Here is a 126,304-nt window from a genome sequence, read left to right as displayed (position 1 = left end):
CTATGTATCCGAAATGGGATCCCTATCTTTCGACTCTAGAAAAACGGTAGCAAAACCCACTCAAACCCATCCATTCGTTGTGCAAATGACGTTAGTGCCAAATCAGGTTTTGCACGTGCAGTCGATCACGTGATCTTCGCATCGAAGTTTTCTTCATATGCACGTGTTTGCATTGGCCTCAAGAATTGAAAAAACACTTTTAAACCACAGTTCTAACGGTACTTGAAATGCCACGATTGTCAAATGTGCAACGTGAACGTGACGTTGGCATGTTGCAAGCGGGAAGATCAGTTATTGACGTCGCAAGAGCAATGGGATGCAGCCGTCGTACTGTGTATGACTTGCGTGGTCGTCTACAACAAACTGGCACCACTTCTGATCGCCCAAGGTTGGGTCGTCCACGTGTGACGTCACGAGCAGAAGACCGCCAAATCGTCCTACGTCACCTAAGTGACAGATTTCTGCCGGCTACACGAACCAGGGCTGAGATGTTTAGAGGTCGACTGTCCTCACAGACCATTCGAAATCGGTTGCGGGCTGCCAATCTCCATTCTCGACGTCCATATCGTGGGCCAATATTGACGCCGTTTTATCTACGTCAACGTCTGCTGTTGGCCCAACGTCACCTCCGATGGACCCAGAGAGACTGGAATCGACTCGTCTTTAGCGATGAATCCATTTTTACATAGAGTCTGGAGACGACGTCGTGAACGGTATGCCCAATGTTGTGTACAGGCAGGAAGTCGACAGATTCGGGGGCGGAAGTTGCATGGTGTGGGATGCTTTCTGTGGGAACAACCGTTCCCGACTTCTGGTCATCCGTGGAAACCTCACAGCTGCTGCTTACCACGACCAGGTGCTCACCCCTGAACTCGTTCCTTTCATGGCGGCTCATGGCCCAGGTCTACAGTTCCAGCATGATAATGCTCGGCCGCATACCGCGATGTTGACACGAAATTTCCTTCAAAACGCTGGAATCAACGTCATGGAGTGGCCATCGAGGTCCCCTGACCTTAATCCAATAGAGTACGTTTGGGATGCACTTGGGAGAAGGCTTCGTGGTCTTAGGAACCAACCTCAGAATTTGCAGGAACTTGGCGCTGCCTTGCAAGAGCAATGGCGCAGAATCCCCAACCACGTGTTCACAAGCATCAGGCAGTCGATGAGGAGACGGTGTTTGGCAGTGGTGAATGCGCGGGGCGGCCATACACGATATTGAACGGAGACATTTCGCATTTTTATTCTTGTGACTTGACATTCTGCATACCCATGTTTTGGAACGGCGGTGTAGCCTAATGGAACTGATTATGGCACTGTCAGTGTATCGAGTACATCACACAGATCCTCAGCAATGAAATAATAACAATTTAACCATCTTACCATCTCTCGTTCTTTTATAGTGCCCTGAAGAAAGAATGTGAAGTTTCTTTTTTGACTCAGTATATATACTTGTTATACCCAGTAGTGATGACGAGCTCTGCGGTCGATAGACGCAGAGGTTTGTGTTGCTGGTCATTCGTCACCACTCGCCCCTTTCCGTATCTTCCAAGAAGACTCGTCACCCACTCGATACTTGTTATGTGCGAAAGTACGACAAACCAATCAGAACGCGCGTAAATGAGCGCGATGCTTTGATAAAAATAATCCCGAGTTACTTAAATCGTTTATGGCATTATGTCATTGTTTAAAGGATCATGAAAATATATATCGTCATATTGAAAGTACAAAGAACGTAGCTAAAAGGATTTTGCTGCCTATTATAATTTTTTAAATAAGAATCATGCGATTGACGGTGAGAGACATTCGTGACCAACTCGTGTTATTCCGGGACAAGCCGAATAGCGACTCGTGCCCCTCTGGAAGGATTTCATATTGGCGAATGAACATCAGAACTACTTTAAAAAAGAACGATAACTCTATCCCTGTTTGATTCCAAAGTTTCTTAATATCACCGAAGCACATGTACATTGTATTGCTAGGTTGTTGTTTTTTGGGTTTGTTTACTTATTTATTTTAAATAATTCAACCTCTTTGATACAACTAAAAGAAGGAGAAAAACATATTTGTTAGACATATTCTAATGTAATTATTACCAGCTGTTCACCTTATATTTCCAATTATGTTAATTTTCTTAATAGGGTTTAATTATCACAAATGGGAATTGTTTTATTGAATATACACAAAAAATTATTAAAACTATCAGCTGCATTAAATCCCAAAGCAGATACTCAAAAATGACTTTAAAATATTTCTCAAACTGAACATTCGTGTAACCTTGCTGTCACACCCCTGGTGGAATTTCAAATGAATTCGCTGAAAAATAATATGAAGGAGCAAAAAACACTCAGACTAAAATATCCCCAGGGCTATGAAATATAAGCCCAATGTTAAAGATTAAGGTTGATTAGTTACATTCTTAAATTTTTTTTCGTGTAAGCCCGGTAGGTTGCAAAACTTTATATTTAGTTAGTGTTGAGAGCTTGCCCAACTTTTCAAAATCATGTGTGAGCCCGGGCTTTATTTCATGATGGTAGCTACGCCCCTGTTTACCTTCGTCCTTTATTTTGCGCAAGGTACTGACAGATATACCAGTAGCATCGCTGGCTTTTTTGAGTGCACTGTGTGTGCTGTCGGAAATAGTACACATGTACTGAATGACATTGCAGGCAACCTCACGTGTTTGTGGATGAATGACTTGACCCCGTTTACACAATTTAGAGTGCGACATGACAAGTTTCAAATACCTGCAGAGTTTAATACTATTTTAACAGTCCATTTTACAAGATACTAGTATACACATGGTCGAGCAGAAACACAACGTTTCCGAATCATTGCGTAGAAAGTGATTACTGCAAGGATCACAAAAATCAGGTGCGCGAAGTTTTCACACCTGTTCCCCCTTCGAGTAGGTAGTGGATCAGTTCACGGCACGCTCCCAGCTGTCCTTTCACAAACGCGTCTTTCGCGCACCTCATTCTAATGTTGGTTGGACAGTAGGAATATTTGTTTGTATCTGTTACATGAACAAAGGAGTTGGTGTAGAAGTGATAGAGTGTGAACATTTCAAACTCTGTGAACTGTACAATACTTGTCTTCAAGCAATTGAAATATGTTTTAGTTGTTTGACAAATAACACCATTTATTCACAACTATGAATGATGTCTTAGCTTTGTTAAGAAAGAGAACAAAGATAAGATACAATTTAGACAGCAGACTTAAGAGTTTTTTCAGTGATTCTGAATTCTGATATAAATTACATTGAATTGTTTGTGAAAGAATTGGTGTAGAAACACAACTTCCCAAAGGAAATTCAGTTTCAAATTATTTTAAGGCGTGCTGAACATGCTTGACTGTACCTACTTCAACATGAAATGCTGAAATTTTATGAGATCAACAGCTCTTTAAGTGTGTGTGTGAATGTAACACAGGTTTTAATGACTTTATAACTATTTTTAGTCACGATATGGCTGAAATACTGCCACTGTGACTATAAACTTTAACTGACTCACTCACTCATGATATATCGCCTCGCATCATTAAACTGGTATCAGGATATATCGTCTCTCCACTTAGACTACGAAGCACAGCTCTAATACCAAGTATGTGCATATTTACACATTTACAACAGTACCTCACATCATTAATACATTGTAATCATCTTTTTCGAAAGTATAGATAATGAAATTTGTGAAGCTATGTGAACACACCTGTCTGTGTTTTATTGCAATAAGCAGTCTCTCCTTGTATGTCATATATAAGAAGTGTACCTAAGGTCAATTATTTAAAAACTATAATGTAATTTCCATTACAAAAAGTATAAACGGTATTACCTACTGATCAGAAAGGCTTATCACTACCCCACCGCCACCACCCCGCCCTAGGCCTACCCCATCCCACACCCTCTCCCTCTCACACACATGCACACACACACTCCCTAACATGCATATCGCTCTGGCCCATAGACCCAATATTGTAACCTTTTAAACAGACATCATGTGTATGTCAAGAAAGGCAGGCACGTTAATAGTGGTGCTCAGTCATGGGTATCACTTCGCCATGTGTTTCTAATGATCTCCGTGCATTATGGCGTGGTCCGACGCGCTAACGAACCCGATGTGACAGTTACATTACAGAACCATTGAAATACATGTTAAAGTAGTGTTAATCTTGTAACACTATATTTACCCATTACCAACCATTTACGCGTGTACTAAATATATGACAAACCTAACCCTGGTCATACGAGATTTCAAAGGTACTGAAATGCATGTCCTACAAGCACAGCATTTACATACGTTACACAGGCTAGAAAACACATGAAAACAATGGCCAGATTTACACACCTGTGAAGTACAAGTAAATACAGAGTTGAGTGTTAATTTATTTTAACACCCCTTTAAACGTGTGTAAATCTGACAGCCAGATGATACGTAGAATTCAAACGTTGTTCATATGGCCGCCGGATGAAACGTATATTCCCTAATGTTAGTAAATTTGGGTAATACAGTCATTTTGTGTGGTGATAACATTTCCTTTTCACAATCGATATGTATGAATACATGGAAAAAAGACATTTACCGATATCTATGAACGTGGCTATCATGATGATTGATGCTTAGCGGATATTTACACGAAAACGATCTTTCACTTTCGGATCGGATCGGACCGCCTCCGTGGTAAAGTGGTTAGAGCGTCTGCCCGGAGAGCGGAAGGTCGCGGGTTCGATCCCGACCGCGTCATACCAAAAGACGTTAAAATATAGTACTTGTTGGTCCCTGCCTGGCGCTCGGCATTAATGGGTACAACAAGGACTGGTCGGCTCGGAGTCAGTATAATGTGTCTGAGTGGGGTATTCATGCTTCACTGCGGCATGGTATCTCAGTGGGCTAGCACTATAAAACCAGCTTAAAGTCTGGGCTAGTACAAGCAGCCGCACATACACACACACATGCATGCGAAATATACTCATGCACGACGTAAAACCCAATTTCACTTCACCTCACCTCGGATCGGATCGGACATGGCTGCGTGACAATGGCATCGTAAAGGTTTCGTTTATAGAGAGAACCATCTCACAGACAGATTTAAATGTAACAGCTGATCTATTTGTACGAGGCTGACTACTGACTCTCGCTGTTTAAGTGTATGATAATGTGTGATTATGACCTGATTGATAACTGCTTCCTACCTAAGAACATATTCTAACGGTGTTTTTAATTGTTAGTATTTCACTGCGGATTAACACAGATTTATGTTTTTTTGCAATATGGCTTTTCTGTTATTCTACTCTAGTTATACTGGTATACTTGTAGTAGCTATTTCTTTTTACTAGCAGTGAGCTCAAAACATCTTTAGTGTAATTTAAGTTCAAATTTAATAAGAAATCGGGGCCTCATTCATACAGTGAGTGAGTTTAGTTTTACGCGGCTTTTAGCAATATTCCAGCAATGTCAAGGCGCAGGACACCAGAAATGGGCTTCACACATTGCACCCATGTGGGGAATCGAACCCCGGTCTTCGGCTTGACGAGCAAACGCTTTAACCACTAGGCTACCACACCGCCCCCTCAATCATACAGCGAAAGGATCTGTCAAATTACTTACAAATTGCAGTTCCGTGGCTTATGGATTGTTGCACATTCTGATTTAGAAATATGTCCTTAACAGTTGTCTCATGTGTATGTTATATGATAGCTTTTCTTTCAAAACACAATACAAATTACACGCTCCGTAATGAGTGAGTGAGTTTAGTTTTACGCCGCACTCAGCAATATACTCAGCGGCGGTCTGTAAATAATCGAGTCTGGACCAGACAATCAACAGCATGAGCATCAATCTGCGCAATTGGGAACTCATGACAAGTGTCAACCAAGTCAGCGAGCCTGCCCACCCGATCCCGTTAGTCGCCTCTTACGACAAGCATAGTCGCCTTTTGTACCAAGCATGGGTTGCTGAAGACCTATTTTACCCCGGACCTTCACGGGTCCGCTCCGTAATGACATTCGAGATTCGAGATTCAGCTTGCGACAAGTGAGATATGAACTTGAATAACTTCCAGCTGTTTACACTAGCTCTGGAACTAAGCATAGGAGGATAATGTTGCTAAATGTCTTTCAGAAAGCAGTTTGTACCCAAGGTGCCAAGTTTTCCTATGAGCTGAGGTAATTAATTACATCCTGGCCATTGACACATATATACATTATTCACAGGCTCGACCTAACACTGTCACCACCATTGTTGATATGCAAGACATGTATTACAATCTATATTAAATAATTCAATTTCCGATTGAAGCTGACGTTCATAAGCTGATGGAGACCTGATGACGCCATACCTGAGAAAATTCTATGATCCGTGAAGCTAGCCGTAAAAAAATGACAGAAAAACTACTAATATATGTCATTAACTTTTCGTTGTCTGGCTGCCGTTGTACAAACCGATCTTAGCGTTAAGGTGATCGTAACCGCAGGCCCTCGTGTGTTTGCGAGGATTAAAGTTTTTAAAAATATATATACAAATTTGAGATGACCCCGACTCGAAATGCTTCCCACTGTTCACATTCATTATTGACATTCCAAATCTATGAATAAAGTGGAGGGAAGAAACTAACCTTTATCTTTGAACAAGTATATCTTGATGTTTGAACATGTATATCCTGTTGTCCAGAATGAAACGGTCTGTCCATAAAATCCTATGTCGCCATAGTCCATAAGTCCGATGTCAGTAAGGAAGCCTTGGAAAAATAGCCCTGCCACCAAAATGATTTTTGTCAAACTCTCCATGGTGCTTGGTGTCGAAATTTCATTTTTGCAGGACCCGAAGTGATACGGTGTTATATGTCATCATTGGGACCTATACTAGTCACGTGATAATTCCAAGATCCCTCAGAAATCCCAGCTTTCTGCGTGCGTGCGGTGTTATTATACCCCCGCTACGAAGTAACGGGGGTATATAGCGTTCATTCTGTCCGTCCGTCCGTCCGGAAACTTTGTCCGGAGCATATCTCTTAAAGTTTACATGCTAGGTTCACCAAACTTCACACACATGTTAATCATTACCCATTGATGTGCCTTTTGCTATTTTAATTTTTTATCAGAATTTAGTTTTTTTGCTGTTTCCATGGAAACACGACTTAGTGCCAAATGTGTTCGATTATTTTGTCCGGAGCATATCTCTTAAAGTTTACATGCTAGGTTCACCAAACTTCACACACATGTTAATCATTACCCATTGATGTGCCTTTTGCTATTTTAATTTTTTTTCAGAATTTAGTTTTTTTGCTGTTTCCATGGATACACGACTTAGGCTGTGACTATGAGGATGTCATCTTGTCCGGAGCAGATCTTCCAAACTATACATGCTAGCTTCATCAAACTTGGTACACATATCAAGCATGTTCCCTAGATGTGCCTTTTGGGGTTTAGATCCAGATATGAATTTTATTTTTTGCTGTTTCCATGGAAACATGACTTAGTGCCAAATGTGTTCGATTATTTTGTCCGGAGCATATCTCTTAAAGTTTACATGCTAGGTTCATGCTAGGTACATGCAAAATGTATTTGATGGTTACCTGACCACGGCATATCATCGAAACTATACATGCTAGGTTCGCCAAACTTAATACACAAGTTAATCATGACCCACAGATATGCCATGTGCTAAAAAATAGCAATCTTCATCTATGTCCACTTCATTGTGTGCAACATGAGACAGTCAAGTTCAATTGTATGTCAGGTTTCCACGGAAAACACAAAAAAATCTAGTTTCCATAAATTATTACCGTAATCAGTACATGCCAAAACTATTATCTAACATGTATATAAAGTTTAGTAGAGTCAAAGAGAAAGTCTTGTGAGCTGCTGATCCTTGTCACATTATATATATCAATATCAGTCATTTCCATGTCCCAAAGTGGGAAGCGTGGGTATGTGAGCTGTCTGTCGCGTTGTTTTATTCCGCTGATATTTGGAAACAAAAGTACTCAATATAACAGTTTGCCTACCTACCGGAGACATTATTCACGTGGTGACTTAATTGTCAATATATGCCAATGAAGATTAAAACAAATTTGATATGTTTGCATTATCGCTTTTTTGTTATTCTTCGCTTGTTATACCGGTATTATTATGGTAGCTATTTTCTCCACTGCCAATCAGGGTAAAATATGTTTAGTGTAATTTAAGTACAAATTTAATGTGAAAAGGCGTCTCAATCACACAAGTGTAAGATTATTGATTGTTCACATTGGGGTTATGTCGCTTATGAATTGTTGTACATTCTAATGGTCAAATATGTCTAGTTTCGGGGGGTATGTACTAAGATGGTCAGTTGTCAAACCACTACCCACACTCGACACTCATCAAATACATTCGACATATATGTATCATGGTAGAAAAGAGACTTACCATTGTCTTGGAAGATGTATATCTTACTTGATCCTGCAAACCAGCATACAACGGCACTGCAGAGTTTCGTATCATATCCGCCTCGATCATATCAGCTACGCAGTCGTCAGCCAAAGTACGACAAACCAATCAGAACGCGCGTAAATTTCAAAGCGGATATGATACGAAACTCTTACTTAAACGCGTGGCGCATTGTATTCTCGAACAAGCAAGCCAGGGAGCGCTTAGTAAATGATAACGTCCGCTGTGTGTGATATACCTATACTACTCACAAGAGACTCCATTTTCCTTCACAGAAGCATCGATATCAAACACCATGAAGGGTTTGACAAAAATCATTTTGTTGTCAGGACTATTCTTTTTCCTTGGCTTCCTTACTGACATCGGACATAAAAACAACGGTAACATTGTACTCCATGGCCGTGCCGTTGTATGCTGGTTTGCAGGATCAAGTAAGATATACATCTTCCAAGACAATGGTAAGTCTCTTTTCTACCATGATACATATATTTCGAATGTATTTGATGAGTGTCGAGTGTGGGTAGTGGTTTGACAACTGACCATCTTAGTACATACCCCCGAAACTAGACATATTTGACCATGAGAATGTACAACAATTCATAAGCGATATAACCCCAATGTGAACAACCAATAATCTTACACTCGTGTGATTGAGACGCCTTTTCACACTAAAGGACAAGGTATGATAAGGGTGTTTTTTGGCCCACAAACAAAATTGGCTGAACACATGTTATTTGTTTAGAGACAAGATGGCTTTGCATAAAAAAACTATTTTTTAAATGATCTGAGGCCATAATTTCAATGTAGAGGAGCCAAAAATGGGTTTTATCAGTTCCCATGAAAAAATAACAAGAAATCTGAAATATCATTGTGCCATAATGACTTATATACAACTATCAGTTTATTTACATACAAACAGTATCAGTTTTGCAACAGGTATTCATGATGAAGAATCATGTCAACATAAATCACAAGGTTTTAACTTCAAGGGGCCCAATTAGGGTTGCAATACATTGTGGACAGTAATTCAATTACTTGCCAATTGATTACAAAAAAGCTCATTATTCACAACTTTCTTTGCAAACATAAACTATAGGTCAATTTTACAACATGTACTTATGATAACCAATCATGTCCCACGAAAAATCACAGGGGGCCCATTTTAGGTCTAATTACATTTTGGGCACAGCTTGATTTTAACAAGTAAGGGTTAAAAGTCAGTATTCACAACTGGTTTTAGCAAATATACAGTAAACATCTCATTCACAACATGTTATTACAATAACCAATCATGTTGCACTAAAAATCACAGGTCTTGACCTCAAAGGGGCCTATTTCAGGTGAAATTACATTCTCGGCACAGCTTGATTTTAACACCATGTAAGTGTTAAAAGTCAGTATTTACAACATTCTTGCAAATATATACAGTAAACATCTCATTCTCAACATGTTGTTATAATAACCAATCATGTTGCACTCAAAAGCACAGGTCTTGACCTCAAAGGGGCCTATTTCAGGTGAAATTACATTCTTGGCACAGCTTGATTTAACACCATGTAAGTGTTAAAAGTCAGTATTTACAACATTCTTGCAAATATATACAGTAAACATCTCATTCACAACATGTTATTACAATAACCAACCATGCTTCCCTAAATATCACAGGTCTTGACCTCAAAGTGGGCCATTTTGGGTGAAATTACATTCTTGGCACAGCTTGATTTTAACACCATGTAAGTGTTAAAAGTCAGTATTCAAAAATCTTCAAAAAGTAATTATTCACAACTCATTCACTGCAAAGATATATAAAACATCCACTTTCACTCTTCATCCACATGGTCATCAATCTCTGAATCAGTTTCTGAATCACTGTCAAGAACTGCAGCATTCAACCGTGTATCACTAGAGTTGCTGGAAACTGGCATATTGTTTTGGTGTCTGCCATACCCAGATCTTCTCTCAACTGAAAAACAGATGACTTTATATCAAAAGAAAATTCTGTTTTAAAATGTTGATATTATAAATCTATTCAAGGGTAACATTACTTTTTTATTTTCAAATGTCAGTAATCTGGCCTTGAAGGCTTATGCAGATTTAATCACCACTGAGACATCAGTATTTCTGAAATTCTGTCACATTAAATTTCCAGCAGTGATCAACAGGGTCTGCAAAAAACTACCCTTGTTTACCTCAAAGTAATCAGCCTTGAGAGTCCCTTACGATATTGAAATTTGTTAATAAACATTTCATTTTAGTGCTCTAAAACATTCCAAATAGTAATGAATCATGGTATAGTTGTGTAAATGTGACGAATAGTTTTCAGAGATATTACTTTACGCCAATGTTTATTTTTGAGATGTTGTATGGGGCAATTTCATACAACAGAAAAAATGTACTTTTTTAAACATTTTGATATGAGCAAAAGCGTGACCCACCACAACTTTTTAGGAGTGCATTCTAATTTACTCTCTTCATGTGTGGTGAAAAAATTGGGATGGGTCAAGCTTTTGCTCACATTTTTTTATCACTCTGAAAATATGAAAATGCATGTTTTTCGAAGATATTGTAAAATAGGTTAAGTTTGAGGTCTTCAAAGAGGGAAAAAACAGCACTAAAACGTACAAAAAAAACCATATGGAGGTAATTTCAACAATTTATTTAGCATTTTTTATGCTAAAATTATCATGTTGTAGAACTTTGAATATCATGAAATTTTGTGGGCCAAAAAGGGCCTTTATCATACCTTGTCCTTTGTACTTAAATTACACAAAACATATTTTACCCTGATTGGCAGTGGAGAAAATAGCTACCATAATAATACCGGTATAACTAGCGAAGAATAACAAAAAAGCGATAATGCAAACATATCAAATTTGTTTTAATCTTCATTGGCATATATTGACAATTAAGTCACCACGTGAATAATGTCTCCGGTAGGTAGGCAAACTGTTATATTGAGTACTTTTGTTTCCAAATATCAGCGGGATAAAACAACGCGACAGACAGCTCACATACCCCGCTTCCCACTTTGGGACATGGAAATGACTGATATTGATATATATAATGTGACAAGGATCAGCAGCTCACAAGACTTTCTCTTTGACTCTACTAAACTTTATATACATGTTAGATAATAGTTTTGGCATGTACTGATTACGGTAATAATTTATGGAAACTAGATTTTTTTGTGTTTTCCGTGGAAACCTGACATACAATTGAACTTGACTGTCTCATGTTGCACACAATGAAGTGGACATAGATGAAGATTGCTATTTTTAGCACATGGCATATCTGTGGGTCATGATTAACTTGTGTATTAAGTTTGGCGAACCTAGCATGTATAGTTTCGATGATATGCCGTGGTCAGGTAACCATCAAATACATTTTGCATGTACCTAGCATGAACCTAGCATGTAAACTTTAAGAGATATGCTCCGGACAAAATAATCGAACACATTTGGCACTAAGTCATGTTTCCATGGAAACAGCAAAAAATAAAATTCATATCTGGATCTAAACCCCAAAAGGCACATCTAGGGAACATGCTTGATATGTGTACCAAGTTTGATGAAGCTAGCATGTATAGTTTGGAAGATCTGCTCCGGACAAGATGACATCCTCATAGTCACAGCCTAAGTCGTGTATCCATGGAAACAGCAAAAAAACTAAATTCTGAAAAAAATTTAAAATAGCAAAAGGCACATCAATGGGTAATGATTAACATGTGTGTGAAGTTTGGTGAACCTAGCATGTAAACTTTAAGAGATATGCTCCGGACAAAATAATCGAACACGTTTGGCACTAAGTCGTGTTTCCATGGAAACAGCAAAAAAACTAAATTCTGAAAACAAATTAAAATAGCAAAAGGCACATCAATGGGTAATGATTAACATGTGTGTGAAGTTTGGTGAACCTAGCATGTAAACTTTAAGAGATATGCTCCGGACAAAGTTTCCGGACGGACGGACGGACAGAATGAACGCTATATACCCCCGTTACTTCGTAGCGGGGGTATAATAACACCGCACGCACGCAGAAAGTTAGGATTTCTGAGGGATCTTGGAATTATCACGTGACTAGTATAGGTCCCAATGATGACATATAACACCGTATCACTTCGGGTCCTGCAAAAATGAAATTTCGACACCAAGCACCATGGAGAGTTTGACAAAAATCATTTTGGTGGCAGGGCTATTTTTCCAAGGCTTCCTTACTGACATCGGACTTATGGACTATGGCGACATAGGATTTTATGGACAGACCGTTTCATTCTGGACAACAGAATATACATGTTCAAACATCAAGATATACTTGTTCAAAGATAAAGGTTAGTTTCTTCCCTCCACTTTATTCATAGATTTGGAATGTCAATAATGAATGTGAACAGTGGGAAGCATTTCGAGTCGGGGTCATCTCAAATTTGTATATATATTTTTAAAAACTTTAATCCTCGCAAACACACGAGGGCCTGCGGTTACGATCACCTTAACGCTAAGATCGGTTTGTACAACGGCAGCCAGACAACGAAAAGTTAATGACATATATTAGTAGTTTTTCTGTCATTTTTTTACGGCTAGCTTCACGGATTATAGAATTTTCTCAGGTATGGCATCATCAGGTCTCAATCAGCTTTTGAACGTCAGCTTCAATCGGAAATTGAATTATTTAATATAGATTGTAATACATGTCTTGCATATCAACAATGGTGGTGACAGTGTTAGGTCGAGCCTGTGAATAATGTATATATGTGTCAATGGCCAGGGTGTAATTAATTACCTCAGCTCATAGGAAAACTTGGCACCTTGGGTACAAACTGCTTTCTGAAAGACATTTAGCAACATTATCCTCCTATGCTTAGTTCCAGAGCTAGTGTAAACAGCTGGAAGTTATTCAAGTTCATATCTCACTTGTCGCAAGCTGAATCTCGAATCTCGAATATCATTACGGAGCGGACCCGTGAAGGTCCGGGGTAAAATAGGTCTTCAGCAACCCATGCTTGGTACAAAAGGCGACTATGCTTGTCGTAAGAGGCGACTAACGGGATCGGGTGGGCAGGCTCGCTGACTTGGTTGACACTTGTCATGAGTTCCCAATTGCGCAGATTGATGCTCATGCCGTTGATTGTCTGGTCCAGACTCGATTATTTACAGACCGCCGCTGAGTATATTGCTGAGTGCGGCGTAAAACTAAACTCACTCACTCATTACGGAGCGTGTAATTGTGTTGTATTTTGAAAGAAAAGCTATCATATAACATACACATGAGACAACTGTTAAGGACATATTTCTAAATCAGAATGTGCAACAATCCATAAGCCACGGAACTGCAATTTGTAAATAATTTGACAGATCCTTTCGCTGTATGATTGAGGGGGCGGTGGGGTAGCCTAGTGGTTAAAGCGTTCGCTCGTCAAGCCGAAGACCGGGGTTCGATTCCCCACATGGGTGCAATGTGTGAAGCCTATTTCTGGTGTCCTGCGCCTTGACATTGCTGGAATATTGCTAAAAGCCGCGTAAAACTAAACTCACTCACTGTATGAATGAGGCCCCGATGATTTCTTATTAAATTTGAACTTAAATTACACTAAAGATGTTTTGAGCTCACTGCTAGTAAAAAGAAATAGCTACTACAATTATACCAGTATAACTAGAGTAGAATAACAGAAAAGCCATATTGCAAAAAAACATAAATCTGTGTTAATCCGCAGTGAAATACTAACAACTAAAAACACCGTTAGAATATGTTCTTAGGTAGGAAGCAGTTATCAATCAGGTCATAATCACACATTATCATACACTTAAACAGCGAGAGTCAGTAGTCAGCCTCGTACAAATAGATCAGCTGTTACATTTAAATCTGTCTGTGAGATGGTTCTCTCTATAAACGAAACCTTTACGATGCCATTGTCACGCAGCCATGTCCGATCCGATCCGAGGTGAGGTGAAGTGAAATTGGGTTTTACGTCGTGCTTGAGTATATTTCGCATGCATGTGTGTGTGTATGTGCGGCTGCTTGTACTAGCCCAGACTTTAAGCTGGTTTTATAGTGCTAGCCCACTCAGATACCATGCCGCAGTGAAGCATGAATACCCCACTCAGACACATTATACTGACTCCGAGCCGACCAGTCCTTGCTGTACCCATTAATGCCGAGGGCCAGGCAGGGACCAACAAGTACTATATTTTAACGTCTTTTGGTATGACGCGGTCGGGGATCGAACCCGCGACCTTCCGCTCTCCGGGCGGACGCTCTAACCACTTTACCACGGAGGCGGTCCGATCCGATCCGAAAGTGAAAGATCGTTTTCGTGTAAGTATCCGCTAAGCATCAAGCTTCATGATAGCCACGTTCATAGATATCGGTAAGTGTCTTTTTTTCCATGTATTCATACATATCGATTGTGAATAGGAAATGTTAAGTGGGAATAGTGGTTGGACAACTGACCACCCTACCATAACTTCCTAAAATTAAACTAACAAAGAGTTTTTAAAAGTTGTCTTCTTGTTTCTACCTAGCTTGACGCATCTTGGACTTTTCTAATGTAAGGCATTGTCTTCATCAGCTGTTAAACCTCAACAAATACAACAATCCTTATTAAATTGCCTAAATAAATAATGCACAATATGTATGTAGCCGCGATATTTATGGAACAAAAGCCGTGACTATACAGGTAAATGGCCATCCATTGCAGATATCGATACTGAGCTGTATTATAACCATACTGATAGTTGTAATGTTAGTATGGCGTATAGACAGACAATTTAGCAAAATTATTACTACAGTCCGTTTGGTTCAAAAGCGGTCCGATCAATGGCAATCTAACTCGAAAACAAATAAACATATAATACTCAACGAAACGCTGATCATAATCAAAACGTCAGACCAACTCTGTGAGTCTTTTTCAGAATTTATGTCCTAAAAATGAAAAAGTTGTTTAACAAACTATCATTAGTGACATAGTTCACTGTTTGTTACGAGGGAGGAGTGCAACGAAAGGAACAGCTAGGTGTGTTTTACTGGTGGTCTGGGTTGAATGTCCCCATTGTTTGGACGACTAGTTATATCTTGTTTTACCGGTGGTCTGAACGGAATGCCCACATTGTTTGGACGACTGGTTATATCTTGTTTTACCGGTGGTCTGAGTGGAATGTCAACATTGTTTGGACGACTAGTTATATCTTGTTTTACCGGTGGTCTGAGTGGAATGTCCAAATTGTTTGGACGACTAGATATATCTGGTTTACTAGTGGTCTGAGTGGAATGTCCACATTGTTTGGACGACTAGTTATATCTTGTTTTACCGGTGGTCTCGGTGGAATGTCCACATTGTTTGGACGACTAGTTATATCTTGTTTTACCGGTGGTCTCGGTGGAATGTCCCCATTGTTTGGACGACTGGTTATATCTTGTTTTACCGGTGGTCTCGGTGGAATGTCCACATTGTTTGGACGACTGGTTATATCTTGTTTTACCGGTGGTCTGAGTGGAATGTCCACATTGTTTGGAAGACTAGTTATATCTGGTTTACTAGTGGTCTGAGTGGAATGTCCACATTGTTTGGACGACTAATTATATCTTGTTTTACCGGTGGTCTGAGTGGAATGTCCACATTGTTTGGACGACTAGTTATATCTTGTTTTACCGGTGGTCTGAGTGGAATGTCCACATTGATTGGACGACTAGATATATCTGGTTTACTAGTGGTCTGAGTGGAATGTCCACATTGTTTGGACGACTAGTTATATCTTGTTTTACCGGTGGTCTGAGTGGAATGTCCCCATTGTTTGGACGACTAGTTATATCTTGTTTTACCGGTGGTCTGAGTGGAATGTCCACATTGTTTGGACGACTAGGTATATCTAGTTTACTGGTGCATTGGAATACGATCCCATTAGTTGCTTCTTACAAGTATGGAATTGTTTGCTAGCTATCTAGACAGAATGTTTGTCTAATATTGTCTCACTTACTCTTGATTGTCTAGATGTCCTACCCTGTACATAGAGAGATAGACAGACAACAAAATTTTATGTTTGCCTTCTGTTTGTAGGATTTATCTTTAAGATAACCGAGATGTTGTCCGGTGTAGTGCTGACTGGAATTATTCTCCTGGCTCTCAAGACCTTTGAGCCCGTGAACTTTGACCCACGTCATCCTCATGACATTCCAGTGCAGGAGACAGGTTAGTATTCCAAGTTATTACCCGTACGGGTGAGGAGATCCCGTGTAATATCTTTTTGATATTTGCACAATGTGCAATTTAGTGATTCTCGACGTTGATTGGTTGATCGTATATTTGTTCATTTTCATTGGATGCCGGAACTACTTTCACACACTACGTTCATTCATAAAGTTTCATCGATTCATTGATAAATTGACATTATGTAATGTAATCACACATTCCGAGATCTAAAAAAGAAAACATTAAGGTAAAAGAATATGAATATTCTTTTAATTAGACGTTTTTATTTTGGAATAAATAAATAGTAGTCTTTTGCAATTATATAATCTTTAAAAACCCACCAAAGCAATCGTTTGCATTGTTTGTAAACAAACATGGCCGCCGTTAGGCTAACCCCGATCAAGGTCACTTACCTAGTTAAAGTTGACGGTGACCAAATAGGAAGAGTGATAAGAATTTTACAGCCCTTGAATTCCCAAAACCTGTTTGTTGTTGAAACTGAATTCGGGGAAATAGAAACAGCAAGATACCGACTAAAGATGTTATCTGAAAGTGTAACAAGCAAGTCGGACACGGCGTCCATGCCATTGAACCAGAAAACAGCTCCTTTCTTATCGGAATCAGTGCTAAATGTTCTTCTTTAAGATGACTTTTTATATCCATGCATTCCTAATCAGTCCGAGAGGTTGGTCCCAGTAGCCGATGCAGGGATTGACACATTTCATAGACTCGGATTCCGACTAGAGTTATCCTTCTTGGAACTGCTGTACTCTACTAAGACGAGAGTGTAACACGCCTTCCACAGAACAAAATGTTGTTTAATCTTCAAACTTGTTGAGTTTCTTGACAGAATTTTTTTTCTAGACGTATTCGTGGGATGGTTGTCTTTTAGATTTCCCAACTTTTAACCGTTGACTTTCCCAAAAATTGACAGGTTTTTGCCAGAGTGTGTTTCAACACTACACCGTCACACGTCACTAGAAAACGCGTCAGTCGTGAACATAGGCGCCCGACTCTGATATATTTATAAGTATGACCTATGTATATATAGGTCATACTTATAAATATATCAGAGTCGGGCGCCTATGGTAAAACCATACTCACTACGTGTCTTCAGAATTGCTGTTTACAACGTCGATCACCTATAGGCATCGTCTTATAGCTAGAATATTGCGGCGTGGAACAACACACGTTAAAATTCAGTTTTACATGTTAAAGCGGCATCTTGGGTATTAAATGCATTGAATATATGTACAAGTGTTTTCTTTCAGTGCAAACCTCCCAACCACATGGTCAACTGGTCTGCGGATGAATGGGGCTCAGGTTGGAGGGACCCCTGTAATCACGGGATGTTTTTGGAAGACAGTTTTGGAACGTATGGACCGGAAACTTGATGAACACATCTTTTAACATTTGACATGAACTTTTGGCTTATCTGCATATTACAGATATAGATATAGCTTCATATTATATATTGCCTACCTGCTGATTACTTATACCTTTCATGAACTTGGCATAATACCATAAATCTATATCATAATTCCTTTGAAACTACCAGATTCATGCAAATGACGATCTGTTATAGTTTGTTTGTGAACTGTTTTCACCAGCTGCTGTCATTACTAATGCCCTAAAATGGCTTATGTTGAACTTATGCGTTTGTATCATATGCTTACTGTGATCTTGTGCAGATCAGTGGGTGAATGTTGTTATATGCCGCAGTGAGCAATATTTCCGCTGCAGCCTGTATGCGAGTCATACCAGTAGTTGATGACATGAGCAACTAGCATACTACTAATTATAATGGTGGGCAATAGGATCAGCTACATACTGTAAATACCCAACCAGCTGTTGGTGTCATTAGTGATCAACCAAGTCCAGGGACTAGATTTTCGAAGCTCTCTTAGCGCCAAGATAGTCGTAAGTGCCATACATTAACATTAACTTACGACTATCTTAGCGCTAAGAGAGCTTCGAAAATCTATTCCCAGGTGTGTATGTATGGGTGTGGGGAAGGGGGAAAGAGGGAGGCAGAGAAGAGGGAAAGAAGGTTGCGATGGGGGGTCCTGGGATTTTGTATTGAGAAAACATCTTTATCTCCTGAAAAGCCAGACATTGTTTTAATTGAAATGATTATTTTATAAAAAATATATGCAACAATGTATTTTTTTAGTCAGTCGATTTACTTTTTGTTACCAGATTGAATGATAATGTTTTTGAAACAGTTTCTTGGACAATATATTTGTTTACCCAACCCTAATCACCTAAATATCAAATGGTCAATCCATTACAAGTGTCACAGCTACTGTTACAGATACCATTAACAATCCAGGAAAACCAAGGTCTATGGATAGTCAACTTCTTTATTGCAATGAGTGGACGTTTTGGTGTAGGCACTAACACCCTTATCAAGCAAGTGATACAAAGAGTTGTAACATGGAGAATAACTGCATAGTGTGTATATACAATTGACAAGGTTTATATATATTGCATTACTAATTAGTGATGAGAGCAGAGTGGGTTGATGTACAGAGTGATAGTGTTTAAAACAATATGCAAAATGAGTTTATACAATAGATGAGTTGATGTACACTGAGATGGTAATGTGAATTGAAGAGAGTAGGTTGATGTACACATTGATTGCTCATGTTTACAATGCACAAAGGGGAGCATAGAAGCCATTTGGACGAAGTATGGGTTGATTACTGGTGATCTTTAATTTGTTGGTGATAGGCTGAGGAGATAAAATAACCTTGATCCCGGTTCATGGTGGGGTTGAAGTGTTGAATTTTTATCTCTTCAAGAATGCAATGCAATGTATATCGACCTTGTCAATTGTATATACACACTATGCAGTTATTCTACATCTTACAACTGTTTGTATCACATGCTTGATAACGGTGTTAGTACCTACACCGAAACGCCCCACTCATTGCAATAAAGAACTTGACTATCCATAGAACTTGGTTTTCCTTCATCTATACAACTTCTAAAAATGCCTCTCAAAGAAGTTACATTAGCAACTTGACTTCAAAGGCCAGCTCATGTCCAAGTACAACAATGAATGCCATCACTCATCCTCGTATTGTCAATTTACTTGTTTTGTTTTTTATTCATATTTTTATACTAATAAAACATAAAACAATGTGTAGTTTTGGTTTCATATTTTTTAATTAATATCAGTTTATGAAATGGGCAAATATATTTCCACCTCTAAAATCAACCATATAAGTGGATGCAAACAGTCGGTGGTACCACAAGCTCTGGTAGGAATAAACAATGTCTTTAAGAAAAACTTTAAATGTAAAAATAACAGAACAACAGAGGCCACAATAATATTTGTATGTCATACAACCAGATCTGATAATCATATTTGTGTGTTATACAACAAAATGTCACAAACATATTTGTAATTGTATCTTATTTATATGTCATACAAGATCCCCCAAATAAATGTCTTCTATTTGTGTGTTATACAACATAATCCTGCAAATGTATTGGCAATTGTATCCTATTTGTATGTCATACAAGATCCCCCAAATGCATTTGTAATTGTATCTGTACATAATACAACCAGACCTCATTCTATCTGCATAGTGTACTGCCACGTCTCTCATTCCCTTTGGGGCAGTGGGGTAGCCTCGTGGTCAAAGTGTTTGCTCGTCCCACCGAAGACCTGGGTTCGATTCCCCACATCGGTACACTGTGTGAAGCCCATTTCTGGTGTCCCCGTCGTGATATTGCTGGAATATTGCTAAACACGGCGTAAAACTAAACTCACTCACTAATATTCCTTTTTCCATATTGTATGATTATATTTGTATATTCTGCTGTCATATCTCTCTGAACTTACTAAAATGATTGGGATCATTCATTGTTTAAATGATGCAACACCAGACTTTTAGATGTATCACAGTTTATTCCATGGAATGTACACATCTTGAAAAACACTCCTACAAAACCTATTACAAATGTATAAAATACACATGTTCGGAGATGACTAATTTTAAGCCCCAAAACGAAAGCATACAAAAATATTCTTGAGTGGATTTGCCGATAGAAGTATTACAAACCCTCAATCCAAGGACTAATTGAGTGACCATCACCATTCATGTCATTTTTATATACATTACGGTATTGCAAAACATCCAGTACAAATACTGAGAGTTATGTGTTAAAGGCTGAGTGAGTTCCAGTCATACAAATTACATCCTCTACAGCATAACATGGACATCATGAGGGCCATCACACATTTGGGATTAAACCCAGACCATACACACGCTGAGCTAACACCTTCACCACTTACCCCACCCCACTTGCCAGCTTGTCGGAGGGGAGATGGTACCTTTGTACAGATTAAGTAATAGAAGCAATTCGGCAGAGAGGTCAGTTAAGTACAAACATTTGCAACAAGATACTAGCAACATCATAAGCACGAGAAAGGAATCTACCTCTTAGACATACAGGCCTGAAATGAAGTTATCATATGTATAAATGTATATCTACAAAATGAAAACAATAACCCAAATGGAGCCCAGAACAATGCTAACTTTCAGGACTTGGTCAGTTATTCTAGACTGAGATGGCCAACCTTTGTAAGATACTCTCTCAGTCAGGGAGACAGACCAGGGTTCATTTGACTATATCCAGGCTGTAAATTACAGGTAGTGCAGGTAACTATCATTGCCAGGCAGGTAAATTACAGGTAGTGCAGGTAACTATCATCGTCAGGCAGGTAAATGACAGGTAGTGCAGGTAACTTTTGTTGTCAGGCAGGTAAATTACAGGTAGAGCAGGTAACTATCATTGTCAGGCAGGTAAATTACAGGTAGTTCAGGTAACTTTTGTTGTCAGGTAGGTAAATTACAGGTAGTGCAGGTAACTATCTTTGTCAGACTAAATCCAGGTCACATGTTCCATCACAGCTGCAGTATTATTGGAATAAACTTCCCATAACAATTTCCAGAAATAATAAGGTACACAAGTCTGCTTTCCTGCATACGAATCAGTAGCTTGACCTAACACTGGGTACATGAAAGGTCAGTGGTCACTGTGTTAACAAGTCACTTGTAACGGTAACTTGACAATTTACCGACTGTGATCAAACAGAAAAGAAATTCAATTAAGAATAAAGATGTCATTTAAAAAGCAACCATCTGTCAAACAAGTCCTCCAGACATGCAGTATTGTGAGCTGTCCTGAAGACAGCGCTCGAAATTGACGTCGGTCCTTAGGCCCGAAGCCGAGTGAAAACCACTCGGACCCACAGCTTTTGTTTTCTGCAGGTCCTTATGGCCGACAGCTTTTTCATTCCCAATAACTAAGAGTATTATTTTTCAGAAAATATCATTCAGTGATTTCTAGTTTTTATCTCAATCAGCAGCTGTTGTCTGTAAGTGAAATTTACTTAGTTTGTTAGCTGTCACATTTTTTGTTTGCTGGCAATTACTTACATTAATTTGTAGCTGAAACAAGGCCTACACATTCTGATCAGGACCCACAACTTTTTGTGGTTCTGGGTCCTTGGGGCCTGCAGTTTTTCAGGGTTAAGGTCAAACACTGACTGAAGATGGTGAAGTGGGCTTCTCAGTCTGCTGCGAAGTTATTGTTTGCTGTCAGTTACAGTGTTAAGATTGTTGGTAACATGGACTGCACGGTATTACTGCACAGAAGAATGGCCTGCTACACCGGTACACCAGTATATCACAATACTCTTTCAAACAATACGTACTGCAATATTTTTTCTGAGAACAGTATGTTGGGTAAAGAACATATAGGAAGTTTTTGTTTGTGTGACTCACTGTCAAACACTTAAGTTCCCAATATATCACAATACGGGTACCTGAATATCACAATTTATTGCAATACAATTTATTTAATTTATTTAACCTTCATTCTACCACTCGCCCTAAAAGAAATAGAACCTGCTGATGCTTTCAAAACTGCCCTCAAAACTCATCTGTTCAAACTCTCTTTTCCATAGACATTGTCTACAATCTTTTCTCTTTCTAGAGCCATTGAGCAATATCTTTTGGAAATAGGCGCTCTATAAATCAATTATTATTATTATTTACCAATACACAGCCCTATTGGTAACACGGTGCAAGCAATATTTGATGGTGCAACCTGATTGCAACTTGGTTGTGCCCTAGAGCAAGTAAAGAAACATAATGAAATTGTACCCTACTGTCTATCTACCTCTCTACCAGTGCACCATGGTAATATAATAGTCAACTGATTGAGTTGATTTTAAAACTTAGAGGAACTTGTTTTTTGAACCTCGAGATACATTTGTGATTTTTGAGTATTACACAGGTAATAACAAGCTTCTTGACAGTAAATGACACTCATATGTACCAAGGTGTTTTCAGTGTAATTAATATTTCATGAGAAACAAGCTACTTCAAGTGTTACCCTTTCATGGAAATCACATATATCCCTTGGCTGATCTGTGGAAGTGGAAGTAGAATGTCATCTTTAAGCCTGACGAGATGAAAAATGGTGTTGTAAAATTTATTACAAAAATATCCTTCTTTATAGTGATGAAAATCTTGCACACATTTGTGATCTTACGAGAGCCTCAAAGTCTCCATTCCACATCTCCACCAACCAATAAAATTGTATCGTCATACATGACGAAGTTAGGGCAATTTGGGGGTGATGTATTTACAACCTCATGCTCATTAAGCAAGAGCCCGCCCCCATTGTCTTGCTTGCAATTTAGAGAAGGCAGTATTTCTGTCAAACTTTCTTGGGAACTGGGAAAAGAACTTGGACTTAGTTTCTGACCGATACTTCTGGTGGAATTTGGCAGCTAGATCCACGGAACTTCCTGTAATAAATTCCAGAAGTAAGAATTAGAGAGTTGTGTTCTTCAATATTACATCAGGATGTCTGTAATATACACTGGACCAGACAAACCATTCTTGATAGCATGAATATACAGGTAGACTACAGACAAGAAAACATATGGCATACTGCAACTTGGATGGTGAGTACAATCTCTGCTAGAATCATGGCTTTAGGTAGCTTGGGAACACATGGTAAAAACCTGATCCCAGTCTGCACTTGACAAGCACATGGGAAGTAATACTTGCTCTGCCTGGGATACAGAATTTGGGTGAGCTGCCTATACAAGATCAGGTGAGCTGCCTGTACAAGCTCAGGTGAGCTACCTGTACAAGATCAGGTGAGCTACCTACACAAGATCAGGTGAGCTGCCTATACAAGATCAGGTGAGCTACCTATACAATATGAGATGAGCTGCCTATACAAGATCAGGTGAGCTGCCTGTACAAGATCAGGTGAGCTGCCTATACAAGATCAGCTGAGCTACCTGTACAATATGAGATGAGCTGCCTGCACAAGATCAGGTGAGCTGCCTATACAAGATCAGGTGAGCTGCCTATACAAGATCAGGTGAGCTGCCTGTACAAGATCAGGTGAGCTACCTATACAATATCAGGTGAGCTACCTACACAAGATCAGGCGAGCTGCCTGTACAAGATCAGGTGAGCTACCTATACAATATCAGGTGAGCTACCTACACAAGATCAGGTGAGCTGCCTGTACAAGATCAGGTGAGCTGCCTGTACAAGATCAGGTGAGCTGCCTATACAAGATCAGGTGAGCTGCCTGTACAAGATCAGGTGAGCTGCCTGTACAAGATCAGGTGAGCTGCCTGTACAAGATCAGGTGAGCTACCTATACAAGATCAGGTGAGCTGCCTGTACAAGATCAGGTGAGTTGCCTATAGAAGATAAGGTGAGCTACCTATACAATATAAGATGAGCTGCCTGTAAACGTAGCTCAGGTGAGCTACCTACACAAGAGTGTTACTGAATATGCAGTGTATACATACCTGTAACAGTGGTAGGGAAGGATGTGTATACATACCTGTATCAGTGGTAGGGAAGGATGTGTATACATACCTGTATCAGTGGTAGGGAAGGATGTGTATACATATCTGTATCAATGGTAGGGAAGGATGTGTATACATACCTGTAACAGTGGTAGGGAAGGATGTGTGGTCATTGGAGAATGGAAGCTCCACCGTGGAGAATGCTGCCTGGTCGTACTCCACATTGTTGAAAGGTTTGCCCTAAAATCATTTAAGAAAGAAAGGATTGCAACAAATGCTTTCATAGCAATAGAATTCATGTTGCTTTGGAATGAAGGGTGGTCAAATGATTGTAATCAACCACGGGTTAATAGCCCATCTGTGGGCTGTATTGCTTGACCTCAAATACCCCACCTCAAACATATAACCTAATTTATATCACGCTAGGTGTGATACCCATACGGAACAAACACATTAGCCTACTTTTTACTCACAGTTTTAGTGGAGTTGACTAAACTATCAACAAACAGCTGCCATCTTGGTTTGTAGTACCTGCAACAAGTAAATGATTAAGAATGATGACAATTTTTTTATAGATATACAACTTCTTTCTTCATCAACTGAACTTCTAAAATGCCCATCAAAGAAGTAAATGATTATGAACCAGCACCAATCTCAGCTTCAAACCAGTGATCATCAGATCCTTGTACTACAAAGGGACACAACTCTGCACATTTTACATTGCATCACAAGAGAAATCCTGACACCCCTCTCATGTATTCCAAGGTGATTTTCTACATGGGTGTTCTATTAGAAATAAATGCAGGTATGAGATATTTTAGTACCAAAGAATCATTTGATACTTGTTCCAAACTGACACCACTTCCAAGATGGAACCCCGACCGCGTCATACCAAAAGACGTTAAAATATGGTACTTGTTGGTCCCTGCCTGGCGCTCGGCATTAATGGGTACAACAAGGACTGGTCGGCTCGGAGTCAGTATAATGTGTCTGAGTGGGGTATTCATGCTTCACTGCGGCATGGTATCTCAGTGGGCTAGCACTATAAAACCAGCTTAAGTCTGGGCTAGTACAAGCAGCCGCACATACACATACACACACATGCACGTCTTCATATGAGTGAAATATTCTCAAGCACAACGTTAAACCCAATTTCACCTCAGCTCACTTCCAAGATGGAAAGTCCACATTCTGTAGTAATCTGTAGTAACACGACAGACCTATGACTTACTTGTTTATCAGGCCAGACCACTGTTTGGCTGCATAGTCCCTGATCTGCAACACAATACAGTATAGAGAGTGGGTGAGTGAATTTTACGCCACTTTTAGCAATATTCCAGCAATATCACAGCAGGAGGACACAAAAATTAGCGTGTTTCAGAAAGACAATATGGTGTTTAGAGCTCTGAAAAATTGCAGTAAGTTAAATGTCAATAACTGACTTGTCTGTGTTGTAACAATAACCAACCAACAACCATTTATCACAAAGTAAATAATGTTTTAACACTTTGATAACATGGTTCTCATTGGTCAGAATAAAGTCTCTGTTGAAAGCTTTATATATACATGGTGCATTGATAATTTGCTTTCATGAGATTGTATGCATGTGAATCATTTGTGTAATAAAAAATGACAGCCACAATCTGTAATGGGACAAGCATGATCTCATAGCTTGGGGCTAAAAATCGTAACTATGATACAAAAAAGGGGATTGCCATCTCTGCCCTACTCTGTTTCTCACCTGTCCAGTCGGGCCCCACAACGTCACCTGATTCCGTGAGTTGAGATCGTACAAGATTGTATCATTTACATCAAGAGAAAACTTCCGAGCCGCTTCAGTCCATTTGCCCAACAGGAAGTGACCATCAGAGGCAAGAAGTGTGTCAAGGTCACTCAGAAGGTCAATCATCTTCTGGCCTGCTATTCTGTGAACAGAGTGCGATCATGTTGTTATTATTATTATATATCCAGCTCAACTGCTCAAAAAGGCGTTTTGTTTTTGCCTCTATAATTTGATATCAATCTCAAGCGGCACATCGTATTATCAATCTCAACTCCCTGGGCATCATACAACTCTTGCAGCCACTAGGCGCACTGAGTTAATGTGGTTTTCCCATCCTTATGAGGTACCCATTCACACCTGGGTGGACTGGGACACATAGTCACAGTACTTTGTCCAAGTTGCTGTACCCCCAACTAGGTGTTTGCATGTATTCATGTGGCCACCATCTGGTCATAAGCCAACGGATTCGTGGGTTCTTTTAAGTGCACTGGGTTGTGTACTGTACACCAGGGGTTGTGACAACACTGAAAGAGTCTGCACACAAGGTTGACTCCAAGGTTTTTACACCCTGTCATAGGTGGGCTTGTTCCAGTCACCTCAAGTTCGCTGGATCACTAGCCTGGTGCCTTAGACAGCTTGCCTACCACGTTATGAAACACAGTTGATGTCAATACAATGTAAAAGGAATATTGTTGTCAAGAGAAAGTAGAGTATATCACTGTGTATACAACAACATGTAATGCTACTTACCTGTGAACGGTTCATTGTAACTGTTATCTGTAATGGATGTCTTTGTTTTCAAATTTCAAAAACTGAGTTAGGATTCGGTTGTGACCACAAAGAACCACTTACTGGAGCTGTGAGGTGTTGGTTGTGTTGTAGGCGGCGATGATGTCGTGGTAGTACATGGAGGAGAGGATCTGTAGGCTGTTGCGGGTCACATCCACAAGGTCATACCTGCAGTAGTAACCATAGTAACTGGTGTTATATAACTGTCATATGTAATGCATACGAATGGAGGAAATGGAGTGGATGGAGGTGTAGGACCAGGGGAGACAGAGCGATTCAAAGATGGAAAGATGGGGAGAGATATATGCAAAGATGAGAGTCATGGAATCACAGAGATATTCAAACATGGAAAGATAGGGAGAGAAATTCAAAGAAGGAAAGACAAGGAGAGAAAGAGATATTAGAAAATGAGAGGGGTATGGAAAGACAGAGAGATTAAATGAAGACAGAGACAGATTCAAAGACAAGACAGGGAGACACAGAGAGATTCTAAGATAAAAGAGTCAAAGTAAAACTCATTGGTTTGGGTATCAGTCTGATGGCCAGCACATCCTGCCACAGCTAAGCTGTGCAACTGGGCACAAACTTAACCACTGGGTCACCTATGCACCAACAGCTAATCACAAGAGTGACAGAGTGATCCCCACAACTATATTTACAAAAATGTCTGCCATGTCAAATACCATTTATTTAAAAAAGTGAACTAACTAAAATAAATGGTATTTAATTTCAATTTATTTCAGTTGAATAAACAACAGGAAATTTTTACATAATCATGACTAATTTTTAGTCATCAATAGTTAATAAATTACAATATTTTATGGACATTTAATGTGTGGAACATCCTATTGTGAGAAGTCTCCTGTTAGGGATGTAAGGACCTACGTGAACAGGGAGTTGTTCCCTAGTGCTGGAGTCTTTGAGGCCAGGACCATGTTGTCCCATGCCTGGTACAGCTGCTCTGGATCATACCATATCTAATAATCATCAAAATAAAAATAATGAATATATCTCATAATCATCAAAATAAGAATAATTAATACATCTAAAAATCATCCAAATAAAATAACCATTAGTACTGAATTATTTTCTAAAATGTTTAATTTCTGTTCTGTACAACACTGATCATAGTCTTCTGTTCTTAAATTTTTACAATATTCATAAATAATATTTTCAATTTATAAGAAAGTAATGTTGAAAGTTAATAATTAAATTAAATGTTTGTTTCAAGTGAACCACGTCAGGTAATTCGCAAGACTATTAACATCTGAAAGTAAATATTAATTCTTATAACAAATCTTCTTAGCATAACCATTCACAAACACAAAATTCATATTGATGTTATTGTTAAACATACCAAGTCACTATGGACCAGGACATGCAGTTAAAACAAACAGACACTGACACAGGGGCAGAAAAGTGAGAGAGAGGGAAGAGACATAAGAGAGACAGATGGGGGAGACATGCCAAGGAGGCTAACACCAACATTATACAGCACCACAGACAACCGTGAACAAAAACATTGTATTCAGTTTTCTTCTCAGTCAGTTTTTCAAGTATTTAGAGTTTGATTTTGTAACATTATATACTGAAAGGCAAAAGAAACATCATAATCGGTTAACGAGAGATCAACGACAACGAGCCATTGGATGTCTAGACGTTGGTCAATGTGGTCGAGTCTTTGCTAATGTAATATTGCAGCTTACGAACGATAGAATGTCTTAGACAGTGATACAACGTCACCAACAGCATTGATGACTATCCACGTAGTAGTCGACCCCGTGTAACAACCCATCGCCAGGACCGTCATATCGTCCATCAACACCTCTCGTTATACTAGCCATTGCTGTGTTCAGAAAACAAGTGAACGATTGCCATTCAAGCCGGCAATTTATGCCTGAATGCATGCATGATGCAAGTGCATCTGATTTCAATGTTGTGAAATACTCCATTGATACTTAAATGTCATTTCCAATATTACGAAGTTTCTTTTGCCTTTCAGTATACAACATATTTGTATTAAGTTTTGTGTAGTCATGGAATGGTGTCAAAACTTGTGTTAGCATGATTTGTTTGTTTGTATTTACTATTTGTTCTTGTTGATTGATGGACAAGTTGACTCAAAATTCAATACCTACGATTAAGGTTGGAACAAAATATTCTTTGAACAAAAATTTAAAAAGGCCATAAGAGGAAGGGAGGTAAGCCATGTACCTCTTTAAATTTTCTTATTTACATCGCCTCAACAAAAAATCTAACTATACAATGAATAAATTGTGCTGTGAATTTTCATTTTTCAATTTTTTAACTGACCATGATAAAAAACACGCCTGGAATGTGTCAAATGAAAATTACAGGAATATATGCACAATCAGCGAGAACAAACAGCCAAAAACAACAGTTGCTCACAGGACGACAATCCAAATAATCCTAAAAATATTCAATCCATTTTAACAACTTAGTAACTATGGTGACTCTAAAATAATTATTTTTATAAAAAAGATCACAGTTTGACCATAGAAACTGACAAGGAATTGAATAGGCGGAACAAAATAGGCGGAACAAAATAGGCGGAATGTATTTTGTTTGTCTACTTACAAACTCCTTCATCGCCACAGAAGGTCTTCTGGTGTACAGGACACCGTTAAAGTCCATGTGGCCACTGGTGGAGTTGTACACACTGGTCTGTGTTTTAATGCACGTGCATATATAGAGGGTCAATATATCAGGCACATACACAGGTGTGACTTGTCATTGAAATCAGATCTTTCACTCCCATACAAATAATTTATTACAATACCTCTCTAGGTGAACATCTGAGGTCATTTTCACAGGAGGTTGGTTCAAGTGAACCCCAGTGAATTTGACAGCCCAATGTTAATAAGGGATATTTGGTTCTTGATTCAATCAGACGTCAACTTCCTAAAATGATTGGGCTTCATTTCTTGATTTGGAAATTTGATTTTTACAAATTGAATCCAACACAGAGAAAAAAAATATTCATCAGGTTGTTTGTCCTGTTGGTTGTAGATGACATGGTGTAGAAAATATCCACATCTATATGAAGGCATGGTGTTAGTTATTTACATTTTGAAACTGCTGTTTTACTTCATATTTAAGATGCAGGACTCCAAAATCCTGGCCTGAAAGCTTCGCTCACTCATACAGAAATTCAGTTACATCATCATGGCCTGACTGATCTCGAAGAACACATGAAGTGACCTCCATGAAGCTATCCTCAGATGCTTACACAGAGAGGTACCGCAGCAGAGTAACAGACCTGATTTTAATGAGTTTGAGGCTGGTTACAGTGGCCGTGACATGTGTAGTGATACAGAAGTACGATACATGATCTCACACAAAGAGCAACATATCACACAACCAACATCAATTTTGGCAAACCATGCTCAATGATACACAACCCAACTGCCACAGATTATGAAAGTTACAATGGTGATCCAGAACCTGACCATTGGACAAGATAAGGTAGATGGCGGAGTTTTAACTGATAAAAATGGTCTGGTTTATTAGGTATTTGGATTAATCAAACCAAGAAGACTCTGGAATGTTGAGAATTCTAGTAATGATTCACCCATCCCATTCAAAGTGATGAAATTACTTTATTTAAGCTGTGTACTTATGATGAGGAGTAGTGTCCTGCAAGGATCATGATTTGCCATGAGATCTGACCGCTAGTCAACTGCTGGTCACCATGATAGAAGGTCATCATGATAGAAGGTCATCATGATACAAGGTCACCATGATACAAGGTCACCATGATACAAGGTCACCATGATACAAGGTCATCATGAATCAATGCTTTCAGGATAAAATTGTTTTTCCAAAATCTTTTTTTTTAACTTAAGTTTTAAGTGGACATATATTTTGTTCAGAAGATATCTACCCCAAAGTCAAATACTTTGTATATTTTTTTTATAATGTGTTCGTCTGGAAACCTCTGAAGCATAGATCCATCATGGCTACTGCCATCCAGATATGCAGGGTTCTATACATGGATACAGGGAAAATTTTGTGAGGTGACATGTGCACATGGGGAGGTGCAGCACAAATAGAGCGGAGATACAAGGGGAAACAACCCATCTAACATCAACAAAGGGAGACAACTACAGAACAAGGACAGGTAGTCTTGATACAGAAGATCACAACAAGCTGCATAAAGCATCAACACTAGGCATGCTACTACGCGTGTCATCAAGGGGGATAACTTTGCTCAAGCAAGGGAGATTACTCTTCCTTCACAGTCGGTCCTACTTACATCTGGTGCAAGTTCAGGTACAAGTCTCGGCCGTGTAGTTATAGGGACATTAGTACTGTGCTCCCGATGGATGTCAGAGCAGTTGTATACACTCAACTGACATTAGAAATGGAAAACATGTTGACAAATCAGATTGGAAAAAGACAGCCTTATATTTTAATGAGAATGTTGAGCCTTTCACCAATCAGAGGCAAGAGATGTAATTTTCATCCCCAACAAAATCTAAAGAATAATTCTCCATCTCTTACAATTTCAGACCTGAAGTGCAGACTGTCAGCTATTCAGGGGTCAGTTAATGCCTTTTTTGGGAATATCCCTGGTCCTCCATAAGATGACAACTGATTTTTCACAAGTTAAAGAGAATGATGAGAACTATCGCAATTTGCAATGTTACTTGCCCAGCTCCAATAAGCATCCTGTCCAGTTTCAATTTATAAGTAATATTCATAAGCACTATCAACTATGACTGAAAAGATTGAAACTACATGTATTTCATTGTGTACATTACAAACTATTTACGAGGATTTCAACAATTTTCAAGAAGTTTCATCAAAATCTGAACTGGGTTTTTTAACTACTGTACAGTCCAAAAATGCCTTTTAAAAATCCAGGAGTCCAAGATTCCACTTCCTAAATCACTAATCCTCCACAATCCCTTTCTGGTAAAATGACCAACGCTCAGAGCAGACGCCACATAAAACATAAGACCAAGTGTTGCAGACACAGACAGGGGGAGATCCATACATATAAGGATAGCAGCAGCAGCAGTTAGAACTAAAGCTACAACACACTACATGCTGTACCAACAAAGGGACATAACTCACTGGACAATATGGCCATCTGATGCGCACTTAATAAAATATGAAACAAATTCAACAGTTTTTCTCTTTTGATGCATATTTGTGGTTCCCATCCCTGACTTATTTATCTAATTTGGAAATTTGAACCTTTTTGAAGTCTAAAGGTAAGTTTTTGTTATCAGTACAGTCATTATAAATTAAGTTGACTGTACTGAACAAGCAGCAGCATTTACGTGGCGATCTCAGCACAATAACAATGATGATGATAGAAACTCCTATTTTATAGATAAAGGACACTTTTACTTTTGAAATTGTTTGTAGAACGAGTCCTAGTGTAGTGACATTTTTCATTGTGATTTTAAATCTCTGATTGACCAATCAGAATCAAATATATAATTTAACGAAGACTTTTGTTTAAAATCTCATGTCTTGTGGACTTTTTCCTCTTGAGCCACAATAGAAAAAACAGCTTTGTTTGAGGAAATTTGACAGAAAGTATGTCGCTTTGTACCTATAAAACAAAAAACAAATTCCAAACCATTTAATGGATGGTGTGTAAAAACAAACTGAAATAGTCTGTCTACTCTACTGATATTGCAGGTGTGATATAATGCCGTCATTAACGAATGAATGGATATTTCTTTATGATGAATCAGCGATATCACAGCTGTTTGTGGTGAGATGACAACATCTTTAATGTATGAACTTGTACTGGGAATTTACAAGAGTCACAGTGAATCATTTCCCCCACATGCCGACAGAACAACTACTAAAACAGTCAACTTAATCAAAGCCATACTCGAATGTTGAGTTTCAACCCCGGTCTTCTAACATAGCCATTCTTTCCGTGGAACTTTTCAGTAGTATTATAAGCATAAACACTTTTCTGGGGAAAGATCATAATTATTTCGAAAGCATTTCACAGATTTGTCAAGAGAGTTATCAGAAATGATATAATCTAAATCATAACTATTCAAAGTCTTCTATACAATTTGTAACTGACAAATTGTGTATATTTTCAATGAATGTCTTCTCTCCCCTACCCCCCCAAATAACTGTAATAAGTAACAATAACTGAGTACAGAAGGGACACTTTTTTTCTCTCTAAAATCCCTGTTTGTCTCTGGAAAATTGCTTCTTTCCTCTATTACAAATATGTTGAGGTTTTCATACATTTGACACTAAAGTATCATTTTTTACATCTTTGCATAAATTTATTAATGAAAAGGGAAGTACATTTGCTTTCTAAATGTTCTTATTTCATTTGCCTGACCTTCTTGGATGGATTATAATAACGAAGAGTTTACATATCTGAAGGAGCAATTGACCCGGAACCAGTAATCTGTCAATATAATGTATGCAGTCTTTGGCAGTCTAAGTAAACTTAGGTTCAGTATTATTTGTTACACTGCTATACTGAGTCTAACAAAACCTCGTAGAAGGTCGCCTCAGCTAACCTTTGAGCGAGCTATGACTGTCCAATCAAACGCGAGACGGTCGAACGGATATAACCAATCAGACAATGACTACTATTTAGGGTTTGGCAGGACTTACGGGTCCCTTTCAAAATCACCAATGACTAGTTAAATCATTTCAATTCTTTCAAAATTCGGTTTGAGCTTCTGCGTGATGTGGTTTTGGATTTTCTCTTCCCTGGTCGCTGACACTGATCTCTCAACAAATGAAAATCCGCATAAAACACAGATATTTGACCTGCAGTATATACACTTAGGAGTTTCCGATGATATGGTTACTATTGGCTCATATTTTCGCAAGATTACATCCTAGAATATTGACAAAAATAATACTTTCAGCGACTGTTTACTCACTTTTGTGAATAATGGCATCTTCCATGTGTATCACTCGGAAGCGATCGTGTGGAAAATAGCATCTAGAATCACTCGAGTACAAACATTTCAAGGTAAAAGTTCAAACGGTATGTGCGAATGTTAACTTCACGATTTGGTAAGCTGTGCTCTTATTGGTCAATTGAAAAGGTTAGCTGACGCGACCTTCTACTAGGGTTTGTTGGACTCAGCATAGCAGTGTAAGGAATAATACTGAGCCTAAGTTTACTTAGACTGCAGTCTTTGGCCACTGCAAACCTCTTATAAAGAAAACAAAGCATGTTCAAACTTATACATGTATGTACATGTTATACAAAACATCATAACTTTAAACATTATTAGCATCCAAAAGACAAATACACCCAAATACGCCAAATGAAATGATTGAACGAATGAAAGAAACATGTATGAATTATAATCAACCTCTGCTGAGGCCAGACCAATTTTATTTCTTGTTTTATGGATTTTTGTCCTCAGAAAACCTAAAGGCAGGAGGGAAAATAAAAGAATAAAAAAAATCATGTCAAAGCAAAAACCCACCTGAGTTTTTCAAAGGCATTCATTTTCAAGTTAACACTCGCTGAGGTGCTCGAAGCACTGATTTCTAACACAAATATTGTTAAATAATTCAGTTTAAAGTCAGATACCTGTGTTTTAGTGTCCCAACAAACTGCCTTGCGTAGTCGAAGTCTCGCTCCCATTTATCTTAACATCAGGATTTTGTTTTTCAAGCAGGGATTTTTTTTTTTTATTCTATTCTCAAAAAAAATGACTGACGGATTCGTAAAACAAGAAATAAAATTGGTCTGGCCTGATCCTCATTTGTAAACTTTACTGAATGCCAGGCAAATGTTAAAGATCCTGCATGACACAGTGATTGATTGAACAGTGAGTGAGCTGATCGTACCTTCAGAAGAGACCAGGCCAGAGAGGTGTACTTGTCTCCTCCACCGTATCGCTGTTTCTGGTAGCTGTCGATCCTGGTGAACACACAAAACAAACCTGTTTCCTGCACTGTCAAGACATATTTTACAACTTGTATCCTTATTCTGACACTGCTGCATGGATATTTCTACATAGTATAGTTTCAAGTACGTTAAAGTAGCTTTTAAAAAATGTAGCATTTGTGAAGCAGGATTGTCTCTATGAACAGGTGTTTGATGAAATAGTCTGTACTTAAATGTTTCTTTGAAAGAATAAAGCTGTCAGTAGAGTTTCAAGTTATAACCAAAAACTTGCCCCCAGACAAGAATCATTTCAGTTAGATCTCTGACCAAAGTCAAGACATCTTGGGTTGTTGTGTATTCCGCAAGAAGGACATACAAAAGTCTAGTAGTGTTCATGAAAGTTATGTCAAGGGGAGACAACTTTCCTCCAGATTTATAAGGATATATTATTCATGTCTATTACAAACTATGAGTGAGTGAGTTAAGTTTTAAGCCGCTTTTAGCAATATTCCAGCAATATCACGGTTGGGGAAACCAGTAATGGGCTTCACACATTGTACCCATGTGGGAATCGAAACTGGGCCTTCAGCGTGATGAGCGAACACTTTAACCACTAAGCTACCCCACCGACCCAGTACAAACTATGATAATCATTCGTAAAAATATTCCTGCTATATCATGAGAGCCTGTAAATAATCAAGTCCTGACAAGGCAAACCAGTGGTTGATACTGTGAACACACAATTAAAATCAGGGCCAAAATCCATACTCCATCTAGCTAACTGTAACCTCTCAAAGGTTTAAATGATTCTGAAAACCTCTCCTGCACCAGGACCTAATGGAAGCTTATGCATGACATCAGAGATGGACATAAAATGTTTAAAATGAACTTAATTCCATCTCACCAATCATCCAGATTAACAGGTCCTGGCCTCCACGCCTGTTCGTTCATGAACTCGTACATGACCTCGTTCTGGTTGATGCCCTCTGGGGTGAGACCTGTGCCCACCATGGTGGTGTTAGGGAAGGAGCGGCCCGTGGATGGACCCTGCAAGTCAAAACATTTGTGTCACATAACCTTGGCTGTCAATATGAGAGTTGTTTTACAAAGATTTTTAAAGTTATGCAATCTTACCATGTAATCAATTCAAGAAAACTTAACTGTGGAGTTGTTTGTTAACCGCTGTTGCCATGATCATTCCTATTCACCCAATCGGTGATGTAATATTGAGATTGTTTTTGTTCATAACTAAATAAACCAAGAGTTGCTAATTTTTATAAACATGTTTCATCCCTGCAGAAAATAAAAATTTAAAAGAATGAAATTAGACTTAACACCAAACCATCTGGACACTTTTCCGTGATCTGAAGAACAAAGTGTAGGCCATCTTTGAAGAGAGAGTAAGCCTTGCTCAACATACTATATTCCTCAAAACTGTCATATGTTTGCTTGATGTCAACCAAACTTAATGCTCCTGGTGCCCGATAGATGGCACTGCACTGACCTTGTTGACCTTGTCTAGGGCTCCGTACAGCTCCATGGTGCCCCCGAAGTTGTGCAACATACACCAAATGAATGGCTGACCATAGTAGGACTCTGTGCGGGAGTAGATGGGGTCTAACTCTGATATGAGATCAAGGATGATCATCTTGCCCTGAAAAAAAGATAGACATGGCTAGAGTTAATTCATTCCTGCCCTTTAAGAAGATACGCAGCTTTTACAACAGTTCTGTATGCACAAATAGTTTGGAACTGCCACACCAAAATAACTTAACCATCTTAATTCTGTATGTAAGGTTTGTAACTCAGACCCCTGGACAAAGGACCCAAAAATATGGTGCGTGATCATTAATAGTTAGAAAACATAATTTATTTTGAGAAGGATTTGCTCCAAATTAAGTTTTCTCCAGATTTCCAGACTGATGGGTAGGAAGAAGTATTTGCTTTACTCAGTAAATTTTAGCTCAAGTCAGTACCTAAACATGCCCTTCGACCTTAGCATGCCTTTTCACTTAATTATGCCCTTCCATCTAAATCATGCCCTTCCCTTATCATGGTGTCCATCTAATCATGCCCTTCGACCTAATCATGCCCCTCTTCACCCTAATCATGCCCTGTCCACCTAATCATGCCCTTCAACCTAATCATGCCCGTCCACCTAATCATGCCTGTACCCCTAATCATGCCTGTCCCCCTAATCATGCCTGTCCCCCTAATCATGCCTGTCCACCCTAATCATGCCCTTCCACCTAATCATGCCCTTCCACCTAATCATGCCCGTCCACCTAATCATGCCTGTACCCCTAATCATGCCTGTCCCCCTAATCATGCTTGTCCCCCTAATCATGCCTGTACCCCTAATCATGCCTGTACCCCTAATCATGCCCGTCCACCTAATCATGCCTGTCCCCTAATCATGCCTGTACACCTAATCATGCCTGTCCCCCTAATCATGCCTGTCCACCTAATCATGCCTGTCCCCTAATCATGCCTGTCCCCTAATCATGCCCTTCCACCTAATCATGCCTGTCCCCTAATCATGCCTGTCCCCTAATCATGCCTGTCCACCTAATCATGCCCTGTCCCACCTAATCATGCCCTTCCACCTAATCATGCCCGTCGACCTAATCATGCCCGTGCCCCTAATCATGCCTGTCCCCTAATCATGCCTGTACCCCTAATCATGCCCTTCAACCTAATCATGCCCGTCCACCTAATCATGCCCGTCCACCTAATCATGCCCTTCCACCTAATCATGCCCTTCGACCTAATCATGCCTGTTCCCTAATCATGCCTGTCCCCTAATCATGCCCTGTCCCCCTAATCATGCCTGTCCCCTAATCATGCCTGTCCCCTAATCATGCCTGTCCCCTTAATCATGCCTGTCCCCTAATCATGCCTGTCCCCCTAATCATGCCTGTACACCTAATCATGCCTGTCCCCTAATCATGCCTGTCACCCTAATCATGCCTGTCCCCTAATCATGCCTGTCCCCTAATCATGCCCTTCCACCTAATCATGCCTGTCCCCCTAATCATGCCTGTCCCCCTAATCATGCCTGATCACCTAATCATGCCCGTCCACCTAATCATGCCCTTCCACCTAATCATGCCCGTCGACCTAATCATGCCCGTACCCCTAATCATGCCTGTCCCCCTAATCATGCCTGTACCCCTAATCATGCCCTTCAACCTAATCATGCCTGTCCACCTAATCATGCCCGATCCACCTAATCATGCCCTTCCACCTAATCATGCCCGTCGACCTAATCATGCCTGCATTACCCCTAATCATGCCTGTCCCCTAATCATGCCCTGTCCCCCTAATCATGCCTGTCCCCTAATCATGCCTGTACACCTAATCATGCCTGTCCCCTTAATCATGCCTGTCCCCCTAATCATGCCTGTCCCCCTAATCATGCCTGTACCCCTAATCATGCCTGTCCACCTAATCATGCCTGTACACCTAATCATGCCTGTACACCTAATAATGCCTGTCCCCCTAATAATGCCTGTCCACCTAATCATGCCTGTCCACCTAATCATGCCTGTCCCCCTAATCATGCCTGTCCACCTAATCATGCCTGTCCACCTAATCATGCCTGTCCACCCACAATGCCTGTACACCTAATCATGCCTGTCCCCTAATCATGCCTGTCCACCTAATCATGCCTGTACACCTAATAATGCCTGTACACCTAATCATGCCTGTCCCCCTAATAATGCCTGTCACCCTAATCATGCCTGTCCACCTAATCATGCCTGTCCCCCTAATCATGCCTGTACACCTAATAATGCCTGTCCACCTAATCATGCCTGTCCCCCTAATCATGCCTGTCCACCTAATCATGCCTGTCCACCTAATCATGCCTGTCCCCCTAATCATGCCTGTCTACCTAATCATGATCTTCCACCTAATAATGCCTGTACACCTAATAATGCCTGTCCCCCTAATCATGCCTGTCCACCTAATCATGCCTGTCTACCTAATCATGCCTGTCCACCTAATAATGCCTGTACACCTAATAATGCCTGTCCCCCTAATAATGCCTGTCCCCCTAATCATGCCTGTCCCCCTAATAATGCCTGTCCACCTAATAATGCCTGTCCACCTAATCATGCCTGTCTACCTAATCATGATCTTCCACCTAATTATGCCTGCCCAATACTAACCCAATGCTAACCCAGAAGCCCTGCAGGGTCTACTACCTGTGGTATTGCAGTGAGGAGGGCCTTGATCTGAGGGGGCTTCCAGAACCCCTGGGACATGAACAGCCAGCCCTGCATCAGCCTGGAACACACAGCTACATGCATCAACTAAACACAAACCTCTCTGACAATCAACAAGGATGGTTAAGAGTAGGATATGCAATTTCAATGTAAGGATACTTATGCTGTAAATTAACTTATTCTGGCAAAATCTGACATTCTAATATATTGTACATTATTATAAAATGTAATTTTTAGAGTAAAACTGATATTTTATACTTATCCTGACTCATGCTTATTGCTTGTCTTCTTCTTCTTGCGAACATAGTGGAACATGTGTATCTCCCAATTGAAGTTCCCTTCAATTAAAAAATCACTAATTAGCACTCACCACGAGTTACCTCCCTTACACAAGCGCGGGAACGAAGGCGCCACCTCAACCCATGTGCCTCACTCTCTCCTCATATACTGAGCCCAACACTTGAATTTCCAGGGAAATCCAAAGTGTTATGTGGGGAGGATGGGAGGGCTTACCTCATGAGTCAGGATAAGTATAAAATATCAATTTTACTCTAAAAATTACATATTTTTCCTTATCCTGACTCATGCTTATTGCTTTTGTAGAATCCGGACGGAAAGGAGGTGGGAATATATAATACTTTGGATTTTAATAATTAGTGATTTGAACTGTGATGATTGTAATAACCCTATGGGAACTTCATAAAGGCACTGAACTGATGAATTCCTGCTGCTAACTTATCAGCTGCCATATAAAGGTTATTACAATTTACTTATTATGATAAAAGTATATATAACATTAATACAATGCTTAAGACTAATAGACTTAAGCTTGTTAATATGATAGCATAAACTCCTTAGAGTTTGTTAGCTAAAATACTTTTATGATATAAACATAGTACTGAGCTTAAGATATGATTAAACTTAAGCTAAATATATAATAGCAAAACTCCTTAGAGTTTATTAGCTAATATACTTTTATGAAGTAAACATAGTACTAAGCTTAAGATATGAATAAAACTTAAGCTATATATATAATAGCAAAACTTCGTAGAGTTTGTTAGCTAATATATTTTATGATATGAGTATAGTACTGTGCTTAAGATATAATTAACTTAAGCTACCTAAATAGCCAAAAACTCCGTAGAGTTTGTTAGCTATTACATTTTATAATGTAGCCATAATGCTTAAGATATGATGAAACTTAAGCTAAATATATAATAGCAAAAACTCTTTAGAGTTTGTTAGCTAATATACTTATATGATATAAACATAGTACTGAGCTTAAGATATGAATAAACTTAAGCTACATATATAATAGCAAAAACTCAGTAGAGTTTGTTAGCTAATACATGTTATAATGTAACCATAATGCTTAAGATATGATGAAACTTAAGCTAAATATATAATAGCCAAAAACTCTTTAGAGTTTGTTAGCTAATATACTTATATGATATTAACATAGTACTGAGCTTAAGAGGATGAATAAACTTAAGCTACATATATAATAGCAAAAACTCCGTGAGAGTTTGTTAGCTAATATATTTTTATGATATGAGTATAGTACTGTGCTTAAGATATAATTAACTTAAGCTACATATATAATAGCAAAACTCTGTAGAGTTTGTTAGCTAATACATTTATAATGTAACCATAGTACTGAGCTTAAGATATGATTAACTTAAGCTAAATATATAATAACAAACTCCGTCAGAGTTGTTAGCTTATATATTGTATGATATAATAACCATAGTACTGAGCTTAAGATAATAAAAGAACTTAAGCAAAATATATATAGCATGTAGCTATTTAGTACTGTTATAAGATAAGTAGAAATCTGTAAGATTGACTTATCTTCTCCGAGGAACTGTCAACTGTTGTGCGAGGACCATGGGACTGAATTGGTGGATACCTGAGACGTCCTCGGTGGTGATATCTCTCAGATAGTGGTTGGCAAACACCATATCGGATCTCCAGAATTAACCCTCCTTTATGGTATTTCAATAGCACTTGTCACGTAGAGCAAGTGTAGATGTTAGCGCTCTAATATGATGAGGATTAGAAGCTCTTGGAGGGTCGAGTCCTGCAGTCTTGTAGGCACGTAGTATGACAGTTCTGATCCAAAAGGAGATAGTAGTACGTGAGACTTCAGTCTGCGTAGCTTGTTGATAGAGGAAATAAATCTCTTGAATTTTTCCCTCCTGTTTGGCTCGGTGGAGATATATTTTCAGTGCTCTTACTGGCCATCGTGATAGATTCATCGTATCATGGGGTCCAAGTATATCATCAAAGCGTGTTCATAAACCTCACTTGTGAGGTGTTGGAGCACTATATTCAGATCCCAAGTTGGAGCGTGAAACTTCGCTTTAATCCTCCAATCGAAAGCTCGTAGCAAGGCGAAAGTAACTGGGTTTAGGTTAACTTGAGGCCCGTTCTCAGTTATGACAGAGCTATTACTGCAAGATAGGTGGACAAGTTGAGCCTTTTAAAATCTTAGTCTGACGTAGATAACATAAGTAGTCAGCCACTTGAGGATGAGTAGCATATCTAGCTGTAAATCCTTCCTTTGCAGCATAATTGACAAAACTGTGCCATTTGTCATCGTATAAGTTGCAAGTTGAGTTACGCAGGGCAAGCTAGACTGCTTTGCCGCTCTGGCTGAATAACTTGTTATTCAGACACGCCTTGATACAATCCATACGTGCGGATGTATTAACAGATTCGAGCACTCTGTAAGACGTAGTATTGGTTGTCCGATTTCTTGAATAAGAGTTGGAAACCACGTTCTCGCTCGTCAGTAGGCCGTGACCAAATTCAGATGGAGGCTCTGCGTTTGACTGATTTTGAGTAAACTTGTGAGATTAACGCTGGTGGCAGAAAAGCGTACGCGTTGAGTCCTTCCCACGATATGCTTAGTGCGTCTGTTGCCAATAGGGCTTCAACGAGTCCATTTTCTTGGACTCGAGTACTCGAGGGGTGAGACTCGACTCGGACCCGAGTACTCGAAATTCATACCTTTCAAACAAACGATAGCGTAACCGGCATGACATGTGTTCCGATCACACAAGTGAACACTTACTTCATTCCGACTTCATATCGTTGTGTGACTAACATTTCCTATTGGTCAGAATCCGTATTTGCATGTTTACTTGCCAAATGTTTTTTTTTCATCGTACTGGTTGTACTGCCTGCATAACGCAGTAATATACCGCACAGGCGGCATTTGGTTATTTTTCTCTTTTCACTATCCAGATCAAGACACACCCATACATTTGATTTTTTATCGTTCTCCATGTCTGTTAAGATAGTTACCTAATCATTTTAAGAAGTGAAATCTCAAACGATGTATAATAATTACTCTCATCTTGGCAGACTTGTAACAACTAATACCATACAGCCACAACTTATGAGGAGTAAACTACTTAATCTAGGCCTTAATAAAAACATTATTAGATGGGTTAAAGAATTCAGGGTACATAGAACTCAGTATGTCAGTGTCAATGGCTATCAATCTTCTTTCCTCTCAACCTCTACTGGAGCTCCACAGGACTGTGTTCTTTCATCCGTACTCTTCGTTTTGTATACCAATGACTGTTACTTGTCATTAAATGACTTCATTAAATGAAATTCGCAGATGACGCCACTGTTACTGGCCTAATTTCTGATTCTGAACCTTATTATCGTCAAGTCATTGACAAAACCGTAATGACAGTTTTTATCAAACCTTTATTCAAAGTGTGTTGACCTACAATTTTCTGTGTTGGTATGGGGCCTGTCTGATCGCAACAAAAACAAACTTTTCAAAATTGTTAATACTGCCGACAAAATTTCGAGTATATTCCCTTTATCTATGAGCGCCAGATTGTCAAAAAGGCAACTAAAATTAGATTTGATAGTTAACATATTTTATCTCACCATTTTGAAGTACTTCTTTCTGGACGCTGCTGTCGATTACCTTCCCTCAAAACAAACAGAGCTCGACAGTCTTTCATACCATCAAGTATTCGTGAATGCAACAAATATTTTGAATTATCACCATGTGATAACAACTAATATTATTCAGCCTTTTTACCTATGTGGTTAATTGAATTATATCATGTCAGTTTTATTGTGTAATTAGCTTTCGTTTTGTGCATGTAATTATTGTGTATATTTTTGTTAATTGTGTACATATTCATTTTGAGACAGTTTGGATGTATAAGAATTTCCTCTGGGGTAATATATTTATATCTTATCTTAATATTAGACGTTAACGGCCGCTCATGCTTATCACATGGCAGACAGACAGTCTGCCGTTGTAATCCAATAATTCGAGTTATCTCCCCTTTTCGAGTCCTCGAGTCCTAGAAAATGGACTCGAGTCCAGCTAAACCCGACTCGTCCTCGAGTACTCGAGTACCCGTGGAAGCCCTAGTTGCCAATGCTAGTGGGTCTGGAACTGGCGATACAAATGTTGTCAGTTGTTTGTTGAATCGAGTGGCAAATAGGTCTATAGTGTAGTTCCTATTTCCTTGATAATTTGAGTGAATATCTCTGTATGGAGCATTCATTCTGTCGGCGATGGTATGTGTGGCCGAGAGAGAGCGTCTGCTATCACATTCTTTGCTCCTGGAATGTGATATGCTCTGACATGTATGTTGAGATTGTCGATTAAATCGAACAATTGAAAACATAGAGTCGATAGGTTCGGGGACCTGGTTGAGCTTAGTTTGTTCACATAAAACGCCACTGTCGAATTGACTGTGTGAATCATCCACTGGGTATACTGTAGTAAGTTGCTCCAGTGCATTAAGGCGTTTATTACTCCTTGCATCTCTAGCAGATTTATGTGTAATTTGCTCTCTTGATTGCTCATAGCCCTGGCGCCCCGTCCTGTTGGCAAGATGGGCTCCCCAACCTTGTAGTGACACATCTACGAGAGAAGTGTTATCGATTCCAGCTCTATTAACGAGGCGCCTATTCAAACATTCGATCTCTTGGTCCACCATAGTAGATGAGGTTTGGCCTGAACTGGTAAATTGAGCGGTAGAGATTCGCGTCTAGATCTTGAATTGATGATGACTTGTAACGGATGTAATTGTAGTCTGCCTCTGCCTGTCATGTGTCTTGAGCTGAAGTCGCGTGAACCCCCAACAGGCTCTGCCACTGTCGTAGTGGTAGTAGAGATAGTAAGGCTTATGTAAATGACTGTTGGATCTTGATCCATGGTCCTCCGGGTACAATTATCACGATTCTGCGCCGTTACAAATCAAAAACCTAGAATTAGCAGATCTTGCGAAGGTTCTAGGTCCAACTTAAGTAGGTTTACTAACCATCTAGTTGTGTTAGTAGCTTGATGATGAATTCAACTGTAGTCTGAGACGTTATGGATTTGGATCCACTTGTATCCCGGGTCGTCGAGGTAAATTCCGCCATGAAGTCCTTTGGCGATGTAGGTGCACAACCAAAGGGTGACTGCCATCGTTGAACTTATGTAAAAACCCGCCTGACTGCCGTGCCCTCGTCCTTACTTGACAGGGAGGTCTCTAACCTCAAGAAGGCAGCCCAATCATGAAGGTTCAGATTAGCTGGACTGTAAGGAGGCTTGCTTTCGTTCACTGATATATTGTTGTCACTTGCAACCTATGTCTTGAACTGTGAACTATGATCGACCTCTGCGTAGAGGCGTTGTCCATCTCGGTCCAATCAGAACAAGGCATTTTGATTCTTTAGAGTACCCGCTGTGATGTCACCGTGTAGCAGGAAAAGGAACCTTGTATAATATAGTGCCGACGTTGATATTAGAACAATTCGGTCTTCCCGTAGCTTCCGAAGTTACCCGGTGACCACGTGTTTGAGGGTTAATGGTAAGCAGCGAAACCTCCGCGAAATACCTCGCTCTGTAATATTAATGCTGGGTAGGTTATTTTCCAGGCTGTCGTGAAAGTAACTTCAGTCTTGAAGATAATTCCGACTTCCTTATATAAGGTTCAATAAAACTTGCAAGTTGTCAGCTTGTAGACTGTTAAAGCTGAACTTGTTGTACATATTTCTTCTCAGGAAATCGTTGACGATTATGAGTTTTACTCGCTGTAACAAGGCTGCTGTTCAATTTCGTTATTGAATTGTCTGCAGATCTGCGTAATGGTCACGCATGTAGATAATCGTATCGTAGTCCGGGATTGCATACCTAGCAATCTATACGGAAATGTTGATTCCTGTGAAGGTCTACGAAATGTCGTTGATGCCCTTGATGTAGGTAGTCGGCTTGAAGAACCTTAATTAGGCTCTTCATCTGTTGATAAAATAATACAGCGACGTTCTGTGTTGTAAATAGCCTGTGCAATTGTCTTCGCGTAGGCTTGTAGACGGCATATGGCATACAGTTGATAGACAACTCATGCGATGTCTTGAACGGACTGACGAGTGGCTATATATGACGAGTGGCTAGTATATGGAGACCTTGGAGGAGACTTCCTCTAGATCTTCTGGGTGAAGTAGACTTGGACTTGGAGCCACTTAGCCTTCGCGACCTTTGCGAAAGTATCGAGTCAGAGTCCGATCAATATATGAGCGCTTGCTTCGTGAACGACCTCTGTGTTCTACAGGGTGTGGGCTCGGCGAAGCGCTCCTTCTCCGCGATGTCCCTTGCAACTGGTGAGGCTCTAGCTCCTTCGCGGAGGGGGCCTGGGACTTCCTTAGCGAAGTGTCTAGAGTCCGATCAATATATGAGCGCTTGCCCAGCGAAGCGACCTCTGTGTTCTTCAGGGTGTGGGCTCGCTAAGCTCCTTCTCCCGATGTCCCTCAATATATGAGCTTGCTTGCCGGAAGCCACCTCTGTGTTCTACAGGGTGTGGGCTCGTGGCGCTCCTTCTCCGCGATGTCCCTCGCAACTAGTGAGGCTCTAGCTTCTTCAGCGAGGCGCCTGGGACTTCCTTAGCGAAGTGTTCGCTACGGGCTGGGTTGCCCTTCGCGGAGGCGCGTTTGAGGGCTCTGGGGCCCTACGCGAAGCCAAGGCGGGCTCTCGGGCCCTGTATGACTTATTATGGGTTGGGCTCTGGGGCCCGTGGCTCTGGGGCCTCTGTAAACCGTAACGGTCCTCCATCAGTCTCATGATTTGGTTGACCAGGTTGTCTGAGATGGTCTGCGCTGGCGTTGAGGGTGTCCTCTCTGTGATAGTGACGGGATAGTGGAAGCTCTTCTAGTCTTAGACTGTGATGAAGGAACGTCCTGGGATGCAGGTCGCTTCTAGGATATAGCGGACTGCGTCCCACGCTTATCCCCCGAAGGTAACCCAGGATATATCTGACTCCGATCTATTAGCCATGACTGAAGATTGTTTCCGAGATTTATCTGCCTTCCGTCTTAAAACGGAACATAAATATTTATCAAAGGCAGAAATTGGTAAATTAATACATAATTTACAACGAGAAACAATAGAACATGGAGTAATGCAACTAGGGCATTTTAAATGTGGATCGGTAGCGGAATAAATTAGTTTACAACCTGTGCAGATTCTCATTAACGTAAACTGCTGAACAAACACGGCTAACCGTGAATAAAACAGCAGAAACACGACTAATAATCAATGCAAGTTGAATAAGGATACTAGTTACACCTCTATAAATGAATATAAGAGGTACTAAACTAAATATAAATAAAGGATATAGTGTGTCGGGATACACAGGTGCTCTCAGGTCCAGCTCACTGGGCGAAGAAGGAGAGAGTGAGGCACATGGGTTGAGGTGGCGCCCTCGTTCCCGCGCTTGTGTAAGGGAGGTAACTCGTGGTGAGTGCTAATTAGTGATTTTTTAATTGAAGGGAACTTCAATTGGGAGATACACGTGTTCCACTATGTTCGCAAGAAGAAGAAGACAAGCAATAAGCATGAGTCAGGATAAGGAAAAATATATATTTTCATTATATTAACACTGATGACATCATGGAAATATTGCACATAGTCAAATATCCTGTTCAGTAAACATGTATCACACCAAACATATATTGCACACTGTCAGAAACTGCGGGGGTCACAGCAACGGTGACACAATCCTTTATAGCTTCTAGGTACCAAAATACATATATATATCGATCTATTGCAGCTGTTTCCTTCCTCATATGCATGTGTATAAGACAAAGTCACATCTGGTTCATTAACTCACCAATTAAGGGCCTTCTGCATGTCCTAATTCCTTATGAGTTACGTATTGACACATTACTTTCGTACACAGTCGAACCCACAATTTGCACTTCATGTGCATCTCAATCATTTTGTGTAAGTTTTATGTACACCGTCATGTGCACAGTAAGGCCCAGTACGCGTGATTGTTTGGGGCATGCACAAGACTATGCTGCATAGGCTGTCACGCAGGTCATATGTTATAAATATGACGTGCATCGGTCTCACATTGGCCGAGCGTAATATGTGTTTGCTCTGTGTTTGTAGCTGGATAAGCGGTTTATACGCATCAATATGCTGATCTCACAGCATGAGATATGATCCGTGTATATTGGACGAATACATAGCGTACTTGCAGCGCAGATACAAAACACGCTGAACGAACTCCAAGTGAATGCTGACGTGTTTCACAAATCAGTACTGTTTGTCCTGCATTCGGGCAGCACGTTGTATTTGTAACTTATGACAAACGTACAGATAGCACACTTGCCGAACATCCAGGGTACACTCGAGATTTGGTAAAAATATGATGGCTCGGGGGGCCATGATGACAAAAGATTGATGTTCACGCTATAGAAATCTGCACTGGTAACGAAAACAGTGGGAAACAGCCGCCATTTTAATAAATCAGGAATATGCTTGGCATTCGTCGGAAGTACGTCAGGCATGCAGTCGGCATAAGTTGGGTGCGTCCGAAATACGTTTGGTATGTGCACTGCATAAGCAGCTATTTGCATCAAGAAATATAATGTTACGCACCTCACACGCAAAGGATGCGCTGACTTCGTTTTTTAAACGCAAGATGTGCATCACAGATAAGTCAAATACAGGAGTACGGGCTGCATATTGAATTTTTTTATAAGGAACTCATAAGCACTTGATATACGCAAAACTGTGACGGGCTGAACAGACAATGCTCTAGACACCCAGGTATATCCATCAAACTATCCTCCTTGTTCAAACTACGATTTGGCAGCTTGGTGTGTGAAAAAACCCGAAAGTAGTGCAAGTCTCATGTGATTACAGATTTTGTATATCCTTTGAGCATGTTATGGTGGTTACAAATTGGTAACAAAATCAGGTTGAAATAAAGGCCTGAGGCAATGATCATAGGCTTCTGGAACACCTAAGGGACACAACTCTGCACAGAGAATTGCAGCATCTTACATAACTGAGTCCTCTTCTACAACATGAACACCTGAAGGTAATAGAAGTGAAGGGAGATAACTCTCACCAGATAGCTTGAGTGTCGCCTGCCAACATTCCATTGTAGACTCCTTTAGCAGCTGAGGCCAAGTAAGCTGGGTCACTGACAAAAAGAACGACATTTTGGTTGATTCTATGGATCATTAATCTTGCTACATTTAGTAGATAAACTATGTGTTTTTCCTATCTGCAAGCAGTATTTGATGCCAAAACATTTAAATCGGAACAGACATAAAATCTGGGCATCAGGGAAGTGTGAAGCATTCAGGTCATACATCATGATCATAAACCCACATGTTAGCACTGCAACCCACTGTTTACCTATTAGGCCAGCAGGCAGGTGATGAACGGTGGTTCACACTTACATGTCACCGACATCAGTTGTCGGCATGGTGCACACCATGCTTTCTCTTGCTCAGTGTCATCAAATTTGTTCCATACTGCCGATAATCTATTAATTCACAGTAAACTATCTTCCAGGCAACTGCTTTCATTCAGACAGTTTATCAGTTAATCAAAACACTCCTTGGCGTTGGCTGTGAGGTGAGGTGAGGTGAGGTGAAATCGGGTTAAACATTGTACTTGAGAATATTTCGCTCATATGACGAGGTGCATGCGTGTGTATATGTATGTGCGGCTGCTTGTACTAGCCCAGACTTATACTGGTTTTATAGTGCTAGCTCACTGAGATACAATGCGTAAAAGCATGAATACCCTACTCAGACACATTATAATGTCTCGAGCCGACCAGTCCTTGTTGTACCCATTAATGCTAAGTGCCAGGTAGGGACCAACAAGAACCATATTTTAACGTCTTTTGGTATGACGTGGCTGGGGATCGAACAAGCAACCTTCCGCTCTCCGGGCGGACACTCTAACCACTACACCACGGAGGCGGTCGTGATGGCTGGAGGCTCAGTCTATAGCAGGCTTCATGTTTTACATTTCCAACTAACACAGAGGAGGAGTATATTAACTTCATCATTTTCATCACCCCGTGGAAAGACAACAATGGAGGCCAATCCTGGCTGAACTTACCTTGACTTTGGTGACATTTCATTGAAGGTGTCAGCATTGTAGATGTGGTCAACGCCAAATTCATATTCCATCTGTAATAAAATATAAAATTAATATGTAGCACCATGACCGTGGTAAATCTATGTTAAAATATGACAGTTAAGTTCACCATAGATTACCAATTGCCCAGTGGAATAGACCCCAGATCAATAAACTTCTTGTTGAAAAGTTTTCACTTATTTATGGTCAGGGTTGATTCTTGTTTAAAAGCCCCAAATATAATGAATTCAGAGTAAGTGAGTATGGTTCCACACCATTTTTATTAATATTCCAGCAATATCACAGCAGGGGAAACCAGACATGGACATCACACATTGTACTCATGTGGGGAATCGAACCTGGGTCTTCAGCATGATGAGCAGATGCTTTAACCATTAGGCTACCCAACCGCTCCAACGACTTCAGAAATTTTGCTACTTCTTTTTCTTTACAATGAACAAGATATGAGGCATGTCATCCATGAAAGTAAAAAATACACTGGTCTTGCCTCAAGGTATGATAATCCACAGAATTAACTGGTGTGACTTTTATCATTATTCTTAGCTAAGTGAATTAAGTAGAGACGAACATACCGCCTTGATGAAACTGCCACCTATCTTTGCAAACAAGGGGTCATTGAAATCCAGCAGATAGGTTCTGAAAATGATAGAGAGGATTATGAAACACATATATTTGAGAAATACAACAATGAGAGAAGTAGTCTGGTTTAAACAGTATTGCATTGGGAGTGCTGTTGTGCAAGCCCTAAGTATTCAGAAAATCTAGAGGTCTAGACCTATTCTGTACTACTGGCAAACAAGGATAAGTTGAGCACCGACCTGACAATTGACCCATATTAGCATGTATGAGTGCAGCCCACTGGTGCTTGCCATTGTTAGCGAAGGAGGCCCCAGGTTGTCCGCACTGAAGTGTAGTGTTACACCGATCGTGAGAGTCTTGTGAGCAAGGCATGTGCAGCTATGTGCAGAATCAATTTCATCGGCATGTAATGCACGTGCACTAGCATCTACTCTACCTTTCACAAACCAAATGGGTTTGCTCATTGCCGTGCACCGCCTACTTTTGTAAACGGGTTCTCTGCGCCGGTCCAACTTATCCTTGTTTGCCAGTAACGTCAACCCTAAGTCCTCAGATAATGAACAGCTCTATTTTCCATGGATTAAAACATTCAGCCTAAAAGCCCAGCTCTAAATCTATGTATTGACCTATTCTGCCCATGTGTCAACCCTATGTATACAGCCAATCAGCAGCTCTTGACCTATTCAGCCCTAGAGTCAACTCTAAATCCAACCCAATCAGGACCACTAGACCTTTTGACATCCAGGGCCCTGTTCCTCAATGCGATCGTAGCACCACGACTGTCGTAAGTCTATGTTAAAGTATAGGAGTTACGATCATCTTAGCGCTACGATCGCATTGAGGAATGGGGACCAGGGCTATCACCAGCAGTGTGACTGTTACCAGGTGATGCCACCATTTTATTACTTACTCGGAGTAGTTCTGACGGAAGTTGGACCATCCACCAAGCCTTGTGACATTAGCCTGGGGGAACACCCTGAAAATATACCACAATGACCTGATGACACTGTCAGCCTAAAATAAGTCAGAGTAAAGCAGAACAAATACATAGAAAAAGTCATGTGACATATTTTGATATACTCAGTTAAAAAAGTAACCATGCACCTTCTTGTAAATCATATTGAAACATTTTAGAGAGACAAAACTACAAAAGAAGTGGCCTGGTAGTTCAGTAGGATGTAGATAGATTAGCATTGTTTTTAAAAAGAAAATATAACAGATTCAAATTTACAATTTTGACTTGCAAGTTGTTTTTTTTACAAGCTTTTGCAAAAGGTCTGATTACTCCCTTTCCATCAGAGATGTACAGAAGATTCAGTGAGTGAGTTTAGTTTTATACCGCACTCAGCAATATTGCAGCTATATGGTGGCGGTCTGTATATAATCGAGTCTGGACAAGACAATCCAGTGATCGACAGCAGGAGCATTGATCTACGCAGTTGGGATATGATGACATGTGTCAACAAAGTCAGCGAGCCTGACCACCCGATCCTGTTAATCGCCGATCTTCATGGGTCACAGAAGATTCAGAGACCATATTCACAATTGTTATTATTCTACAGTCCCAGATAAATACAGCTGTGTTATGCTGCTAGCAACATGCTAGTATTGCTACATTCCCCACTAAAATATTTTCATAAATATACAAACAAATAAAATACAAAAAGTTAAAATATATGGGTTTTCTCTCTTACTAAAACCAAATTTCAACAAATTTCAAGCAGTAATATCAATGATGTTTTGCAGTGGTTGCAGAAAGCAAGTCTACCTACTTCACGATTATGGTACCTATTTGAAGAGACCCACCCACCTCATTATCATGTGAGAGACCATCTCACTCATGTGACAACGGTCATAATTACTTCAGAGGCTGTAATGGCTTTTAAAGTCATCATGTTTTAGCAAGTGAGTGCTTAACAGCTATCAGCATGTCAGTTGTATCATGTCGTGCCACCTCAATAGTAGATCAAAGTTTAAAGTGAAGTCATGGACATTTATCACTTTGGTGAAACTCGTGACAGGCCCAGGATCAATATCAAATGATGTTTCACACGTCGAACTCCAGCAAGATCAGAATATCCTGGTATTGTTAAATGCACACAGCCCTGCATTGTAAGGAATCCCGTGTCCAGTGGGCAATACATGGAGGATATTATATGAGTGCCCATGTCATACTATGTTTACGACACGAGTGCCTAAATGTTGGAATATCCCGGGCGAGAGCAAGGGATATACCGATATTTAGGCACGAGTGCTGTAACCATAGTATGATATGGGCATGAATATAATATTCTATTTATTACCGAAGTCGTCAAATAGCGGAAAATAAACCCAAAGCTACTTTCAAACATAGGCTGGCTACCCGCCACAGAAGAAACGTGACATCATATCATTGTTCATGATGTCACATCACCATGACAAAGTGACATTTTGCCCTCGTAGGTAATATAGAATGTTAATACATGGAAGATTTACATGGAAGATATAGAATGTTAATACATGGAAGATTTGAATAATGGCAACAATGGTTGATTAAGATCTGAACATGACTGAACTGACTGAACCAAGAATCCTTCAAGCACATCTGATATGATGAGCAGAGTGTGATACAGGAGGGACACCAACTGCACCCACCTTATAACGGCTACAGCAACTACACAAACACAAACTGCACCCACCTTGTAACGGCTACAGCAACTACACAAACACCAACTGCACCCACCTTATAACGGCTACAGCAACTACACAAACATCAACTGCACTCACCTTGTAATGGCTACAGCAACTACACAAACACCAACTGCACCCACATTGTAACGGCTACAGCAACTACACAAACATCAACTGCACCCACCTTATAACGGCTAGAGCAACTACACAAACATCAACTGAACTCACCTTGTAACGGCTACAGCAACTACACAAACATCAACTGCACCCACCTTGTAACGGCTACAGCAACTACACAAACTGCACTCACCTTGTAACGGCTACAGCAACTACACAAACATCAACTGCACTCACCTTGTAACGGCTACAGCAACTACAGAAACACCAACTACACCCAACTTGTAATGGCTACAGCAACTACACAAACACCAACTGCACCCACCTTGTAATGGCTACAGCAACTACACCAACTGCACCCACCTTGTAATGGCAGCAGGAACATGGCCGGCAAACCCAGGCAGGACTGGAGTGATACCAAGTGACCTCATCCTTTTCAGAATCTTGTGTTGGAGTATCAGCCGACCGTCTATCCAGGTTTGGGGCAATGGGCCTCCCCAACCATGTATATTTCCCATTCTGGCCCTAACAAATATAGAATTTAACATGGAAATAAATTTCATGATGACTTCAAGGCAAACATGACACTTAATTAGATTCAGGCCTTTCTTAATAAATTTAATTTGGGGGCATTTTTTTCTTTCATTTGAATAGGAAAATTCACAACTAAACAGTAGTTAGACAAAGAGGGCATCTAAAGACACACTTTCTACACTTCGAAGAGAACAGTGCAGACATTATACACATTAGTTCATGAAGTGCATTAGATGAATGACCATTGATTACACGGTGTATGACAACAAGGTCTGCCAAGTCTGATCTTGTCTTACCATGCTAGAAATGCTGGTCCACCAAAGTGTGACGCCATGTCCTCATTAGTGAAGCCCATCGCCATGTACACCTGTAACAACACGAGGCACATTCACTGAAGTAGAACAAGTACCATTCACTGAAACAAAACCAGAACAAGTAGATGCCTTGTAAGGCATTAAGTCTATCTACTACTTGAAGACAGCCTCCTGTGAAGGCCTATGGGAGGTTGATGTTTGAAAGGCTACCCAGTCTACCTACCCTCTGGGACATGGCCTCCTGCCCCGTGAAGGCCAATGTCAAATTTGATGGTCATCAAGGTTTACTTGCACAATGCGACATAAGTTGTACAGCAATAAATAATTCCATATGTTAACATAGACTTACAATAGTAATATCACAAAGATCACTTTGTGCAAGTGGTGATAGGCCATCATATCTATCTATTCTTTGGAAAATGATCTCCTGTCCCGAGAAGGCCAATGGCTGGTTGATGCTTATAAGGCCATCCAGTCTACCTACACTCTGGAAGATGGCCTCCTGTTCCGAGAAGGCCAATGGCAGGTTGATGCTTACAAGGCCATCCAGTCTACCTACCCTCTGGAACATGGCCTCCTGTCCCGTGAAGGCCAATGGCAGGTTGATACCCTGTAAGGCCATCCAGTCTACCTACCCTCTGGAATAAAGCCTCCTGTCCCGTGAAGGCCAATAGCAGGTTGATGCTTACAAGGCCATCTAATCTACTTACCCTCTGGAAGATGGCCTCTTGTCCTGTGAAGGCCAATGGCAGGTTGATACCCTGTAAGGCCATCCAGTCTACCTACCCTCTGGAACATGGCCTCCTGTCCCGTGAAGGCCAATGGCAGGTTGATGCTTACAAGGCCATCTAATCTACTTACCCTCTGGAAGATGGCCTCTTGTCCTGTGAAGGCCAATGGCAGGTTGATACCCTGTAAGGCCACCCAGTCTACCTACCCTCTGGAACATGGCCTCCTGTCCCATGAAGGCCAATGGCAGGTTGATACCCTGTAAGGCCACCCAGTCTACCTACCCTCTGGAACATGGCCTCCTGTCCTGTGAAGGCCAATGGTAGGTTGATACCCTGTAAGGCCACCCAGTCTACCTACCCTCTGGAAGATGGCCTCTTGTCCCGTGAAGGCCAATGGCAGGTTGATACCCTCTAAAGCCACCCAGTCTACCTACCCTCTGGAACATGGCCTCCTGCCCTGTGAAGGCCAATGGCAGGTTGATACCCTGTAAGGCCATCCAGTCTACTTACCCTCTGGAAGATGGCCTCTTGTCCTGTGAAGGCCAATGGCAGGTTGATACCCTCTAAAGCCACCCAGTCTACCTACCCTCTGGAACATGGCCTCCTGTCCCGTGAAGGCCAATGGTAGGTTGATACCCTGTAAGGCCACCCAGTCTACCTACCCTCTGGAAGATGGCCTCCTGTCCTGTGAAGGCCAATGGCAGGTTGATACCCTGTAAGGCCACCCAGTCTACCTACCCTCTGGAACATGGCCTCCTGTCCTGTGAAGGCCAATGGTAGGTTGATACCCTGTAAGGCCACCCAGTCTACTTACCCTCTGGAACATGGCCTCCTGTCCTGTGAAGGCCAATGGCAGGTTGATACCCTCTAAAGCCACCCAGTCTACCTACCCTCTGGAACATGGCCTCCTGTCCTGTGAAGGCCAATGGCAGGTTGATACCCTGTAAGGCCATCCCGTCTACCTACCCTCTGGAAGATGGCCTCCTGTCCTGTGAAGGCCAATGGCAGGTTGATACCCTGTAAGGCCATCCAGTCTACCTACCCTCTGGAAGATACCCTGTGAAGGCCAATGGCAGGTTGATACCCTGTAAGGCCATCCAGTCTACCTACCTCTGGAAGATGGCCTCCTGTCTACCCCTACCTACCCTCCCTCTGTAAGGGAAGGCCTCCAATGGCAATGGCAGGTACCCTGTAAGGCCATCCAGTCTACCTACCCTCTGGAACATGGCCTCCTGTCCTGTGAAGGCCAATGGCAGGTTGATACCCTGTAAGGCCATCCAGTCTACCTACCCTCTGGAACATGGCCTCCTGTCCCGTGAAGGCCAATGGCAGGTTGATACCCTACAAGGCCTAAAAGGCCACCCAGTCTACCTACCCTCTGGAACATGGCCTCCTGTCCTGTGAAGGCCAATGGCAGGTTGATACCCTGTAAGGCCATCCAGTCTACCTACCCTCTGGAAGATGGCCTCTTGTCCTGTGTGAAGGCCAATGGCAGGTTGATACCCTCCTGTAAGGCCACCCAGTCTACCTACCCTCTGGAACATGGCCTCCTGTCCTGTGAAGGCCAATGGTAGGTTGATACCCTGTAAGGCCACCCAGTCTACTTACCCTCTGGAAGATGGCCTCTTGTCCCGTGAAGGCCAATGGCAGGTTGATACCCTCTAAAGCCACCCAGTCAACCTACCCTCTGGAACATGGCCTCCTGTCCTGTGAAGGCCAATGGTAGGTTGATACCCTGTAAGGCCATCCAGTCTACCTACCCTCTGGAAGATGGCCTCTTGTCCTGTGAAGGCCAATGGCAGGTTGATACCCTGTAAGGCCACCCAGTCTACCTACCCTCTGGAACATGGCCTCCTGTCCAGTGAAGGCCAATGGTAGGTTGATACCCTGCATGGCCATCCAGTCAATCTCTCTCTCCCATCTGGTCCAGTCCCACCAGGCGAAGGAGTAACTGACTGTACAAACGTTCTGGTAGTACCGAAACCTGCAAGTGATGGAGCATGTTAGACATACAGTTGTCTTTTCTACCCTGGAGCATATGCACAATTATCCATGACTGTTCATAGTTGAACATTTTAATTATTCCTCATCCCAACAACCCTTTATTCTCACCAAACAACCACAACAACAATACCAACTGATTGTTTTAATGAGTACATGCTATTTTTTGGTACCAAGCCCACAAGTTTTGATGGAAAATGAACAAATAATGCTTTAATCAAAATCAAAATTCTACCATTGCTACTCACTGATCATTGGAAGTGACTGTTTTTCCAGGAGATGCAATGGCTGGGAGCACCGCAGGCAGGGCGACCTGTTGCCCCGCCCAGGTGTACTGTCCCCCACAATAGTACTTGAGGTAATAATAGAAGCCCATGGCAACCGCCACACCACTGGTCCCTGTGATGGACAGCTTGACGCCATTTGACACCAACTGCAAGAAATCAAGATTAACATACAAGGAAACCATTTGATAGCTGACAGTGGGTAATTTACAAATTATTCTGAATACATACATCATTATCTAATTATGTCTGTCCTCTAGACTCTAGAGAATCAATATAAAAAGGACTCCAAGTCTAGTATGATTTGGCAAGTCTAAATTGCCTCAGCATGAAATTAAGGATTGGACCTTTGGTCCAGTTGGATTTGTTTTCATTTTGTTGATATATATTATTAGATAATATAACTTTATTTCTGTGACTAATAGTCAGTTTATTAAAATGTGTCAATATCTCTCAAGACAATATTCCATGGTCGATTGTTATTACAGCAAGTTGGTTGAATAGCATCATCAAACAAATGGGATCCTCCTGTATACAAGAGTTACCTACCTTGAATGTGTCCCTGTTCTTCGGCCCTATACTGGGATCCACCGAGACCAGGAAGTCAGAAGACCTGTTACCGATGACCCTTGAGATGAGGTCACCTGCAGCTGTTGACTGGACATCATATGGCGTCTTGCTCCGTATATGATTCAGGGTAGAGAACTCTGAATAACATTGAAGAACTTGCTTCATAGCATTCTCTTCCCACAGAGGTTACTCCTGTCATATCTTCCTACATAACCTCTGTTTTAATACGGCCATATTTCCCGGTCCTCGTAAAATCCCCTAGCAGCAAAAGATCGCAACACAAATTATCTCCCTTCTTTCTATCCAATCAGAACACGTGTTACATCGACTTAGATTCAATTTGACTAACACAAGCAAATGCGGGGCCACAAATATCCCCCATCTGCCGGGGAATTGTGTTGATGTTACACACAAGACGTTTAATGGCTAGCTTGTCCGTTGTCAACGAGGGCGATGGAGACGCCATTGATACGCCATTACATGACTGAGTTCTGTCTAGAAGAAACGTTTGCGCATTGCGTTCGGGAAGAGGTTCTAGTTTTCCCGAAGCATACGGAAATTACAGAGGTCTTGCGAATGATCACTTTTGAAACAACGTCACTGATTGCACAACTAAATCGGCTTGTCTCCAATCACGAGCCTTGAACGCTGACACCAAGAAAGGGTCGTATTAGAACAGAGGTTATGTAGGAAGATATGACAGGAGTAACCTCTGTGGGAAGAGAATGGCTTCATAGAAACAATTTGGGTTTTGACATACAAATGAAAAGCAATGGAGCTACAGAGGACACACCGTGACATAACTAAAATACTCTCTAACGCAGCATCCACCTTACTCACCTCAGGTGGCAAGCGTGCATTTTATAAGGGGAGATAAAAATTATTGAGAAATAATCAGAAACATATTACACTTACATACTGATGGTATCAAAACATCTTATAACATATTTTATATTGGGGATTACACTTTCTCAGTAAAGTACAGATTCCAGTACTTTTGTTGGGTTGAGTCCCATCCAGGATTCAGGCACCTCATCGCCAGCACACAAAGTCAGCCGCCTAACCCGCAAAATCAAAGTCGGACAACTGGTAGTCAAGACTGTGGACTTTGTGTACCCCTCTGATAAGTGTAAATTGGCACGGCTCCCACGGCCAAAAGCTATGATTACACAATGCCATTTAGAAAGTAGTCAAATGTAACATATGTTATATTTGAGATTACACTTTCACAGGCTGACTCTGAGGGTGTGGGTTACATTTGACTACTATCATTATGATACACATGCTGAATTGATAATGAATATGACAAAAGGACTCCTGGCTCACGACAGATACAGGTATAAATCAAACAGCAGCAGACATTCTCATGTGACTGACAACAGTGTCCTGAATGCCTTCTGACAAAACATCAGTAAGTAAAGAAAGATTGGTGATAATTACCTCTCCCACAAGAAAGATGAACATAGATGATGAACAAAATCAGCACCTGTAACAAACATGAACAGATGTGTAAAAATATCGACAACTGGCTTGATTACATCCAGACTCAACAGTTTGCAGTCTAACATTATTGAGTTTGAATATTTGAATATTTATGCAATCATTGCTGCATTATTTTGACTACTCAGTTAAACACTTATCTCAGTAACTCTTCCACAGATATCTGTTCAGTGAGTGAGTGAGTGAGTTGGGTTTTACGCCGCACTCAGCAATATTCCAGCTATATGGTGGCGGTCTGTAAAGAATCGGGTCTGGACCAGACAATCCAGTGATCAACAGCATGACCATCGATCTGCGTAATTGGGAACTGATGACATGTGTCAGCCAAGTCAGCGAGCCTGACCACCCGATCCCGTTAGTCGCCTCTTACCACAAGCATAGTCACCTTTTGTGGCAAGCCTGGGTTGCTGAAGACCTATTCTACCCCGGATCTTCACAGGTTGATATCTGTTCAGACACAATGGTGACCCAGTGGTGAAAGAGTTGATTTCACTCTGTTTATTAGCGATATTCCAGCCTTATGGCCAGGCTATAAATAAGGTATGATGTCTTTCAGTGGCATTTAGAAGTTGTACATAGATGTCCAAGATATTTTTATGGATTAAACTTCTTTTTATTTCCCTCATAAAAATATCTTTGACATATAAATAAGGTAGATCAGACAAACCAGTCACAAATATTCTGAGAAATGCCAAACTTGATCTTGTTGTGATGACATCCATTCTATCAAGTCGTCACATTCAGTCCATGGTATCACCTAAGGCAGCTTCAGTTGCTGGGGACTAATTCTAACTTGGATTTCCCTGGGTCTAAGACTTAAAATTTAAATCATACATGTTGATGTTTGAAATTCATGCTAAAATGTGACCCCTGAATTCAATAACATTGAGTGAGCATGGTTTTACGCCACGTTTAGCACTATTCCAGCTATATCACGGGAGAGGACACAAAAAATTGGCTTCACACATTGTACGTATGTGGTGAATCAAACCCTGGTCTTTGGTGTGACGAATGAATGCTTTAACCACTTTGCTACCCCACCACCCCTTAAGAATATTGTACTCAAATAAATATTGTTGCTCCAGTTTCCATGCAACATGTTTTTCAAGCTAAATAGAAGCCCTGTCTAATTACAACACCATTTTCTTGGTATGTTTTAGTTTATGATATATAATCACATTTTTTGTGTATGTCATGGTTTATCATATTGTTAGAGCATTATAAGCTCAATGAGAGACACCATTCCACTCACACAGACAGATCATTGATCTAATCCTAAAAAGTTTAAACCTAACAGGAAATTTATGGACACCTAAGTAAAGAATGAAGCATACAACTTTATCGATAACAACTTCTGGTTTATTGCATTGAACAACGTGTTCGTTGTGGATTGGATCGCAAGCTAAAAGTAATTGGCTTGACAACAGTGTAAGAATCCACACCAAAACGTAACCATAAAGCTGTGTGCTTCATTATTCACTCAACAACTTCTAGAATGCCAATCAAACATTCACCTCGGTCTAGATCCTTAGCACTACAAGTACAACTACAGAAAGTGTGTCTTATAGTTTGTGAGCTATAATCGGCTTAGTGTTATGACATTTGGGATGTGGAAGTTCTGGGATATAACCTTGTTGTGTTAGTCGGTGTTGATGTATGCAAATTACAATGATTAAAAGAGACCATAAACACAACTCAGTCACAGAAAACGGCACCAGGAGAAAACGGCACTATATGGACATATCAACCTCGACTTACAAATCTAGCAAACCAATGAAAATGATTAACCTTTTTGAAGCACCAAATAAAATCCTAATTATTGGGAACATCTTATTTGTCATTATTTGTCATTAGATAATCTGAATACAGAATTTTGGGATCTACATCTGCCGACATAAAAGCTTATCATCTTTTCACAATTAGGGCAGGGATCAGTCACATGAAGCTTTTCTATGGAATGTGAAATATGATACAAAGCAATAGATTTATTTTCACACTTTTACCATATCTATTATGCTATCTATGATAACTGTCACTTTATCTCCGTAATATCAGATTGCAGCTGACCTGAGGTCAAAGTTCCTGACTTACCTACTCAATCCTGATATTAGTTCAGAACTATATCCTGATAAAAGAAATATCGAGCACATCCTCATAAGAAGCGCTACAATTCAAAGCAAAAAGTTCTGGAGGAATCATATGCGTTTATTCACATTTGGTTTACTTGCAGAAACAAACAGAACCGTCTGTTCTTATGCATCGATCGCATCACGAGTTATACATTCAATAATGCAAAAAGCTCAGATCAGCTGACATGATTTTAGCCAGTGCCCTCGTTTTGAACATCGTTCAGACAACGCTGTAAAGATGCATCGAGAAAAAAAATAACTGCTGCTGCTTTGGCATTATCCTCATTCAACTGACCTTCAAAGCTGTCATGTTTCTAGCTCTGTGACATCGCCCGTTGGACTGAAATAAGGACACAATTCAGATAACGTTCTCTGTGTTTAGGTTCGTCGTCGACCGGTGCTTGATCACGTGAACGCAGTCATGTGATTTACAGTTGGGTCAAAGTTCAAACCGGATCGACTTCGGGAAATACCAGCAAACACGTAGAACACATCGTGGATCCTTTCAAGATTCAGTCAATTTGTCATTATCCCGTACTCGCCTGATTACGCATGTTTTATCACAAACACTTCACATACTTCCCGTAAGCGATGAGAAAACCACAATTATTCGACTTTGTCCAGGTGAGTTTTAAAGTAAAAAATATGAAAATTGGAAACATTTAAACCAGGGAGACTATATAAGGTTGTAGAGTATCCCTGTTTAAACCTCCGATGCAGTGGGAGGCCTTTCATTATGTAAAAAAAAATGCCTATTTCATTTCCGTATTTAGTTTTATTTATTTACTTCGTTCGGGTAGGGAGTAATGATAAGGTGTTTGAATGTGTATGTCTTATGCAGGGACGCACAGTTGTCGGCTCGAGTATTACGGCCAGGTACGTTTCTCTATACTTAAGAAACGTACCCTAGCCAAAATCTGAATAAAGAAATGTACCCTAGGACGGGTCCATTCTGTATTGTGTCGGGTTCTTGATCGGAACGGTTATACCGTTGTATTATATAGCTATATTTGATTGCGTTATGTAACTTCATAAGAAACGAGCATACACAGTAACAAATAGTTTGCGATGCACAAGGCCACTCGTACCCTCTACACAGGTACCCTAAGGGGCGCATCCAGGGGGAGGATGCGAAAAACATATTCCCTAAGGAGCAGCTCAGATCAAATTCTTAGTGTAATCCGCCATTGCTTGACAAGTCCTACAAGCTGCGTAAAGTAAAACTCGATCAATTAAGAGAACTGCTTTCAGACGTGTTCCATATCACTATAAGTATTATTGACCTCCCTGGCGTAACTCGTTACAACCTCGCAACACGCATGGCAGACTAACGCCGAATATAGATAATTTTGATATATACATATAAACCCATTTAAATTGAAAAGGAGCCCCAGTGAGTTGGGAAGATTCGGGAACCTGGGGAAATGTAGACTTGCTTCATTCAGGGCTTTAGCATTGCAGTTACGACTAGGAAGGGAAATAATGTGCAACCTATGTTATATTTGGGATTACTTTCTTAGTAAATTACAAATTCTGGAACTTTATGTGGTTCAGGGACTGTGAGACAGACTCCACTCATGGTTGTTGAATGTTTAACACAAGGTATACTTAAATGTCTTCAGAAAATAAGATGTTGTAATCGTGTTTTGAAACCGACTATTTTGTTTGTTTGTATATGTTTGGATTTCATAGACAAACAGCATCAGATCTTATACAAGTTACAGTTTACCATCACAAGTGAATTGGTACCAAAGGTGCAAAAATACAACAAACACGAAATTACAAAGACGTTTTTCGATCCTTTTGTCCGTCGAGGACGGAGTTCCATGCTTCCCGCTCGTGTCCGCTTTGTAAAGATATTTTTTCTCACTGATCAACTCTTCATTCAGAAGAACAAGGCTGGACAAGGTGTCGGACATATCGTAGCAAACCATCCAAGGACTGACCCTCGTGTACAGATGGTTACCCATGGTTTCATCCTATACCCATGCAGATCCTGGTTCAGCAAACCATGCTTGTCGCCCCCGACCCTCCACCTACCTTTGAAAGTTTCTGGATCCGCCTTTGACCTGGAATAATTATGTTACGCCAGCAGTGCCTTAGTTATGTTAAGATGGTAATATCAACACAGTCAGATCTAGGTCTGTAGTTGCTGGTAGTCAGTGTCATTCATGTGGTGGTCGTTGTGGGAAGAAATCCCGGAGTAACGTAAATATGTATTTAAAACAGCGCAGGGTGGTGCCGACAGCCAGGGGATCAAAATGAGATTTGAACCCATAACCAGCTGATCCTGTCACCGCTTCGTGGCGCACTTGCGTAACCAGTTTTGTCGTCTAAATACCACCTGCCAATGTTTCAACAAATAATGTTTATTCTCATTATGGCAAAGAAATATGACATACATTGGTATCATAATTTCCTCCACTCTACTACAAAGCCAGACCGAAGCGTTTGGCATACTCATGGGTGAACTTGCCCACCGTATCCGACGAATGTACATTGGGGAACTGAGAGAAGAACGTGGACTTGGTTTCTGGGCGGTATTTGGAATGGAACTGGATCGCCGCTGCAATGGCATCACCTGAAGAAGGAGGAAACAGGCTTCAGCTTCAGTGATCAACACGTTGTATATTCACAATAATCAAGTCAGTCTATGAATAATGTAACCAAATCCTTTGGCGACTTACGAAAGAACGAGTTGACTAAGACTGGCTAACTACCCAGAGCTACTTCCGGGAAAATGCGCTTGCATATATGCGCTGTGGGCGAAACAAGGTCATAATCTGACTAGAAAGTGCGTATCTTTCTATTGTTGTCATTTGAAGGCGTTAACCATAATTCAGGGTGCCAGAAAGGAGGCTAGATTCCCAATTGTTGAGATGATGGATTATAAACCTACCTTCGGGTTCGTTAGGAAAGTCGGTTTGGTCGTAGGAAAATGGTATCTCCACCGTGTTCAACACTTCCTGGCCGTACGCGCCACTGTCGAACGATGTTTTCTGTAATATATTATTACTCGCTGTTTACAGATTCATAACGTAACTATATAGTTATCATAAACACGTCAGTAATGACAATGGCGTAGTAAATAAAACATTTACGATATAATATTTTATATACCGATGTGTATTGATGCAATATACCCAGATGTAGATCTATCACATTGGTCATTGGTAACCTACGAGCACAGGCATTGGTATGACAAACCGAGAAACCTAATCGGGACAACCCGGGATTCGAACCTGATCAAGAGACGCTTGTGTGCACAGCGGATTACAGCTTTAGAAGCGCGCCTTCTCGAATACAATCGAAGGTCTTGTAGCACAAGGACAACTTTTATACAAAGTAAAACATCTTTCAAAGCTAAAACGTCTTCTGATCCTAAAATATATCGATCCCTCACTCATAGGTGGCAGCGAATTGTAATCTAGATCTACGCAAAACTTTCGACCAGAGGAGACTTTTGATTGGTTGCTGAGGTCCGAATCATGAATGTGTTAAGTCTGTCACTCTAGGTATTGAGTTGATGACCTTACCTATGATGGCGGCAATGTGCGAAATAGTTCCAAATTTTGCTAGCCAGTCGGGCTAGCTATGACTAAAAGTTACTTGCCCTAAAAATAATTCACTAGCCCGAAATTTAAAAGTAGAAACTAAGCAAAAGATGTCAAAAATAGATGAGAATAAGATATTGTCGGCATGACACGGGTTTCGTTATTAAGCTGATAATATGATCAACATTTTATCAGACCATAATTTTGCATGGTTTAAAAGTGTATCAAAACTTAACAAGTCGGAGAGAGTGATATATTTACAAAATTTCCTAGTCAGTCCGGCCAATGACTGTCGAGATTTAATGGCCCGACTGGATTTGTACTAGCCAAAGGCTAGTGGCTATTTCGCACACTGGATGGCGGACGGGTCCAGGATATATATCTATATACTGTTAAACTATATCATGACTATGGATATATAACACCATAATCGAGGGTGAAAAGCGCAAGATGAAGAATCTCATGTATAGTTGTTATCAAGGAGGTACCGTCACACTTACGGTTTCCGTACAGTTGATCAAAGTGTTTATAAACAGCTGCCACCTTGGTTTGTAGTATCTGAAACCACACGAACAATCAATAACAATCATTATCAATGTCTATTCACCACATCTTTATGCATCAAATCTATTTCAAGTAGAACACCCGACAAAGAGCTGTCTACCTCACCTGTTTATCAGTCCAGACCACATCTTACAGGCGTAATCAATTATCTGAAAAATGCAAAATATAATCATTTGGTATACATGTGCCATTGTTTATTTGTTATGAAGATCAAATTGACTTTTGATTTAAACATATATGCAAGAGAATGGATTAGGTACAAGTTATGCCAACTTGTCAAAACCCCACACCATCATTTACATACTTTTGACACCAATAGATGTGTAACAGTCGTGAGAGTAACATGGAAACAAGTAAACAGCGGATCCTGGAACGACTAAAGGACGTAAATGTCCATCGGATTGCTGCTACTTAAACCACTGGATCTCCCATCCACAAAGGTGAATGGGGAGTAATATGCTGTGCAGAATTGGGACCGTTTCTGTGGACAGAGCTTCACTCGAGGAGACGGATGTCGGTGGTTCGAACCCTACAGAGCGTCAGGATGTTAAAAGATGCAGGGTTGTTACCCTGTCTTGTGCCCGATCGATGCGCATGATGCTCACTCACTGGATTGTCTGGTGCAGAGTCGCACAGCGTTCAACAACAAACAAACCTGCCCAGTCGGCCCCCACAGAGTGACCTGGTTCCTCGAGTTGTAGTCATACAAGGCCTTCTCCTGGGCTGTAGAGAAATGTCTTGCCGCGTCACTGGTCCACGTGCCCAGCAGGAAGTGAACGTCAGTAGCCAGGAGTGTGTCAAGGTCACTCAGAAGGTCGATCATCTTGACGCCAGCAGATCTATTCACATTACACATTGTCTTATATAGCTAGGATCCTGATCTAAGTGTTCTTTTGACTATTTGAATACTTGACATCTAATCACACGGAGACATACTTCAATCAACGGGTAAGTGGATATAAAGGTTTCAGTCATTCTCGTCGAGTTTAAGGGATTGGAAATTATTACTTCTGCAGTAAAGGACGTAACGTGTGTGGAGATAAGAAACACCTAAAAGACGAAGCGTCTTGAGCAAAGACGCATTAGTAGTAATCGAGGAAGTTTGACTGAAAGTTAGTTTGTACACTGAATCAGTTATACGAATACATGTCTTCATAATATGGGTGATATTACAAGATTGGTACTGGTACAACAGTCCAGTAACGAACGGAAGCACTTTTGGTGTGGAACAACAGTTCAGTAACGAACGGAAGCAGCATTGGTGTGGTACAACAGTTCAGTATCGAACGGAAGCAGCATTGGTGTGGAACAACAGTTCAGTAACGAACGGAAGCAGCATTGGTGTGGTACAACAGTTCAGTAACGAACGGAAGCAGCATTGGTGTGGTACAACAGTTCAGTAACGAACGGAAGCAGCATTGGTGTGGTACAACAGTCCAGTAACGAACGGAAGCACTTTTGGTGTGGAACAACAGTTCAGTAACGAACGGAAGCAGCATTGGCGTGGTACAACAGTCCAACAACGAAGGGAAGCAGCATTGACGTGGTACACCAGTCCAACAAGGAAGGGAAGCAGCATTGGCGTGGTACAACAGTCCAACAACGAAGGGAAGCAGCATTGGCGTGGTACAGAAGGAAAGCAGCATTGGCGTGGAACAACAGTCCAACAACGAAGGGAAGCAGCACTGGCGTGGTACGGAAGGGAAGCAGCATTGGTGTAGTACAACAGTCCAACAACAAACGGTGCAGCATTGGCGTGGTACAACAGTCCAACAACGAAGGGAAGCAGCATTGGTGTGGTACAACAGTCCAACAACGAAGGGAAGCAGCATTGGCGTGGTACAACAGTCCAACAACGAAGGGAAGCAGCATTGGCGTGGTACAACAGTCCAACAACGAAGGGAAGCAGCATTGGCGTGGTACAGAAGGGAAGCAGCATTGGCGTGGTACAACAGTCCAACAACGAAGGGAAGCAGCATTGACGTGGTACGGAAGGGAAGCAGCATTGGCGTGGTACAACAGTCCAACGACAAACAGAAGCAGCATTGGCGTGGTACAACAGTCCAACAACGAAGGGAAGCAGCATTGGCGTGGTACAACAGTCCAACAACGAAGGGAAGCAGCATTGGCGTGGTACAACAGTCCAACAACGAAGGGAAGCAGCATTGGCGTGGTACAACAGTCCAACAACGAAGGGAAGCAGCATTGGCGTGGTACAGAAGGGGAAGCAGCATTGGCGTGATACAACAGTCCAACAACGAAGGGAAGCAGCATTGACGTGGTACGGAAGGGAAGCAGCATTGGCGTGGTACAACAGTCAACGACAAACAGAAGCAGCATTGGCGTGGTACAACAGTCAACAACGAAGGGAAGCAGCATTGGCGTGGTACAACAGTCAACAACGAAGGGAAGCAGCATTGGCGTGGTACAGAAGGAAGCAGCATTGGCGTGGTACAACAGTCCAACAACGAAGGGAAGCAGCATTGGCGTGGAACAACAGTCCAACAACGAAGGGAAGCAGCATTGGCGTGGTACAACAGTCCAACAACGAAGGGAAGCAGCATTGGCGTGGTACAGAAGGGAAGCAGCATTGGCGTGGTACAACAGTCCAACAACGAAGAGAAGCAGCATTGGCGTGGTACAACAGTCCAACAACGAAGGGAAGCAGCATTGGCGTGGTACAACAGTCCAACAACGAAGGGAAGCAGCATTGGCGTGGTACAGAAGGGAAGCAGCATTGGCGTGGTACACCAGTCCAACAACGAAGAGAAGCAGCATTGGCGTGGTACAGAAGGGAAGCAGCATTGGCGTGGTACAACAGTGCAACAACGAAGGGAAGCAGCCTTGGCGTGGTACAGAAGGAAGCAGCTTTGGCGTGGTACAACAGTCCAACAACGAAGGGAAGCAGCCTTGGCGTGGTACAGAAGGGAAGCAGCTTTGGCGTGGTACAACAGTCCAACAACGAAGGGAAGCAGCATTGGCGTGGTACAACAGTCCAACAACGAAGGGAAGCAGCCTTGGCGTGGTACAGAAGGGAAGCAGCTTTGGCGTGGTACAACAGTCCAACAACGAAGGGAAGCAGCCTTGGCGTGGTACAGAAGGGAAGCAGCTTTGGCGTGGTACAACAGTCCAACAACGAAGGGAAGCAGCATTGGCGTGGTACAACAGTCCAACAACGAAGGGAAGCAGCATTGGCGTGGTACAGAAGGGAAGCAGCATTGGTGTGGTACAACAGTCCAACAACAAACGGAAGCAGCATTGGCGTGGTACAGAACGGAAACAGCATTGGCGTGGTACAACAGTCCAACAACGAAGGGAAGCAGCATTGGCGTGGTACAACAGTCCAACAACGAAGGGAAGCAGCATTGGCGTGGTACAACAGTCCAACAACGAAGGGAAGCAGCATTGGCGTGGTACAGAAGGGAAGCAGCATTGGCGTGGTACAACAGTCCAACAACGAAGGGAAGCAGCATTGGCGTGGTACAACAGTCCAACAACGAAGGGAAGCAGCACTGGCGTGGTACAGAAGGGAAGCAGCATTGGCGTGGTACAACAGTCCAACAACGAAGGGAAGCAGCATTGGCGTGGTACAACAGTCCAACAACGAAGGGAAGCAGCATTGGCGTGGTACAACAGTCCAACAACGAAGGGAAGCAGCATTGACGTGGTACAAGGAAGGGAAGCAGCATTGGCGTGGTACAACAGTCCAACAACAAACGGAAGCAGCATTGGCGTGGTACAACAGTCCAACAACGAACGGAAGCAGCAACAAATTCTTTCTCTCAGCTATTGATGCCGAAACATGGACATATCTAGATAGAGCCTTGCCTTACCTTAGACTGGCCGTGTCGCTCTTGTTGTAGGCTGCGATGACATCAGAGTAGTATTTGATGGCGAGCACCTGCAAGCTGTTCCTGGACACGTCAACCAGGTCGTACCTGAAAAACATCCTCGTGTTCATTCTGTATTGTTGCTACGGGTGGAATCATGTTTTCTTTGTTGTTGAACGCCACGCTTAACGATATGACGGTCCCTGTCTCGTCCAGACAATCTAGTGATCACACACACACACACACACACACACACACACACCATCCCGATCTATTTAGTGGCGTTGTTGGGATCCTAATTCAGAGTCTGTATGGTGCTCATACTGTCTTAATTTATAGTTCTTTCGGGGCGGTAAAGTAGCCTGGTTGTTGAAGCGTTCGCTCGTCACGTCAAAGGCCCGGGTTCGATTCCCTACATGGGTACAATGAGGCCAATTTCTGGTGTCCCCTGCCGTGATACATATTGCTAAAAGCGCCGCAAAACCCAAATCACTCACTCACTATAGCTCTTTCAGTAATGGAGGGATTATATGCTGACTATACCGTCAGATATAATTAAACACTAGAACTAGCCTATTTGCGAAGACAAAACATAAAGAAATCTCTACAGGCTGTGTAGCGACAAGTTGATATTAAGATCTATGAACACACCAAGGCAAACATAACATAAGTTATAAAAATCAAAATCGTTTATTGGGAGCAGCACACAAGACTAAAACAAGTCCCAGAGGTGTAATAGTGAAACTTGTTAGTCCGGAAACCTCGCCATTCGGACGATTGAGAACATTATACCCATGGGAACGTACTCGAGGACTTTACCGTTCCCTACATATGGTATTGAAAATATCAATACATAAATAATTAAGAACTGAAACATATTGGGATATTCCTGACACGTTTTTAAAAAATGACTTGTTTTCACTCATCGGAGGATATACTGATTCTTGTTGTCAATGGGATGCTGAGAGGTCATTATTAGTGTTTGTATCAGTATATTGTCCAACTGTAACTGATGTACTTGACAATATACAACCAGATGGCCCATATATTCGTTCTGATTAGATTTTTGGTATCAAGAATCTTCAACTGTGAGATACCATATGGAACAAGTTTTTTATGGATAACAACTTCTTTATTTCGTGAGTGCGACGTTTCGATACAGATTCTTGTACCGTTGTCAAGCAAGAGTGAGATACCAGTGCATATGCCTACGGGTCGAAACGGTTCCTCTTGGAAACCGTTCAATCGCGCTTGACCTGGACATCCGAGTAAAACTCGTTTCATATCGAGACAAGCCGAATGGCGAGGGTGACGGAAAGAAACTATTGGCTTCAGATGCCATGTTGCGTTAGAGAGTGATGAAACTCGTTCCCGACTCCTGTTGCGGCACGGTGATCCGAAGAGACGGAGCCCAGTGTAAATGTCGCGCACATTCGAGTGGCACACTCACCTGAACAGAGGTTGTCCACTGAGAGCCGGCGTTGTAGCTGTGGCGGCCACCATATTGTCCCACGCCTTGTACAGCATCTCGGGATCGTAGCCCATCTGCCCAATGAAGTAAGAATACTACTCCACATTTGAAATGTTATGTATTTCAATATACAATCGATATACAATGAGATGTATTAATGACTGAAACACACAAATTGTCAAAACAGTTGAATACATACACCATAGCGTACATTAAGTTTAACCCCGAATGCGAGAAAATGGTCCCAGCCCACACAGTTCGGTTTAAATAGAGAGCTGAGGAACAATGTTTCGGACATCGTGTTTCGTTCTGAGCTCAACAGGTTGGTGTTCGCGGTACAACGGGCATAGTGGGGATACGTTTAGTTTTGGTATGGGAGCTGGAAGTATTTCGGTCATAAGAGAAACTACTTTTCCTCTGGTGTAAAATAATCAGTAAATGTTCAATTGATTACCTGTCATATACCTGATAAATCAGTAAGGAGAAAATAAGAATTTGTCTCAACCTTTTAAAGCAGCAAACTGTAAAACCCCATCTCCAACCTCCACAACCTCGCCATAACAACAACAACAACAACAACAACAACAACAACAACAAATATACGTGACAACAATAACAACAAACATATGTTCCGAGCCTGGTTGCATGTTCTCACCGTCTCATGGCTGCCTATAGACGGCCGGTGGATGATGGTGACCCCAGTAGACCCCGATGAGTAGACGCTTTGCTAAAGGAAAACAGAATGTTCATTACATGCACTTGTTGAATACGATGTTAAATGTTCCTCATGTTTGGTGTCCCCTTTGTAATTACGCTCGAATATTGTTGAAAAGTGCGTAAAATCATAGATACGCACTTTCATGTTCATAGTATTGTCCGGGGCAGGTTTAGCCTAGTGGTTAAAGCGTTTGATCGCCACGCCGAAGACCCGAGTTCGATTAAGCACATGGGCACGATGTGGGCAGTCCATTTCTGCATGGTGTGCCCCGCTGTGATATTGCTGGAATATTGCTGTGATATTGCTGGAATATTGCTAAAAGCGATGTAAAGCTAAACTCACTCACTCATAATATTGTCCAAACTGCGTGACAGAAACCTAAGACTGTTACCTGATATACTTGTTTGCCTCGAATATGTTTCAAATTCATTTGTGACCCAATGGTGTTATACCGAGGATAAGGAAAGGGGCGATTGGTTAGGATTGTTTCAAGGTTTGTTACCACCATGCCCTTCCTCATGGGCTTCTCCAAACTGAAGACCGGGATCGATTCCTCAAGAAGATTGTTGGTATTCCCTGACGTGATATTGTTGGAATATTGTTAAAAGTGGCGTAAAACCCTAGTCGCTCATTTTTCCAAACTGTCAAACGTCCGAGAGGAGCATAACTTCGGGTTCTCTTATGTCATATGAACATTCCCTACTTTAGGGAACAAATTTTGTTCTGGATTCTTCAATTGAAACTGTAAACTAACCCCTAGCCTCTGAATATATTAATGTGATAGAAACAAATAAGTCACACGGGAGATTCAGAATATCTGAACCCTAGGGAAATCTAGACTTGCTTCATTTATCTAGGCTTCTTTGCAGAAAGAATTGGGAGGAGGGGATATAATGTATATAGTTCAGAGGGACTGTGAGCTATGTATTCTAACACGACACCTACCCTGAGATAAGCCCACGCGGCGGAAGTGTTCGTGTTGCCTCCCCCGTATCGCTGTGCTTGATACAGATCTATCCTAGAAAAATGTTAGAGAAGAAAACAGAATTAGCCTGGTGGTATCACAAGTTAGATTGTTATTGATCAACACTGCACTTTGTACTAGTCCAGCAGAAGTCGCTTCCCAACCGGATTCCCAAATAACTGCCGTTACATGAAAAATTAATAATTATTATTATAGGATATTCATATTGCGGACATATCCACGCACCTAATACATGCTCAAAGCGCTGGTATTTTGTCCCCTCGATCATTGGATGTCAGTCTCAACGACACATCGTATTATCAATCTCAACTCCCTGGGGATCATACTAAGGGCACCGAGTTACTGCCCATCCTTACGAGGTACCCATTCACAGCCGTGTGGACTGGGACACACAGTACACTGCACGTTGCTGTACCCGCAACTAGGTCTTTGCACGTATTCATGTGGCCACCATCTGGTCATATACCAACGGATTCGTGGGTTCTTTTAAGTGCACAGGGTTAGGTACTGTACACTAGGGGTTGTGACAACACTGAAAGAGTCGGCACACAAAGTTGACTCCAAGGTGTTTACACCCGGTCACAGGTGGGCTCGATCCCGGCACCTCAAACTCGCTGGATCACTAGTTTGGCGCCTTAGACAGCTCGCCCACCAAGCCCCCATTAATTATATTTAATGTTTCAGCTGTTCCGATCAAGGCACAATTCTAATCCAACTGAACATCTCACCACTCGGTTGTGTTAACAGATCCTGGCCTCCACGCCTGTTCGTTCATGAACTCGTACATGACCTCGTTCTGGTTGATACCCTCTGGGGTGAGACCTGTGCCCACCATGGTGCTGTTAGGGAAGTTACGTCCATTGAAAGGACCCTGAAACAGTTAACAACAGCTTAAAGATGCTGGCGATGTTGATCCTGCTCGTGGCAAGGGGAGTAACACTGACTCCATTAAGCATTGAACTATTTACAGCAGGATATAGAGAATCTCACCCAAGTGTCTACTGATATCAATTATATCAACACGAGTTGATAAAGTTACAAAAATCCGAGGCTTGCCTAGGAAATTTTCGCTTTTATCAACAAGTGTTGACAGGGTATGAAACATTCAGCCAGACCACAGGGCTGGTTAGATATAAAACTTGCGCGTAGTAAGCCAATATTTTCGTGTAAGCCCGATAGGTTGCAAAACTTTATATCTAGATAGTATTGAGGGCTTGCCCAACCTTTTTAGCAACAATCATGTTTAAGCCCGGGCTTTTCTTCATAATGGTAGCTACGCCCCTGCCAGCCCTAACCAAAACTTACCTGCCCACAAAATATCTTCATATACATGTCTAAATTTTAACCCGACCATAGGACAGGTGAATTTAAGAATCTGTCAGTTCGTGTTCAAATTAACTCGTCCCGGGCGGTCGGGCAGGCAGGTATTTCGAACGCTGGCGTTGATATATACTGAGTCAAAAAATAAACTTCATATCCTTTCTTCAGGGCACTATAAAAGAACAAGAGATGGTAAGATGGTTAAATTGTTCATATTATTTCATTGCTGAGATCTGTGTGATGTACTCGATACACTGACAGTGCCATAATCAGTTCCATTAGGCTACACCGCCGTTCCAAAACATGGGTATACAGAATGTCAAGTCACAAGAATAAAAATGCGAAATTTCTCAGTTCAATATCGTGTATGGCCGCCCCGCGCATTCACCACTGCCAAACACCGTCCTCGTCGACTGCCTGATGCTTGTGAACACGTGGTTGGGGATTCTGCGCCATTGCTCTTGCAAGGCAGCGCCAAGTTCCTGCAAATTCTGAGGTTGGTTCCTAAGACCACGAAGCCTTCTCTCAAGTGCATCCTAAACGTGCTCTATTGGATTAAGGTCAGGGGACCTCGATGGCCAGTCCATGACGTTGATTGCAGCGTTTTGAAGGAAAATTCGTGTCAACATCGCGGTATGCGGCCGAGCATTATCATGCTGGAACTGTAGACCTGGGCCATGAGCCGCCATGAAAGGAACGAGTTCAGGGGTGAGCGCCTGGTCGCGGTAAGCAGCAGCTGTGAGGTGTCCACGGATGACCAGAAGTCGGGAACGGTTGTTCCCACAGAAAGCACCCCACACCATGCAACTTCCGCCCCCGAATCTGTCGACTTCCTGTACACAACATTGGGCATACCGTTCACGACGTCGTCTCCAGACCTATGCCTGCCGTCCGCGAATCTGAGGGTAAACCTGGATTCATCGCTAAAGACGACTCGATTCCAGTCTCTCTGGGTCCGTCGGAGGTGACGTTGGGCCCACAGCAGACGTTGACGTTGATGAAACGGCGTCAATATTGACCCACGATATGGACGTCGAGAATGGAGATTGGCAGCCCGCAACCGATTTCGAATGGTCTGTGAGGACTGTCGACCTCTAAACATCTCAGCCCTGGTTCGTGTAGCCGGCAGAAATCTGTCACGTAGGTGACGTAGGACGATTTGACGGTCTTCTGCTCGTGACGTCACACGTGGACGACCCGACCTTGGGCGATCAGAAGTGGTGCCAGTTTGTTGTAGACGACCTCGCAAGTCATACACAATACGACGGCTGCATCCCATTGCTCTTGCGACGTCAATAACTGATCTTCCCGCTTGCAACATGCCAACGGCACGTTCACGTTGCACATTTGACAATCGTGGCATTTCAAGTACCGTTAGAACTGTGGTTTAAAAGTGTTTTTTCAATTCATGAGGCCAATGCAAACACGCGCATATGAAGAAAACTTCGATGCGAAGATCACGTGATCAACTGCACGTGCAAAACCTGATTTGGCACTTAATGTCATTTGCACGACGAATGGATGGGTTTGAGTGGGTTTTTCTAGAGTCGAAAGATAGGGATCCCATTTCGGATACATAGATGTATCATCAGAGAAAAATTATTCATTATTTTTCAAATTACATTTTGTAAAGTTTCTTTTTGACTCAGTATATTTGATATCAGGAGACACGAGGGTGACATTCTATTTATGATAAAAAATCACTCTTAATTAGTTTCCAATGAAAAATGTACATCTCTGAACACGGTACTGGTGTATTAATGCCGTGTATTGTTGATCTTCGTGTAAGAATACATAGCTTTACCTCGTTCACCTTGTCCAGTTCGCCATACATTTCGTTAAGTCCGCCAAAATTATGCAGCATGCACCAAATGAATGGTTGACCGTAGTAGGACTCGGTACGGGAGAAGATCGGACTCTGCTCGGAATACAGATCCAGGATGATCATCTTGCCCTGAATGAATGAATGAATGAATGAATGAATGAATGAATGAATGAATGAATGAATGAATGTGGAGAGTGACGGAAACCCAAACCATGAAACATCGTCCATTGTGACCACACAATCCACATTTTGTCATAGTTGTGAAGTACTGCAGACGTAAATGTTTTTGGAATACCTGAAATCGCTCTACTCAGGTGTTCCTATGAGATCATTAACAATAATGCACATTATCTTGTACTATGCGAAACTGCCCTAGCATGCATTTATCAAATGATGAATGTCTTTCCTTGTGTGATATCATTAAATACTTACCTTTGGCACTGCCGTAAGAAGGGCCTTGATTTGGGGGTCCTTCCAGAAAGCTCCATTTACAAACAGCCAGCCCTGCATCAACCTGTGGGTATATTATAGACTAATGCTTAGTCTCTGAATACATCCTGAACATCATTGAAAACGCACCACCTGTAAATTTTGAAATATGGTAACAGGATTGTTTTGAGAGTGAAAATGAACGTTGGAAATGTTGTTAATAACACAAAAGACAATAAATAATGCTGTGCAGTAAAGAACGGATTGCCCGAACACATCATGGGACACACCACATGACATCATCAAAATTCATGCACAACACACACGAAAAGCACAAATTGCATGCGTAAAACATGCTGATTAGGGGTATAAATGACCGTCGGCAAAAAACCGTTCTCATTTTAGCTGTACCTCCGCAAATAAAGTTTATTTTGCAATGCCAAGATTGTCACCAGAGGAACGAGAACGTGAGTTCGGCATGTTGCAGGTTGGCACATCAAGCAGGATTATTGCCAGACTTTTGGTTGCCATCATTCCACCATCATAAGACTTGCCAACAGGTACCAACAAACAGGAACCACCAGGGACCGCCAACGTCCTGGACAGGCACGTGTTACCACCCCTCGCCAAGATCGAGACATTGTTCGGCGCCATATTCGGGATCGTACGTTGCCGGCTGCCAGAACCGCCAACGCTGTCCAAGGCGGTGTCGACGCCCTTATGTTGGACCCACCCTGACTGATAGACATCGCCGTAAACGCCGACGATGGGCTTGACAGCATCGTTTGTGGTTGTTACGAGGTTGGCATGGTGTTGTGTTCTCCGACGAGTCACGTGTTCACTTGCGAAATGCTGACTGGCGTCTACGGGTATGGCGTCGACGGGGAGAACGTTACCATCAGGACTGTGTTGTGCAAAGAGATCGGTGAGGTGGAGGCACCATTATGGTGTGGGGAGGGATCAGTTATCATCACAAAACCACTCTGTTAGTTTGTCGTGTCGTTTGAAGAGTGAATGCCCTTTACTACCGTGACACCATTCTTCAGAACAACGTCGTTCCCTTCTTTAACCAACATCAAGATCTGCACACATTCCATCAGGACAATGCTCGAGCGCACACTACACGTGTTGCAACACAGTTTCTGGCAAACAACAACATTGCTCTACTTCCATGGCCTGCATTGTCACCAGATTTGTCTCCCATTGAACACTTGTGGGATTACATCGACCAACGCCTCTCACGTCGCCTACAGATCAACAACCTTGGGGAACTTGAGAATGCCTTGCAACAAGAGTGGAATGCATTGCCTCAAAACATTATTCAGAGACTTATCAGTTCAATGAGGAGACGTTGCACAGCTGGTGTTGCTGCTAACGGTGGTCACACACGTTACTGACTTTCCAATTTGACTCCATCTTTCTTTCATGGTCAGCTGAATTAAAACTTCACTGTTTTGCTGGATTGGTTCTTGTTTCTTTTCTTTACCAATCATTGGACTACAAAAGTATGTAAAATTTACACCGATTGCTCATTTATGCTCTTGGAAATCCAAACTAATACAGGTGGTGCGTTTTCAGTGGTGTTCAGTATATATAATTTTGATAGTAACAAAAAAGTCCATTTACATTGAAAAGGAGCCCAAGGGAGACCAGAGATTCAGAACCTGAGGAAATCTAAACTTGCTTCATTTAGGGCTTTAGCACTGCAGAGAAGGCTTGGCAGTTGGGAAATAATGTGGTTCAGGGACTGTGAGACAGACTAGGTATATTATTACAAGGCCAGTACAGTCTACTGTATTAAGAATCTTTGCGATCCGATCCATGCTACTGCGATGTACGTTGTAAACACTAATTCGGTACTGGTAGATTCTTATATATATATATATCTCATCAATAGAAAAATGTATATGTGATGTCAGCACATAACGTCAACACATAAGGCCATTTTCTTCTCGAAATATCACAATACCATCAATAGAAAATGTATATTTGAGGTCAGCACATAACATTATATACGTCAACACATAAGGCCATTTTCTTCTCTAAATATCACAATACCATCAATAGAAAATGTATGTTTGAGGTCAACACATAACATTATATACGTCAACACATAAGGCCATTTTCTTCTCTAAATATCACAATACCATCAATAGAAAATGTATGTTTGAGGTCAGCACATAACATTATATACGTCAACACATAAGGCCATTTTCTTCTCTAAATATCACAATACCATCAATAGAAAATGTATGTTTGAGGTAAACACATAACATTATATACGTCAACACATAAGGCCATTTTCTTCTCTAAATATCACAATACCATCAATAGAAAATGTATGTTTGAGGTCAGCACATAACATTATATACGTCAACACATAAGGCCATTTTTCTTCTCGAAATATCACAATACCATCAATATCAAAAATGTATGTTTGAGGTCAGCACATAACATTATATACGTCAACACATAAGGCCATTTTCTTCTCTAAATATCACAATACCATCAATAGAAAATGTATGTTTGAGGTCAGCACATAACATTATATACGTCAACACATAAGGCCATTTTCTTCTCTAAATATCACAATACCATCAATAGAAAATGTATGTTTGAGGTCAGCACATAACATTATATACGTCAACACATAATGCCATTTTCTTCCCTAAATATCACACTAGGAAAATACAGGGAGTATTTGCACAGAACAATCTTAAAGCCACGTGCCACAAACTGATATCTTAAAGTTTGGGTACTGAACAGAGCTACAGTTGCTTTGTGACATTCCTTGAGCGAGAGCCTAGCAATATGACTCGACGTAACTTGATGCTTCAAACGTTCGACTGGAAGATGTGACGTCCGATTTCTCCTAGGGTGACTTCAGAATACAGAGATGAGAGGACATATTGTAACTGAAACATGCAAACATAATAATAAAAGCGATAACTGTTGTGCGGTGTGCAAATAGTTGTTATATATATTTACTATTACCCTCACCAAATAGCCTGGGAATCTCCAGCAACCATGGCGTTATACACCCCTCGTGCCGCCGAGGCCAAGTACGCTGGGTCGCTGAAACAAACACAATCTAGTACTAGATATGCCGTTCAAGAAAAGTTTCAATATTCTGGTACATGGCTTGACTGTTTAACTATGGTAATTGTGAGTGGTATAGCTGGTAACTTGGATACCTCACTCATCCACTGCCTGTTAGCCGACCACTCCTTGAGGATGGGTAACAAGGAGTACCACATTTAACGTCTTTTAATATGACGCAGGGAATCGAACCATCGACGTTCTGCTCTCCAGGCAGACGGTATATCTATGACATCACAGAGGCCGGCCTATAACACTCACACGCACACAAACTCACCTCGAAGCTGGCGTCATCTCGTTGAAACTATCCGCGTTGTAGATATGATCAATGCCAAACTCGGCCTCCATCTGTGAACACAGGCAAACTGTAGCGCAAACAGGGTTGCGCAACAAAGACAAATGACCAGTCTTCCTATAGGCAAGCGAAGCGCTCGCATATACGAAGACTGGTCATTTTCTCTTTGTTGCGCAACCCTGTTTGCGCTACAGTATATACGAAGACTGGTCATTTTCTCTTTGTTGCGCAACCATGTTTGCGCTACAGTTTGCCTGTGCTGTGAATAAGCATGACAAAAAGACTGGTACCATCACCTTGTTGCGGTGCGCAAGAAAATATCATACGGTATAATCTGGTAATATCAATACAGTCTAACCTGGTTATACCGATAGTCTAATCAGGTTGTGAGTGTGTTCGGTTTAAGGACTATCATAACATTATTCGAGCTATATCACCACGTGTCAGCTTCATGCGGTGTAAACTATGCCGGCGTTATGGTGCTGACGAACCTAGAAACATCGCTGCGAACAGGGATTCGAACCACAAGCTTCTGGCCTGACCACGGAGGCTAGTGGCCCTAAACACGACAGCTCGAAATATGTATCTGGATCTGCATTTTGAAATAGCAGTACATTGATGGCCAAACATAAATACAGCTTGAACTACGTCACATGAGTACCACATATGAACAAGATCGGGCGGTGGGATAGCCTAATTGTTAAAGCGTTCGCTCGTCACGCCAAAGGCCGGGTTCGATTCTCCACATGGGTACAATGTGTGAAGCCCATTTCTGGTGTCCCCCGCGATATTGCTGGAATATTGCCAAAAGCGGCGTAAAACAAAACTCACTCACTATGAACAAGATCGAAACCAATAATAATTTCAGTGAAACATACGGCCTTGATGAACTTGGAACCGATTGTAGTGAACAAGGGGTCATTGAAATCCAGCAGATAGGTTCTGGAAGAAATTATAGAAAGAAAATCATTTCCATGAACCTTGAAACATCTTTACTACAAGTGAAGCCCAGTGCCCGATTTCGACTTTGTGACAAACGTGTAGTCATGGATACATAGTTATGATGTCAGCTGTTCGCGAAAAGGTTATCACATGTCCCGCCCCACTGGTGGCACAAGAATCAATTGTAGAAAACAAGGAATCGCTGAAATTCATCAGATAGGCTCTTAAGAAAGGTAAATATTTCCTTAGTGAAGCAACATCTCTACGGAAGGCACAGTTGACAGTATGTTTCCGACTGTATCACCAATGTGTTTATGAATCACTATCAGCTTGTTATGGTACCGGGTGTTCGCGAAAATGGTTACGTATCCAGCAGGTGGCAACCATCAAAAACACATGCAAGGGCAAGTCAATTGTGAAAGTGATATATTATGGGAACATATAATCAAAATGGGCAACAGCCGTCGGACATCATGTCGAGAAACCACATTCACAAGCAAACACTTGAAGAAACCTACTGTGAGTACGTAGAATTGAAGTTACCCCAGCTCCCGAGTCGAGTCACATTGGCCTTGGGGAAGACTCTGAAAAAAAAACATTGCCATGTATTTTGAGCAAAAGTAAGTATTGTCGCCCATGGGCGAGATTTTTTAATATTGCTCTAAATTAGCCAAACTAAGTCAAAATGACTTGGATTTTGTGTCATGATACTTATAAACATACATTCATTCATATACAACCCCAAAAACATGAATTCTGAGCGAAACTAGCCACAAAAATCTTTTTTTCATTTTTTCATCCTTAGCATATATTCATGACAACTGCGTGTTTAATTTTGTCAAATCCCTTGTCAGAAAGTGGACACAGTGCGGCGGGTTTCTGGACTTGTGACGTGTTACAACCAAGTGTTCATTAAATTTGAAAAGCTAGTAAAAACAACGGCATCGTAATGTCGATTGTAAGGCAATACAATATAACATGGGGGTTATATAAGGCAATATGGACAAAACACAAAACCAAAACAAAGAAATTGAGTGGACTGGTCAGAGTCGCCTCAAATCATTACCTAACTACAAACCGCCTCCGTGGTGTAGTGGTTAGAGCGTCCGCCCGGAGAGGGGTAGGTCGCGGGTTCGATCCCCGAGCGCCATACCAAAAGACGTTAAAATATGGTACTTGTTGGTCCCTCCTGGCGCTCGGCATTAATGGGTAAGACCAACAAGGACTGGTCGGCTCGGAGTCAGTATAATGTGTCTGGGTGGGATATTCATGCTTCACTGCGGCATGGTAACTCAGTGGGCTAGCACTATAAAACCAGCTTCAGTCTGGGCTAGTACAAGCAGCCGCACATACACATACACACGCATGTACGTCGTCATATGAGCGAAATATTCTCAAGCACGACGATAAACCCAATTTCACCTCACCTAACCTCACCTCACCTCACCTCACCTCACCTCACCTCACCTAACTACATACTGTCTCAATTACTCGTGTCACTGTTTTAATATGTGTTTGAAAGTGAATGACTGTGACAGGTGCGTGGGCATTGTTTTCGCTCGCTTAAGAAGCTATATTCTAGCAATATGATGGCAGGAGAAAGGAGGTTCCCATGCGAGAAATGGTATTTCGTCGTGATGAGTGATTGCTTTCGCCACAAGGCTATCGATACTGGCGAAGCATCGGCGACGCTCTGAAGTCATTATTGGCCTCTTCCACCTCATCCAAGACATGTCAATTTGGGGAGAGGTAGTAGGAATTGGCCGTCCATGGCAGCAGAACAATGATGTTGTGCCAAAAAGTATGTTACACAACGTGCAATATTTTGGCGGGCAGTATCTCGGTGTAATATACCCTTATGTCCCCGCATGTGCACAAAGGGTAGATTGAGTGAGTGAGTGAGTATGGTTTTACGCCGCTTTTAACAATATTCTAGGAATATCACGGCGTGGGAAAACCAGAAATGGGCTTCACACGTTGTACCGTGAGGGGAATCGAGCCCGGGTTTTTGACGTGACTAGCGAATGCTTTAACCACTAGGCTACACCACCGCCCTTGCAATTTTAGGTTAACCCACCACCCCTGCAATTTTAGAATCACGACCTTAAAGTAGATGAGATGCCTTCATTATTATGTAGTGAAGGGTGTATTATTTACTTTCAGTATACTATATTTTTATGTAACTTTTTAACACATTGATTTGGTAAAGAAATTGAAGTAGTACGTAAGTGATTTTGTGAAAAACAATCACATTTAAGAGCCAATTAATCGCACGGGCAAAACCCATGATTTACCTTGTAATGGCGGCTGGCACATGTCCGGCAAAACCCGGAAGTACTGGAATAATGCCAAGTGACCTCATCCGGTCGAGTATCTTGTGCTGGAGAGCCAACTGTCTGTCCATCCAATATTCAGGCAGAGGGCCGCCCCAGCCACGTATGTTTCCCATCCTTGCCCTTCTCATGAGAAAATGGAGTGTTAAAATAAGACATGTGATTGATTTTAACGAAAATCAGCTTCTGATCTGGTAATATTGAAGTGTCATCCCTGGTGGAAATTTAGCTTAAGTTATATTGTGGTTTCTGAGATGGTAATTGTGATATTAACACATATATACTGTATATTTATCTGTATGGATATGAAATGCATTCCCAGATGATTTAGGTGCAAAGATTTTATGCAAGGTCTAATCAAGATCAACAGTATAAAATATTAATAAAATGGAACGTGCGTATTGAACCCCTATCTTTTAGAACACATACATCAAAATTTTCATTTAATTTTGGAAAGAAATTACTCGGTAATGACTTTAAGAAGTTTCAGCGTTCAACATAGTCGAAGTGCAAAGGTCAAATCATGTGAAAATGTAAAGTATCGAAAAGAGAAAGCTATACTGATGAAAAGCTCTACTATTAACTACATGTATCAACTTCCGTTTCGTCAGTATGGCCAACGATGGCAAACATGATGAATATCGGATTCGTATCCCTATTGTTTTTTGAGTGTGTCATACTATTTTCTACACAAAGGGCATCAAGTAAATCATTAACCTTAATTAAAGATAAACGGACTTTTCATACCAAGCTAAGAATGCTGGTCCGCCGAAATGAGCCTCCATGTCTTGTATCGTGAAGCCCATTGACAAATAGACCTAAAGATCAAAAGGTACAAAATTTAATGGTAAATGAAGATGGTTATACTTTTTGCAACAAAGTAATGCAAACGATCCCAAGTTTATACCCACCATTTACAAGATCTGTTTGACACACTAGGTAAACTGTTGTCCTTAAACAACTCTCTGTAGGCTATCTGTTCTCCTACCTATGGAAGATGGCCTCCTGTCTTGTGGCAATGGCAGCCAAGGCTATCCACTCTACTGTAAAGGCCACCGGTAGGTTGATGCTTACAAGGCCATCCAGTCTACCTACCCTCTGGAATAAAGCTTCCTGTCCCGTGAAGGCCAATAGCAGGTTGATGCTTACAAGGCCACCCAGTCTACTTACCCTCTGAAAGATGGCCTCCTGGTTGAGGTTGCTTACAAGGCCACCCAGTCTACTTACCCTCTGAAAGATGGCCTCCTGTCCTGTGAAGGCCAATGGCAGGTTGATTCCCTGCAAGGCCGTCCAGTCTACTTACCCTCTGGAACATGGCCTCCTGTCCTGTGAAGGCCAATGGCAGGTTGATACCCTGCAAGGCCACCCAGTCTACTTACCCTCTGGAACATGGCCTCCTGTCCTGTGAAGGCCAATGGCAGGTTGATGCTTACAAGGCCGTCCAGTCTACTTACCCTCTGGAAGATGGCCTCCTGTCCCTGAAGGCCAATGGCAGGTTGATTCCCTGCAAGGCCGTCGAGTCTACTTACCCTCTGAAAGATTGATTCCCTGAATGCCAGAGGCAGGTTGAAGGCCGTCCAGTCTACTTACCCTCTGGAAGATGGCCTCCTGTCCTGTGAAGGCCAATGGCAGGTTGATTCCCTGCAAGGCCGTCCAGTCTACTTACCCTCTGAAGATGGCCTCCTGTCCTGTGAAGGCCAGAGGCAGGTTGATTCCCTGCAAGGCCGTCCAGTCTACTCTACTACCCTCTGAAAGATGGCCTCCTGTCCCGTGAATGCCAGAGGCAGGTTGATTCCCTGCAAGGCCGACCCGTCTACTTACCCTCTGAAAGATGGCCTCCTGTCCCGTGAATGCCAGAGGCAGGTTGATTCCCTGCAAGGCCGTCCAGTCTACTTACCCTCTGAAAGATGGCCTCCTGTCCCGTGAATGCCAGAGGCAGGTTGATTCCCTGCAAGGCCATCCAGTCTATATGACGTTCCCACTTGTCCCAGTCCCACCAGGCGGAGGAGTAACTGACAGTGCAGACATTCTGGTAGTATCGAAACCTGCAATGTGAGGATGTGACCTATTTCATTTATAGAGGGAATTGGGCTGACTCCAAGCCGTCCTGCATAACAGAGTCAAGAGTGTGTGTATGTGTGCGCGTGTGTGCGTGTGAGCTTGTTTCGCTTGGTAATGTTTTGTTTGTTACCACCCTCAACACTGGTCTAGTGACAATCCATCGACTGATATCATGAGCACCGATCTATATTTATGCTGTTGGGATACGATGACATGCATCAATCAAGTCATCAAGGCTGATCCCCCGATCCCGTTAGCCGCCTATTACAACAAGCAAGGGTTGCTCAAGCCAATTTTAACCCGGATCAAAATGGTAGCTCCTCTTTGTGAGGTCACTGGGCAGTTTGGCGTTTTACATTTGTATTATATTTGCCAAATTCCTATAATGTTTTAAGTACCCTAACACACAGCAGACATCACAATGTGTCCGGCTATCAGTGGTAAGTCTATCGGGCTTCCACGCACCTGTCATTGGAGGTTATAGTAACCGCTGACACTTTAGGTAATTCTGCTGGCAGGGTGATCTGTTGCCCCGCCCAGGTGAACTGACCCCCACAGAAGTACTTGATGTAGTAGTAGAATCCCATGGCAACCGCCACACCACTGGTCCCTGTGATGGACAGCTTGGGCCCCGACTGCACCAGCTGAAAGAAGGTACTATTAGTCACTCTGAACATGAACGCCAAAGAGGCCAGGTTTGCCGACTAAACGTGGTCCTCTTGATATAAAGAAAGTCAACTGGTCCCCTTAAATCGCATTGGTAAAAGTGGGTATGCAATGTAAACTCACTGTAAAGGTGTCCCTGTCTGCGGGGCCGCTGGTGGGGTCGACGTTGATGTCGAAGTCCGAGGATCTGTCGCCCACGATCCTCCTGATGAGGTCAGTGGCCGCCGTGGCCTGGACATCTGGCGGGGTTCGACTCCGAAGATGGTCGAGTGTTGAGAACTCTGTGGAAGATCAGGTTCACAGGAGGAAGAGCGCCTCCAGATCACAGCTAAACGCTGACACATTGGGGAAGGTTTCAACTTTGGTATTTTACATTTGCCAGTTCGTTTGAAATGTTCTACTGATCACATATATGGAAATAACATTTAGGAAGTATAATTTGTATTATTAGTAAGACTGATTTGGGCGTTGAGGATGTTGTTGTGTACGCAGATGGGTGAGGGTGGAGCACTTGGGAAAAGCGACTTAAGCCCTAGGGTGAGGTGAGGTGAAATTTGGGTTTACGTCGTGCTTGAGAATATTTCGCTCATATGACGACGTTAAGCCCTAAGGTAACTCCCTGACTATATCAAAGGCCTTCGATCATTCAGCCTCACCCATTTCTAAAGAAAAATGATTATGTTGACCTAAAAAACCTTAATGACAAAGTATTGGTTGACAATGTTCAGTTATAGTTTAACGCACCCCTCCCCCATCATGTTTCCAGAAGGTGTATCCGCTTGGATTTGGTTCTTTAATAGTAATAGTTGGTAAAATGAGAGATTTCGATAACCTCCACCGCGCAACTCTTTCAAACATACCGATCGCACAGGTAAGCTGAACTATAGAGAGGACCAGGGCCAAATTCTGTAAAAGGAAAGAACATATCATTTGAATGAAATCGTGGCAGTACATTACAAAATCCGACAGCTATTTCAACAGCAGCCTATACAATATAGATTCACATCGGTGATTGACTTGTAAATTTGGAGTGAGTGAGTTTAATTTTGCGCCGCTTTAAGCAATATTCCAGCAATATCAAGGCGGGGGACACCAGAAATGGGCTTCACACATTGTACCCATGTAGGGAATCGAACCCGGGTCTTCGGCGTGACGAGCGGACGCTTTAACCACTAGACTACCCCACCGCCCCTGTAAATTTGGAATAATCTTAACATGTCATGGCCTGACATATGTATGACACGTACAAATGTGTGCACTGGAGGGTGTTTCTACTAAGCCGTTATTCACACAGTTCCACACTATCTCGGCAGGTACACTAAATGTGTCCTTGACACCTGGAATATCAACTACAGATCACTGTTATAAGTGTTGGCGGTGCGTGTAGATAATTATATATATTTCAACATATCGTAATAATGAATGTGAATCCCAAACTTATACCACAACGAGTTGTAAACAAAACTTTGAATTTTGTCTCACTTCGAACTTACCTTCAAAGAAGCCATAATTCGAGCTATTCAAGAGCTCACGAATTTTAAAAATATGCTTTCCCAGCAAATAGTAATCAAGGTTATGCCTAGGTCACGTGTCAAGGTCTGGTATTTATATGTGTAATCAATCTGGGTTAAACAGCAGGGAAATGACCCAAGGTTCCACAACTGATAGTCCCACATAGGGTGAGTGTGTGAGTGAGTTTAGTTTTACGCCGCACTCAGCAATATTCCAGCTATATGGCGGCGGTCTGTCAATAATTGAGTCTGGACCAAACAATCCAGTGATCACCAGCATGAGCATCGATCTGCGCAATTTGGAACCGATGACGTGTCAACCAAGTCGGCGGGCCTGACCACCCGATCCCGTTAGTCGCCTCTCACGACAAGCATTTGTTACTGAAGATCAATATTCTAACCCGGATCTTCACGGATCAGTCCCACATAGGGTCCTCCAGGAACCATACTATTGCTGAAAATCCGGGTTAGGGTGGGTCCTTTCCCCCATGGGCACAATATGTGAAGCCCATTTCTGCGATATTGCTAAAAGCGGCGTAAAACCATACTCACTCACTCCGTGCTGGTATCATTGCTATTTGATAATGATTAATAACCGTTTGCTCATATAATACGGGACCCTGTGTTAGCTGAGTGGTAAAAGCATTCGGTCATCACGCCTAAAACCTAGGTTCGATTCCCCACATAGTCCAATATGTGATCCTTCAGGAACCATACAATTTTTCTATTACCGATACCCATCATAACGTCTACTATGTCGGTAAATCCATGGGGGCGGTTGGGTAGCCTAGTGGTTAAAGCGTTCGCTCGTCACGCCGAAGACCCAGGTTCGATTCCCCACATACTCCAATATGTGATCCTTCAGGAACCATACAATTTTTCTATTACCGATACCCATCATAACGTCTACTATGTCGGTAAATCCATGGGGGCGGTGGGGTAGCCTAGTGGTTAAAGCGTTCGCTCGTCACGCCGAAGACCCAGGTTCGATTCCCCACATGGGTAAAATGTGTGAAGCCCATTTCTGGTGTCCCCCGCCTTGATACTACTTGAATATTGCTTAAAGCGGCGTAAACCTCAACTCACTCACTCACTCAGTAAATCCATGACGGAATGGTCATGTATACTTCTAAATAGATAGCATGGCAATTATAAAACAAATATAAATATTAAGTAAGTGGTTGTAGATGTCAAGTGATGATCCCCATTGACGAGAAAACTTCGTACATAGCCCATTTCATATACCAAACAATCGAACTTCACCACAACGAGTGCTTTGTAGCAATATCGAATCTTTTTTAATACTTCCTTTAGTGGATTCGCTGAGAAGCCAGGGACCCATTTCTTACACACGAATGAGAGAAGCTGTTTTGGATATGATTCTCAACACTGGTTCAGACAAGACCTCGTTTGGCTTACACGGTTTAGATGCAGAGGGTGCACCACAAGTAGCAAACGGACTGTTGAAGAGACGTGGAAGATGGAATTTGGGGATATGACTTGACCTCCAGGCTTTCTGTGTCGAAGAACTCTCGGCTCTGATTTCATGTATTTGAACGTTGCTATGTATACCATTCAAAAAAAGTCTGGGATATTGGATTCACAAGATTGATAAAATGCAAATGATGAAGCCAAGGAGGAAACAGATGATGAAGAGAAATTAAGGGAAAATGTGACAATTTATTCCATTCCTTTAGAAATGTTTCATCTGTATGGATATATATTACTTTTTCTCATATGCATTGGCATTGGCTAGTGGAATGCTCGAATAATGGAATATCCCCTACTTTTTTAAATGGTATATTTCAAAGGTACATTCCGTGTATTTCAAAGGAACATTCGTGATAAACATGTCTGAATTGATCTGACTGAATGTTTGAAGGTTCCACATAATTCCCGGTTTTTGCTTACTTGAGGTTGCTATGGATGTCACCCAATTAAGATTGTTTGTATCAAGTTTGTAAATACTACATGTTCGTTTGAGTTTACGAACTGGAACATAAGAAACAGTTCAGAAAACGACATCTATCACCTCTATGTTTAGCTTGGTCTGCGACCGGTGCTTGATCACGTGAATGCAGTCATGTGATTTACAGTTGGGTCATAGTTCAAACCGGATCGACTTCGGGTAATACCAACAAATACGTGGACTCCATCGTCGACCATCTGGTGATTCAGTGTAGTTGTCAATTTAGGGACCATGTCAAAAGCATCCATTTATATGGAATTATACGTAAGTCGCCTGAATACACATACTTTGTTACAAACACGACACGTGATGCCCCACATTTGCAGAGAACATCATTGCATGCGCTATTCGACTTTGTCCAGGTGAGTCATAAAACTAAATAGTTTATAAATGGTGTATGGAACATTTGAACCTCCGGTATGCTTGTCGGTCTTTCATTCTGATTAAAATACATTTGTGTTAATTTGCTATTTCTATTCATTTACTTTGTTAAAGGGTAATAATTTGAATATGTACAACTATACTAGACACCAATTCAATTCTCTATATTTCGGTACAGTGGTGGGCCATCAGCCCTATGTACAACATGGTCCATACATTATAAGGGAACTTATGCAGGTACAGCAAGGCTATGTGACGATACAATCGATTTTGCAAGGTACTTACACAGGTGTATCCAGGCATGGAAGATATAACAGTCCATGTACAGTGATGCATAATTTTACAGGGCACTATACAAGTGCCTCAAGGCTTGGAAGATATACCAATCCATATACAGTGCTATATAATTTTACATGGTAATTATACAAGATATTCAAGGCAAAGACTTGAGGCCTAGAGGATATAACAGTCCATATCCAATGCTACACGTTACAATGATACCTATACAAGAACATCGAGACATGGAAAATAGAACGGTCCATATCCAGTAATGCATGTGTTTAACAAAGTGCAGATGTAATATTTAAAAGGTATATAACTCTGGCGGAGATTATCATAGAATTCACAGGTCAGCAAAAGGTGGTATTCAGTCTCCAGTGTCCAGTATTACAAATTTTGCATAAAGACACAACTTATGGAGTGAGCTTGATATCTTAGTTTTAACCGTTGGTTCATCACTTGGATTGCCCGGGTTTGAATACACGCATGATCGCACAGGAAAATACAATTATTGGTATTATTCGCCATGGCTTGACTGGAATAATATCAATCCTACAAGCTGCGTAAAATCAGACTCGTTCAATGAAGACAACTGTGTTCAGACATGTATTCCGTTCCTTATCACTTTAAGCACTATTGACCTCGCACTGCACGTGGCAGCTGGACATTTGACAAAAGACTGGTAGTCTTACTCCAAACCGAAACATGTGAAAGTAAAAAGAGACACCACAAACAACTATGGTTGTCCAATTCCTTGTTTCACACGACGGCATTGGTATTTACAAGTTAATTTTAATTTTAAACATTAATAACATCGTATTTCTATATTTTATGGCGAGGTGTAGGCAGCATGACCTTAACTATGATGTCACAGACTGCCCCTGTTTGTTGAGGTCGTAAAATGATTCACAATTCATGTGGCTCACTGGTTACACTTGTGATGTGTTTTTGCGCTTATTCAGTGTAGTTTTGTAACGCACAATGTGATTGATATAATATCAAAGCTGTATCAGATCGCCATACTTTTCTAGCGGCAGAGCCTCGTTTTGAGATTTCCACGATTTCCAGATTTCCGTTTCTCTCTCTACAGAGCACGCTGCACGATGTGTTTGCAAGGATTAGAAGGAGCGTAGTGTTGTAATATACAAGTGGTTAGATGTATCAACTAATACTGATTAATATCTATGTATCCAGTTGAATGAATTGGTCTCCATATTCTGGACTGGTTATTGTACTAAGATGTGCAATAGGACGGAACCCAGTCAGCAGGAAACGAGACTGTTGTGTAATCAATGTTTTGACAAGTAGTCTCAAGGAAGCAAACCGTTGTAGCAATTGCTGCTTTACAAGTTTTGAAACTTTCCGTTTTACACTCTTCAGAAAAAGAAACACACAAGCCACTTTTTGAAGAATTTATTGCGTTAGTTTAACTGCAATTATTTCATAATAGTAATAATAATAATAAGTGCATTTATAATGCGCTAAACTCCATTCACTTGCTCATATAGCGCTATGTACAATCTGATAATTATTACCCTAAGTTGCCTGTGAGGCGCTAGAAGGTTAATTAATAGTCACATGGTAAAAAGGTGAAAATTCACACGTCTTCATACAAAGAGTTCGCCAACACAACAGCAGCCTTTATTATTGAGTCCACAAGATGGCGTCAAAGTCAGTACTTTGTATGGCTACCATTGGCAGCAATTACTGCTCGGCACCGTCTCGGCACAGACTGGAAAAGTCGACTAAGTCGCTTTTGGTAGTGGAAGTGTCTGGGGCGTGTTTCGACGTTGACGTACACGTCTATTGAGTTCATAGATGTTCTATCGGGTTTAGATCTGGTGATTGGGAATGCCATGGCAAGACATTGACGTTAGAATTGGCAAGGTAGCGGACCGTGACGCGTGCTGTATGTGAAGTACCGTTGTCATGTTGGAACAACTCCCTCTGTCGGTCCATAATCGGAAGCATGTGACGTGCAAGGACTTCGTTGATGTACCGATTTGCTGTCAAATTCCCTTGAACCACCACTAAATCAGATATTTATGTGCTCATCCCACCGCATGCCATTGCTTCTTTCGAATCTGTCGACCTGTCGAATGAAATTAGGGGCAAAACGTTCATTACACCGACGGTAAACACGCTGTCTTCCATCTCGCAGGTGAAGAAAAATCATAATTCATCACTGAACCAGACTCGCCTCCAGTTTCTAAGGTTCCAGTTCCGGACTCTACGACACCACCGAAAGCGATTGCACCAATGGAAGTCTCTCAAAACAGGGGCGACAACTTCTTGGTCGAATCCCCACTTCACGCAATCGACTCCTGACAGTTTGGTCGGAAATTCTTCTCAAACCAAGGATGCCTTGTGCAGTTTCCATTGCTGTGGCAAGACGATGACACAAGTGAGCAACCCGGATGTAGCGGTACTGGCATTGGGTGGTAACTCTTGGACGGCCGCTTCTCGGGCGATCTTGGGCGGAATTGGTACGCAAGAAACTATCCCAATGGCGGGATATGGTGCTCTAATGAACATTAAAATGTCGGGCAACTGCAGACTGCGACTCCCCAGCTTCAAGGCGGCCTATGGCGATGTTTCGATGAGCGGAACTCAGTCGTGGCATGATGATTTCCTCTCTTCCAGGCGAAAACGAATGGCACAATTAAATACTACATTTGCCTTTATATAGTGATCGATACCGCATACTTTTCCGCTTACTTGCACGTGCATTTTGCTTTGCATGTTTTCTTGGTGACGTTTTGTGAATATTTCCTCAAGCACTTCTAAAACAAGGGAAAAAGTTAAAATTGCCGAGCTTTGGCGCTGAAGCTGTCAACAATCACACAAAGATAGCGTTTTGGAAATAAACAGTACATTTGTATTGCTACATGAGTCCAATATTCTCAAAACCGCCTAAGCGTTTCTTTTTTTGAAGAGTGTGTTTACTGAGAGTTTCACAGACACCCAGGCGAAAACATCGTTACAGATGAGAATGGAAAAGTGCACGTTTTGTGAATAGTACAAGGGAAAAACACAAGAATGTATGCGTTTTGGCGGTTTTGATCCCATCTGTGTTTTGAGTTTGTTTCTTTGTTGTTAACGCCGCACACAAGAAAACAATATTACAACGCCGCACTATACAACTATACAGCAGCGGTCTGTAAATAATCGAGTCTGGACCAGACAATCCAGTGATCGACAGCATGAATATCGATCTACGCAACTGGGATACGATGACATGTGTCAACCAAGTCAACGAGCCTGACCACCCAATCCCGTTAGTAGCCTCTTACGACAAGCATGGGTTACTGAAGATCAATTCTAACCCTGATCTTCAAAGGGTCTACGGGCACGGGTATGGTGCTGACAAACCTACAACATAATCAGGGCGAACATTTATTCGAACCTACGAGCGTATGTTTCTGGTGTGCCCTAGTAACGCAACTATGCTCAGCGCTTTCGGCGCTTTAGACCAACTGTGCCTTCTCGAACTGAAGGTCTTGTAACTCAAGGAGTGTCTGCACTAAATAAAAAAAATTTCGCAGCTGAAAATCTTAGGATTCTAAGATATACCGATCCCTCACTCGCAGGAAGGCAGCGAATTGAAATCTAGATCTATTCAAAACTTTCGCCAAGAGAGACATTTGGGCATGTTGTTGACGCTAAATCTGTTATACTAGATGTTGATGACGTCACCTGTGATGGCGGACGGGTCCAGGATATATATAGAGAATACTACACGAGGTCTCATTACATACGAATTATACGAAACTCGTGACCTTCCTATGGTATAGGAAGGTCACGAGTTTCGTATAATTCGTATGTAATGAGACCGAGTGTGGTATTTTATTTATTACCCACGTCTTACATGCATTAAATTGACAAAATAGCGTATTTTTGTTAATATTTTGGTTTCAAACCGAAACCAGTTTCATAAAGAGGTTGCGGAAGAGTTTAACACTGTAGTACAATATTTGCATGACGTCACTGTAATGACGTCACTGCCTTGGTAACCAACGTCACGATGCATGTCAGTTGTCATCGCCTCGTACAGCCTCCTACAGTAAACTACTCCGTAGCACCCCGTTTCTTGGTTTGCAGTTGCTTCATTCGGCTAACATCACTGGTGGAAACATTGCGTTTACGTTTTTCGACGGATATAATGTCTCAGTTCGGCTCACAATTAAACAGCGACACGGCAACGTTCGCGATGTTTACATTCCCACAATGCATTTAAGTTGTAGAATGAATGGATTCACGTGTTTGTTATGCATGAAAAAATAGTTACGTCAGAATGTGACCTACCTGAGAGGTCATCGGTTATCCAATCAAATCGTTAGAATCTCAGGTCAAGTCGTTACGACACAGGTCAACGCGATACGACACTCGTGTGACGTACGAGATTAGTATGCAACTACCCATACGTTGACCACGTGGGTAATAAATACAGTTATATCATGACAACCAGGTCCCGTCACACTTACGGTTTCCGTACAGTTGATTAAAGTGTTTAGAAACAGCTGCCACCTTGGTTTGTAGTATCTGAAACCACACGAAGAAACCATTAACAATCATTATCAAATACTTTCCACCACAACTTTATGCTTCAGATCTAGTTTAAGTAGAACATCCGACAAAGTACATTTTATTTCACCTGTTTATCAGTCCAGACCACATCTTACAAGCATAATCCATGATCTGAAAAAGAGCAAAATATCATCACTTGAAATGTATGCGTTATTATATTTGTTGTGAAAATCAAATTGCCTATAAAATTATCAAACAGTATATAATATTTCACAATTTAATCTACATACTTTGACACCAATAGATTGCGAATGGCAGAGGTTTAACAGTTGGGAGAGTAACATGGAAACAAGGAAACAGCAGATCCTGGCACGACTAAGGAATGCAACTGTCCAGCGGATTGCTGCTCCTTAAACCACTGGGCCACCCTTCAACAAAGGTGTGAATATGGATTGGTGAGACAATTGCTGTGCGATATCGGTACTGTCTTTGTTGTGTAGATGACAGAGCTTCTCTCATTCTCTTCCCACAGAGGTTACTTGTCATATCTTCCTACGAACCTCTGTTCTAATACGGCCATATTTCCCGGTTCTCGTAAAATCCCTAGCGGCAAAAGATCGCAACACGAATTATCTCCCTTCTTTCTATCCAATCAGAACACGTGTTACATCGACTTAGATTCAACTTGACTAACACAAGCAAATGTGGGGCCACAAATATCCTCCATCTGCCGGGGACTTGTGTTGATGTTACACACAAGACGTTTAATGGCTAGCTTGTCCGTTGTCAAAGAGGGCGATGGAGACGCCACTGATCCGCCATAACATGACTGAGTTCTGTCTAGAAGAAACGTTTGCGCATCGCGCAGGGGAAGAAGTTTAGTTTTCTCGAAGCATACGGAAATTACCGAGGCCTTGCGAATGATCACTTTTGAAACAACGTCGCTGATTGCACAACTAAATCTGATTGCCTCCAATCACGAGTCTTGAACGCTCACACCATGAAAGGGCCGTATTAGAACAGAGGTTACGTAGGAAGATATGACAGGAGTAACCCCTGTGGGAAGAGAATGAGCTTCTCTCGGAGAGAGGGATTTCCTTGACTGAAGATAGTACTTGTTAATTACCCTGCATTGCCCCCGGTATTAAGGGTTTGAAGCAAGGGACAGTGTGATATGGATTGGCAAGAAAATTGCTTTGCGATATCGGGACCGCCTCCGTGGTCGATCTGACAGAGCGTCTTCCGGAGGGAACAAGGTCTGTGGTACGATCTCTAGACTGCGTCAGGACGTTAAAAGACGTTAAAAGATAGTACTTGTTGTTACGCTGTCTGGCGCCCGACAGAAGGGTATACGAAAAAAGGGAACGATAGACTCGGAGGTGACTGTGTGTTTGCGGGCATGGTATCTCAGGTCCCCAAATCTTCAATTTCCTAAGTACACAGAATACATTACATTTACTCACTTTAACACCGTCATAGGTCCGTATAATTGGTACGAGTAGACATACACATATTCACACGTCGTTACATAACTGCAATAATCTTGGACGTGACGTTAAACCACATTTCACCTCATTACGACGCGACCTCTATGTCTTCATGGCAGTCCACCAGTGAAGATCCGGTTTAGAATTGATCTTCAGCATCTCATGCTTGTCGTAGGAGGCGACTAACGGGATCGGTTGGTCAGGCTCGCTTATTTGATCGGTGCATGTCACAGTCACTTCGTTGTGTAGATACAGAATGCTTATGATATGATGTCTTATCACTGGATGGTCTGGTGCAGACTTGCAGAGCAGTAAAAAACAAACAAACCTGTCCAGACGGCCCCAACAGGGTGACCTGGTCCCTCGAGTTGTAGTCATACAAGGCCTTCTCCTGGGGTGTGGAGAAGTGTCTAGCCGCGTCACTAGTCCACGTGCCCAGCAGGAAATGAACGTCGGTAGCCAGCAGTGTGTCAAGGTCACTCAGAAGGTCGATCATCTTGACGCCAGCAGATCTATCCACATTATATATTTTCTTATGAAGCTTGGATCCTGATTTACGTGTTCGTTCGACTGATTTCTGATCACACGCAGAAATATTTCAATCTATGAGTACTTGGAATATAAGCTAGTGTCATCGAGTTTAAGTGATTGAAAATGTCACATTGGCAGTAAATGACGTAACGTCGTGTATGGAGATAGGAAACCCCTCAAAGACGAAGAGTCCTAAGCAAAGTGGCATTAGAGTTAATCGGCGAAGTTTGAAAGTCCCTTTTTACAGTGAATCAGTTATTTAAGCAAATGGGACTGATACAATAGTCCAGTAGAGTGGACAAATGCTTCACAACAAATTCTTTCTAGCAGTTATTGATACCCAACTATGCTTGGATATATCTGTATACAGCCTTGCCCTACCTGAATCAGTGAGTGAGTATTAGTTTTACGTCGCTTTTAACAATATTCTAACAATTTTGGGACACCAGAAAAATGGGCTTCACGCATTGTACCCTTTTGGGAATCGAACTCGGGTCTGTCCTACTTGAGACTGGCTGTGTCGCTCTTGTTGTAGGCTGCGATGACATCAGAGTAGTATTTGATGGCGAGCACCTGCAAGCTGTTCCTGGACACGTCAACCAGGTCGTATCTGAAAAACATCCATGTGTTCATGTGTTGTTGCTTAGGGCTGAATCATGTTTCGTTTGTTGTTGCACGTCACGCTTAACGATATGACGGTCCCTGGTACTAATCAAGCCTGGACACGACAATCCAGTGATCATCGGCAACGATTCTCACAGTAGTACGCTTCAAACAAGCCTCCAAAGTGCTCCCGAACCATTTAGTCGGTTTTACCATCAGCATGCGTTGCAGGGATCTTCTTCTAACTCTTACCCGCACATTCGGATGACACTCACCTGAACAGAGTTTGTGCATGGAGCGCCGGCGTTGTAAACGTGGCGGCCACCATATTGTCCCACGCCTTGTACAACATCTCGGGATCATAGCCCATCTACACGGCGTCAACAATGAAGGATTTATACTACTCCACTTTAGCCAGGGACAATCAGATATGTCATATATGTAAATATACAATTGATATATAATGCGAAATTTGTTTTTATTTGACTGAAACATAAAAATAATCAAAACATAGAAGAAAATATAGTATTAACATAACGTTTAACATTAACCTTAATGGGAGAAAGCGGTCCCAGCCCCCTTTGAACCTACACATTTCAGGTCAGTAGAGGAACGATGTTTAAGACACCGCGTTTCGTTATGTGCTCAGCTTGGTTATTGTGGTATAACAGGGGATAGTGAAGATACCTGGCTAGTGAAGATACGTGGAAAGTGAAGATACGTGGATAGTGGAGATACATTGTACGTGGATAGTGCAGATGCATAGATAGTGGAGATACGTGGATAGTGCAGATACGTGGATAGTAGAGATGTGTGGTTAGTGCAGATGCATGGATAGTGGAGATGCGTGGATAGTGCAGGTACAAGGATAGTGGAGGTGCGTGGATAGTGCAGATACGTGGATAGTGGAGGTACGTGGATAGTGCAGGTACGTGGATAGTGGAGATACGTGGATAATGGAGATACGGGAAGAGTGAAGATACGAAGAGGAAAGTGGAGATACGTGGATAGTGCAGATGCATGGATAGTGGAGATACATGGATAGTTGAGATACGTGGATAGTGCAGATACGTGGATAGTGGAGATGCGTGGTTAGTGCAGATGCATGGATAGTGGAGATACATGCATAGTGCAGGTACAAGGATAGTGGAGATGGGTGGATAGGGCAGATACGTGGATAGTGCAGGTACGTGGATAGTGGAGATGCGTGGATAGTGCAGATACGTGGAAAGCGGAGATACGGGGATAATGGAAATACGGGAATAGTGAAGACACGTGGATAGTGCAGATACGTGGATAGTGCACGTACATGGATAGCGGAGATGCGTGGATAGTGGAGATACATGGATAGTGCAGGTACGTGGATAGTGGAGATGCGTGGATAGTGCAGATACGAAGGATAATGGAGATGTGTGTATAGTGCAGTTGCCTGGATAGTGGAGATACGTGGATAGTGCAGATACGTGGATAGTGCACGTACATGGATAGTGGAGATACGTGGATAGTGCACGTACATGGATAGTGCAGTTGCATGGATAGTGGAGATACGTGGATAGTGCAGGTACATGGATAGTGCAGGTACATGGATAGTGGAGATGCGTGGATAGTGCAGATACGTGGATAGTGCAGATACGTGGATAGTGCAGATACGTGGATAGTGGAGATGCGTGGATAGTGGAGATACATGGATAGTGGAGATACGTGGACAGTGGAGATACGTTGATAGTGCAGATACATGGATAGTGGAGATGCGTGGATAGTGCAGATACGTAGATAGTGGAGATGCGTGGATAGTGCAGATACATGGATAGTGAAGATACATGGATAGTGAAGATACGTGGATAGTGGAGATACGCGGATAGTGCAGATATAGTATAACAACAAACATGTGTTCCGAGCCTGGTTGCATGTTCTCACCGTTTCGTGGCTGCCTATAGACGGCCGGTGAATGATGGTGACACCAGAAGGCCCCGACGAGTAGACGCTTTGCTAAAGGAAAACAGAAGGAATTGTTTAATAAGATGCTCACAGTCAAATGCTTCTTTTATTACCCACGTGGTCAACGTATGGGTAGTTGCATACTAATCTCGTACGTCACACGAGTGTCGTATCGCGTTGACCTGTGTCGTAACGACTTGACCTGAGATTCTAACGATTTGATTGGATAACCGATGACCTCTCAATTAGGTCACATTCTGACGTAACTATTTTTTCATTCTTAACAAACACGTGAATCCATTCATTCTACAACTTAAATGCATTGTGGGAATGTAAACATCGCGAACGTTGCCGTGTCGCTGTTTAATTGTGAGTCGAACTGAGACATTATACCCGTCGAAAAACATAAACGCAATGTTTCCACCAGTGATGTTAGCCGAATGAAGCAACTGCAAACCAAGAAACGGGGTGCTACGGAGTAGTTTACTGTAGGAGGCTGTACGAGGCGATGACAACTGACATGCATCGTGACGTCGGTTACCAAGGCAGTGACGTCATTACAGTGACGTCATGCAAATATTGTACTACAGTGTTAAACTCTTCCGCAACCTCTTTATGAAACCGGTTTCGGTTTGAAACCAAAATATTAACAAAAATACGCTATTTTGTCAATTTAATGCATGTAAGACGTGGATGATAAATAAAATACCACACTCGGTCTCATTACATACGAATTATACGAAACTCGTGACCTTCCTATGTTATCTGACCTCGCTTTCGCTCGGTCAGATACCATAGGAAGGACACTCGTTTCGTATAATTCGTATGTAATGAGACCTCGTGTAGTATTCTCTATGACCTGAGATTCTAACGATTTGATTGGATAACCGATGACCTCTCAATTAGGTCACGTTCTGACGTAACTATTTTTTCATTCTTAACAAACACGTGAATTCATTCGTTCTACAACTTAAATGCATTGTGGGAATGTAAACATTGCGAACGTTGCCGTGTCGCTGTTTAATTGTGAGTCGAACTGAGACATTATATCCGTCGAAAAACATAAACGCAATGTTTCCACCAGTGATGATAGCCGAACGAAGCAACTGCAAACCAAGAAACGGGGTGCTACGGAGTAGTTTACTGTAGGAGGCTGTACGAGGCGATGACAACTAACATGCATCGTGACGTCGGTTACCAAGGCAGTGACGTCATTACAGTGTGACGTCATGCAAATATTGTACTACAGTACAAAACTCTTCCGCAACCTCTTTATGAAACCGGTTTCGGTTTGAAACCAAAAAATAACAAAAATACGCTATTTTGTCAATTTAATGCATGTAAGAAGTGGGTAATAGATAAAATACTACACTCGGTCTCATTACATACGATTATACGAAACTCGTGACCTCCCTATGTTATCTGACCTCGCTTTCGCTCTGTCAGATACCATAGGAAGGACACTCGTTTCGTATAATTCGTATGTAATGAGACCTCGTGTAGTATTCTCTATATATTTAGTGGTTATCAGGTTTGAATATTGCTCAACACAGCCTTAAATCGTAGTTGCTCGCATGTTCTTAGTAAGCTGGGGCATAGGTAGCCCTCTCGTCCAAGGCGCCGCAGAGTTGCATACCTTGCCCATGCCGGAAATCGATGACTGTCTGTTCGCTTCCAGATTTGCTCATTTTGTTTCAAAGTTTGTCAGCACTACAGTCGTGATTTTGGCTTTCTCGAAAGTGGTAACTGTATGAGTGAGTATGGTTTTACGCCGCTTTTAGCAATATTCCAGCAATATCACAGCGGGGGACACCACAAATAGGCTTCACACATTGTACTCATGTGGGGATTGGAACACGGGTCTTCGGCGTGACGAGCCAACGCTTTAACCACCAGGCTGCCCCACCGCCCCAGTAACTGTGTGAGAGACCTCGGGTATACTTCGAGATTTCGTCCCTTTAGCTGACACACTGTGGTAAAACTCGAATACAGGCCAAAGTAGTAAACCCACCTCACTCACTCTAAGCTGAATTAGCTATCTGAGCTCTGAGTTAGCACTCATGCACGTCAGATAAACATCAGGTATTTCAGGGAACTTATTTTGTCATGGATTCTCCACAGAGGTATTCTAACACGACACCTACCCTGAGATAACCCCAGGCGGCGGAAGTGTTCGTGTTGCCTCCCCCGTATCGCTGTGCTTGATACTGATCTATCCTGGAAACATGTTAAAACACGAGGTAGTATAAATAGCATTATGTTGTTCAGATCACAGTCACTCATTCACCGACCAGCCGCCATATAGCTGGAATATTGCTGAGTGCGGCGTAAAAACTAAACTCACTCTACCTACTCATTCATTCACTGACCGGGTTTATGTTAAACGAAAAAGAAAGACAAATTTTGCAAGTAGTATGTTTTGAACAAGGTTTAGGTTTATAGATTTGGTGTATTTCAAATTTACAAACCGTTATAGAAGCAGGGTGTATAATACGAAATCACTGACAATGGATTTCAGGCATTGTACCCATATGGAATGTGTATGTGACCCAGCTCATCTGCAAATTGGGAGCTGGGGTAACCTAGTGGTTAGAGAGTTTGCTCCTGACCGGGTTCGATTCCCCACATGGGTACAATTTGTGAAGTCCATTTCTGGTGTCCCCCGTCGTGATATTGCGGGCATATTGCTAAAAGCGGCGTAACACCAAACTCACTCACTCATCCGCAAATCCGTGTACGCTTTATATGTCGTCACCTTCAGTTTTGGTCATTGGACCGTGTTAAGTCGGTTCCACCGAAAGCGCGAGTCAAATCTCTAAAAGTCGCATTACAGACTATTTATTGATGACGTTAACTGTTGTAGCTACTGTGCGGATCTGGAATAAAACAGATGTTACAGAGTTACCTGGTTGATCTTGTCCAGCTCGCCGTACATGTCGTTATGTCCGCCAGAATTATGCATCATACCCCAGATGAATGGTTGACCGTAGTAGGAGTGTGGGTGCGGGGGAAGATCGGGGTCTGCTCGGAGTACAGATCCAGGATGATCATCTTGCCCTGTCGATTGATTGATTTTCTATACTGACTGACTGACTGACTGTCTGAGTTTGGTTGTACGCCGCTTTTAGCAATATTCCAGCAATATCACGGCGGGGGACACCAGAAATGGGCTTCACTCATTGTACCCATGTAGGGATTCGAACCCGGGTCTTCGGCATGACGAGCTAACGCTTTAACCACTAGGCTGCCCCACCGCCCCTCTATTTTGAAGTGAGTGGATAGCGACGGAAACCAAACGTAACAATTAACAATAGTCCATTGTGACAATGCAATCCACATTTGTGTCGCTTCTTATTACAAACGTAACATTCATTGAAATACTTGGTATCATTGTGAGAATTGGTTTCTATGTAATCATAGGTAATTAGGAATATCATCTTGTACTGTACTGACGAAAATACCCGTGAAGATCCGGGTTAGCTCGGTAAGATCATCGATTCTTAATTGAGTAGATCGATGCTCATGCTGTTGATCACTGGATTGTCTGGTCCAGACTCGATTATTTACAGACTGCCGAGATATAGCTGGAATATAGTTGAGTGCGGCGTAAAACTAAACTCACTCACTGACGAAACTTCCTTCGCGTGTACTTTCTCAAGAAACAATGGCGAATGTCTCTCCTCCTCTCGACTGCACAGTAATATAATATTTAGTGTTAATAACCTTTGGCACAGCGGTAAGAAGGGCCTTGATTTGAGGATCCTTCCAGAAAGTTCCGAACACAAACAGCCAGCCCTGCATCAACCTGTGGGTACAACAGTGGAAGGCTAGTCAACTTAAGAATAACAATCTTACAGATGTATTCATGATTGTATATTGAAACTTAAATAAAGGCAGTGTATATACACCATCAGTACTTGGAGATACTTAAAGCGTTATATATCATCAATAATCAATTCTGACATGAGAATAAATAATGTAATTAAACAAACAAACGAAAAATATTGTAACAAACACAAGAACGATGACTGGAGTACAGGGTGAAAGTTGTTATGGAACTACAACTGTCCTCACCAAATAGCCTGTGGATCTCCAGCAACCATGGCGTTATACACCCCTCGTGCCGCCGAGGCCAAGTACGCTGGGTCGCTGAAACAAACACACTCCAGTCCTACATATATCACTCAAAATAATTTAAGGACCACCCGATTTATGGTCCGGTCCAAGGTCCCATTACAGTCATGAATGTGATATGAAACAATTGTGTGTTATCTTACTTCTTTTGAGGGGTAGAGTTGGTTTTAAAACTGACCCTTCCTTTTGTATATCTAAATTGACCATAAACAATAACGTCAATAAGATGACCCTGTGCCTGTTTGTGAGTGGTATACACTAGTGTTGGGAATTGGTTCAAATCTCCTAATTGATGATTGGTTCATTACTACCGATCAATCATCGGAAATAATTGGTTAGTGTCATTTATGAAATTTGTTAATGCACATAAAAATAAGGAAAAAAACATGTAGTTCTTTAAGGGTTTTTCTGGCAATTTTTTAACATCTTTAAAGGTTGACTAGTATGTTGGGAACATAAATTTCTTGGAATCTGTAAGATAAATTCAATCATGACTTGAAACGAGCTTGCAGTGCTTACGAAATGTAACAGACAAACCAACCATGTGAAAAATATTGTTAATGAAAACAAGTGTTCCAGAATTGTTTGTGTTCGATTATGAGAAATTACGATCGATTGCTTGGTCGTTTAGTCACTACGACCAATCTTCGATTATTTCAGTTCAACCCCAAAAACTAGCCAAAAAAAATCTTTTTTTCATATTTTCATCCTTAGCATATATTCATGACAACTGCATGTTTAATTTTGTCAAATCCCTTGTTAGAAAGTGGGCACAGTGCGGCGGATTTCTGGACTTGTGACGTGTTACAACCAAGTGTTCATTAAATTTGAAAAGCTAGTTGAAAACAACGGCATCGTAATGTCGATTGTAAGGCAATACAATATAACATGGTGGCAATATACGGCAATACAATATAACATGGTGGCAATATAAGGCAATATGGACATGGTTTTCGCTCGCTTAAGAAGCTATATTCTAGCAATATGATGGCAGGAGAAAGGAGGTTCCCATGTGAGAAATGGGAAGTGGTATTTCGTCGTGATGAGTGATTGCTTTCGCCACAAGGCTATCGATACTGGCGAAGCATCGGCGACGCTCTGAAGACATTATTGGTCTCTTCCACCTCATCCAAGACATGTCATTTTGGGGAGAGGTAGTAGGAATTGGCCGTCCATGGCAGCAGAGCATTTTAGAGGGCACTATCTCGGTGTAATATACCCTTATGTCCCCGCATGTGCACAAAGGGTAGATTGAGTGAGTGAGTATGGTTTTACGCCGCTTTTAACAGTATTCTAGGAATATCACGGGCTTCACACATTGTACCGTGAGGGGAATCGATCCCGAGTTTCTCTTGTCTGTCTCTAGTCCCAGCAATGTCATGGCTTGTATCTCTCCGCATTCCTCCAGTGCTTTACGGAAGAGGGTGTAAGCTTGGGGTCCCCGTCTAGGTAAGATGGTGAGTAGTTCTCTGACACAGTCAAAGGAGGTTGGAGGTTTTTCAATAATTTCAGCCTTCATGAAGATGGTAAGGACTTTAAACTGCATGAGTTTGTCCACCACCTCTTCTACACGCTTTATAGCTTGCACTAGACCGGAGTTCCTCAGGATATCACGGTGAACGGCTTCCATCTTCAAGATAAACAAGAGAGAGAGAGAGAGAGAGAGAGAGAGAGAGAGAGAGAGAGAGAGAGAGAGAGAGAGAGAGAGAGAGAGAGTTGAGTTGAGTTGAGTTGAGTTGAATGAGTTTTATACTCGGAATGAGTTTTATTTCAAAGACATTTACTGATTACATTGTCATTCTAAAGCAGAAAAAGTCATAGCATCAAATTTAAAGGCGGGCGGTTTGTTACATTTCATAGTTACAATTCATGGTTGTTACATTTCACAGTTACAATTTATGATACAGATCAACTTCCCTCAGGTAGTTCAGTATCAGATGGGCGCTCACGCGTGAGAACAGATCTTTTAGGTTTATTGCATCATAATGTGAGTCCCTTGCAGGCGATAAGTCCACGCATTCAAGCAGAATATGCTTGACGGTGAACACCTTGCAAGAGACACACATGGGGGGTCCATCCCCATCCGTTTTCAGCAGATAGTCATGTGTAAATCGACTGTGTCCAATAAGACATCGTCGTAAAATTACCTCATCGCGTCTTGACTGACAACCCAAGTAGGTATAACCGATTGTTGGCTTCAATTCATGGAGTTTGTTTCTTCCTACTTGAGTGTCCCACCTTTTTTTGCATCAGGTCCCGAGTATAGCTTTTGATAGTGGGTTTGAAGTCACTGTACGGGATTAGCAGTGGAGATAGGGGCTTTTCGAGAGCTGCTTTTGCTGCAGCATCGGCCTTAGTGTTACCTGCTATGCCGACGTGACCCGGCAACCAGCAGAGGATGATGTCATATTGGCCAGTAGAAAGGTCGTTGTACAGTTCTTAATATGTCCAGGATGATTGGGTGACTTGAAGTCACGTTTAGAAGTGCTTGAAGGCAGGATAATGAATCTGTAAATACGATGAAGTTTTGGACTGATTTTGCTGTTGAATGTAGGTCAAAGCTGAGAGAAGATAGCTTTGGCTTCAGCGGTGAACATGGAACTGTTGTCGGGGATCCTAGAGGAGACAGTCTTGGCTCAATGACTGTAGAGCTGGCAACTTGGCCATCGTCCTTGGATCCGTCTGTGAAAATGGATCTGTGAGTGTTATACTTAGAACGTAACTGGTTGTATTCCTGTTGGAACAACACCAAGGGATTTGTTTCAGACTTTTGAGTTTGGTGAGGGTAAGATCGATCTGTGGTTTCACCATTTGCCATGGTGGTGAGGACAGAAGTCGGTATGGTGCAATGATGTCGAGATCAATTTTAGCTGCAGTTATGTGTGGTTTGATCCTGATTCCAAGTGGTCGGATTAAACCAGTTGATCTATCCGTATGCCATGATGTCATTCTCCTTCGGTTGCTATGCACCTGATCTAAAAATACCTCTGGGAAAAGTGGTTTATCCCAAGGTCAGCTCCGTACAAGGTCATTGACACCCCTTTGAAACGAGGTCAGCCAGGTGTTCGATGATGACGTCATTTTTCTGCTATTCCCACCTGTGTACAACAATCCCAGACCTAGCCTAAATTGATTGTACAATATGTGAAGCCCAATTCTGGTGTCACCCGCCGTCATATTGCTAGAATATTGCTAAAAGCGGCGTAAAACCATATTTACTCAGTCACTTACTAACTCACTCACTGTTGACTGTTTACATTTCCACCCCTTTGTCTTTTTGAATGTGTCATAATGAGCTGTCAATCATTCATTCTTCGTCTTTTTTGTTCCCGCAGCTGTCAGATGCAAGAATTGCTAAAACTTTGGTAACGTTTCATCTCAATGCAGAAGTTAGCTCCAGCTACCATTCTAAATAGTCCCCCTCAAAAATCCTTGTTCGAAATCATTGCCGGTTATTTCGTCATTGTTCACTTTAATCCATCCAGTGGAGCAATCTACACCTTCTAAAACTGCTCCTCGAGTTCCCCATAAGTCAGGATTGTGCTATGAACCGAGTTCCATTATAAACGGGAGTCTCCAAAGATTCTTCCAAGTTTCGTACTGTTGAAGCTTTCTGGATTCCTCGATATGATTCATGATCATATATCAGTTTGTGCTTCAGAACGTATAGCATTTCTAATGGCACAGGGATGGATGTTCATGTAACAACCATTTTTACATATTCATTACCACTATTGCAGCTATTTAGTTAATGGGTACAGAAAAGATATTTTTACAAAATTTGAAACTAGACACCATTTTGAATACTAAATGTATCTCATGTGATATTGAATGGGTTCCATTGTTTATATTTTCTGCCGCTGCATCATCACCGTCCACTCTCAATTTACCAGGGATGACAATGAGATAAAATAAACCCAGTTGATATTGGACGTTTCATTAAAATTGCCTGGTCGAGACTGTGAATGTCTATGTAGGACAGACCGATTCATGCGATATAAATCCGCTTTACTTTATTGGACATGAAGGCGGCAATCAGCTAACGAAATCTATCTGACGTTCAACGACTAAGACAAATCTCAATCTGACTTCACTGTCACACTGTAATTTTTTTTATCTCATTCAAGATATAGAATATCAATAGTTGTAACAACTGCATATTGAATATCCCTCCCTTTATTCACAGAACAGATTCCTTGACAATTGTATTTTTCGTTGTAACGTTATCCTAGGGTTTTGTAGTACACTTGTATTCTTTGACATTAGAACATAATACATTGTTCACAATAATGACAAGAACATTTCAGGGATGACAATGAGATAAAATAAACCCAGTTGATATTGGACTGATTAAAAATGTTTCAGACGAGATTCTGTGAGACCGCCGCCATATGAGCTGGACTGTAATTTTTTATTGTCAATAGTTGTAACAACTGCATATTGATCCCTCCCTTTATCACAGGAGTGCGGCGTAAAACTAAACTGACATTAGAACATAATAACTAATGACAAGAATCTCTTTATAAAGGTTACTAGACACCATTCACTCACTCACTCACTCGTTCACTCAATTTACTAGGGATGACAATGAGATAAAATAAACCCAGTTGATATTGGACGTTTGATTAGAAAATGCCTCGTCGAGTCTGTGAATGTCTATGTAGGACAGAGGCAGATTCTTGCGATATAAATCGGTTTTACTTTCCATGGTAAAGGACATGAAGGACAGTGGGCCAATCAGCTAACGAAATCTATCTGACGTTCAACGACTAAGGCAAATCTCAATCTGACTTCCCTGTCACACTGTAAAACAATTTATCTCATTCAAGATATAGAATATCAATAGTTGTAAAAACTGTATATTGCATATCTCTCCCTTTATTAACAGAACAGATTCCTTGACAACTGTATTTTTCGTCGTAACGTTATCCTAGGGTTTTGTAGTACACTTGTATTCTTTGACATTAGAACATAATACATTGTTCACAATAATGACAAGAATCTCTCTTTATGAAGGTTCTTTACAATGTATGGCGTGTACACCACGACGAATCATTTTGGGAGAATCCCTTCACGTTTGATCCAACCAGATTCTTGGATGATAATGGCGACCTTCTGCCACCGGAGGATGAAAAGCGTCAGAGGTAAATTTGCATAAGTCAGCCTGCATACAGTCCAATTTAGGATTTTCAGCAGGGAGAAAGAAAGCTTATACACAAACAGGTCCCATAGGTTGAATACATACTTGTGAAATAAAACCTAACTATCCTTTCATAGCTGAGGTTTAGTTATCCTTGGTATTGCCTCCTTCATCATGCCATCCTTGCTAGTCGGTGTTGGGTCTCTGGCGTACATTCTTTTCATCCCGCCTTCCGAGAATATGCCCTACTGGAGATATGTCAGAGTATTTATTGGGAGCTTCCCGTCGGGCAAAATCGGTGTCACCCTTGGCACAATGTGTTCTGGCATTGTAATTGGCGGAATAATTAATGAGGTGTCGTTTTAGGTCCTACTATCCTCCAGTCGCAATGCAACACACACACACACACACCCGTTTGGTGGTACTTGTCCCAAAGTCGAAAATTATGCTGTTTAATTTTCAATTATTCGGACAACTTGGAATACCGCAAAAACAAATTGTATCCATACTTTACCATTTTGTCTGGTCATGGGGAGGCTGTCTTGGCGGCAGTTTCAAGCGTTTGCTTAGCTCGGTAGTATGAACGATGATGAGTACCCCTTAAAGCATACATACTTTGACTGATGCGTATATCACGCGTTGTTCATGCATGATATGAACGTTCATTATGATCAGATGTTAGGTGTGGACACAACGCCATGGGACTGTAAATCATAGGTACATTCAAATCATTACGTTTTGTAGGTAGTATAAAATTACACATGATTACACGTGTTTTGTATTAATTTGCGGACTGCTGACGTTTGGTGTTGGAAAGCGTTCTTGTATTGGTGAGAAGCTGGCCCGAGTCAGGATATTTCTTGGACTGACGTCTATCCTGCAAAACTTCGACCTTGTTCGTGATCCGTCAGAGCCTTTCCCTTCATCCGACCCAAGCACATACGAGCCTAACTTTATGCTGCAACCACCTCCATACAAGTTGCAGTTCAAACCTAGACATTGAGAGCCACAATGTCCCTGTTTACGACACACACATAAGCTTTGAGATTTGTCGAAAGGGTCAGAGCTTCTGTCGTTAGCCATTCTCCATGTTAACCCCTAAGTTGTATACGTGTATCTCGACAGGAACTAATTGCAATCATTATAGTTATGGATATACATGTGACGTCTTCATAATCAACCCATGTGACAAGTATATTATCAACTTCGACTAATTCCAAATGGGCATAAGTTCAGTATGCTTAGTCATTGTTATATTTTTGTAGTTATTCTAGACGTTTCATGCCACATCTTATACTGAGTAACTATCAATGAGATCGTGAGATGGTATTCCTTGAAAGACAAGCAATGCGTTGCTTGCCTAACCTGTGTCTGAATTAAAAGAGGGGCGGAGATAATAACTTTTCCCCATACAAGAAATTAACTAAGTTGCCTCTCTGTTATTGAAGGTTAGGGGCCAAATATGCCACATACGTAATTTCTATATGTGCATTTGAAGTATAACATGTGATTTTATTCCGGAACATTACTATTCACGAAAGGGTGTTAGTTTTTGAGAGCTGTATTTATAGCAAAGGTTCTCCGGGTGTTTTTGAAAGGATTGTATGATTATGAAACAACAATTAAATGCATCTACCCGTTACAATTACAATACAAAGTGCACTACGTCATTAGTTCTGGTTCAGACAGTGCCACAGCACTATTGCATGTTCAATCATAAACTATATAATCACTGCACACTAGCATTTATTAAAGACACATTCAATGAATATACAGTAAAGTTAAATCATTAACTCTATAATAACTATGTTATATGATAACTTATATCACGAATAAATGTTTTGTCTTCACTTGCCTATTTCATGTATTCAAACTCCAAGCCTGTCACTGCAAACGTTGCTGATGTTGGCTGTAAGGACGTTCTTTACATATTAGGTTGTATTGGGTCTGGCGAAGTCATGCAGGACCCCATCTTGCAGTTGTTATTGAAGTGGAAGGACAATTGTTGCGTTTGGACGATGTCTTTTGAGTTCAGATAGTTTGAACATGTGTTTGTCAGTTTACGATCAGCTCCCGATAGCCTTCGAATCAGGAGTGCTGATACTTTTTGTAGATTTTGTCTCAAACAAGTCAAATATTACAGTCAAGATCAGGGCATCTCTCACCTATTTGTCAGACGTCTTAACATGACCATTCTTGGGGTCACTGATGTTTTGAACTATTATATGTTGATATATGTTGCACCTAAGGTTTTCCCAACGTGGACGACTGTTAGGATGGGGCTGGTCCAATCAATCGGCTGATCATTCCAAGGCATATGCATGACGTTATGTATGCACACGTGGGCTTTTTCTAAATGAAGTGTTAGGATCGGGTCATGTGATATTCACGATTTATTGATGTAAAAATTGCCTTGGAGCAGAGGAAATTGGCTTGTGGGCCAGTCGGGCGGTGCTGACCTCTAAATAATGGGGTATATGGGAGATGTGAAGAGGTGTCTGTCACAATGAACACAACTTCCTCCACTGAAGGTCACACATGATATGGTTACTCTGCATGATCTTGGTACGTCAAGATAATCCTTACCATTAAAGTTAGTAGTGTCTTCTGGTGTTAAATCTAGAAAATCCTTCATTCTGGGATTTCGATCATCCACTAGAACCATGTGTTTATCGGGATGGTCAGCCACAATGACATCAAAATAATGTTCAAGATAAGTCAAACCATCGGGTTCAATATTTGTGAAAAACAATAGGTGTGTCATAAGTGAAAATCAGAACCTAGGCTAGCTAGACGACTAGCTGTAAACAAAAGGACAACTGTGAGAACAGTTACCCCACTGCTGTGGCGTCCCAGCTGTTTAGCTTTAATTCCATCTGTTTACATTCAGTACAAATGCACAACAACGGACACAGCAGAGGATGTGTTACCCTGAACCAAACGTACATCATACAGTTAGGGCTACCCCATAAGCTGGTTATCACTTGGTTGCAGAACGACAAGAAGAAATATATCTTTCATCTCCGCAGCCCACTCAGCTTTTTCCTGTATACAAGCTAACCATGCTGGAGTTGGGGCATGTCCCAAGGGAGCCACATCACGAATACCATGGATGCACCAGCAAACACACACTTCTTGAGTATGCAAAAGCAACAGGATGGCAAACAATTCCACTAATAAGTGGTAAATTATCAAGACAGCAATGCCATGCAAGTGTTTACATACATGGCAGAGCAGAATATTCCTGACCATCTCCGGTTACTGAAGTTGTATATATGTGCCGAAATCCTTGTGAGCTAATTGCCAACATTCGTCAGGCAGTTTGGTAATGCAGGAGACTGTAGTGTTGGCCAGTTTCCACATTCTCCAAATAGTCCTTAAGAAATCTCTGCAAAATACAGATCCGATTGTACAATTCCGAGGTGTTTGCTATAAAAGAATATCGTATTCTGCCCCATCGGTGGCACCCTTCATAAACACATGCGAAAGCCAGTTAGTCAACTCAGGCTGAAAAGTATAATTTTTATGAATTTTGAGTTGCGTTTTTATTGCTGGTCAGTATATATAACCAACTTCTAGCTAACCAATTCTTTTCTTAACAAAAATAAAGGTATGTATCAGATCTGTCATTCCTGACTTTTTCTACACAAATTTAAATTTCAGCAGACGTTTGAATGTTCATTGTAATCACATAATTCATTGAAATTCTAATATCTGCAGCCCCGTAATTATGCTATTGATAAAGAATATGTAAATGTTCTTTTTCATATTTTCTCATCTGTTACAGTCGTATCATAAATATAGTCTACTGATGTCGATTCCACGTATACTAAAAGAATGGTTGCCAGGGGTGTGTCAAGTAACCTTGCTTTAACATCAATATAGAAATCTGAAAACACAATCAGCGAGATGGCCTGGCTTTTGTTGCTTGTGGCTTATAAATAGCCTTCTGTAAATATTATTTTATGGTAACATATGACAAACAAGTTTGCTTTCAAAAATATAGCTTTGTAAAAAGAGTTGTATTCATGATGCACTTGTGTGTATGTATTAAAACCTTGTGGCTGAAATACTGCTGATAATAAATTGTATCTCAACCACTCACGCCACCAAACTATCGTTGCAAACAACGCAATCAAGTCAAAGGCTGACTGTGCATGTCAGTGTGCTAGCATTTGACCTGGCACATAGTAGATAAACATTCTTTATTGTGCACGCACGAGTTTTTCACTGACATATGTTAAAGCTTTAAGATAATCATACTTGATGCAAACCAGAAATATAGAAATAAAGCATCAAGTTTCATATTCTCAATTCAATTCTTTATTGCACGAAAGACCATAGGCCCACATACAAAAGAGACACATATTAACAATGGCACATACTGACTAGCAAAAAAAACGCAATTCAAGAAATCAAAACAATTGTGTTAAAGTATCAAATCCAAACTCAGGCTGGAAAAGTATAATTTTTATGAATTTTGAGTTGCGTTTTTATTGCTGGTCAGTATATATAACCAACTTCTAGCTAACCAATTCTTTTCTTAACAAAAATAAAGGTATCGAAACATATCTGTCATTCCTGACTTTTACACAAGTTTAAATGCCCTTTCACATACATTTGGGTGTTCAGCAGACGTTTGAATGTTCATTGTAATCACATAATTCATTGAAATTCTAATATCTGCAGCCCAGAAATTATGCTATTGATAAACAATATGTAAATATTCTTTTTCATATTTTCTCATCTGTTACAGTTGGATCATAAATATAGTCGAAAACTAGTTATAATGAGAAAACTGTGATATATTTATGGTTGTTAGGCTCTTCATTGTCAACAAGTTGTTTACATAATAAGAACATTTTATAGATCAAAACGTATTGCCATATAACTTTAAATATATACTTAAGACTAGATTACAAGTCGTTCAGAATTGTGTCATGGCCTTCATTACCCAACCAGCTATGAGGTGAATAAATAGGCTGCACACTTCCACTCTGCAGACTTGTTAAAACATATCGAACCACAATCTGCGGATCAACTTTCACAGATGTAGGGGCCAAACACAATAGTACAAACAGGTTTAACAACGTTCATTCTTGCTGGTTGTCCGGGACAGGGACAGGTAACTATTTGTATGTATTGTATATGTGGTGAGGTGAAATTGGATTTAAGGTCGTGCTTGAGAATATTTCGCTCATATAACGACATTATTGTATATATATGTATATGAGTACCTTGAGTGTAATCATTATACATATTGTTGTTTATCTCATGGAATAATCGCTGATTGCCAGACGTTATATTGTTTGATATTTTAAACAAGTCTGCTAACGTCTGACACAGGCGGTTCTGTGAAACTGTTAGTTTTTATTGATGATATAATTTAGAACATGTTTTCAGGGTTAACATGTTTCGATAATTGCATGTGCTCTGCATTGTAGTTTTATACCTGGTGTATCTCCAGCAAACTCTATAAGAACGTTATGGTGCATTTATGGTGGATTCATTTCCAGTTGTCATTTTTTCTCAAAGACATGTGTCCGTCATGGATATTAGGACTGGGAGGGGTCCAAATTGTTCTACCCGGCTACCCCACCCCCTGTTATCCTACCCTACTCGTATACCCATTTTGTTAATTCCTGACATTTTTTTCGACTTTTTCAATATTTTAACCATGTATTATCAGTTATGTCTAAATCTTCAAAGACAATACAACCTTTTAATCATGAAAGAATATTACGTTGTTTAATCTAGTAGTCACATGATCATAACGGGTCCGGGTACTGAGACGGGTACCGGGTCCAACTCATTACCCACCCGTGCAGGGTATCTGGGTTACCGGTCCCAGCCCTAATTGATATACTGCCTCTTCTTTCTGGTTTAGATATACATACAAATCTGTGTCTCTTCACTGACGTTGTAACAGGATGTTGACTGCAATTATACTGGGGGCAGCTGTTGTGCTGTTCATCGCCTACATTTATCAGTGGAGACGGAAGTATAGCAAGATGCCTCCTGGTCCTCCTGGTATCTCAGTTAGCTAGCACTATAAAACCAGCTTCAGTCTAGGCTAGTACAAGCAGTCGCACATACACATACACACGCATGCACGTCGTCATATGAGCGAAATATACTCAAGTACGACGTTAAACCCAATTTCACCTCACCTCACCTCACCTTAGCCGTATCAAAAGATAATGGAAAACTACTTTTAAAGAAAAACTTTGCTATATTTATAGTTGCCAGGCCTGTTTTGTCAACAAGACATTTTATAGCTCAAATAGTACTGCAGTGCAACTTTAAAAACATTAATTCAAGATTAAATCAACATTACGAGCCGCTGTCAGAATTAGGTTACATTCCTCCATTTCCCAACCAGCTCTGAGGTAATAAATAGGGTCACACTGCAGTCGTGTTAACACATAACGTCCCACAATCTGCATCAATCTTGACCAAACATCGTAGCACAAAGCTAATTTACGACGTTTATCATTGCTGGTTGTCACGAACGAAGACAAGGACAGGTAACTATTTGTGTGTATTGTATATGTATGTATATGACTCCCAACAGTCAAATTGTCATACAATTTGTTATTTATCTCATGGAATAATGACTGATCACCGACCTTATAATGTTTGATATTTTAAACAAGCCTCCTAACGTCTGAAACAAGTCTTTCTGTGAAACGTTTTACTGATTATATTTTCATGCTATCAGGGTCAACATGTTTGGACATTTGCTGTTCATTGTAGTTTTAAAACTGGAATGTCTCTTGCCAGCTCCATAAGCAGGTTATGTGCATTGATGGTGGAATTAGTTCATTTTTAGTTGTCATGTTTTCGGAAACATATATGTCCGTCATGGATATATTTCCTCTTTCTGTTTTAGACATCTGTGTCCATTCTGTGACGTTGTAACAGGATGTTGACTGAGATTATACTGGGGGCAGCCGTTGTGCTGTTTATCGCCTACATTTATCAGTGGAAACGGAAGTATAGCAAGATGCCTCCTGGTCCAAAACCACTGCCAGTTCTGGGCAATTTCCAAGAAATAAAAGACTCTACAATGCTCAATGATCTCACTAGATTGGGTTCGCAATACGATGGCATATTCACCGTCCATTTGTTAATGGAACCTGTACTCATTTTGGACCAGTTCCACATCATAAGGGACCTCCTTCTTTCTCCTGCATATGCTGACATCTTTAGTGGAAGGGTTAATTCATACATTAGCAAGTATTTGCTTCCGGATGATTTGCTTTTCCAGACGGCCAGTGACACACAGCAATACCTGAGAAAACTGACCTTTCGAGGAATAAAACAATATGGAACTGCACTGAAAAACGTTGAGCATCTTGCCCAAACTGAAATACAAGAAATGATCAACAGGTGCAGAGAACGAAATGGAGTCTCTTTTGACCCGTGGAATGACCTGAACCAATATGTCAGCAACGTGATCTTGGTTTTGGTAAGTTGGTGCCTTCTTCTGAAGAATTTTCAGTAATAATTAGGAAACATTGTGTTTATCCGTAAATGGCACTAATGATGAATTGGGTGTCAACTTCCGCAACATAATTTCCATATTTAATGCATCAGTGACAAAAATAATGTCCAATGCAATTCCCTATTTTGACTTATACCGTACGTTCCCGAATTACTTCAGGTGATTAATTGACTGAACTTAGCATACATTTATGACGAGTCACCTTTTCGCGAACACCTGGTATCATCACTATTTCATAGTTATTCATAAACACATGCTCTGTTATCGCATCACATCGTGACAATCTGGACTCGATTTCTTTACAAACAACATCGTACAGCTGTAATACTGCGGAAACAAATATAAACTCATGATAGTCACAAGTGTACAAGCGACGTGGAAAGAGTTTTCTCGCTTCTATTTATATTGATGACCGCAGAATTCACCTGTGTCAATTCACAGCTAGTGTATTTTATTTCAGCTTTGTGGACGAAAATTTCAACTTGGCCATAAGACACTGGAAAATTGTCAGAAAATTTCAGATGCCTATGATGTCCTTTTACACCACAAGAACCAGTTTCTCATTGACAATGTCCCGTTTAGTACGACGTTGATACCACAACTGAGACACGCTTGCCAATTTTTGAAGGATGGTTACCACTATTTTACCGAAACTTTTGACAAAATATCACAGGTAATGTATACAAACTAATACTAAGAAATGTTGAATTAATGTCAAGTAAAACACGTCTGAATGACGCTGTGAAATTAATGGTAGTGTATGTACTTTAAACAAATTGCACGAATATTGTAGTATAATCAGAAAACCCTGATTGCAAATATGGTGTAATAGATTGGACATAATTTTGAAGGAATCCAAGGATACGACGCCCAACTGTCTCTACACTTTGCTTTTACAAGAGCATGAGGAGGGATTGATATCAACGGAAAATATAAAAGGTGTCATGGTGGATTCCCTGCTTGCAGGTAATACTGTAAAAATAAGATGAAGCCGTATTCTTTCTAGTTCATATATCTCTATACAGAAATAGTTTTGTACTATTCCTGTCACCCAAGAAAATGTAAATAATAATCACTTCACAGATTCCAGGTCCCAAACTAAATCACTATTTTCTATTATGTGGATAGGTGTTATCACAACAAAACCAACCATGTACAATGCCCTAGCTGCAATGGTAAACTTCCCTGAGGTTCAGAAGAAGATCCAGGAGGAGATCCAGAGAGTGGTTGGAAAGGACCGACTTCCTGGTTTGGAGGACCGGAACAAAATGCCCTACAGTAAGGCTGTGGAATTAGAATTATATCGCTACTACACTCCTATCGGTACGCCTGGACCAAGGAACACTACCCAGGACTGCAGCTTTAAAGGTTACAGCATCCCCAAGGGCACAAGGGTACGTATTCGAAGTACTGAAGGGCAACATATCCGCAAAATACACTTAAAAGAAAGTAGGGGCTATTCCGTTCACATCAGGAGTAGACTACAATCACCAGCTGCTGAGGAGTTGATATAAATCCAGCAGATATCCAGATATTAAATCCATGCAGGTAGCAAAAGTCTTGTAAGTCCTCATGATCCCTAGTATGGTGATCAACCTTCAGTTGCTGGTGATCTATAGTCCGTCTTTTTATATTATACTGTTGTCTCTAGTGATTTATTTTTATGATAGCGTACTAATTTTATATGAAGAGCTGTGATAACCTAGTATTTTTACTGTCCTGCGATGACAAGTTTTTACGAACTAGTTTTTATTTATTTCACTATTGATATAAATTAAATTGCTCTCGTCACGTCACGATGTGACGCTAAACATTAACTCACAAACTCACTCACATCAGGAGTATGTACCCGTGATCAAAGTACGAAAGTCAAATTGAAGATGAGCTTCACAAGCTTACAGATGTTAGCATCATTTGTAATCAGCAACATGGATGGAGTTTTCCCACGATTGACAGACTGGCTCATTACCGCAAGACGTCGTTCGTGCCAAGAACTGCAGGGGTGAATCAAACGTTTTGGTGCAAACGTTATATTTTTAAGGGAACTGAGGTTGTCTTTGGACTTCACTGACAGATTGACACCTGTGGTTGAAAGGGAATGGGCATTTTCACGCCGCTAATGTTAGACAGAACGATCCTTTTGGGATAGGCTCAGTAATGGTGATGGTGTGTTATTCACGTGATTTTGTTATTCACTGACGTTTCACTGGGCAGTTCTACCGTCACAACATCCTTGAGGAACACGTGGTGCCACTGATACGCCAACATAGACCTCGTTTTGTGTTTCACGATGGCATCGCAGGAACACAGGCGTATTGTTACCGACTACCTCCAACAGGAGGACATAACCACCTTCCCATGGCCAAACCTCAGTGTTGACACACTCTGTCGCTGTTTTGGCATCTATTGGGCTAGTTACTGTTACATTTCCATCTTTTGGAATGTCATATACAAATTATATCATCACAGTAAGTTTATCATATGGTTAGCCTAAAATATTGGCTAACTTTGCCATTTTCTTATTTCACTTGGTAAAGTGCAGAGCGACTGACACCTCGCCCCTAGTCTGTCTCACAGTCCCTGAACCACATTATTTTCCCTACTGCCAAGCCCTCTCTGCAATGCTTAAGCCCTAAATAAAGCAAGTCTAGATTTCCTCAAGTTCGGGGTCTGTTAACATCTGCAAGAAAACTAACTCACTTTGGGGGTCGGATTACAAAGTAAATATATCTAACTGCCATGGCTGGCTGGACCAACATCCTCACCAGTTGTCTGGAATCTTGCCTCACATTTTCATCTGTCAACTCTTAATTAACAAGCACATTGGGTGACATGAAGCTATAGTGGAGGCCTTGTGCATAGTTTCTGGTCTTAAAGAGACAAATCAAGCAAAATCTTGGGGAAAGGTTCCTCCTGAATGTAATGTTGTAAAAAGTATTGTTTCATTGTCTGACTTGGTTCCACACATAGCAGCCCAATTGTAAATGCGGTTAAGCATTTAATTGTAATTAAAACAAGGGTTATTTTTCTTATACCTGATATAAGACTATTGTGTTAAACTCTGGTGTGTTTTGAGTATCTCTTTTTATCTAATTGCTCAACAGTAAAACATATGGCAGGGACCTAGCATGAAGAGTGAGTGAGTGAGTTTGGGTTTACACCGCATTCAGTAATATTCCATATATGGCGCCGGTCTGTAAATAAGTCGAGTCTGGACCAGACAATCCAGTGGTCAACAGCATGAGCATCTACACAATTGGGATACGACGACATGTGTCAACCAAGTCAGCAAGCCTGACCACCCGACCCCGTTAGTCGCCTTCTCATGAAAAACCAAATTCAAAAGGCACAGCATCTCGGAATTGAATCTGTTTACCTTTGTGATGTGATTGAGGCATGCAAGGTGAAATCTAGTGATGATGATGTAGTATTTAGAAATACCCAGAACATCTTCAAGCGTAAGACAGACGCTGGCCCCATTGAACAGTTTGTTTAAAAAAAGGTGGTTATCTATATCCTCTTAGCATATATACAGATGGAAACGTTTGAATTTGGAGATAAGTTCAAATTCATAAATAATTTTGTTGGTGTTCCACACAGATCTTGCACCTTGGTCATCTATAGTCCAAGTGACATTGTGGGCTGCAAGTTTCCCAACAGTAAAATGTTAGGCAGTAGGGGCACTTGACCGGCCCACATGAGGTGATGACAGCATGGAGATAGGACAGGGCTTAACAGGAGGGCCAATAAATATGCCTTTCACTTATAGCGTTATCTGATGGTTGTATGATGTGACTTCTAATTGGTAATAGCCCCAGCGCGTGTAGCCCCAATGCAGATATTTTTGTCTCTGAATCTCCGATTTCCCTAGGGCTCCTTTTCAATATAAATTGACTTGTTTGTTACTATCAAAATTATATATATTCAGAGACTAAGCCTTAGTCTACCTTGCCCCATGTGCGAACACTTGGCGAACACTTCTTTTGTCTTCGATATTGATGGGCTGGGATATAATGATATATTTTAACACAATCGAGGTAACATCTACCCATGCATAATGTGCTGCCAATTATGTCAGACTGTATCGAAAAGGCGTAAACACCATGATTTGCTATCTAAACTTGTAATGTTTTCACCTGTTCACCCCAGACCTAGCCTAAAACGATTGTAAAATGCGGGAAGCCCAATTTACGGCGATAGACCACACTCACTCACTCACTGAAATGATTGAGTCCACTCTCTTTTGGTCGTGGCATTCACGCATCTATAGGTTATGTTTATTTGGTGAATTATGTTTAGAAAAAATGACCTGTTGATCATTGATCATTTAAAGGGTGCCTTGGATTTATGTCAATTTGTGAATTCTGTGTCTCAAAGAGTGTGAAACAAAGCAAGGGAGTCTTTAATGTTGACTTTAATATGAATATCGAGGAAATATCTCAGTGGTCAAAAGGTCCTTCAACTTAAGCGATATTTCGTAGGAAGGAAAAGGAATTTACAACTTCTGTTTACATTGCCACCCCCTTGTCTTTTTGATTGTGTCATAATGAACTGTCAATCATTCATTGTTCGTCCATTTTGTTCCCCCAGCTGTCAGATGCAAGAATTGCTAAGACGTTGGTAACGTTTCGTCTCAATGCAGAAGTTGGCTCCAGATTCCATTCTAGACAGTCCCCCTTCAAAATCCTTGTTCGAAGTCATTGCCGGTTATTTCTTCATTGTTCACTTGCATCTATCAAGTGGATCCACCCACACCCTTTAAAACTACTCCTCCGCTTATCCTTAAGTCAGGATTGTGCTGTGAATCGTGTTCCATTATAGACGGGAGTCTCCAAAGATTCTTCCAAGTTCGTACTGCTAGAGCTTTCTTGGCCCTCGATATGATTCATGATCATATGTCAGTTGCTGCTTCAGAACGTATAGCATTTCTAATGGCACAGGGATGGATGTTCATGTAACAACCATTTTTACATATTCATTACCACTATTGCAGCTATTCAGTTAATGGGTACAGAAATGATATTTTTACAAAATATGAAACTAGACACCATTTTGAATACTAAATATATCTCATGTGATATTGAATGGTTTCCATTGTTTATATTTTCTGCTGCTGCATCATCACCGTCCACTCTCAATTTACTAGGGATGACAATGAGCTAAAATAAACCCAGTTGATATTGCACGTTTGATTAAAAAATGCCTCGTCGAATCTGTGAATGTCTATGTAGGACAGAGGCAGATTCATGCCATATAAATCCGTTTTACTTTCCATGGTAAAGGACATGAAGGATAGTGGACCAGTCATCTAACGAAATCTATCTGACGTTCAACGACTAATGCAAATCTCAATCTGACTTCCCTGTTACACTGTAAAACTATTTATATCATTAAAGAGAATATCAATAGTTGTAACAACTGTATCTTGGATATCCCTCACTACATTAACAGAACAGTTTCATTGAAAATTGTATTTTTCATCGTATATTTATCCTAGGGTTTTGTAGTACACTTATATTCTTTGACATTAGAACATAATACATTGTTCACAATAATGACAAGAATCTCTCTTTATGAAGGTTATTTACAACGTATGGCGTGTACACCACGACGAATCATTTTGGGAGAATCCCTTCACGTTTGATCCAACCAGATTCTTGGATGATAATGGCGAACTTCTGCCATCGGAGGATGAAAAGCGTCAGAGGTAGATCTGCATATAGCCGAATTCATGGTTTCCAGCAGGGGAAAAAGAAAGCTTATACACAAAGAGGTCCCATACGTTGAATACATACCTGTGAAATAAAACCTAAACATTCTTTCATGGCTGTTGAATAAGCTGTAAGTTATCCTTGGATCGGTGGCATAATTGATGAGGTGTCGTTATAGGTCCTACCATCCTCCCGTCGCAATGCAACCCCACCCGTCTGGTGGTACCTGTGGAAAAGTTATACTGTTTATTTTCAATTATTCGGACAACTTGGAATACCGCAAAAACAAACTGTATCCACACTTTGCCATTTTGTCTGGTCATGGGGAGGCTGCCTTGGCGGCAGTTTTAAGCGTTTGCTTAGCTCGGTAGTATGAACGATGATGAGTACCCCTTAAAGCATACATACTTTGACTGATGCGTATATTACGCGTTGTTCATGCATGATATGAACGTTCATTATGATCAGATGTTAGGTCTGGACACAACGCCATGGGACTGTAAATCATAGGTACATTCAAATCATTACGCAATGTAGGTAGTATAAACATACACATGATTACACGTGTTCTGTATTACTTTGCAGACTGCTGACGTTTGGTGTCGGAAAGCGTTCTTGTATTGGTGAGAAGCTGGCCCGAGTCAGGATATTTCTTGGACTGACGTCTATCCTGCAAAACTTCGACCTTGTTCGTGATCCGTCAGAGCCTTTCCCTTCATCCGACCCGAGCACATACGAGCCTAAATTTATCTTACAGCCACCTCCATACAGGCTGCAGTTCAAACCCTAGACATTGAAAGTCGCATTGTCCCTGTTTACGACACACACATAAGCTTTGAGATTTGTCGAAAGTGTTAGAGCTTCTGTCGTGAGCCATTCTCCCTGATAACCCCTAAATTTACGTGTATCTCGACAGGAACTAATTGAAGTCATTATAGTTATGGATATACATGTGACGTCTTCATAATCAACCCATGTGACAAGTATATTATCAACTTCGACTAATTCCAAATGGATTTAATTTCTGTATGCTTAGTCATTGTTATACTTTTGTAGTTAATCTAGACGTTTCATGCCACATCTTATACTGAGGAACTATCAATGAGATCGTGAGATGTTATTTCTTGAAAGACAAGCGATATATTGCCTGCGTAACCTTTCACTGCATTAAGAGAGGGTTGAGTTGAGTTGAGTTGGGCTTTACGTCACATCGGCATTATTCCAGCCATATAGTGACGAGAACAAGTCTGCATTAATATACATTGTAAGTACAAAGTGGTTTCGTTTCAAAGACACACATTCATTACATTGTCATTTTGGAACAGAATGTCATAGCACTAAATTGAAAAGCAGGTAAATTCGTTAGTGACATTACACAGTTACAATTTATGATATAGATCAACTTCCCTCAGGTAGTTAAGTATCAGATGAGCGCTCACGCTGGAGAACAGATCTTTCAGATTGGTTGCGTGATAATGCGAGTCCCTTGCAGATGTAAAGTCCACACAGTCAAGCAGAATATGCTTGACGGTGAAAGCCTCATCGCAGGAGAGACATATGGGGGGTCCATCCCCATCCGTTTTTAGTAGATAGTCATGTGTAAATCGACTGTGGCCAATACGACATCGTCGTAAAATTACTTCATCACGTCTTGACTGGCATCCCAAGTAGGTATAACCGATTGTTTGCTTCAATTCATGGAGTTTGTTTCTTCCTACTTGAGTGTCCCACCTTTTTTGCATCAGGTCCCGAGTATAGCTTCTGATAGTGGGTTTGAAATCACTGTACGGGATTAGCAGTGGATAATTTTTCAAGAGCTGCTTTTGCTGCAGCATCGGCCTTAGTGTTACCTGCTATGCCGACGTGACCCGGCAACCAGCAGAGGACGATGTCATATTGGCCAGTAGAAAGGTCGTTGTACAGTTGTATTATGTCCAGGATGATTGGGTGACTTGAAGTCACGTTTAGAAGTGCTTGAAGGCAGGATAATGAATCTGTAAAAACGATGAAGTTTTAGGACTGATTTTGCTGTTGAATGTAGGTCAAAGCTGAGAAGATAGCTTTGGCTTCAGCGGTGAAAATGGAACTGTTGTCGGGGATCCTAGAGGAGACAGTCTTGGATCCAATGACTGCAGCACTGGCAACATGGCCATCATCCTTGGATCCGTCTGTGAAAATGGATATGTGAGTGTTATACTTCGAACGTAACTGGTTGAATTCCTGTTGGAACACCAAGGGATTTGTTTCAGACTTTTTGAGTTTGGTGAGGGTGAGATCGACCTGTGGTTTCACCATTTGCCATGGTGGAGAGGACAGAAGTCGGTATGGTGCAATGATGTTGAGATCAATTTTAGCTGCAGATATGTGGGTTTGATCCTGATTCGAAGTGGTGGAACCAGGCTTGGCCTGTTTAGGAAATAAGTTTTCATAGAGCGGGTTGAAAACACAATTGTATGCTGGATTGGACTCATTTGAACGTAATTTAGTGATATACTGCAGTGAGAGTTTAATGCGGCGTTGTTCAAGGGAAGGTTCATTGGCCTCCGCATATAGACTGTCTACCGGAGAGGTCCTAAAAGCTCCCAGGCAGAGCCTCAGCCCTTGGTGGTGGATAGAGTCTAGTTTTTCTAAATTGCTTTTGCAGGCTCCACCGTAGACAATGGAGCCATAATCTAGTTTACTGCGAACTAATGATCTGTACAAGTGAAGGAGGGTGGTCTGATCCCCTCCCCACTCTGTATTTGAGACTACTTTTAGCAAGTCTAGAGCCTTCAAGCATTTTGTTTTCAAATATTTTATGTGTGGTAAGAACGTCAGGTGGCGGTCGAATATGAGTCCAAGGAATTTGGCCTCTTCTACAACCTTGATGGGAGTACCATCTAAAGTTAGGTCTGGATCCTTGTGTGGTTTGTATTTACGACAAAAGTGAATACAATTTGTTTTGGATTTTGAAAACTTAAAACCATTTTCATTGGCCCATTTTTGGATTTTGTTAAGGCAGAGTTGTAGCTGCCTTTCTATTGCGTGCATGTTCTTACCACGACATGAAATAGTGAATTCATCCACGGAAAGGGTCCCGTCAACGCAACTGTTCAGAACGTCAGTGAGGCTGTTAATTTTGATGCTAAAAACGTGTGACAGACAGGATGCTGCCTTGGGGGACGCCCTGATCTTGGTGGAAATAGTCAGACAGTGTGGAACCCACCCGAACTTGAAACTGTCTGTTATTTAAAAACTGAGATATGAATTGAGGTAGTCTACCCCTCAATCCAAACTCGTGTAAATCTTTTAGGATACCATGTTTCCACGTTGTATCATATGCTTTTTCTAAGTCGAAAAAGATAGATACGGTATGTTGTTTGTTGACAATGGAGTTTTTGATGAATGATTCGAGACGCACCAGATGGTCATTGGAGGTCACTGAGGAGGTTATTGGACTCCAAGTACCAGATTAATCGATTGTTGACCATGCGCTCCATGGTTTTGCAAACGCAGCTAGTTAGTGATATAGGACGGTAGTTTGAGGGATCAGTATGATCGCGGCCGGGTTTTGGTATAGGGATGATAATGGCATTGTGCCACGAAGGGGGGAAGTGTCCGGATGTCCAGATGTCATCAAATATATTTAGGAGTGTTTCCAAGCCTGTGTCAGGGAGGTGTTTCAGAAGCTGATAATGGATTTCATCAGCTCCTGCCGCAGTGTCGTGAGCCTGTCCTAGGGCAGTACGTAATTCATGGAGGGAAAACGTTTCGTTGTAATCCTCCCCATTATCAGAGTTAAAATTGACTGGTTTCTTTTCTTGTTGGGTTTGGTATTTCTGGAACTGAGGGTTATAATTTGATGAGGAGGAGTGGTTTGCCAAAGTTTCGCCAAGTTTGTTTGCAATTTCAGATTTGTTTGTGAGGAGGGAGTCACCATCTTTCATGGGGTGAACTCCTGATTTTGACCCTTTGCCCTTAATCTTTTAAATCATGTTCCACACCTTGGACATGGGTGTGCGGGGGTTGATTTTTGACACATATTTCCTCCATGACCGGCGTTTAGTTTGTTTGAAGGTACGTTTTGCCCTGGCATTTGTCATTTTAACAGCATTCAGGTTATGCACTGTAGGATGATGTCGGAAATATTTTTCCGCCTTCTTCCTATTTTTCCTAGCTTGTTTGCAGTTTGTATCAAACCATGGTTTGCGTATGTGCGGGTTTGCAGAGGACTTTGGAATAGTTTTGTCTCCGATGGCATTTAGGACGTCTGAAAATAGTTCCATGGGGTCAGGAACATTCCTGAAGTTGTCCGGCTTAAGTTTTTCTGAACATAGGGTTTGGAATAAAGGCCAATTGGCCTTAGTAACATTCCATCTTGTTGATGGTGGTTCATCCGTGGGGTTGATAGGAGTAAGAATTGTTGGGAGTGGTCGCTTCCACAAAGGTCGTCATGGACCGACCATTCGAACTCATTTAAAAGATTAGAATCTGTAAGTGATAGATCGAGAGCAGAGTATGATCCAGTGGCAGGATGGAGGTAGGTGTTTGATCCATCGTTGAAGATGCATACATCATTATTTGAGAGAAACTCTTCAAGGACCTTTCCCTTACTATTTGTATCAGTACTCCCCCATAGGGGGTTATGGCCGTAGAAGTCGCCCATGATTATGCAGGGCTTTGGGAGTTGATCATATAAGTTCTGAAGATCTGATAGGCGGACAGTTAAGGTGGGAGGGAGATAGAGGGAACATAGTGTAAACCCAATGTTCAGAGTTATGCGGACAGCAACAGTTTGTAGGTTGGTGTTAAGTGGAACAGGGCTATGGAGGATGCCCTGCCTCACCAGGATAGAAGTGCCTCCTGTAGCTTTTACGCCGCGAGGAGAAAAGGAGTGGTAGGAACTGTACCCACGGATGTCAAATTTATCAGTCCTTTTTAGGTAGGTTTCTTGGAGACAAAACGCGGATGGTGTGAAGTCTTGGATCAATAACTGTAATTCATTATAATTATTCTTTAGTCCTCTGCAATTCCATTGGATCATGTTTTGTGGATTCGTGAACGTGAGAAAGCGTTTGATGAACTCCTATTGGTGTCTGGTGGAGATGGAGTTACCTCCATATCCAGAGGGCCAAAGGAGTTATGGACCTCGATGGGGACCTCTGAGGGAGAGGTGGCCTTTGGTTTTGTGTTTGGCGGTTGTTCGAGTTGCTTTTGTCTCTCTAGCCTCTTTTTTTCCCTTTTTCTGCGCGCAGTTTCTGTTTCTGGTTTTGGCATTTGCTCTGGTGTTTGCGATTCAGAGGTTTTGACTTTTGGCGTTGGAGATGGAGTGGCTGAGATGGGCTCAGTTGTGTTGAGTTGAGTTGGCTGAGAAGACATGATCCATGTCAGGTCGGTCTGACATGAGATGGTTGCAGTAGCGATAGAAGGACGGGAGACAGCAGAAGAGTAGGTGATGGTTGAAGGGGCTGCAGTTAAACTTGCAACCCTCTTCTTTGCTTCATGAAAGGAG

At 41.4% G+C, this 126,304-nt stretch overlaps 3 protein-coding genes and 1 long non-coding RNA gene across 10 annotated transcripts; 1 reads left to right on the top strand and 3 right to left on the bottom strand.

Moving 5' to 3' along the window:
• Window positions 1–22,880: 22,880 nt before the first annotated feature.
• On the bottom strand, window positions 22,881–61,431 carry LOC124260053 (alpha-N-acetylglucosaminidase-like). Of its 4 annotated transcripts, XM_046694295.1 has the most exons (23): window positions 61,299–61,431; window positions 58,815–58,860; window positions 57,354–57,511; window positions 56,769–56,953; window positions 56,356–56,503; window positions 53,771–53,841; window positions 53,304–53,465; window positions 51,064–51,129; window positions 50,147–50,210; window positions 49,536–49,606; window positions 48,526–48,600; window positions 39,116–39,197; window positions 36,412–36,561; window positions 35,812–35,954; window positions 34,868–34,940; window positions 31,314–31,409; window positions 27,923–28,014; window positions 27,101–27,205; window positions 26,207–26,390; window positions 25,697–25,740; window positions 24,939–24,996; window positions 24,606–24,705; window positions 22,881–23,436 (listed from the first exon to the last, which is right to left on the bottom strand). In XM_046694295.1, exons 1-23 carry the CDS (start codon window positions 61,311–61,313, stop codon window positions 23,288–23,290), a joined length of 2,337 nt encoding a protein of 778 aa, XP_046550251.1. In that variant the 5' UTR covers window positions 61,314–61,431; the 3' UTR covers window positions 22,881–23,287. The 4 variants fall into 4 exon arrangements, with proteins under 4 accessions (XP_046550251.1, XP_046550250.1, XP_046550248.1 ...); XM_046694294.1 differs by lacking the exons at window positions 31,314–31,409; window positions 58,815–58,860; window positions 61,299–61,431 and adding exons at window positions 32,913–32,999; window positions 58,116–58,302 and having other exon boundaries at window positions 57,354–57,545; XM_046694292.1 differs by lacking the exons at window positions 58,815–58,860; window positions 61,299–61,431 and adding an exon at window positions 58,116–58,301 and having other exon boundaries at window positions 57,354–57,545.
• A 1,921-nt stretch (window positions 61,432–63,352) lies between these two features.
• LOC124260054 (alpha-N-acetylglucosaminidase-like) lies at window positions 63,353–86,646 on the bottom strand. Of its 2 annotated transcripts, XM_046694297.1 has the most exons (23): window positions 86,589–86,646; window positions 85,956–86,001; window positions 85,219–85,376; window positions 84,895–85,073; window positions 84,266–84,413; window positions 83,116–83,186; window positions 82,330–82,491; window positions 80,554–80,619; window positions 79,972–80,035; window positions 79,076–79,146; window positions 78,700–78,774; window positions 75,703–75,784; window positions 75,250–75,399; window positions 72,854–72,996; window positions 72,086–72,158; window positions 71,078–71,149; window positions 70,402–70,496; window positions 68,955–69,059; window positions 65,777–65,960; window positions 65,227–65,270; window positions 65,058–65,115; window positions 63,903–64,002; window positions 63,353–63,584 (listed from the first exon to the last, which is right to left on the bottom strand). In XM_046694297.1, exons 1-23 carry the CDS (start codon window positions 86,601–86,603, stop codon window positions 63,433–63,435), a joined length of 2,313 nt encoding a protein of 770 aa, XP_046550253.1. In that variant the 5' UTR covers window positions 86,604–86,646; the 3' UTR covers window positions 63,353–63,432. The 2 variants fall into 2 exon arrangements, with proteins under 2 accessions (XP_046550253.1, XP_046550252.1); XM_046694296.1 differs by lacking the exon at window positions 86,589–86,646 and having other exon boundaries at window positions 85,956–86,038.
• A 14,672-nt stretch (window positions 86,647–101,318) lies between these two features.
• Window positions 101,319–102,472, bottom strand: LOC124260058. The gene is made up of 3 exons (XR_006893992.1): window positions 102,396–102,472; window positions 102,045–102,126; window positions 101,319–101,378 (listed from the first exon to the last, which is right to left on the bottom strand). It is a non-coding gene; the product is annotated as an uncharacterized LOC124260058 (long non-coding RNA).
• Window positions 102,473–112,599: 10,127 nt separating this feature from the next.
• LOC124260057 (cytochrome P450 2C15-like) lies at window positions 112,600–121,848 on the top strand. Of its 3 annotated transcripts, none has more exons than XM_046694300.1 (7): window positions 112,600–112,720; window positions 114,488–115,066; window positions 115,563–115,775; window positions 115,954–116,068; window positions 116,231–116,496; window positions 120,682–120,809; window positions 121,399–121,848. In XM_046694300.1, exons 2-7 carry the CDS (start codon window positions 114,521–114,523, stop codon window positions 121,601–121,603), a joined length of 1,473 nt encoding a protein of 490 aa, XP_046550256.1. In that variant the 5' UTR covers window positions 112,600–112,720; window positions 114,488–114,520; the 3' UTR covers window positions 121,604–121,848. The 3 variants fall into 3 exon arrangements, with proteins under 3 accessions (XP_046550256.1, XP_046550257.1, XP_046550255.1); XM_046694301.1 differs by having other exon boundaries at window positions 112,609–112,730; XM_046694299.1 differs by lacking the exon at window positions 112,600–112,720 and adding an exon at window positions 113,896–114,122.
• Window positions 121,849–126,304: the final 4,456 nt, after the last annotated feature.

This window comes from Haliotis rubra, unplaced genomic scaffold, assembly GCF_003918875.1.
Source record: "Haliotis rubra isolate DU_JTF1 unplaced genomic scaffold, ASM391887v1 Scf75, whole genome shotgun sequence".
In the NCBI taxonomy this organism is placed as follows: Eukaryota; Metazoa; Mollusca; class Gastropoda; order Lepetellida; family Haliotidae; genus Haliotis; species Haliotis rubra.
Note: the sequence above shows the minus strand (reverse complement) of the source record. Positions and strands in the feature narration are given on the sequence as shown.

What these genes read in the sequence shown, in the direction of transcription:
- LOC124260053 (XM_046694292.1), bottom strand. Translation starts at nt 58,175, where the DNA reads ATGTCACGGTGTGTCCTCTGTAGCTCCATTGCTTTTCATTTGTATGTC. An exon ending in ACAGTCACTTCCAATGATCA is followed by an intron (nt 56,504 to 56,768) that starts GTGAGTAGCAAT and finishes CATCACTTGCAG; the next exon opens with GTTTCGGTACTACCAGAACG. An exon ending in GTGGCAGTTTCATCAAGGCG is followed by an intron (nt 49,607 to 50,146) that starts GTATGTTCGTCT and finishes ATTTTATTACAG; the next exon opens with ATGGAATATGAATTTGGCGT.
- LOC124260054 (XM_046694296.1), bottom strand. Translation starts at nt 86,025, where the DNA reads ATGATATGTTCTTTCCTTTTACAGAATTTGGCCCTGGTCCTCTCTATA. An exon ending in TTCAATTCTACGTACTCACA is followed by an intron (nt 80,036 to 80,553) that starts GTAGGTTTCTTC and finishes AATTTCTTCCAG; the next exon opens with AACCTATCTGCTGGATTTCA. An exon ending in CCGCGTGGGCTTATCTCAGG is followed by an intron (nt 71,150 to 72,085) that starts GTAGGTGTCGTG and finishes GTTTTCCTTTAG; the next exon opens with CAAAGCGTCTACTCATCGGG.
- LOC124260057 (XM_046694300.1), top strand. Translation starts at nt 114,521, where the DNA reads ATGTTGACTGAGATTATACTGGGGGCAGCCGTTGTGCTGTTTATCGCC. An exon ending in CTTTTGACAAAATATCACAG is followed by an intron (nt 115,776 to 115,953) that starts GTAATGTATACA and finishes ATAATTTTGAAG; the next exon opens with GAATCCAAGGATACGACGCC. An exon ending in GCATCCCCAAGGGCACAAGG is followed by an intron (nt 116,497 to 120,681) that starts GTACGTATTCGA and finishes CTCTTTATGAAG; the next exon opens with GTTATTTACAACGTATGGCG.